The sequence below is a fragment of the Ictidomys tridecemlineatus genome, chromosome 2 (assembly GCF_052094955.1).
Source record: "Ictidomys tridecemlineatus isolate mIctTri1 chromosome 2, mIctTri1.hap1, whole genome shotgun sequence".
Taxonomy (NCBI): domain Eukaryota; kingdom Metazoa; phylum Chordata; class Mammalia; order Rodentia; family Sciuridae; genus Ictidomys; species Ictidomys tridecemlineatus.
The window spans coordinates 230,448,269-230,591,470 of NC_135478.1; the positions used below are offsets into that span (position 1 = coordinate 230,448,269).

At 50.0% G+C, this 143,202-nt stretch overlaps 1 protein-coding gene across 2 annotated transcripts; it reads left to right on the forward strand.

Moving 5' to 3' along the window:
- Positions 1-24,952: 24,952 nt before the first annotated feature.
- Ube3c (ubiquitin protein ligase E3C) lies at positions 24,953-120,343 on the forward strand. Of its 2 annotated transcripts, XM_078040933.1 has the most exons (23): positions 24,953-25,267; positions 43,540-43,593; positions 46,648-46,722; positions 47,144-47,290; positions 51,342-51,457; positions 55,434-55,591; positions 58,487-58,640; positions 59,002-59,222; positions 60,159-60,310; positions 62,581-62,768; positions 67,455-67,541; positions 72,308-72,465; positions 72,608-72,840; positions 79,070-79,174; positions 79,849-79,936; positions 81,389-81,486; positions 82,734-82,866; positions 86,088-86,335; positions 100,626-100,838; positions 107,690-107,878; positions 107,974-108,040; positions 113,738-113,868; positions 118,998-120,343. In XM_078040933.1, the coding sequence occupies exons 1-23, from the start codon at positions 25,202-25,204 to the stop codon at positions 119,166-119,168; spliced, it is 3,252 nt and encodes a 1,083-aa protein (XP_077897059.1). In that variant the 5' UTR covers positions 24,953-25,201; the 3' UTR covers positions 119,169-120,343. The 2 variants fall into 2 exon arrangements, with proteins under 2 accessions (XP_077897059.1, XP_077897060.1); XM_078040934.1 differs by lacking the exon at positions 100,626-100,838.
- The last annotated feature ends 22,859 nt before the right edge of the window (positions 120,344-143,202 follow it).

The following is a 143,202-nucleotide window of genomic DNA, read 5'->3' on the forward strand; positions in this document are numbered from 1 at the left end:
CCACTCTGCCTAGAGAATAAACCCACAAGCACTCGCGAGCCACCAAGAGAGGGGCCTGGTCTTCCCAGGGCCCAGCATGACCGCGACCCTTTAGTGCAGGGCGGAGGACCAGGTGCTCCTCCCCGCAGGGGTTGCTTGTGGGTAAACTCAGGTGCATATTCTTTCCGTTTGAGTATTTTGTGAATGGCTGAATCCTTTTTAATTCCCTTTCATTTCGAGCTTGGAAGAGACCTGCATCACCTTTCAATTTGGAGAGCTCATATTATTCACTATGGAAATCGAAAAGCTTTGCCAGATTGGAACTGAAATGTCAATTAATTGTCAATTCTTCACGCTGAGTAATTGATTAATTGGCACAGCGTTGATCTCTAAATCAGTGGTAATAAATTACCTGGTCCTTAATCTTGACCTTCAGAGTCTAAAACTCTTCCAATTGCCTCTGTCCCTGTGGGGATGACAGATGAGGCCGAGCTCCTCCCACGGTGTCTGCTGCTCCGAAACATCCTGTGTCCTGGAGCCTGCAGAGCCTGCGCCAGCTCCCTGGCCCTGCCCGCCGTCAGGCAGGGGAGCGGGCGCTGCCCTGGAGCCAGACACTTCACCCAGTGTCCTGACGACCGTGGCGTCACGCAGAGCTAAGTTGAGAGGTGCCCGATTCGTGACGACATTTTGGCTGAGGCACGGAGCCCTCACTCCTCCTCCGTCCTGCGCGGCGCCGACTCCCGTGTCTTCCCCTGGCCTCCCCTCCTGGGCTCCCACCCTCCGTGGTAAGTGCTCACTCCAACCGAGGCCTGGTCTTCACCTCTGTTCGCCTCTGGGGCTGGACTGGTGAGGACGGCCTGCTGCGCGGGCAGTTCTGCTCTCAGCCTGGGCCCTCCTGTGCCCCCGCTCCACTCTTCCCTGGAGGGGCAGCCGCGGTGCCCGGTGCCACCTTTCGGGAGTGTGAACCACCCGTCCTCCTGAAGCAGCGCTGGGCCTGGCCTCCCGAGCGAACTCTGCTCCACAGGAGCCCACGCTGGGGCTGTCGAGGGGCCGAACTTGGGCTCCTGCCGCAGGGCTGGCACCCACCAGGCCCCTGGGGAGGAGGGCACTGTCTGCAGCCAGGTGACTCGGCCCTCGGAGTGCACCTGTTCAGTCCTCTTCAGTCAGTTGCTCTGTGATGGTGAGAACCGAGATGAGCCCAGACACCAACGCGCCTCCTCAGCCCTGGCTAGCTCGCCAAGGCCCCGCCAAGGCCCCCGCCGCGGCTTCAGCCCTCCCCAGGGAGAACGCTGCTCCCTACTCCACAGGAAGGCTGCTTTGGCCCGTCAAAGCCACGCCTGGTTCGCGAGGGCAGAAATGGCTGCTCCGGCACCAAGGGGACGCTCTGTGTGTGTGTTTGGGTCACTGGGGAGCCACAGCAGGTCGTCACAGCCGTGGGGAGGTCTGCCCGGGAGGGTCACCTTCCCCTGCAGCAGAGCAAAGGGCTGTTCTGAGACGGGGGTGGGGGGTGGGGGGCGTGGGTGTGTGGAGAAGAGGACGTCTAGAGAACTGGCGTCATGTGCAGACTACAGCGGGTGGAACGGGGCGCGACGAGGCTTCTGGGAGTTCATGCCTTTCCTGGGGTCCAGAGAGGTCAGTGCAGGGAATGGACCTGGCCAGGCCCTCACAATGGGGTTTTCCTGTGGGCTGCTTCCCTGTGCTTGCCGCAGCTGACCTGGAGCAGCCTCCCTGCGTGGACCGGAGGGGTCCAGGCAGGCCACGTGAAGAGGGACGGGGCTGGCGCCGTGGAGAGCAGGGTACAGGCTGCCGATCCTCACACAGCCAGGCACCAACTCTCCGTGTGAATCTCCCCCGCAGTGGCCTTAGCAGCACCACGTTTGGGAGAGCAGGTCCCGACTGCACGGGACCGCGTCTGCCACTTCAGCTTGAAGTACCTCATCCAGGGCACGTGGGGGACATGAACACGGGTGGTGTAGGGTATGTTTTGGAAGTGCCCGTTTTTTGTGATACTGGGGGTTAAACCCCAGCTCTGCGTGTGCTGGGTAAGGGCTCCACCATGTACATGCACACATGTACATACATATCTACACACATGTGCACACACATACACTCATACATGCACATGTGCACATGTGCAAACCCACATGCACACATGTAAACATACCTACCTGCATGCTACATACATGCAAACATACGCATATGAACACATATGCAAACACATACACTCATACATGCATGTGTGAACACATTACATGCAGGTTCATGCATACATGCATACAAAAATACACATGTGCACACACATGCAAACATGCATGTACACCATATACCTGCAAACATGCATACACGCATGTATGCATGTATGCACATGCAAGCATACAAAAACCAACACACATGTGTCTATACATGTGTGAACACACATGTACTCCTACATGCACGTTCATGCATGCATTCATATATGCAGGCATACATGCACCTATGTGTACATGCATGTACACGTGCAGAGATGCACACATACATATATACACATACAGGCACACATGCAAACAGCCCTAGAAATATATACACATACTCACATTCCCTTACCATACACATAAGTACACAGATACTCAAATCTGCACCACACGTACCTGTATACACCACATGCACACACACCTACATATACACACCCACACCACACTTACACCTGCACACCCAACCACACCTACCTGTATACACTACATGCACACACACCTACATATACACACCCACACCCACGCTTACACCTGCACACACACCCACACCTATCTGTATACACCTACATATGTACACACACCTACATATACACACCCACACTCATGCTTACACCTGTACACCCACCCACACCTATCTGTATACACTACATGCACACACACCTACATATACACACCCACACCCACGTTTACACCTGCACACCCACCCACACCTATCTGTATACACCCACATATGCACACACACCTACATATACACACCCACAATCATGCTTACGCCTGCACACCCACTCACACCTACCTGTATACACCCATACATGCACACACACCTACATATACACACCCACACTCATGCTTACACCTGCACACCCACCCACACCTACCTGTATACACCCACATATGCACACACCTATATATACACACCCACACCCACACTTACTCCTGTACACCCACCCACACCTACCTGTATACACCCACATATGCACACACACCTACATATACACGCCCACACCCACGTTTACACCTGCACACCCACCCACACCTATCTGTATACACCACATACACACACCCCCATATACACAGTCACATTCACTTCCACCCCCCACCTGCACACACCCACAGGCATCCTCACATCTACGCACACACACTCACCCACACAGAGACGGGAAGCACATGTGGAGGGATCCAGGCCAGGACGCAGAACGTGTTGGTTCTCTCTGCTCAGTTCTGGAAATCTGAGCACTTTTACAAGAAGAGCTGGGAGCGTACGACACTGCATCAGTTTTAGGAAGCCCAGTTTGTGGCCTGGGTTTGGAGTTTGCACTCAGGCTCTCTCTGGAGTCACTGGTTTGCCACACCCTCTTCCTTTTATGGTGCTGGGGACTGAACCCAGAAACGTCAACATGCAAGCTCCACCACTGAGCCACCTCCCGGCATTGTTATTCTAAATTCGAGACAGGGCCTTGCTAAGTTGCCCAGGCTGGCCTGGGTCACAGGTGTGTGCCACCGTGCCTATCTGGTCACTAGAACTTTTAAAAATGCTTAGGAGTAACCCAGGAGTGGGGGTGCATTCCTGTAATCCAGAGACCCAGGAGGCTGAGGCAGGAGGATCGCCAGTCAGAGGCCACCTTCGACAACTTATCGAGGTCCTGTCTCAAATTAAAGGAGCTGGGGGTGCAGCTCAGTGGTAGAGTGCCACAGTCTGTCTGGGCACAATTCAGGAGCCACTTGTCAAAAGAAACTAACTTTATTTTTAGAACGACACACGCCAAACAAAACAGCTCCTCAGGGAAAACCCTCAGAGCCCAACTGCCACCACCGGCTTCCACAAGCCTCTCACCCCCACACCAGCCTCTCCACCTCCCACAATCCTCCTGCTCTTGAGGCCGATTGGCTGGGTCGTGTGGGCGGAGCCAAAGAAGTCCCCCAATGAGCAGCTCCGTGGTCTGAAAGGGCGGGGAAACAGCCCAATGAGCAGCTCAGTGGAGGAGACAATCAGCTAGATGTTGCTGGGGCCGCTGTGAGCCAATCATCAGCCGGCAGCTGGAAGTTTGCTGGGGCCCCTTTGGCTGTGGCTCTCAACAGTAGAGTGCCTCTGGGTTCAACCCCAAATGCCAAAAAGAGGGTGAGTGAAGGGATGAGGCTTGCCAGAGAGCTGTGATGAGGGGGTCCTCCCGGAGTCCCCCCTTGGCCAGCTTTGTGGTAGGTCGGGGGTCCCATCCCTGGTGGCTTGCAATCCCTTTGGAAGAGCAGGCAGCTCCCAGGACATGGAGACCCGCAAGCCGCCCTGCACAGAGGCACAGGGCGTCAGCCAGATTCAGCCTCACCTGGCCTCCTGTCTGACCGACATCCCCGGGTGACTGTAATTTATTATCGATGGATTGATGCCCCTCCCCCCAATTTCTGTGTGGTGAGCAAAGACTGGGACACTAGCAGGGTCCCCCTGTGGTCTGCTGCCTCTCGGGCAGGCAGAACAGAGGGACAGTGGCCGCGTGGCCGGCAGGTCCGGGTGAACCTGCTGTTTCTCAGACTCCCAGAGGGACCCAGGGATCTGCCATGGGATGGCTCTCCCTGGGGACTGAGGGCTGTGGCTCAGCCAGCACACTCCACCCTGCCCTCCCGCGTCCCTTGGCCTGAGTCTGGGGACAAAAGGAAAAGCAGAGCTCACCCGTCTTTCTCTCCCTTGATTCTCAGGTGTCAATAAAAACCTGAATAGATAGAAAAGTAGAAGCCCCAACACTGGAGGGACTTCCACAGAGGGTCCTCTACCCAAATGTCACTTGTTCAAGGCTACCTACCTTACCTACCTACCCACCTATCTACCCACCTACCCACCTACCTCACCTACCTACCTACCTACCCACCTACCCACCTACCTCACCTACCTACCTACCTCATCTACCTACCCACCTACCTACCTACCTTACCTACCTACCCACCTACCTACCTCACCTACCCACCTACCTACCTACCTCACCTACCTACCCACCCACCTACCTACCCACCCACCTACCCACCTACCTACCTACCTCACCTACCTCACCTACCTACCTACCTCATCTACCTACCCACCTACCTACCTACCTTACCTACCCACCTACCTACCTCACCTACCCACCTACCTACCTACCTCACCTACCTACCCACCCACCTACCTCACCTACCCACCCACCTACCCACCTACCCACCTACCCACCTACCTCACCTACCTACCTCACTCACCTACCCACCTACCTACCTACCTCAACTACCTACCTACCTCACCTACCTACCCACCCACCTACCTACCTCACCTATCTACCTCACTCACCTACCCACCTACCTACCTACCTCAACTACCTACCCACCTACCTACCTACCTCAACTACCTACCCACCTACCTACCTCACTCATCTAACCACCTACCTACCTCACCTACGTACCTACCTCATCTACCTACCCACCTACCCACCACCCACCTACCTACCTACCTACCTACCCACCTACCCACCTACCTCACCTACCTCACCTACCTCACCTACCTACCTACCTACCTACCTCACCTACCTACCTCACCTACCTCACCTACCTCACCTACCTACCCACCTACCCACCTACCTCACCTACCTCACCTACCTACCTACCTCACCTACCCACCTACCTCACCTACCTCACCTACCTACCTACCTACCCACCTACCTACCTACCCACCTACCCACCTACCCACCTACCCACCTACCTCACCTACCTCACCTACCTCACCTACCTCACCTACCTACCCACCTACCCACCTACCCACCTACCTCACCTACCCACCTACCTCACCTACCCACCTACCTCACCTACCCACCTACCTACCTACCTACCCACCTACCCACCTACCCACCTACCCACCTACCTCATCTACCTACCTACCTCACCTACCCACCTACCTCACCTACCTACCTACCTCACCTACCTCACCTACCTACCTACCTACCCACCTACCCACCTACCCACCTACCCACCTACCCACCTACCCACCTACCTCACCTACCCACCTACCTCACCTACCTACCTACCTCACCTACCCACCTACCTCACCTACCTCACCTACCTACCTACCTACCCACCTACCCACCTACCTCACCTACCCACCTACCTCACCTACCTACCTACCTCACCTACCCACCTACCTCACCTACCTACCTACCTCACCTACCCACCTACCTCACCTACCTCACCTACCTACCTACCTCACCTACCCACCTACCTACCTACCCACCTACCACCTACCTCACCTACCTACCCACCTACCTACCTACCTACCCACCTACCCACCACCTCACCTACCCACCTACCTACCTACCTACCTACCTACCCACCTACCTACCTACCCACCTACCCACCTACCCACCTACCCACCTACCTCATCTACCTACCTACCTCACCTACCCACCTACCTCACCTACCTACCTACCTCACCTACCCACCTACCTCACCTACCTCACCTACCTACCTACCTACCCACCTACCTACCTACCCACCTACCCACCTACCCACCTACCTACCCACCTACCTACCTACCCACCTATCTACCTCACTCACCTACCCACCTACCTACCTACCTCAACTACCTACCCACCCACCTACCTACCTCACCTATCTACCTCACTCACCTACCCACCTACCTACCTACCTCAACTACCTACCCACCTACCTACCTACCTCAACTACCTACCCACCTACGTACCTACCTCAACTACCTACCCACCTACCTACCTCACTCATCTAACCACCTACCTACCTCACCTACGTACCTACCTCATCTACCTACCCACCTACCCACCTACCTCACCTACCTCACCTACCTCACCTACCTACCTACCTCATCTACCTACCCACCTACCCACCCACCCACCTACCTACCTACCTACCTCACCTACCTACCTACCTCATCTACCTACCCACCTACCTACCTACCTTACCTACCTACCCACCTACCTACCTCACCTACCCACCTACCTACCTACCTCACCTACCTATTTACCTCACCTACCTACCCACCTACCTACCCACCTACCTACCTCACTCACCTAACCACCTACCTACCTCACCTACCTACCTACCTACCTACCCACCTACCTACTCACCTACCTACCTACCCACCTACCTACCCACCCAGCTATCCACCTACCTATCCACCTATCCACCTCCCCTCCTACCCACTTACCTACTTACATCTACATCCCCCTTCCCTCCCTGTCTGTCTACCTAACCTGCCTACCTACCTATACCTACTTATCTACCCCCCTATCTGTCTATTGAGGGGTGATAATGTCAAAAGATCGTCCTCTCTGAATTTGAGTTTTGAGTGGGGGTCTTACTCCATGTATGTATGCTATGTCAAAGTACGGTCTACTGTCACACAGAACTAAAAGGAGCAAGTGAAATCAAAAAGGAAAGACGTAGGCTTCCTTCGCAGCTGCCTCCTTCCCCGAGCCGAATTCCGACTAGAGTGGAAGTCCTGCGAGGCATCCTCCCAGCGCTCCCCGTGTTCACAGTCCTTTTCAGACCAAGGCCTGCCGGGCACAGGGGCAATGCCGATCACTCCGTGCTGGGGGTGTTCTAAGGGCAGTGATGAGCTGGGTGGAGAATGGCCCACTCAGCTGGTGACAGGGCCCTGGGAGCTGACCAGTTTTAGAGGAGGCCAGATGTCAGGACCCAGCTCGCACCCTGCCCCAGGAGGGAGGCTCCCGGCCTGGTGCCCCTGGGGGCGCGTTCCTGCACTCAGGGCCCTGAGGCCACTCACACCCTTGCCTGCCCCGCTGAACCTTGGAGCAGAGGACAGGCGGCTGGTCCAGGCGCCCAGCACACAGTGGCCCCACACTCTGGTGAGGAGGACTGTCTCACCACCAGCAGGAGGGGACATGGGACCGAGGCCGCGTTCCTTCTCAGAGGAGCAGGCTTTCAGCCTGGCCCTGGCTGCGGGGGGCGCGGGGGTGCATGCCCTCGGAGCCTGGGAGGCTGCTCCCGGGCTGGGATGCAGAGAAGACCTGGACGGTGGGTCTGGGAGGGAAGTCGTACAGATCAGTACTCGGGGAGCAGGTCGGGACAGGCACAGGGACAGGTGGGGAGGCCGTGGCCTTGCAGATAGGACAGGAAGCATTTAAAGCTAAATCCCACTTTTTACACCTAAAAATATAAAGCTGTCAATTTTCATTAAGGATGAAGCAAATGAAATCTAGATGGTGCCAAATAATTAATGACTTTTAATAACCCTAATAAATTTGGATTTCATCAAAACCATGTTGCCTCTCACCGCCGACGGCCAGGAGGAGTGGGGACCTGGGGGCAGCGCCTGGGAGACGGGGTGCAGCTGACATCCTTCCAGGCCCATCCATCATCATTAAAGAGAGATAAGGACGGCGGGATGGACTGCCTGGCACTTGGACACGAGGCCTTTGCATTGAAAATTGAAGCCGTTAATTGTAACTGCTGTACTTTTGTGATCCCGCAGGTAGTGCACAGACTAACTCATGGCTCTGGCAACCACGCAGGTCTTTGTTCATTAAACCTTGACTGATTTCACACAGAGGAGGCTGCGTGGGTATGCCCCAAGCCCCACTGAATCAGGGTCATGTGGTCATCTTGTTCCAGACGGGGACCAAGAGAGACTGCATCCGGAGTTCTGGACCAGACCGGTGGGCGGATGGGAGGCAGGTCCTCGGGCCACACACACCACCGTGTCCAGCCTCGGGAAGCCTCTGGCCCCCCCTCATCTGCCTGCCGGTGATCCTTTACTTTAAAGCATGTTTTTCAACGTCCCTTACACTGTGTGGCTGTTCCAGGTGGCAGTCCCTGGGGTGCCTCAGTTCTGACCCGGGCCTGCAGGCCAGTGGGAGAGGTGAGGAGTGGTCTCCGTCTGTCTGGAGGTAAAGATGGGGTCTGGAGAGAGATCTGCAGGCCGCTGCTGCGGGTCAGAGAAGGCAGGGCCTGGTGGCGCAGCGGCCCCAGCACTCCTGGCCCTGGCCCTGGCCCTGGGGGAGGGGGGGCAGGGTCCTGAGAACCACAAGGCCAGGGCCTGACCAGGGGTGGCCAGGGCCGGGGATTCATGCTGAGAACGTGCCAGTCTCTCTCCGAAGCAGAGCCACTATCAGACTTGCATGCTGGGACACGGGGGTACTTGGGACAGCAGGAACAGCGGGCAGCAGCCACCCAGGACGCAGTCTGAGGCCACAGGATGCTGCAGGTCAAGGGCAGAGGGAGAGGTTAGCACGGAGGAGAAGGGGAGCTGCCCTCTCTGCACAGGAGCCCAAGCCAAGGTGAGCCCACAGGGTGACAGGACGGGAAGAGGCCTTCAGAGGCCGGGGGCTTTCCATGCTCTGGGGATCTTGGGGCCCACAGCTGTGGGCAGCAGCGTCTGGAGCCAGGAAAGAAGCTCACCTGGTGGGCGGGCGGGAGCTATGCCATCTAGGGACGGAGGGGTGGGTGACATTCCCCAGGAAGGAGAAGGGTGGGGAACGCTGTGACGCAGCTGTGCCTAAGCGCCTCTCACCCAGCCAGGGAGGTAACTCAAATCAGTGCGAGGACGGCCTCCCACAACCTCCTTTTGCTCTCCCTTGACACACACCAGACACCCGGCATGGACACTGGCCTTGTGCAGAAGGGCCAGCTCTTCTTGCTGGCATCTCCCTGCCACCACACGTTCACCGAGCACCCATTAGATGCCAGATGAGACGCAGCTGCCCGCAAGGGAGGCTGATCTCACAGCCTCCGCCTGGCTGACCTCCGCCTGGCTGGCCTCCGCCTCAGCCCTCCTGGGGCGCGTCACAGTCTTGCCTGCCATGCTCCACTCACAGGCACATGTCTGCCCCCAGCCCTCCTGGCCAGTCTCGGGCTCCCTCTGTCCCTCTTTGGGCTTCTCTCCCCAGGATCCTCAGGGCATCTGTCCACCCTCTAACTTGGGTTGTGGCTTGGGGCGTGTCAGCGCTTTCCCCACCCTTCTCCAGGTCCAGGGCTTGTCCATGCAGAGGCCTGTCTGGCCACTGCCCCGAAGACCCAGTCGTCGCCCCCGACCTGGGGATGCTGCCCCCCTTAACCTTCATTGGATGGGATTTTCCCCAGAATATTCTGTTCCCCAATAAAAGTCCACTCCCTGGCGTGTTCTCTCTCTCTCTCTCTCTCTCTCTCTCTCTCTCTCTCTCTCTCTCTCTCTCTCTTGCCTCTTCAGTAAACCTCACTACCACGTTGGGTCTCTTGAGGCTGGAGCTGGGAGGAGCCGTCCTGGAGCTGGTTTTACAGGTGAGGAGAGTCTGGTCTCACCACTCGAACCTTCTTTCATGAAGCCAGGCGGGTCCCGGGCTAAGGGATGCGGAGGTCTGTACCGTGTGCTCCCTGACCGTGTCTTGGGTTTGCCACCTGAGGGGGTGTTATCAGGATTGTTTAAACTTGAGGAGGTTACTGGCTGTGGTTCTGTAACTCCCTTTTTTAAAAAAAATACATTTAATTTGTTGCTGAACCTTTATTTTATTCATTTATTTGTATGTGGTGCTGAGACTCGAACCCAGGGCCTCACCCGTGCCAGGCAACCGCTCTGCCACTGCGCCCCCGCCCAGCCCCGTAACTCCCCGTGGATGACAGTGTTTGGGGTCCTTTCTCCCAAGCACACGTGGGTTTTCTTTCCTTCCACCCAGCACCCTGTGGCGTGTGCACATGCGTGTAGGAATCATGCCTACCTGTGCATGTGTGTACACGCGTGTCCCTCACACCGTGTGAGTGTCCACACGACTTTAAGCCAGCCCTCTGACCATGGTCTGGGCCACAGAGGCTGCGGGGAATGTCTGTCCCCTGTCACTGTGCGGGTGTCCAGCCGGCCTCCTGCCCCCTTCACGTGGACCAGGCCCCGCACTCCTCCCTCCTGTGCCCAGTGCTCCCTCTCAGCGGTGCCCACACCCCCCATGCCCTCTGACGTGACCCCAGACCAGCAGGGGTCAGCCTGACTGCTTCATGCACCTTCCACAACATGGTGTACTCCTGGACAGCACACAGTAGGTGCTCAGAACTGCCTTGCTCAGTGATCTGAGCTGAATGGTTCCGTTCTTGGTCCCAAAGACCCTGGGGATATTTTTGGTGGACACTTGTATGGAACCTGCAGAGTGCGGTGGGTGGAACTGGTACTGCCTCCTGACTGGGCTCAGAGTCTGCACTGACGCATCCCTGGTGGGTCCCTGGCTGCAGCTCTGCTCCGGCGACGCTTGGTTCTGCCTCCCCCACCCCTCCTCCTTTTTCACTACGACAGTCTCCCAGTACTTTCAGTCAAGTCGACACTTGGGGTCGCAGCCTAGTGGCCCCAAGAATGTCCACACTGTGATGTGCCCCCTGACCCCTGCATGTTGGTGATAAGGACCTCGGTGGGGACTCTCCTGGATTCCCCAGGAGGCCGGGCTTGAGGAGGCAGAGCAGAGGAGGGAGAGAGGGGCTTGCAGGGAGAAGACGGGGAGCCAGGGCTGCGGGCCTGCAGAGCCGGACACCCAGGGGACAGGCTGTCCCTGCCGCCTCCCGAGGGCGCTGGCCTGCGACACCCTGGCCTGAGCTCTGGCAGGCTTCGGGCCCCGCGGAGCAGGTTCGACAGATGGAGAAGGTTTCCAGAATCCCTGGTCGTGGGGACCCGGTGACTCGCTGCTTTGGGAGCCGAGAGCCCATGGAGGGCAGGGACGCCTGGGCCCCTGCTGCTTCCTGCTGGGTCACCTCTCCCCAGCAGGGTGGCCAGGGCACCCTGGGGGCCTCATCAGCTCCTGCAGCTCATTCCATCATCGCCTGAGACTCCCCAGAAGAGCGAGTGGGGACTGAGGCCCCACACATCAGAACCCACCGCTTAAAGTGACCGGACCTTGTGGCACTAGAGACGGGACACCCTCTGCCTTGGGACCCTAACAGTGTACACTGTGTCTTCCACTTACCTCAGGACAACTCGATATCCTCCCATCGCCCCATGTGGTTCTCACCCGTGAGCCACAGTGGCCACGTCTACCTCATCCTGAGAACGTCCCCCAGGTGGGTCCAAGGCTCGGACTTCCTCCGAAGGCTCCGGCTTCTCGGGCCTGCGTGGGCCCCGCCGGTGCACAGGTGTCCTGCTGCAGGACCCCCACAGGCTGAGGTGACAAGCCTCCGACGTGGGCTGCCTCGGGACAAAGCCTGTGGACATGTCCTGTGGCAGGACTGGACAACGTGCCCGCCGCGCCGAGGTGAGGACGGAGAGGACACTGGGCCGCGCCAAGGTGGGGACGGAGAGGACACTGACGCAGCGATGGCCAGACCACAGGGAAGCAGAGGCTCGGGGCAGAGGCGTGCCCGCTGTGAGCGCCGGCACTTTCTGGCCCTTGTCCTGCTTTGGTGATTTCTTCTCTGGACGCACAGAATCCTGGCTGACGGTGGCCTCAGCCGGGCCCGGGGACGGCAGTGGCCCCTTCTGGATTTCATTTCCTCTCACAGGCAGAGTTGTTTTATGGGTTTTGTGAAGGTGTGATTTATGCTTTGAGACTCCTGGAAAAGCTCGTGCCTTTTAAAAATAATTTCTGAAAATGAATTTCTTTTTAGGGTCAGTGACATTATCAAAAGCCCAGGAGGACTCGCGCCTTGCCAAGGACAGCTCGGGGATTCCTTCTTCCATCAGAATCCGCTGATCCTTCCACAATACTTAAAAAATGAGTAGCTACATGAAAACTGGGCACCTGTGCCCAGTAAGTAGCCCAGTCCTGAGCTGCAGTAGGCCAGCAGTAGGTGTTGGTTGACCGAGTTTCAGGGGTCTACAAATGTTTCTCCAGTCGGAAGGAGGGGCCTGGGCTGCTTGCCGTCCAGTCCTCGTGCCTCCCCTGAGGCGTCTGCTCGGCACCAAGGCTTCTGTTCCAGCCTCCCTCTCAGGACCTCGGAGCACCTCACGGAAGCCATGGGTTAGAGTTTCCCCTTGTTCCACTTTGAATGACCCTTTCTTCCTAGCAGCAGTCTAAAAGGATCTAGGGCCAGTTGGTCAGGCTCAGAATGCCTCAGGCTCACCACCGCCCAGCCAGGCTGGGAGGGTAGAAGGAAACAGAAAGGGAACAGCCCGTAAACAGGCACTGTTATTACAAGTCAATAAAATAAATAAGCAGGCCCAGTGTTGTGCCCACTCCTGAAATCCCAGTGACTCAGGAGGCGGAGGCAGGAGGATTGCAACCTCAAGGCCACCTGGACAATTTAGAAATGCTCTATCTCAAAACAGAAAAAAAAAAAAAGAACGGAGAATGTAGCTCCAGAGAAGTACAGTACTCAATAGAGGGCTCGGTAGAAGAGTGCTCAGTAGTAGGGGGCTCAGTACTGGAGGGCTCAGTAGTAGAGGGCTCAGTGGTAGAGTACTCAATAGAGAGCTCAGTAGTAGAGGGCTCAGTATAGAGGGCTCAGTAGAAGAGGGCTCAGTGGTACAGTGCTCAGGAGTAGAGTGCTCAGTAGTACAGTACTCAATAGAGAGCTCAGTAGTAGAGTGCTCAGTAGTACAGTACTCAATAGAGAGCTCAGTAGTAGAGGGCTCAGTAGTAGAGGGCTCAGTAGTAGAGGGCCCAGTAGAAGAGTGCTCAGTAGTAGAGGGCTCAGTAGTAGAGGGCTCAGTAGTAGAGGGCTCAGTGGTAGAGTGCTCAGTGGTAGAGGGCTCAGTAGTAGAGGGCACAGTAGTAGAGTGCTCAGTAGTGGAGTGCTCAGTGGTAGAGGGCTCAGTAGTAGAGGGCTCAGTAGTAGAGTGCTCAGTAGTAGAGTGCTCAGTAGTAGAGGGCTCAGTAGTAGAGTGCTCAGTGGTAGAGGGCTCAGTGGTAGAGGGCTCAGTAGTGGAGTGCTCAGTGGTAGAGGGCTCAGTGGTAGAGGGCTCAGTGGTAGAGGGCTCAGTGGTAGAGGGCTCAGTGGTAGAGGGCTCAGTGGTAGAGGGCTCAGTGGTAGAGGGCTCAGTAGTAGAGGGCTCAGTGGTAGAGTGCTCAGTGGTAGAGGGCTCAGTAGTAGAGGGCTCAGTAGTGGAGTGCTCAGTGGTAGAGGGCTCAGTGGTAGCGGGCTCAGTAGTAGAGGGCTCAGTAGTAGAGGGCTCAGTGGTAGAGGGCTCAGTAGTAGAGGGCTCAGTGGTAGAGGGCTCAGTGGTAGAGGGCACAGTAGTAGAGGGCTCAGTGGTAGAGGGCTCAGTGGTAGAGGGCTCAGTAGTAGAGTGCTCAGTAGTAGAGGGCTCAGTGGTAGAGGGCTCAGTGGTAGAGGGCACAGTAGTAGAGGGCTCAGTAGTAGAGGGCTCAGTGGTAGAGGGCTCAGTAGTAGAGGGCACAGTAGTAGAGGGCTCAGTGGTAGAGGGCTCAGTGGTAGAGGGCACAGTAGTAGAGGGCTCAGTAGTAGAGGGCTCAGTGGTAGAGTGCTCAGTGGTAGAGGGCACAGTGGTAGAGGGCTCAGTGGTAGAGGGCTCAGTGGTAGAGGGCTCAGTAGTAGAGTGCTCAGTGGTAGAGGGCTCAGTGGTAGAGGGCTCAGTGGTAGAGGGCTCAGTAGTAGAGTGCTCAGTAGTAGAGGGCTCAGTGGTAGAGGGCTCAGTAGTAGAGGCTCAGTGGTAGAGGGCACAGTAGTAGAGGGCTCAGTAGTAGAGGGCTCAGTGGTAGAGGGCTCAGTGGTAGAGGGCTCAGTATAGAGGGCTCAGTGGTAGAGATCTCAGTAGTAGAGGGCTCAGTGGTAGAGGGCTCAGTAGTAGAGTGCTCAGTGGTAGAGTGCTCAGTAGTGGAGTGCTCAGTGGTAGAGGGCTCAGTAGTAGAGTGCTCAGTAGTAGAGGTTTCAGTGGTAGAGGGCTCAGTAGTAGAGGTTTCAGTGGTAGAGTGCTCAGTAGTGGAGTGCTCAGTGGTAGAGGGCTCAGTAGTAGAGTGCTCAGTGGTTAAGGGCTCAGTATAGAGGGCTCAGTAGTAGAGGGCTCAGTAGTAGAGGGCTCAGTAGTAGAGGTTTCAGTGGTAGAGTGCTCAGTGGTAGAGGGCTCAGTGGTAGAGGGCTCAGTAGTAGAGTGCTCAGTAGTAGAGGGCTCAGTGGTAGAGGGCTCAGTAGTAGAGGCTCAGTGGTAGAGTGCTCAGTAGTGGAGTGCTCAGTGGTAGAGAGGAAGGAGGCTGGGTGGTCAGTGTTCACTGGTAGGAGCTAGGCAGCCTGGGAGAGACGCCCTCCAGGATCAGCACGGCCAGTAGGGCAGCCCCAAGACTGGGCAATGCAGGTCTGTACACCGTGCTTGGCCCCTTCCTTCCCAGAAGCCTCAGTGAAGAAGCTTCTGGGCCCCCAGACCCCCTGGAGCTTTCTGTGTGCCCACCCTGCCCCAGAAGCCACGAGTAGGGAACTCTTTCCAGTAGCAGCTACAGCCTGCCCATTGGGCTCACCACATCTGAGTCACAGAAACCTGTATGGAAAGAACCGCCAGGTTCTCTCCATCCACACGTATGCATTATGCCTGTTTCCACCCGCAAGGGCATGGGTGCCTCGACCGTGGACTTCAGTTAACAGCAGAGTGTGCGTCCTGCCATGGCCTGGTCACACACGAGCCCTCAGCAGGACCTCAGCTGGGCCTGAACTTCTGCAGCCTGTGGTTATATCAGGCTCTCTGCCTCTGCCCTGGCTCTCAGGTGAACTCCGTGTATGGAAGAGATTTACTACCCTAACTATTCTGTATCTCAATTTAATGAAATTGTTAAGGATGCTTTGATGGTCTTGCGCCAGTGTAATTTTAAATAAAATGTCCTCATTCTTTGGCAGCATCTGTGGCCTCGATGTTTAACTCTCAGAAAGCACTTAAGTGGAGTGCTCTCTGCAATGCTGTCTTTACGACATCAGCGTGTTTTACAGCATTTCCCCCTCAGAGTAAACAAGAAAAAGTTTTATGGGTGTCTTTGAGGCAAAGCCTCATGGAGGTGCTAGAAGTTAAACCCTGGCTGCCTGTAGGTTGGGCGGCAATGTGTCTTGGGGATATACCAGACTCTGGAGACTGAATTTGAGTCCTGGCTCTTCTGCTACACAGCTGGGAACCCCCTGGCCTGCTTCTGTCTCTGAGCCTCAGTCCCCACATTGTAAGAGGTGGATGATCCTGTGTAGCTGCTGGGCCGCTGCAGGGGGAAAGGAGTCCGCACAGCAGGCCATATGGCCCTGACAGGGCAGCCTGGGTGCCCCTTCCCTGTGCACCAGCCCTCAAGCACTCTCAGGGGCTTTGAGCAGAGGTGCCCACGTATCTTTCCAAAACACAGCAGCCCTGAAGCCTGGTGCATGGGCCAAGCTTCCTGGGGAGGCCTGCTCCTTGACCATCCTGCGGCTCAGAACCGGCCAAGGCAGTGTGGAGCACCCGCAGCCCGGCTACTTGGTACGGTTGCCAAACACACTCTTAATTGCCTAACCTTTTAAAATGATTAAAAATTAGATGACGGTGGGGCACAGAAACAGCATGGGTGTGCGTTAACAGCAGAGTGTCAGAACTTGGTCATTCTGTTGACCCTCCCTTGGCAATGCTCCCTCTGAGTGCACGCTCCCTGCCATGAGATGGCTACACCCACCAGCCTGTCCAGGGTCTGTACCCCAAACTGCAGACCTTCAGAGCGTGTCTGGGCCAGGCCTACGCCCTCAGCAGGTGTGCAATTTAGTCTACTTGGTGGAGAAGTTGCTGAAGTCAGGTGACTTACACAAGGTCACGCAGTCAGGAGAGGCAGAGAGGGGCTGGGACCCAAGTCCCCTGCCTCTGAACAATGTTTTATTACCAGAAAACACCTCAAGCCTTATTTTCCTTTGAAAGTTGGACATTTGTAAATATTGCTAAATGTGCAATTGACAGAACAAATAAGGTTTTACTGAAGAATAACCAGGCCACCTCTTCAACAAAATGGTGAAGTTGTGGCAGACAGGTCGTTGTGTATCAGACACAACTCAGCGTTTAGCCAAAACTCCAAGGTCCTCACTCTCCTCACCTTTTTATTTTTTTGGCACCGGGAATTGAACCCAGGAGGATTTAACCACTGAGCCACATCCCCAGCTTTTAAAAATGATTTGTTTTGAAACAGGGTCTGGCTAAGTTCCTGAGGTTGGTCTTGAGCTTAGAGTCCTCTGCCTCGGCCTCCTGAGTCGCTGGGATTACAAGCATGCGCCACCACTCCCGGCCCCAAGGTCCTCTGAAGAGTTGTTTGGGAAAAAAGAGAACACAGATGGGACAGTGAGAGCGCGGCCTCTGCTCGCTGTCCTCCCTGGCCAGCCTGCTGACCACTGCAGCCTGTCTCAGGTAGCAGCTTCCTCCTAACAGCTGGGCCTCCAACGCCTTTTCCTACTGCATCCCTGGGCCCTCAGGCCGCTGTTAGCTGGAATTCCTCTCTGTGTGTCCAATCCCACTTCCTGCTCCCCACACTTAAGTTTTAAATTCATCCTGGAAATGGGAGCCCAACAGAGATCCACAGGGAACATGCCTAGAGAAGGTGGTGCAGGCCCGAGCAGTGGTGTATACTCACAGCCCAGCACTGAGAGGCTGAGGCAGGATTGCAAGTTCAAGATCAGCCTCCGCAACTTAGTGAGGCCCTGCCTCAAAGTAAGAAAAGGAGGAGTGGGAGGTTCCATCCCTAGAGAGAAAGCAAGGGAGAGAGAGAGAGAGAGAGGGAGAAGGTAACACAGGCTGGCCTGGGCTGATGTCAGGAGGCTGATGTTAGGCTGTGGAGTTCCCAGGGGTCAGGCCCCACCAGGGGCATCTCAGGCCATCTCAAGGGGTGGCAGTGGCTCACAGCACAAGCAGATGCTTCCCACCCTGGGCAGCACAGGAAGATGGTCATCTTGGGCTGTACAATCTTGACCTCAGTGGGTGACTGCAGCTCCTGGGGGAGTGGTCCCCACACAAGTGCCATCCGCCTGGGCAGTGCCCTGGCTTCCAGCAGCTGAGAGCCTCATGCAGATGTGGGCTGTGGCCTGCTGAGCAGATGAGCGGCACTTACAACACCTGAGAGGAGCTTCCGGCAGAGGGGGAGGTTTGGGGACCCCCACTGCAGCGTGGCCTTGACCTCTCGTGGAGATGTGCAACTCCGGTCAGACATGCAGGTGGGGAAGGCAGTGCCTGGAGGAGCGCAGGCCCAGGGCCCAGGGCCCTGCAGCAGCCCCCACCCCACTCCCATGCAGGAGTCCGGGGACATGAACCTGCAGTGAGGGGAACATCCCCATCTGTCCATGGGCGAATGGGCTTCCACAGACAAAGGCCAAGCCAGGCTGACCCAGCATAGACTGGAAGCTGTCCAGGCCACTGCGAAGCTCATGTCACAGGCAGTTCTCCCAGTGGCCCAGGTGCCAGAGGCTGAGCAGGAAAGGCAGACGAGCTGCAGACCTGGGGCAGCACCTCCAGGAAGGACTCGACTGCTACTTCCTGGGAGAGAGCAGAGCAGGCCTGGGCCCTCTCCCCCCAAGCCCCACCCGGGTGGAGGGCGTGAGCACCCCACCCCTGGTGGGGAGGAGCTAGAGCAGCAAGGCTCTGGCCGGCCTGTGCAGGTGGCTTGCATTTTGGCAACCGAAGTCTCTCTCCTCTGACACCATTGAGTCCCTACAGAGGTTGCTGGTGGCTGTCCCAGTTTTCACTCCTCTCAGGGTGTTTCTGGACCCCTCCTGACTTCCAGGACCCACAGCTGCTGAGGGGGTGATGTTGTCGGCACAGGTGTGAGTTTCCCAGATTTCTAGTTTCCTCCCATTGTGGGTGTATGTCTCCCCCACCCCAGTCTTGCCTTGTGACCCAGCATGGGGTCTGTCCTGGGGAATTTCCACGTGCACTTAAGAAGAAGGTGCCCTCTCAGCCTGACTTTCCCATAGCCGTGCAAGTACTTCCCTGGTCACCAAGGCGGTGCATGCATATTGGGGTGACCTTTACCTTTTCTATAAGTTGCACCAAAACATCCACTTATGTTCTTTAATTTGTACCATTCCTTCAAATAAAGAAATTTGGTACCCCCCCCCAAAAAAAGAAGGTGCCCTGCTGGTGTTGGGTGCAGGTTCTGTTGGTGTTGGCCTCACACCTGTTGGACTCCTGCCTCAGCCTCCTGAGTTGCTGAGATCACAGGTGTGCACCACCACGCCCCACATCTCTCCATTCTCCAAGTGGGCATTTATGTCTCCAACGACTGCTGCTGGACTCTCCATCGCTCTCCTTTTCTGTTTGCCTTTCACCTTCTAATTCTCTTGGGCTTTAATCTTGTTCAAATGACCTCATTTTTTTTTGAATTTTTAATATTTATTTTTTAGTTGGCGGACACAACATCTTTGTTGGTATGTGGTGCTGAGGATCGAACCCGGGCCGCACGAATGCCAGGCGAGCGTGCTACTGCTTGAGCCACATCCCCAGCCCATGACCTCATTTTTTTGTGTGTGGGTTTTAACTTTCCCTGGTAATGGACGTAGATGCTATTCAAATTCAGAGCATCTTACTGTTGGCCTTTTACTAAAGAAACCCCTTTTTCTAAAATAATTTTATTATCATTACAATTGTCATACACAAATTATACTAAACTAGGTCTGTATTTTAGGAAGTGACATCAGAGGGACTGTCCTGGGAAGGCCAGCCCCTTAGAGGATGTGTCTGTCACTGCCTGCTGCCTGGAGGCTCCTGTGCCCTGTGGCAACTCCATCCCCACTGTTGCAACAACAGTTTTCTGATTATTTCCTTATAGTTGTATTCAGTTCTGTCTTTTTGGAACTTATCACTGAAGAATTGTAGTGTGATGGCTAATTTCATTGTGTCCCTTCTGACAAGGTCTAGTAGACATGGTAGCCAGACAGTGTTGAGAGCCACAGCTGAAGGGGCCCCAGCAAACTTCCAGTAGCCAGCAAACTTCCAGCTGCCAGCTGATTGGCTCACAGCGGCCCAGCAACATCTAGCTGCCAACTGATTGGCTCCTCTGCGGTGATGCTCATTGGGCTGTTTCCCTGCCCTTTCAGACCATGGAGCTGCTCATTGGGGAACTTTTTTTGGCTCTGCCCACGCAACCCAGCCAATCGGCCTCAAGAGCAGGAGGAGGGGGAAGGTTGAGAGGCTTGTGGAAGCCCGTGGTGGCAGTTGGGCTCTGAAGGTTTTCCTGAAGAGCTGTGTGGTTTGGCGTGTGTGGTTCTAAAAATGAAAAAGTTCGTTTCTTTTGACAAGTGGCTCCTGAATTGTGCCCAGTCAGACTGCGGCAAGACAGCACCTGGGATGGCCAGGGACTCCCTGGAGGGAGTGAGTTCACAGCCGTGGGTGCACATCGTCTTTGGCCTTAACTTGGTGAATGTTCCCGGGGACCCATTTCCAAACCCACGCTGCTCACTGGTGGGTCCAGGATGGTGCCCAAAGGAGAAGCAGGTATGCAGTCTGCGGGGAGCACTAACCCTCACTGCCACAGGTGAAGCCTGCACACCCTCCAGCTCTGCCACGCCACTTATTGAGTGGGAATGTATAATTTTTTAAAAATTGCAATGATCTATATTTAAAGGTGCATGAGCTGGTAGGTAGGCTGATGCATGTTTATCTCTTCACTTTTGTGGTGGCAACACTTATGACCCACGCAATCTGCAATTCTGAAAGAAACAACACACTGTGTGAACAGGAGACGTCCTGCTGCGTGTCATGCGTGCATCACGGAAGCTCTGTTCCCAGGGACCAGCAGTGCTCCGTCCCCGCCCCGTCCCCGCCCCTGGGAACCTGTCCTGTGCTGATGTGAGCACAACAGCTCAGATTCACAAGCAGGTAAGACCCAGCAGCCTGTCCCTTCCTGGCACACTCCACCAGCTGGGTGTCTTCCTGCTCCTCCAGTGCTGAGTGAAAGGACTCCCCCTTCCTGAGGCTGCCTGCATCCTCCTGTGCATGCACACGGCAGCTTCCTCTCCCGTCCACCTGCTGACGGACAGTTCCTTTCCATGTCGTGCCTGATGCTGCACAGAACACTGGAGGGCCGACACCTCTGAGGTGCTGATTGTTCCTTTGGGCATATGCCCTGGGGTGGGTTGCTGGATCACATGGGAGCTGTTTTTGATTTTTTGAGGGGCCTGCATCTGTTTTCTCCAGTGGCAGTGCAAGGCCCCTTCCTCCACACCCCACCAGCGCTCGCCTCTTGTCCTTCTGATGACAGCCCTCCTTGCAGGTGTGAGGTCACCTCATGTGGCTTTGATTGCCTTTCCCTGTTGATCTGGGATGGTGAGCACCTTGCCACATGCTGGACAGGCCATGCCACTTTAGAGGGCTCACCCTGCAGAAATAACTCACACCTACCTGCAAGAGTGTTCTTGCAGCAGAAATCATAACGGGAGAAAAGCCCCTTGATATACATGTCAAACAGCAGGGGGATGTTGGGAGAAATCAAGGCACTAACATGTATCACATACTCTGATAGGGCTCTGAGCTGCCACTGACCCATGCAGCCCATTTCTCCTAAAAGGACACTTATGGTTATACGTGGTACATAAGACGAAAGTGTTTGGGGAAAGGGAAGGAATGTGTTCTCATTTAAAAGTAGGAAACTCTAAGCAAAATAACGGCCCCATAAAGAATTCCACATCCAAATTAAGGGTTTTTTGTTAAGCAAACCAGAGTTTGCTTAACCTCTGAGCCACATCTGCAGCCCTTTTTATTTTGAGACAGGGTCTCACTAAATTGCTTAGGGCCTTGCTAACTTGCTGAGGCTGGCTTTGAATTTGCGATCCTTCTGCCTCAGCCTTCTGAGTCACTGGGATTACTGGTGTGCATCACATGCCTGGCTTTAATTAAGGGTTTTGACAGGGAGATTATCCTGGATTGCCAGGCTGGCCCAGAGGGACAGGGTGCTACAGGAGGGAGGGAGGCGGCCAGGGCTGAGGAGACAGAGCAGAGGTGGGAGAGACCGTGAGCCACAGGTTGCGGGCCCTGTGGGAGCCGGAAACCACAGGGGACAGGCTCTCCCCTACAGCCTCCTGAGGGAGGTGGCCCTGAGACACCCTGGCTTGAGCTCAGGGAGACTCCTGACCTCCAGACTGTGAGATAACAAAAGTGTGTTGTTCAAGCACACAAGGCCTGGTGAGTTGTCATAGCAGGGGACAGCTAGGTGACAGAGGTAGAGATAACAAGTGCCTGATAGAAACATCCATCATCTCAAGTAGGATAAGGAGGAGGCAAGGCAGACAGGACACATCACTCCTTGCTTATGTTGGTGTTTTTATAATTAACATTTATTACTCCCCTAAGTTATTACTCCCAGTTATTCTGGAGGCTCAGGCAGGAGGATTGTAGGTTCAAGACCCAGCAAGACCCTGTCTCAAAATAAAAAGGGCTCGGAATGCAGCACAGTGACATAGTGCCCCTGGGTTCAGTACCACTACAGAAAAAAATAAAAAATAAAACATAGCTGGCACGGTGGCACACACCTGTAATCCCAGCAGCTCCAGAGGCTGAGGCAGGAGGATGGTGCATTCAAAGCCAGCCTCAGCAACTTAGTGAGGCTTTAAGCAACCTAGTGAGACCCTGTCTCAAAATGAAAAATAAAAAGGTTGTGGCTGTGGCTAAGGGCCTGGATCCAATCCCTGATATGTGTGTGTGTGTGTGTATAAATCAAAACACAAGTATATCCTTAAAATAAAAATATAACCAGTTTTTACCAACAGTCTAAATGGCAGGAGAACTAAGGATGGAAGGGAATGAACAAGAGCCTCCTGGCACACGCAGCTCTTTCCTTTTCTCTCCTGCAATTTGGTGAAGAACATCTATAACAGTCTCTGGTTTTCAGAAAGGATCCTCAGATAAATTGAGAAGGTCTCACAAACTTCCATAGGCAATAGCTTAAAATACACTGCTCATTTTATATTAGATTCACTTGGAGCACAGCAAGAGAAGAAAGGAAGCAGAAATAAGAGGAGTAAATACTTCCCACTGGAGTGACAAGATGTGTTAAGCATCGGGAAACCTGAGCTGCAAGAAGTATAAAAGTGTGTGCGCACGCGCATGCAATCTCCTCCATATATGCATAGGTAGATATATTTGAATTAGTTTTCCAGAGGATAGAGCCAACAGCGCGGGTGCACACGGTTCATCACCAGGAATCGATCGGTTCGTGCCATTCTGGGGACTGTGAGGTCTCCCTGCCTGTCATCTGCCATCGAGAGACCCAGCAGAACCAGAGTGAAGCCAGAGGCTGCTGTTGAAGCCCTGAAGTCTGGAACAAGAACCAGGAGCCCCAGTGTGCAAGGACAGGGTATCCCAGCCGTGGAGCAGAGAGCTGCCTTCCCTGCATCTCTTTGTTTGGTTCAGGCCCTCGATGGGTCAGATGGAACCCTCACATAGTGAGGGTGGGTCTTCTTCATTCAGTCAGATTCAATCTCTTCCAGAAGCATTGTCATAGACACACCCAGAATCATATTTTTGGGCATCCCGCAGCCCCTCAAATTGACAAATAGTTTAATATCCTGACACTCGCACGTCCGCACACACATACGTTTGCCGTTCATTTGACTTTTATTATTATTATGTTAGGTTGTATTTAAAATTTCTTAGTTTGAGATACAGATTCCCAGGAAGCCACAAAACACTACAGAGACGTCTTTTGTGCCATTCTTCCAGTTTCCTCCCATGGTATACCTCAAGTAAACAGGGCCCAACATTCAAACCAGGGCATTAACATTGGCATGGTTTGCACTTATAGTTCTGGGTCTTTTTTTGGTAGGGGCAGGTAACTGGGGATTGAACTCAGGGGCACTTGACCACTGAGCCACATCCCCAGGCCTATTTTGTATTTTACTTAGAGACAGTGCCTCACTTTTGCTGAGGCTGGCTTTGAACTTGTGACCCTCCTGTCTCAGCCTCCCTAGCTGCTGGGATTACAGGCGTGTGCCACTTCTTCTGGCTTGGTCCTTTTTCAAAGCAGTTTTATTGAGGTACAATTGATATACAAGGAACTGTAAAGGTACACATCTAGTGGTCCCCCCTCCCATCTGAGGGGGACATGTCCCAAGACACTCAAAGGACAACTGAGAGCTGTGGCAGAGCACTTGCCCAGCACGTGTGACGCACCACATAAAAATAAATCAAATAAAGATACTGTGTCCATCTACAACTAAAAACAAATTTAAAAAAAAGGACACGACACAGTGGGTAGTGCTGGCCCCCGTGAGCTCCTTCCCACACAGCTTCCCGCTGAAGGAGCACTCCCCCTCGCCCTGGCCCTCTGGGGCTACTGTAAGGCGAGGGGGCCCCGGGGGACGAGGGAGGACAGCACACACCGCGGGGGACACTGCACAGGGCAGGCCTCCCGGCCCCGCAGGGCTCAGCGAGCTGGGCAGGGTTTAATCATCGACTTCTGGAATTCTCATCTTTGGCTGTGGTCGCTAGGGTAACCGAAGTCACCGCCGCAGAAGGTGACTCTGGTGCTGGCTGCAACGGGCCGCCGCCGCTCGGGCCGGACGGGTGCTCGGCCGCCCACTCGCCCCCGCGTCTGCCCGCTGTGTGCCCGGCCACCACCCTTGGGGTCCTGACGGCCGGGCGGCGGCTTTGGAACTGACCCCAGCGTCACATCGGTAGCACCCGGACGCCGCAGCCCAGCCATGGCGGTGGAGCAACGCCGCTGGGCTCCGGGTTCTTCCGCCATCGCCGCTCCCCACCGTCCCGGGCCGCCCGCGCGCGCTCAGGACCGACGCGCCTCGCGGGGCCGCGCACGCAAGCGGGGGCTGCCGGGAGGAGCGCCGTGCCGTCGATGGCCGAGGCGCGCTCGCGGAGGCCGCCGGGAGGAGCGCCGCGCCGTCGATGGCGGGGCCGCGCGCGTTAGCGGGGCCGCGCACGGCAGCGCGGCGGCCGCCATCTTCCGTCCCGGCGGCAGCGGCGGTGCAGGCGCGGGGTCAGCGGCGCGGCGGCGCCCCTCGCTCGGCCCGGCGGCGGGCGTGGACCAGGCAGGAGCCCGGGGGCCGCCCGCCCCTTCGCCGCCCGCGCGCCTGCCGGCTGGGTGCGGAGCGCAGACACCGCCCGGAGCGCCGGACCCCCCGAGGCCGCCCGCGCCCCCCGGGCCGCGCAGATGGGATAGGCGGCGAAGATGTTCAGCTTCGAAGGGGACTTCAAAACGAGGCCCAAGGTGTCGCTCGGCGGCGCGAGCAGGAAGGTGAGGGCAGCGCCGGGCTGGGCCGGGCCTGCCCGGGCGCGAGGGCGGCGCCGCTTTGGTGCCCGCTCCCCCGCCCCGCCGCATCCCCCTGAGCCCTGGTCGTCCACCCTGAGCCCCCATGGTCCACCCTGAGCCCCTGTCGTCCCCCTGAGTCTCCGTGGTCCACCTGAGACCCCGTGGTCCACCCTGAGACCCTGTGGTCCCCTCAGACTCCACTGATCCTCCGCACCGCCGCGTCCACCCTGAGCCCCCGTCGTCCACCCTGAGCCCCTGTGGTCCACCCTGATCACCCCCCGCCGCCTCCCCGCACCGCCGCGTCCACCCTGAGTCCTGATGGTCCACCTGAGCCCCAGCGTCCACCCTGACTCCCTGTTGACCCTCTGTGTCCCCCCCCCACGCCTTCACCCTGGCCCGCCTACCAGCCCCCGGCACTCCCCACCACCCTGCGGCGCAGGTGACCACTCTGGCCCGCCGCGTCCTCCGGCCGGCGGTGTCCACCCAGCCCGTAATGTCCGCGTGCATGATGGCCAGCGATCCTGGGAGTCCCGAGCCGCTGGCGTCGGTGGCCCTGCCTCGCTGCTCCGCCCCTGCGTCGGACCCAGCCGTGTGGGCCCTGTGCTTGCCGTGCTGGCCGAGTTAAATGGGCCGCAGTGTACAGAGTGGTCTTTCCCCCTTCGGGGATAGCTTGTCGCCCTTCCAGCGGGGTTGGCTTTTAACCCCGGGCCGGTTTTCAAGTCCTAGTAAGAACTGCCCCAAAAGTTGTAAGCCAGGGTGGTTTCTGAGGGCAGTGGAAGTGGACCTGGGCCCAGGTGGGCGACAAGTGTGCTGGCACCTTAACATTTGAGGTGTCTGGTGGTGATTGGTGGAAGTAGCTGCAGAGCTAGGTGCTGGAAATAGATACTTCTCAGGCATAATTGAGTTGGAAGGGGCTTGTGAACTATTGACAGTTTTATACCAGAACAGAGTTCTACAGGCGGGGACTTGAGAGAACTCCAGGAGTTGACAGAGTTGGCGGTGGAAAGTTGGCATACTTGTTTTTGGAGCTAGTAGCACCTCCCATGTTGCCCCTGTATGCATGGACCTTGTGGCTTCTGTGGTCATGAGTGCCTGGCTTGTCCTGACACAGGCTTGGAGTTTTTTCACCCGGTAACACACCTTTACTTATCTGTTGATCAGAATCTCCAGGCAAGGTCGTACATTTTGCTCCTCACCCTCCTACCAGGAATTGAACTTGGGGACACTGAGCCACATTCTCAGCCCTGTTTTTATTTTATTTAGAGACAGGGCCTCACTGAAAGCCTTGCTTTTGCTGAGGCTGACTTTGAACTTGGTTGGGATCCTCCTGCCTCAGCCTCCGCAGTCAGGCGTGCACCACCGCACCTGCACATTTTTAACTGTGCAAACAGTTCCCTCCTTTTAAAAACTTGACCCTGTCAGATCCACATACCTTAATCATCTTACAGTGGTCCTCCTGCCTGTGAAATTGGAACGGGTGAGGGGCAGATAGCAGAGTCTTCCTGGCCATGGGTCTAGCTTTGGCCCATTCCCACTGAGAGAGTCCCAGAGTTGCCCTCTCTTCAGGCATGCGTCCCCAAGGTCATTCTCCCGAGAGGGCAAAAGGGAAGTGGGTGCCCCAGGCCAGTACAGGAATCTGGGTGGAACTAGGGCTAAATTTAGCTTAAAAGTTTTTTACACCCATATGTAGATGGCTCAGTGCTCACATCAGATGAAGAACATTCTTAGGAGTCTCTTTCAGTGTTCTTCCTCCTAGGGTGACTCCTCCTCTGACCTTATTTTCCATAAATGAGCTTTCCTGTTGTTCCTAGGTGAGGTTGCATACATCCTGTCCTTTCTTTCTGCCGGGCTTCTTTGCCTCAGCATCATCTCTGAGATACTTCCCGATGTGCCACCCGGGTCCACTGTGTGATCATGCCACAGACTGTCCTCTGCTTTTCAAGGGCATTTGTTGTGTGTGTCTTGGTGGACATCACTTATCTTGTAGGTCGTGTGTCATCCGTGAGCCACCCTCAGCAGCGTGCCTGCCAGTGCTGCGGCCAGCGGCATCAGAGAGGGTCAGAGGCTCCAAGTCTTTGCCAACACTTGGTTTTGTGAGTCCTTTTCATTTTGGCAAGTCTGGGAGGGCTGTGGATTTCTTGTGGCCTTACTTTTGTTCCCTGGTGGCCAGTGGATTGAGCACTGTAATGCCAGATTTGTGGGACCCCAGTAGACCTCCAGGAGCCAAATCCAATGCAATCACACAAGAGTCTTATTTTTTTTCCCACACAAGAGTCTTTATTGCAAGCTCGAGCCTGACTCACAACCATTTCCAAAGCAGCGGTCCCAGGGAGTGAGTCCCAACCCTTAGTTCAGGTTTTGGGGGATTTATATGTTTTGGGGGATACACTATGCGTCACAACACCACACAGCAATCATTTCACACTACGGGAAAATCAAACAACTCTTAACATTGATTAGCACATTCACTGGCGGGAACAAGTCGGGTAAGGGTGATTGGTTAGTTCAAGTGGTGCCTACATTTGAACTGATTGGTTTAGGCCACGAGGAGTTGCAAGAGTGTGCGCTAAACTGCTGGGAGGCCTAATCATGTTATCAGTTACCAAAACTACTGGGAGGGTCACCTGGCATTTCAGATATTTTCCCTATCTCTCACTGATTAGTGATTGCTAGGGGGTTGCTTTGGGTCCTCACCTAGCCTGACTGAGTCAGGGACACATGACCAGTAGATCTCTCCTGTTAAACAACTCAGCAGGGTGGGTATGTGCCTGGGAGCGCTCTGTGGGTTTCCAGGACAAGGGTCACGCCCCTTCCCTCTGGACAGGCCTTGAGGTAGAAACTGGTTTCTCAAAACCTATAAATCCTCACTGAACTAAGGGTTGGGACTCACTCCCTGGGACCTACATGTGCAACGTGTTCTTCACTCTCTTTGGGTCTACAAAAGTCCTTTCCCTTATTGAATAAACAAAAATCATAGTGAGCTTTTCTTCATGTCTTAAGTGATTATTTGGAGTCTTCCCTTTCTTCAGCTTAGTGGGAAACCGGATGTCACCTTTTGAATAAATATATCTTCTCAAATTAAATGAATATTTGTAGTGTTTACTAATCTATAAAGGCTCTGTAGAGGAAGTCTTGACAAGCTTATAATCTTACTGGGAAGGTAAAATTTAAAACTTGACAAGTGAGGCTGGGGTTGTGGCGTGTGTGAGGCCTTGGGTTCCGTCCTCAGCACCACATAAGACAAATAAATAAAATAAAGGTATGTGTCCATCTACAACTAAAAAATATTTAAAAAAAAAATAAAACGTGATGAGTTAAATAGCAGTTGACTGGTTACTGAGCTATGGATCTCCCCTGGGCTGACCCGGGAGTGCGAGCTGCTTGGCCCGGTCCTGCCCTCGGAGCACTAGGTGTAGACGGCTTTTACTTCCTAATACTTCTGAAATTAGGTACATGTTGATGACATGACATATTTTAATTGGCACATTTTTTTTCTTAGTACATAGAATACCATTTGGGGGTCATTTGATTTTAACTCCACTGAACCCACTTAGTAAATCAAAATTTAAGGGAAAAAAGTCAATAAGGGGGATGATGGTGCTCACAGAAAGTAAAGGTCAGAAACTTAACCAGAATCTGGGTTGTCAGTACCATGGTAGTTAGCATCTTTCTTGAGCTTATTCTTGCCTCTGCAGGCAGCGCTGTTTCTCCCTCACGTGATCTTGGCTGTGTGGTTACCTGATCACACGCATTGATCTCAGTTCCAGAGTGTGGAGAGGAAGCTTGCTTGGCTTGGGTTTGGTTCCATTTGGTAGCTGAGTCGGAGCAGGGCTGGAGTCTCCTGGCACAGAGCGCCTAGGTGTGTGTCAGGGCTAGGAGGGGACGCCCGAGGAGAGGTGGGTTCTTGTGGGGTGCAGCAGTGCGTTATACATGGGGGAGGGAGGCACTTGGGCAGAAATCTGGGTGGCTGTCAGCAGACCTTGGCTTAGAATGTTGTGTCCTAGGAGAACATGCATTTTAGGACAGGAGGGAAGAGTGGCCAGCAGTGCTGACTGCTGCAGGGGTGGCTGAGGCATGCACTAACCACCCCTGGGATTTGGAACTAGGGAGACCTTGGTTATGAGTAGCAGGAGTTAGAGGTCAGAGTGTAGGAAGGACCCTGCAGACCATCTGGAAGTCAAGGGAGTAGACCTATTAGAAAGGGCCCAGAAGATGGAAGCCAGGGAGAGGGGGTTCAGGGTCTAAGGAGTATTTTGGGGAATGAAGAAGGATTACTCAAGTAGAGAGGAGAAAGGAAGGGAAAGGGTGTGGCTTTCAGAGACCTGAGGAGGCAAGAGCCCCAGCAGAGTCAGGTGTAAGCAGAAGGAAAGAAGTCAGTGGGTGGGTGTGGTCACAAAGGGTTCAGTTCTGTTGAGTTGCCGAAGGTAGTTGATTAATAGTGGCAGTAGATTGAGATCACTTCAGTGTTCAGGCCCATGGTGTGCTCTCTTTCTTCCTTGTTTTTATTCTTTTGCCTTTTTTGGTTGGTTTGTTCTGAGAATTGAACCCAGTGGCATTTTACCACTGAGCTATATCCCCAGCCTTTTTTTTTATTATTATTAAATGGAGTCACACTAAATTGCTGAGATTGACCTTGAACTTGCTACCCTCTTGCCTCATCCTCCCAAGTCCTGGAATTATAGGTATGACCACCCTGTCCAACTGTCCATGGCTAAAAAAAAAAAAAAAAAAAAACCTAGTAGATTGTTTTCCAGAGCAGTTTAGGTTTGCAGACTTCCATGTGTCCCTTGTCTTGCGCCTTACCCTTCCTGAGTTATTATGTTGCCTTAGTGTGGATCTTATGACAGCTGATTAACCTATGTCAGTGCATTATTGTTAACTGAAGTCCATAGTATAAATAAGATTCACTGCATGTGTTGGGCGTTCTTTGGGACTGACAGATGTGCACTAACATCTGTCAATTCTTATAGCACACACAGGATAAAGTCCTCGCCCTCAAGATCTTCTTTATCTGTTCTGCTTGTTTATCCCTCTCTCCCCTCAACCTCTGGCAACCACAGATTTTTTTTTTCCTGTCTCTGTGGCTTTGTACGCAGAGTTTGTGCATGCCAGGCAATTTCTCTACCAGCCCCTGCCCTTTTTAAATTCATTTCAGGATAGGGCCTTGCTAAGTTGCCCAGGCTGACCTTGAACTTGCAACCTCCTGCCTCAGCCTCCTGAATAGCTAAGGTCGTAGGCTGCATGGCTACGCAGGCTTGACAGTCTTTACTTTGTTATTGGTGTTGTGCATTCGGTGGGTTTAGCCTTTGCAGTTCAAATTCTCTCACTTTGCAGTATGCTTATCTGCTTGTGTCTTTTTGAATCCCCAACCCCAAATGGTGTTTCATTGTGTGGATGCATTACAGTTTATTCACTCACCTGTGTAAGGGACATATTGTATTGAAGAACACCATGATTGCTTCCAAGTATTGGCAGTTATGAATAAAGCCTCTGTAAACATTAGTGTGTAGATCTTTGTATGGACATCAGTTCCAAGTCATTTGGGTAAATATCAAGAAGTACCACTTTGGGATTCTGTGTTAAAACTAGATGTTTCACTTTGTGGAAAGCTATCAAACTGCCTTCAGCAGTGACTACAGCCTTTTGCATACCCACCAGCAATGACTGGGCATTCCTGTTGCCCCACATCCTTGTCAGCCTTTGGTGTTGTCAGTATTCTGGTTTTAGCCACTGGTATTGAGGGTCTTTTCATACGCCCACTTGCCAATCTACGTATCTTTTTTGATGAAGTATCTGTAGATCTTTTGCCAAGTTTAAGTTGGGTTGTTTGCTTTTTTATTGTCGTGGTTTTCATTTTTGGGTTTGTTTGTTGTTGTTTGTATGTGGGATTGAACCTGTGCACCTAGCCAGGTTAACTGAACTATACCCCAGCCCTTTTTATTTTGAGAACAGGGTCTTGCTGAGTTGCTGAGGCTGGCCTCTGACTTGCTTGACCTCCCAAGTTGATGTGATTACAGGTGTGCACCACTGCACCCATCTCTTATTACTGTGTTTTGAAATTTTCATGTACATTTTGTATGTATTTTATATACAAGTCCTTTTTCAGCTCTTTCCTTTGCAGGTATTCTTTCCCAGCCTGTAGCTTGTTTGTTCATTCTCTTAAGAGGGTCTTTCACAGAAGGTTTTTGTTGTTGTTGTTTGTTTGTATTTTACTTTTATTTATTTAGTACTGGAAATTGAACCCAGGAGTATTCTGCCTCTGAGCTACACATCTCCAGCCTTTTTCTTTTTTATTTTTGAGACTGGGTCTTGCTAAGTGGCCCAGTCTGGCCTTGAACCTGAGATCCTCCAGCTTCAGTCTCCAGAGTAGTTAGGATTACAGATGTGAGCTACTGCTCCTGGCTAGAAGTTTTTAATTTTTATGAAGTTAAGTTTACCAATATTTTTTTCATGGATCATGCTTCTAGTGTTGTAAAAGTTTTTGCAAAACCCAACATCACTTAGATTTTCTCCTGTTATTTTCAAGTACTTTTATATTTTACAATCATTTTTTAAATTAGATTTTTTTATTGGCATGTGTGTGTTGAAAAGCGTGCTCCTTTTCAACACTGGGCTCCAGCGTGGACTGGTCACATCAGGGCCATGAGCCTTTCTGTCCCTGGTCCCCGTCACTTCTTGCTTCGGAGCCTTCAGGCTTCTCTCCTCTCTTCCTCATGAAGTGCACAGTAGGTTCTGGTGAACTGTAGGCACCCCTACTGTGCTGGGAGCCCCAGAACTCACCCATGGTACCTGTGATCTGCCGCCCTGCGTTCCCTCTCCTCCCTTCCCAGCCTCTCGTCCTCACTGCTGGACACCCAGGCTGGCTTCTTCCAGCATCCACCTGGGGGAGGACAGGCTCCCACACCTGTCTGTCTGGCTTACTTCCCTCGACTCGCTGTCCTCCAGCCCTACTTCTTAGAGCTGAATGATCCGCCCCAGTGTACCTGTGCTCCATTTCCTTTGTCCCTCCTCTGCCGGTGGCCACCCAAGTCCAGTCTAGGCCTTGGCTGCGGTGGAGGGTGCTGCATTAAGTGTGAGCATGCAGGCGTCTCCTAGATATGCTGATTTCATTTTTTTTAATATTTATTTTTCAATTGTCGGTGGACACAACATCTTTATTTTATTTTTTTATGTGGTGCTGAGGATCGAACCCAGCGTGTTACCGCTTGAGCCACATCCCCAGTCCCTGCTGATTTCATTTCTTTGGGATATACACTCAGGGGAGTACCTGGTAGCTGGATCAGAAGATGAATGTGTTTTTAGTTTTTTGAGGACCATCTGTACTGTTCTCCATAATGCCTGTAACTGATTTACATTCCCACCAATATTTGTTTTTTTTCCTCTTTCATAATAACTAACCTGACTGGGGTGAAATCATATTTCTTTCTGGGTTTGATTTGCATTTCCCTGATGGCTAATGATATTGAGCATTTTTTTAAAAAAATATTTATTTTTAAGTTTTTTTAGGTAGACACAATATCTTTATTTTACATTTATGTGGTGCTGAGGATGGAACCCAGTGCCTTGTGCATGCTAGGTAGGTGAGCGCTCTACCACTGAGCCACCACCCCAGCCCTTGAGCATTTTTTTTCACATATTTGTTGGCTTTTTGTATCTTTTCTTGAGAAGGGTCTATTCAGATTATTGCCTATTTTATTTTATTTTTTTCCTGAGTGGCTTACATGTTCTGGATATTAACCCATCAGGTGAATAGCCGGCAGGTGGTTTTCCCATTCTGTGGTTGTCTCTTCACTCTGTGGATTGTCTCCTTTGCTGTGCAAAAGTTTTTTTGTTGAACAGAATCCTATTTATGTATTTTTACTGTGTTACCTGAGCTTCTGGGATTCTATAAAAATATCACTGCCTATGCCAATATCCTGAGTGTTCTCTCTCATCTCCTTCTGAAAAGGTCTTAAATTTGGGTCATTGATCCACTTTTTTTGAGGGGGGTCGGGTACCAGGGATTGAGCCCAAGGATGCTTAATCACTGAGCTATATCCCCACCAGCCCTTTTTGTTTTTTTGAGTCAGCATCTTGCTAAGTAGCTGAGACGGGCCTTGAACTCGAGACCTGCCTCAGCCTCTTCTCTAGGATTACAGGCGTGCACCACCACCTCCAGCCCCTGATCCACTCTGCGCTGATTTTCATACAGGGTGAGAGAGCGTGGACACGGTTGTTCTTCGGCATGTGGGTGTCCCCTTTTCCCAGCACATCTGTTGAAGACGCTGTCCTTCCTCCAGTGTGTTTCTGACACCTGTGTTGGGAATCACTTGGCTGTAGATGGCCGGTTATTCTGGGGTCTCCAGTCTGTCCCACTGTGCCATGTGCCTGCTTTTCTGCCAGTGCCATGCTGTTTTGGTCAGTGTGGCACTCGACCACGTCTTGAAATCAGGTCTTGTGGAGCCTCAGCTTTGTTCTTTTTGCTCAAGATAGCTTTGGCCACTGGGTCTTCTGTGCATCCACGTGAGTCTTAGGGTTGTTTTTCTCCATCTGTGAGGGGTGTCCTTGGTGTTGATGGGGATTTCTGTAAATTGCTTTGGGGTCCTAAGGACAAGCCAACAGTAGTTCTTCAGTCCGTGAACCTGAGAGGTCTTCCTCTTCTATGTGTGTCTGCAGTTCCTTGTGTCAGTGTTTTGTGATTTTCACTGTAGAGGCTTGTACCAGCTTGGTGTGTTCTGTGAGTGTGTGTGTTTCTAGTCTGTTTCTGGCTTTTCTTTTCTGTTCTGTTGTTCTGTCTCCTCTTCATCAAGACCCCACCATCCTGATCACTGTAGTTCTACAGTGTCAGTCCCTTTGCTGACTTTAGTCTTTGTCCCTACACATGCCACTTTGTCAGTATTCACAGAATTGCTTTGTGATTCTGACTTGGATAATTTTGAATCTATAGATCAAATTGAGAAGAATTGACATCTTGACAATATTGAGTCTGGGAACATGGGGGGCTCTCCATTTGTTCAAGTCTTCCTTTTTTTCCTTTTCTTTCCTTTTTTATTTTTAATGGCACTGGGGATTGAACCCAGGGGTAATCTAGAGTCACATTTCAATTCATTTTATTGTATTTTGAGATGGTCTCAGAGTAGCTGCACCTTCCTCAGGAAACACCTGAGTTCTTGATGCCCTGCTGTGGTTCCTGGTCTCTGTGTTGGTCATGGGCTGTATGCCCCCGGTTCTCTCTGCCAAGTATAGAACGTTTTAAAAATGTTTTCTAACAATAAAATTTTATTTTAAAAGCTGTTGTGCATGCTTATTGTGTGAGCTTTGTATAAGCTATACATGCTTATCCTTTATTTGGGGATTTTTAGGTTGTTTCTGTTTTATTGTGATCAACATGATAGCCAGCAATTTTTAATTGTTTTTTAGGATAAATGGCAGAAAGAAGTTGAACTGCTTGCGTGTTATTAAGGCTCTTGAAACACTTTGTTCTCTGGAGAAATTATGTGGATTTCTGTTCCCTGGTCTATGCTGTTAAGAGCTGTCCCTGCATTTTTCTTTCACTGCAGAGTGAAGATACAATGAGCCCCAGCATGATTTCTTTCAGTCCTTATTTGTTGCAGCTAGATACCCTGCTGTGCTCAGTACTCAGAACTTAACCCCTGTTGCAGGACGCCTTCCATGGGACCTCTCAGTTAACCTTCCATGTTCTGTGAAGTACCATGATAGAAGAAACTGAGTCCATAGAGTTGAGTGGAACCCACTGGGCTGGACGTGTGAGCTCTGGTCTGCTCATCCTGGAGTGAATTGGAGGCTCTGTCCAGCCTGCACCCCGGTGTCTGCCTCCTGTTTGAAGTGTGCATTCCTGTACCTGCAGGAGCAGAGACAGGGGCTTTCATGTTCTATGAAAACATGCACAACAGCTTTTAAAATAAAACTTTATTGTTAGAAAACATTTTAAAAACGTTCTGTTTTTAATTCAGTTTCTTTATGATGTAGCTTTAGGTTGCCTGATTATGTTAAAAGAGTTAGTAAACTAGTGTGTTGGCAGGTAGCATGGTTTCTGGGACATCTCTCTCCTGTGGGACAAACTTTCAGCAAAAGTCAGAACTGTCAGGTATGAGAGGAACCTGAAGAAATGTGGAACTGTGACGTAGCTGTGTAGCTGTTCATCCTTTCTGGGCTCTCTTGGTCACATCTTGCAATCTGAAAGTTGTAATTCTTGATAAGAGAAAGTTGGGTAGATTATCACTAATCTTCCTTGCTTTAAAAATGTTTCCAATCTCTAGTTAGTGGCCTTTAAAATTTAAAAAATTTTTAATTGAGGGGTAATTTAAAGAAGACCTTCTAAAGAGCACAGGGTGACATCTTTTACTGAGACCTTTCACTTCCCACTGTAGCTGTTTCCTTGGTGTCCTTTCAGAATTGGTCTAAACATGATTAAACATCTCCCTTACTTTCAGAATGAGTAAGAGAATGAATTATTCTTCACCTCCCACTCACTATATCTTAGTGATCCCGCAGGAACTTTTTTATGCCTTTTATTTTATATTTATACACACACACATTTAGTTGTAGATGTATATAATACCTTTATTTTATTTATTTTTATGTGGTGCTGAGGATCAAACCCAATGCCTCACAAGCGTGAGGCAAGCTCTCTGCCACTGAGCCACAGTCCCAGCCCCATGTCTGTTACTTTTAATGGATGCATAATGTTCCATTGCTTGGATTATGGCACCCTTAAGATAACCACTTCCCTATTGATGGATAGAAAAAGACTGTGGATTTGGTATTAAAATAGTGCCATTGTTGGGTGCAAGGACACATGCCCGTGATCCTAGTGGCTTTGGAGATTGAGGCAGGAGGGTAGCAAATTTGAGTCCAGCCTCAGTAACTTAGCAAGGCCCTAAGCAATTTAGTGAGACCCTGTCTTAAAAAAAAATGAGTTTAAAAAAGAGCTGGGGTGCTGGGGTTGTAGCTCAGTGGTAGAGTGCTTGCCTAGTATGTGTGGGACCCTGGGTTCAATCCCCAGGACTACATAAAAAACTAAATAAACAAAACAAAGGTATTGTGTCCATCTACAACTAAAAATATTAAGAAAATGAAAGTCCCATTGACAACTTAAAAGAGAGAGAGAGAGAAAGTGAAAAAGAGCTGGGGATGTGGCTCAGAGATTAAGTGCCTCTGGTTCAATTCCCATTGCCCCCCCACCTGGAATAGTGCTGTTTACCATTAAATTCTGATGTAAGAAAAGAACATCTTTTGGAATTTATGAAAATGTGATTTAAACTGCATTTTGCTTCTTTATTTTTTATTTTTTAAAAATACCTTTATTTTATTTGTTTACTTTTTATATGGTGCTGAGGATTGATCCCAGGGCCTTGCACATGCCAGGCAAGCGCTCTACTGCTGAGCCACAACCCTAGTCCCGTTTTGCTTAGTTTTAAATGTGCTCTCCTGACTATAATGTGATAGAACATTTGGGTTATACTGAAATACAGATACAGATTTACCTATTTAGAACCCCACCTATCACTTAGAAATGAAACACTGCTAATATATGGTTGAGTTATTTTCTGGTCTTTTTGAAAACTGTTTTTGAATTGGGAATCATTGTGCATTCTGTTTTAAAAGCTTATTGGTGGCTGATACTGTTTTACTTGCATATGTGAAATTGATTGCTCTTAAGTTTTCATATAAACTGTTATGCAGGTCTTCCCAGAAAGAGAAAACCACACATAAAGTTGGCTGTGCATTATTCACAGATACTTCTGTTCACTTTTAATATTTTCTTTTTCTCCTCAGGAACTATTTGAGCTGACCAGTCTGTGAATCAAGTAAAATGTTAGTGGTGTGTTAGTGTGCGAGAGCCAGGAGGCATGGATCAGGGCTGGCATGAAGCTAGATGTTTTGTTTGCATACCTAAGGGAAGTAGGTGTTTTGCTGTTTTACTCAGCTTTTTTACCTCTGTGACTGACAGATTTGACCAGAACAACAATAGAGGAGGAGAAGTCTATTTGAGGGCTCACAGTTCCAGAGGTGGCAATCCATTGACAGCTGCTTTATTCCTTAAATTTCCAGATAAGCCAGAACAACGTGGCAGAAGAGTGTGGCAGAGGGAAGCAGCTCACACGATGATCAGAGTCTCCACTCTCCAGATACAGATACATACCCCAAAGTTATGCCCCCAGTGCCCCACTTCCTCCAGCCACACCCCACCTGCCTTCAGTTACCACTCAGTTAATCCCATTAGGATTAAAACCCAATCACTCTCCCTCAGATCCTTCTCACTACTGTCTCACCCAAACCATAACAGCTGCTAATGAAAGATAACCCCAAAACATGAAACCGGCTGCCTCACATTTTTTAATCAAGATGTTAGTAACAAAAAAAGAAATTATAAATGGCTAGCAGTAAATTTGAGCATTTGGCTTTATGAAAATTATCATGTGATTTAAAAAAATTTAGTGGTAGATGGACACAATACCTTTATTTTACTTATTTATCTATTTTTATGTGGTGCTGAGGATTGAACCCAGTGCCTCACACATGCTTGGCAAGCCCTCTACCACTGAGCCACAACTGCAGCCCTTATACTTCAGTTTTTGACCATAAAATTTTTTATGTTCTGATGTTTTAATTAAATCTAAACTATTAATGTCATGCTATTATATAAAGAAAGCAGTTTTCCCCATTTAAAAACTTCTAAATGGTATCTGTGAAATTTGACCATCTTTAATTTTCTGAGAAGAAAAATAATGTGCCTCATGCTCACAGAGCAAATAGTGAAGTTTGTGGTTTATGTTTTAGGGGTGGGCGAGGGTTGCAGCTGTGGTGTGAGATAGCTTTGAAACAAACAGGCGTGCTCTGAGAACAGCCAACAGGGTGCCTGGGTTAAAGTGTCCGTGAAGCTGTGCATCACTGCTGCGAGGCCCTGGCCCTCCAGCCCTGAGTGTGAGGGAGCAAGCTGAACTGGGCCGAGCTGAGGAGCAGGGGAGCCTGGTCCTTTCTCCCAGTCTTGGTGGGTTGTTGGTCTTCTCCTCCCAGACACATACTTAGGAACTTCTTGGTTATATCTAGCTGTTCTTGAAACTTTAATTTCTTATTGTTTCCTTAGTTTTGCATTCTGAAAACATGGGAAAATAAGAGGTACATGTCCAAGGGTGATAATTCAAAATAAACATTCAAGCAAGCTGCTGAAAGTCTTCATTCCTTCCCTCCTGTCCCTGTCTCCCCAGGGTTGGCTCTTCCCTCAGACTCAGGCTTTGGGCTTCACATGGGCCGGAGCTGCCCCCTGAGCATGTCGGCAGATGCCTCCCCCTGGGGAACAGAGGCTGGGGTCCTGGCTCCATGCCCTCCCGTCCATCCCCTTGGTGGTGTGTCAGGAGGTGGTTCTGGCCAGCACAGGAGACCTGCTGCCCTGCAAGCCTGCTCCTGCGGTTTGGCTCTCATATATTTTAATCCTATTTAGGTGGTTTTCAGTTTTTTGGGTTTTTTGGGGTTTTTTTTTTAAAATTTTTTGGTATTGTTTGTTCTTCTCTAGTTCAAGTAGCATTGCAGTGAAGACCCTTGTATGTGTGCCTTTAAAGTTGAGGTTTTTGTATTTTAAAGATTTTCATTTCTCTTCACACTGTTTGAATCTTTGGTTAATTTTTGTTTTATTGTTGGTCTTTTCATATTGAATGCTTTTACAAATAGTTATTTTTGTGATGTTATAGACTTTGTCACTGTCTTTAACCTTGGTTATATTTTTTGGGTAGAAAATTTGAATATCTATGTAGTCAAATTTATCACTAAAATAAACTAAGGTCTTTGCATCCTTCTTTTTCTTCCTTTTTTATTTTTTATTTATTTTTGTTGTTTTGTTGTTCTAGATGGACACCATACCTTTATTTTATTTATTTATTTTCATATTCCTCACACATGCTAGGCAAGTGCTCTACCACTGAGCTATAACTGCAGTCAGTCCCCTTTGTATCCTTCTTAGAGAAGGATAGTTTGTATTGCTAATATGGAGTCCATAGGATGAATTGCCTTATTTTGTATCATAGGTTAGTTTGTTCATTTGTTCTTAGTAGCATGGTAAAATTTCACTCTCAGAAGCTGCCGGTTATTTACTAGTAAAAGTCACATGTAGTCACTTAATTGCAACTTAGAATAATGCCTATGCTTTTCCTCCCCCGCCCCCGCCCCCCCCCCCCCACACACACACACTCTGCTAGGCCTGACATAAATAAGAGGTTAAAAGGTGGGGGAAGTCATTTTCAGTCCAAAGGTGAAGATTGTCCCATAAATGAAAGTACTAGTAATTATGATTAAAATCATTGTCAGGTGTCTTCATGTAGTAGTGACTCTCTGGAGTCATCTTTTAGTCTTCTAAACTTCCTCTCTGCAAAGAAAGCAAATCAAACTTGAGGAAGAGTTCTCAAATGTGGTTTCTCTTGGACTAGCTGAGAGAATGAACCTGCCCCATTATGGGCTGAAATCTTCATTTTGCACACTTAAGAACTCTTTTGAACTTTGAAAGCAAACAAACAGGAAGGACTTGAAAACAACTTTTTCAGAAGATGCACAGTGATGGGGAGTTCCAGCAGGTGCCAGAACACTCTGTGCCTTCATATTGAGTTGCAAAGGCTAGGGCTGCTAACTGACCAACGGAAACCTGCTGCCAAATTTATGATTCAACATGACAGTTAGTGTCAAAGCAAATAAGTAATTGATAGGATTCTTTGGTGTAATGATTTAGTTCATTGTCCATTGATAAGCAGGGCAAAGCGTGTGGGTTAGCCATTACTCTCGCAAGAGACAGAATTGGTCTGCTCGCTGCAAATGACGAGCCCACTGATGTTCTGAATCAGCTCATCCTCTGCTGTTGGTTAACAAGGGGCTGAAAAAACAAAACCACGAAGAGATTTTTTTTCTCTCTCTCTAACTCAAACTAGAAGAAAGCCTTTAAAATCTCCTGATGATGTCATGACCTGATCTGTGGTGTGATAGGAAAAGCAGAGATGGAGTGTGGATTTAATAGGAGGATTTGGTCCAGTGTGTTCCAGCCTCAGAAACTTGACGGAAACCAAAATCTTCTCTCTTCCATATGAAAGGCGATCCTGTTCATCTTGCCTTGCAAAAGTGTTCAGATGATTATTTCATCAGTGTTGGAGTATGGCTCTTGACTCCGCCAGCCTTAGGAAGTCAGGGCCCCCCTCCTGCCCAGCTGAAGGCTACAGGGAAGCCTCGCCTGGAGCCTGGGAGACAGGTTCTGTGGAGTGTCAGCCCAAAAGAAGATGGGAAGTGACCCTTCCCAGGGGAAGCAGACCTTAGCACAGGGAAGGAGTTGTGAAAACCCCAAGAATAGTACAGAGTTACATTTCTGTGTTTCTTGAACCAGTGGGCAGTGGCGCAAGGCAAGACACCCTCCCCTGCTCCTATACTGTGCAGTGCACTATGCAGAAGGGCACAATTGGACCCGCCCCAGAGAGTGGTGTGGGGGGGGGGATTCAGAATCCAGTTCTGTCAAAGAAGGTGACAAATGCCATTTGCCTGACCCAATTATGGACCTGTGAGTTAGGTTCTGTGTTGGTTGATAATCAGAATGTTAAAAGTAGCTGTCCTCCTCTTAGACTAAGCAACCTAGTACCTCTTTCTCTTTATCATGATTATGAGGAGTTTTTGTTGCTCTGTGGAGCTTTATTTCATGGGGCTTTTCATAAATAAATTTATCAGATTATTATGTAATTCAGATTTAATTATTAAAATCTAACTATATGCAATGCAGTTTTGTTTTCATTGTGTTTATTTCCAAGAGGGTTTTCTAATAATGACAAGTGTTACTGTTTCCATATAGTATAGAGATATACAGGGTTTCCCCCTGAAATAAATACATTTAAGTTAAAAGGCTCTCTTGGCAAGATTACCAAAACAGTTACTGTCCTTCCTATTGTATCAAAACTGGGGGTGTATCCCAGTCACTTGGGGCTTTTCCAGTGGAAATTGACCATAGCTCCCCTGGTAGTTGACGAATATCTTGAGGGAGAAACTTTAAGACCAGCACATCCTGTTTCTCCTGAAACTTGTGCCCATGGTTTGAGCATGCATTGGTGGATCTCGTCTGTAGCATTTATTATGTGTTCCATGACTCTTTTCTTCTTACACACTTACCATCCCATGAAGAGGAGGTAAGTATGGAGTCATGGAGACACACACACACACACACACACACACACACACACTCTCTCTCTCTCTCTCTCTCTCTCTCTCTCTCTCTCTCCCCCCCCCCTGCCCCCCCCCTGGATTAAAATGTAATACTAGTATTGTATAAGGTCACTGTGATCATGAAAGAATGTTGAAAAAACTCAGACTGAGTGCAGCTTCAGGACATGAAAGACAAAGAGGAACTGTTAAAATTAAAGATAAGAAAAAACTGAAGATTAAGAAGAACTAACCAGGGGCTGAGGATGTGGCTCAAGCGGTAGCGCGCTCGCCTGGCATGCATGCTGCCCGGGTTCGATCCTCAGCACCACATACCAACAAAGATGTTGTGTCCACCGAGAACTAAAAAATAAATATTAAAAAAATCTCTCTCTCACTCTCTCTTTAAAAAAAAAAAAAAAAGAAGAAGAAGAACTAACCAAGTGCATCTGGGCGGAAGGTGGTGTCCTGCCTCCATGAGGCTTTTAACAGGGTTCTAGAACTAGTGGAAAAAGAAATGTATTTCTTATCAAGTACGTGTGCAGTTAGTAACACTATGCCAGGTTTTGCTTTGTTTTGTTTGTTTTTTGTGGTTTTTTTTGAGGGGGTGGAGATACTACTGGGAACTGAAGGGGGGCTGCACCTTTGAGCTACACCCCCAGCTCTTTTTATATTATGATCATTTTTATTGTTTTGTATATGTTGCTAAGGATCAAATCCACATGGTACACAAGAACTCTGCCACTGAGCTATAGCCCCAGCCCTTTTTTAAATTTATTTTTTAATTTTGACACAAGAGATTGCTAGGTTGCCCCAACTGGCTTTGAATTTGGGATCCTTCTGTCTTGGTCTGCCAAGTGGCTGGGATTCCAGGAGTACTCCACCATGAGCCACCCACCGTACTGGCACGTGGCACCAGCTTTAATTTCCTGTAGATGATTACATTTGGTTATATGGGAAAGTAGATAGAACATGTAAGGGATAAGGGAGCTGATACTAATTTTTTTAACTTTTCTAAAAAGTTTTAAAAGTCAATTTAAAGAGTAATGTTTAGTACACTGGTAAATATTTAAAAATAAGCTTTAAACCATTTTCTATTTATTTTGCATCTGAACCTGTAATAAGGGCTTTTTTTTTTTTTAGTTTTAATTTTCTATATTGGAGAATATCTGCTGGGAGGATCTTTGACTTTGTATCTTGATAGCAAGGAAACTGGATTCTGTGTATCGTGTGTTCACATATCAATATATTATTTTAACTTGGCTTAATTACTCTGACATTGTTCTGAAAGGTATACCTTGTAAGAGATTAAACTTTATATTTAAAAAAAAAAATTTTGGTAGTTGTACCTGGACAGCATGCTTTATTTGTTTCATTTTTGTGTGGTGCTAAGGCTTGAACTCAGTGCCTCACACATGCTAGGCGAGTGTTCTGCCCTTGAACTACAGTCCCTGCCCCACAATTTAGTTTTACTTAGGGTGAAATTTTTCTTTTTCATTTACTGACAGTAAAGAAGTTGATTTTTCATTGACATTTTCATGGAGATCCTTGTAGACCCACCTGTAATTGTTAGGAGCAGTGTGGAGATGCGCTGTTCTCATGTCCAGGCCCCAGGTGGGTCAGCTTGCAGAACTGCAGTGTGATGTCACAACCAGAACATTGGCATTGTTGCAGCACACAGACCTCTCTCGGATTTCCGTAGTTGTACTCACTTGTGCATTTGATTTTTCATACATCAGGTCTTACACTTAGGAAGCTACTGAAATGCTGGCTTTAGTTTAGTCCCTGGTCTCTAAAGTACCATTTAACATCTGTGCCTCTCACTGGTCATCTGATTCAGTCAGATAATTTGATATGATGTTAAGAATCACTTTTTTTTTTTCAGTTGTAGATGGACACAATACTTTTATTTATTTTTATGTGGTGCTGAGGATTGAACCCAGTACCTCATACATGCAAGGCAAGTGCTCTGCCACTGAGCCACAATCCCAGCCCTACCCTAGAATCACTTTTGGGTGAAAATATTCTATGATCATTGTATGAGAGTGTTTTCTCCTTTTAAATTATAACCTCCTTTTCTCTCTTTTTGGATTCAGGAAGAAAAGGCTTCTCTTTTACATCGCACTCAGGAAGAAAGAAGGAAAAGAGAGGTAATGGTAGCTTGGTGATGTTCTTCACAGATGGGTGTTTCCTGCAGCATTTGAAGTAGCCTGTGTATGTTGCATCTGTTGTAGATTGGGGAACTTAGTATAACACTTTTGGGTGTGTTGGACTTTGAAGTACAACATTTATTCTGGAACCACTGTAGGAAAAGATGGGCCAAAAAGGCCTCCAAGTCCAGGGGCTGGGGTTGTAGCTCAGTGGTGGAGCGCTTGCCTAATATGTATGAGGCACTGGATTCGATCCTCAGCACCACATAAAAATAAATAAGTAAAATAAAGGCATTGTGTCTGTCTATAACAAGGCCAAGTCCACTGGAAATGGAATGTGGGATTTTAATTGGCTTTGTTGCTTATGGGAAGGTTTCCAGAAGATCTAGGAAGAAGTTAGTGTACAGTGCTGAGTTTCTTCAAGTTAAGGGAGAAAAACTCATCCTTAAGCATGTATCTTAGCTACTTATGAAGAAGGTAAAAAGAGAAAGCAGCTGATGGTATATCTTGCATCTTAAGATAATTTCCTAAAATACTGTTGGTTAATCAGCAGCTGTGGTATCTTAGGACCTACTTCTCTAAGTAGTTTCTTGTTATTTTAGCAACTTGTTTGAGCATCTCACAGACATTTATCAAGAGCATGTTGTGTCAGGTACTACTCTTGTTATTGGGTGTATAGGTGGTAGGTGAGACAGGCTCCTGCTCCAGTGGATACTAGCAGGCACTGGCCAAGACAGCAGGTAGTACTTAGCTGCAAGGTGGTATATCACAGCTAGTAATTGGGGACCTGTGGGAGACAGGAGCTTAGGGGAAGGGCTCTCTGAGGAGTGTGGAGAGGGTAGAACCTGAGGATGAAGCAGCAGCTGCCTTTGGGAAGCTAGAGGGAGAACATTCCCACTTAAAGCAACAGCAGTGCAGAGGTTTTGACTCATATTGCTGTTGTTTTTGATCAGATATCGATTATGGTGGGGACTGTCCTGTGCATTGAAGTATATCTGGCCTTGACCCACCAGATGCCAGCAGCACTTCCTCCCCAAAATTGGAACAACCAAAATGTCTCCAAAAATATCAGGTGGGCTGGGGATGTGGCTCAGCGGTAGCGCGCTCGCCTGGCATGCGTGCGGCCCGGGTTCGATCCTCAGCACCATATACCAACAAAGATGTTGTGTCCGCTGAGAACTAAAAAATAAATATTAAAAATTCTCTCTCTCTCCTCTCTCACTCTCTCTTTAAAAAAAAAAAAAAATTAAAAAAAAAAAAACCCAAAATATCAGGTGTCTCTAGTAGTTCAGAATCCCTGCTCAACCCAGAAAGTCATCTGTTTGTTGCTGGCATTCTCCAGCTGTCTGGGGAGATGCCCCACCATTATTTCTTCTGTCAATACTTGATCCCATTCTTACTCTTCTCCTTCTTGGGCGAAGGCTGGAAACAGGATCCATCTTTGTGTATGTTTCCTATATGCTCTTCTGTATGTTTATTCTTGCACACATCTGTTCTTCATTTTGGATATTTTCTTCTGACCTAACTTCTGATTCACAAATTATCTCTTTCACAGTGTCTAATTGTTAAATTTATCATTAAATTCTTAATTTCACTTTTCAGTTCTAGATTTTTTAAATTCTTTTATATATTCTCCAACTCTCATCATTTGTTGTTCTTGAACACAGTTTAGATTTTTAACCAGTTGATTTAGAGCAGGGGCAATGCTAGGATCAAACCCATGGCCTTGTGCATGCTAGGCAAGCACTCTACCACTGAGCAACACATCCCAGCCTAGGTTTTTATCATCATCATCATCATCATCATCATCATCATCATCATCTTAATTGTAAATGGACACAGGACCTTTATTTTGTTTATTTATTTTTATGTGGTGCTGAGAATCAAACCCACTGCCTCACACATGCTAGGCAAGCATTTAATCCCTGAGCTATAGCCCCAGCCTCCCAGCCTAGGTTTTTAATGTTTAAATTCTCATAATTGAACCTTCTGTGGGTATAGAGAACATTATTTTTGCTTTTGGCAGAGAGTAAGGAGAAGGACACAGTCACCTTTAACTAATGCAGACTGGGACTGGGGGCTGCCTGTCAGGCACCTGAGACGCAGGCCTTTGGCCCCAGCAGGACTCTGGTGTTGGAGTCCCAGGAGTGGCTGAGCGCTGGGGTCTGCAGGTGTGCAGGCCATAGGGTCACGTCTGGGTTTGAGCTCTGGCTCCTCAGGCTCTGTGCTGCTCATCCTCATGGCAGTGTCAGATTCTGCAGCTGTATAGCAGGAGCAGTGTTCACCTGTAGGTCATCCTGAGAAGGGATGTGAAGGTCCTTTCGTGGTGCTGGTGCATAGTGGGCACCCTGAATGTGTACCCAAGAGAGATGAAACCTTGTGTCCACAAGAAACCTAGAATGAATGTTCATAGCAGCAGTCTTCTTAATTGCCTTAAGTGGAAATAGCCTGAATGCCCCTCCACACATAAAGGGGTACACAAAAAGTGTGATGTCCATGCAATGGAATATTACTTGTCCATAAAAAGGAGTGAAGTACTGACACATGGTTCAGTGTTCATAAACTGTACATAAAGGCAGACCCAAGCAGCAAGTGTTGTATGGCTCCATGATGCAAAGTGCATGGGACAGGAGACTCCAGCGAGGCAGGAAATGTGTTGTGTCGGTGGGTGGCAGCCAGGAATGAGGCAGGGTTGTTGCTGCACAGGGTTTCTTGGGAGGTGAGTTGTTCTAAGGTTAGTGGGATGGCCGCATGGTTCTGAATAATCTAGAAGTGTGTGCAGTGTTGGTGACTGAAGAATGGGTTAAGTTATGGGGGGCTGGGGCCAGGACTCAGTGGTAGAGTGCTTGCCTAGCACGTGTGAGTCACCAAGTTCGATTCTCAGCACTGCATAGAATAAAGTGAAGGTCTGTTGACAACTAAAAAATATTTGGGGGAAAAAAAAGGATGAATGTTACAGTGTGAATTACATGGCTTTTATTTTTTAAAACTGTTTTCTAGTTAATGTGATTCACTGATTCTGACCAATTGCTCTTTTCTTCCTCCGTTATTCAGGAAGAAAGGCGAAGATTAAAAAATGCAATAATTATTCAGTCATTTATTCGAGGCTACAGAGACAGAAAACAGCAAGTAAGTTTATTTGTAAAACACAAATATTAGAAGGATCTGCAAGAGCTTATTTTAAGTATCTTATTATAAGTATCATTTTTTTATGTATTTTTTCTACCTGAAAGTTAACGTTAATGGTAGTAGTATTTTTTCTTAATAAATAGTTTTTTTTCTTAATAAATCTTTGTATAAATATAACTAATACAAGTGAATTTTTAGGTGATTTTTAAGTAGTAAAATACAAACCACAACTAATAATCACAATAGAATAAAGGTACTTGTAGTGGGCATCCAGGGTCTTGATGCTTTGCTGCACCTTTTACGCAGCCTCCTGACAGCGACTCGGTCGTCTGTGGGTTTCCTCCCACCCGTGAGCACATCTGCCTAGGTGTGGAGAGTTCTGCTTCTGAATTCATGCTTATGTGTTGCTCCTTCCTTTCAGTATTCCCTCCAGAGAAGTGCGTTCGATCGCTGCGCACACTCGGCACAGTCTGGTGGCACTTTCTCCATCACTAATGCCCCCAATCTTACCCTCCTGGTAAGGCAGCTTCTGTTTTTTTACAAACAAAGTGAAGATGCAAAACGATTGGTGAGTGTTTGCTATATTTCGCTTGTCTTGGTGTATGTATTTTGGGGCTTTGTGTTTTTGTTTTTGTTTTTTTTTTTTCCTTAACATGTACATGGTGAGTATCTGATCAAGAATCAGGTCTTGTCAGGATCTGGTGACTTAGGCCTGGAATCCTAGCAACTTAGGAGGCTGGAGCAGGAGGGCCTCAAGTTCAAAGCCAGCTCAGCAACTTAGCAGTAAATAAATAAATTAAAAGGCCTGAAAATGTGGCTCAGTGGTAAAGTGCCCCTGAGTTCAATCCCTGTACTATAAAAAAAAAAAAAAGGTAGAACTAGCCAGATCCCCTCCAGGGTACCTGAGCCCTCATGGACTCTCCTCAGCCAATTCTAGTAGGTCACCTGTGGTGATGTATTTTACTTCTTAAAATCTAGTATACATCTTAATAGGCTTCTCATTTTTTTTTTTGTTATAGAAAATTTCAAATATTAAAAAAAGTATAGGGGCTGGGGTTGTGGCTCAGCGGTACAGTGCTCGCCTAGCATGTGCAAGGCCCTCAGTTCAATCCTCAGCACCATATATAAATAAATAAAATAAAGGTATTATGTCCAACTACAATTTAAAAAAATTTTTTTTAAAAAGTATATCATGTGGACTCCCTTCAATGTGCCCCACCTACTGCACAGTCAGCAGCAAGCTCTTCAGACACAGCCCTCCACACCTCTGCCTCAGCTCACTGTGACCATCTGTCTATCACATCGTGTTCATCTGTATTTACAATAGCAACCTCCAGAATATATGGTCTCTAATTTATTTACCCAGGCCTCCCACATCCAGGCAAGCACTGTGCCACTGAGCTACACCCTCAGCCCTGGACTCTCTTTTTTTAAAACATCTGAAACACAAATGTATTTCTCTAAAAAAATTTATGGGCTTTTGCGATGGTTAGGAGAACCGGTGTGCATTAATTGTGGAAAATACATATAAATCCATTGATGAATAATCTTTTAAAAAGGGGGGTGGCGGATTTTAATCATTCATTTTCTAGTACATATAAAGACATTTGTATATGATTGTTAAGTCAAGTGTATGTTTACGCTTAGAGATTATTATTTGTCTGTGCCATGCAGGGTGGTGCGCAACTGTAACGTGTGCACCTTGGCAATTTAGGAGGCTGAACAGGAGGATCGCAAGTTCAAAGCTAGCCTCACCAGTTTAGTGAGACCTTGCTCAGTGGCTGAGCACCCCTAGGTTCAATCCCTGGTACCAACCAACAAACAAATTATTATCTGTCTATAATAGAAATTCCAAGTTATATTAAAAGGTGGGTCCGCAGTGTACAGAAAAAACATTTTCTGCACTACAAACCGTGCATGCTAGAAAGATCCCCATGTGAAATAAACATAGACGGCTACAGAGGTCTCGGATAGAGCTTGACCTGAAGCCCACCCTGCTGCCTGAGCTGAGCAGGTGGGACAGGGCATGGAAAGAGCTCTCTGTGACAGGAGCCCATCTGCAGCAGCCCAGCCGCAGTTCATTCACCTTAGATGTTGCTAATAGCAAGCTTTTCAAAGGCTTCCTTCCTGTCTGCAGTTTGTGAGACAAGGGAGGGGACTGAGGGCAGGCAGTCTGACTCTCCAGACAGGGCTGACCTAGGAGCAGACGCCCAGGTGCTATGTGTGACTTGAGTGTCTCTCCAGAGCACTATTTCTTTGTGTGTGTAAGATCAGTCCCCATGTGGTTTCTAAATGTGAGCCTGCATAGACGTGCAGCTAGAGAAAACTTGGAAGTAAATGTGCACCTTAGCACCAGGCTTCAGGCACGTATGCACAAACCTGTAGCTCATATGCAGATCCTGTAATGCTGAGTGCAGTGTCACCAAACCTGGTTCATACAGTAAAAGTAAACTTGAGTGTTTTCTATTTAATTTGTTAACAAAAACGCAAGGGCTTCCATCAGGAAAACGTCCCCTGTCCCTTTTAGTTCCCTAATTCCCACTCCTAAGATCAAGTGTGGGGCCTCCTTTCTCCACCTCCAGAAGTTGCGTGCTGTGTTCCTGGTGTGCGTCTCCAGGACACCAGCACTGGGCCTGTCATGTGCCCTGCCTGCCCCAGTGCTTTTCCAGGCCTGACATCATCCTGGGAAAGCCTTTGCTTTGCCTCCGTTTTATACCATCTTTTCCTGGCTCCTCCACATCTTCGGGCCTCCTTTGTTCACTTCTTTAGAGCCTTACGATGGAGAGCCTTAGTTGAGCAGCTGGGGACATAGCCCATTGGTAGTGTTGCCCCGCATGCAAGGCCCTGAGTTTAACCCCCAGTGTGTGCGCACATAAAAGAGAGCCTCAGTTGACCCTTGAGATAGCATGCGGAGGAGATGATTTTTAAAACTTTGCCCATTTGCCTTTACTACATGAAAACAACAAAATGTCAAACAACTCAGTTTGCCATGGTGTGACTTTCTGGATAATAACAGTATGTCTGTCAAGATGGTGAGATTCAAACAAAACTTTTCTAGAAAGTGGTCAAGTGTAGTGTAGTATAGTACCACTATTGCTTTAGGGGTTTTTTCTTTCTTTCTTTTTTAGTTGTCAATGGACATTTTTTCATTTTTATATGTGGTGCATGAGAATTGAACCCAGTGCCTCACACATGGCTAGGCAAATGCTCTACCACTGAGCCATGACCCCAGCCCCGCTTTGGGGTTTTTGTTGTTGTTTTTGTTGTTGTTGTTGTTTTGTTTTTTTACTCCCTCAATGTCAGACATGACTAGCTGATTAACAGATGAGGTACCTGATTCCTACAGTTTCTATGATTGTCCATCTGTCATTTTTATGATGTTATACTTTCTGTATATCTTTTTTAAAATTTTTTTTAGTTGTAGATGGACAGTATCTTTATTTTTTTGTGGTTCTGATGATTGAACCCAGGGCCTCATGCATGTGAGCACTCCACTCAGCTACTACCCCAGCCTCTTGCTGTATGTCTTATTTTAACTTGTTAATAGGTATTGCAAAATTTAAGATGAACTATGTGGGGATATGTGGGAGGTATTTGGATCTTGTTGGTGCTTCAGGGTTATACATGTGTAGTCAACTCACACAGATGCAGAGCAGGTCAGTTATTTCCCTCCAACTTAGGACAGGCTCTAATTTGTTTTACATAGTGTTCTTCTGTTATTTATAGTGTCTAATTGCATTTTATTTCAAAGAAACATTAACGTGAAAGTAGAAACTATTTGTGACACATTCATAACTAGCCACATTTAGGAAGCCATCTTTTAATTCCAGCTGGTTGTAAATGGATCTTAGGAATAGAAAAAATAGAATAGCTCACTTCACAAGAGTATCATAGAGGAAGTAGAGGGGATTCCTTCCTAAGTGTTGCGCTTTCAGATCACTTATAGCAGCTTTGTGCAAACTGGGTGCAAGGGACAGAATCCAGTTCCCCTGCTGAACTCATCCACCAGTCACATTCCGTTCCTATCATATACCTGGTCTTTTGTTGGGAAGCATGGAGCTGTATGCTTGTCTTCTGCTAAGGAACAGAAGCATTCAGAAGAACCAGGGTGCTGAGGCAACTGCACATGCACACATGCAGGTGTGTGCCAAAGGAAAGAGGTAAAAAAGACAGATGTGTGGCTGGGGTCATGGCTCAGCGGTAGTGAACTTGCTTAGCACGTGTGAAGCACTCGGTTCAATTCTCAGCACCACATAAAAATAAATAAAATAAAGGTCTATCAACAACTAAAAAAATATTTGAAAAGAAAAGAAACAACTGTCTCTTGTAACTTCAGGGTCTGCTGTATTTCTCTTGTATTTCTATGATGCTTGCTGATTTTTGCAAATGAACTGATTTGACATGGACATGAGCTTTAAGTGCACATTTTTATTAATTTAGCCTTACCATGGATGTATTATTTAAAGGTGGAAAGTGCAAGTACCAAAAGTAAAGCCAGACTCAGGAACCTTACTTATCAGGTTTTGATTAGGTCTAAGTGTGTATTGCTACTATGTAAATTGGCAAACATTTAAATTTTATGGATTGAGAATTATGTTTTGTGTATTTTATTATTCTAGATATGGCTGTATCAGAACTTAATTAAACACAGCTCCCTGTTTGTCAAGCAACTGGACGGATCTGAGAGACCAACATGCTTATTTCAGATAAAGAGGCTCATGAGCCTCTGTTGCAGGTAAACTGTCCCTTTCAGCAACCTGACCAGCGCTGGGCACCGTAAATTTGATTTTCATTTTCTAAGAGAGTGGCTTTTCCATGTTTTTGTTTTATTTTGGATGGAAGGCCTTTAGAATAGTCTATGTATTGCTCTAGGTAATTCTGGCCTGTAAGACTTAGAAGTTAAAACACAGATACAACTATCTTCCAGATAGTATTTCTTGCAAAGATTCCCTGGGATTATCTTGTGAAGTGCTAAGCCTTTGAGTTGCCAGTGAATGGACTGGCCAACTCAGAGGATTCCTGGTGGGAGGTGATTCCTTTCTGTAAGGGTTTCTACCACATTCAGTTTGGAAGCCACCTCTTGAGAAATGGGCTTCATCGGGCTCTCTGTCATTTATGAATGAACTCAGTAGGTTTAGGGATTGCCAGACAAAGGCGTGGACTTGCCTTTTCTCTTTGAAGAGCTGGAAAATGAGAAAGAAGTAGAACTACTGATTTATGAGATCACTCGTCTCCTTGTCTATAAAAGTGAGTGACTTATGGGTTGAGTGTATGGCTCAGTGGTAGCACGTGCTCAATGGGCACAGGCCCTGGGCTGGACCCCAGGGTCAGTACAGTGCTGAAGGTCAGAGGACCTTGACTTGGTACTGCCCTGTGACTGTCTTGCTTGGCATTGGAGTCACTGGATCCACTGTTAGTTGTAAACTGACGATGTGAGGGGTGGGGCCTGCCTCCTGGGATTTCCGTCTCCACTGCATGGCCAGATGATGGGAGTGCTCTCTTCTTGGCCCGTTCTTGTTCTCCTCCAGCCTCAGAAGATACTTCACACACTCATGTTCCAGATGTCACCATAGGCTGTTAGTATCTCTAGATTGGCATCTTGTACAAATTCTAAAAATTCAGATTTTCTGTGTCAATTTCATGTGATACTAACATTCAGTTTGTAAGTAGCTACTCATCCACTTAAATTAGTAAATTTATTTTCAAAATAAAAATTAATTTTTCAAAGCTAATGAATATTTACCTTATTTACATTTCTTTTTACATCAGTCTCTACTGGGAACAACGTTAGGATTGGCTGTCAGTCCTGTATTAAAAAGAATTTAGTAGGACATGGTGGCACATGCATGTTAGCACTGCAGTTTGGCAGGCTGAAGAAGGAGGATTGCAAGTTCAGCAACTTAGACCCTTAGCCACTTAGTGAGATCCTGCCTCAAATAAGAAAATGGGGGCCTGGGGATGTGGCTCAGTGGTTAAGTGCCCTGGTTTATTCCCTGGTGCCCAAAAAAAGGACTGATGGAATTTCTGCAAGGTGGCAGGCAGGGTTTTTAGCACGGAAGGTGCAGCTGTGGCAAACTGGGGGTTCTTGCTCTTCTTGGTTTTATCTAATCTGTAAATAAGTAAAATAGAAGTGTTTTTATACAAAAAGATAAATGAGTTTGTGGGAGGCTAAGGAGGAGGAGAGGAGCTGTGAACTTTGGGGTGGCCTTTCTGGACGGTCTGGTAGAAAGGTGCCTTGGAGGCCACGGTGGCTGGGGCCGTGCACATCCCTGCTCTGGGGCGGGAGCCAGCACAGAGCCTGCGGGTCTCGGGTGTTCTAGAGGACATGGGCTGTATGCTGGAGCACAGAGGAGCTGGGAGCTTGAGCAAGGTGAGGTAACTCATTCTGCCTCCTTGAAGGTTTTTATTAGGGTAAAGAATGGCATACCAAGCACTCGCTGCCGCCTCCCAGCGCTGCCTTGCCGACACTCCTGCAGGCCACAGTGTTATGATTGACAGGTGAAAGTGATGCTAGAGGCCAGGAGTCTGGTCTGGCAGTTCTGGCAGCCCCACGCCTCCACCCAGGTTGGGCACCCAACCTGTTGGGTCACCATTAAATGCGCTTTCCCTCTCTTTTAAAAATAACCTAGGTGACCACACAGTACCTGCGTTGTCTCCTGAACACCCCCTCCCCAGCCTCCAGTGTGCTTCACCAGAAACTCTGCTGTTGGAGTGAGTGCAGCAGAGGGAGGGCATAGGCAGACCACCAGGAGGCGACTGCCAAGGGTGACCCAGCCCGGTGCCACCAGAACAGACTAGGGCTCAGTTAAGCAGAGCCTGGGTGGATGCAAGGCCTCCGTTTCAGCAACTAGAAGGCTGTGATGGTTTTGAAGGTGGGGAGTTATAAAACTGCACAGGACTGAGCGGACCGTTTAGAAGAGAAAAAGAGGCCTCTGAGCACGCCCCACCATAGGAAGCTTGAGAGGAGGGGGACCCAGCCAGGTAGGAGGCTGCTGGTCAGAGTTGATGGCTGAGCCTAGACTGTCAGGTGTTACCAGTTTCCCCAAGAAGAAATCAGATTCTCAAATGAATGTGTCCTTCCTCGGTGAGGGGACCAGTGACATTGCAGCTGATGGAAAGAACATTCATCTCAGGGGCATTTGTATCTCTATCTGACCGGGCATGGGCTCAATTCTGTTTCCTGTTGAGTCTGCTTCTGTCTTGGGGTTGAGGTGCACCCTGGGATGAGCTGAGCAGGACGCCCTGTGGCTTGCTTTTGGCCTGCAGTCTTCGCCTCCCCTCATAGTGCCGCTGGCCTGGAGAGCAGTGAAGGGCTGGGTGGGGCTGGTGCGGGGAGGCGGTGGAGTTAGTAAGGCTGTGCAGGGTCCAGTGTGCAGTTCATAGAGAGCAATAGCATCGGCAGCGTGTTTGTTGAGGAGGGAACCTTGACGGTACAGAGGGAAAGATGCTGGGACAGTGCCTCTGAGCGGGAGAGGACAGGGCATGGCTCCACAGTCACAGAGTGTGGCTTTGGAAAGGGGAAAAAGACAGTTTACTTTATTGTCAAGAGGCAGACAAACCCAATTTTAAAAACAGCAAGATGCAAACAGACACTTGGCTAATATGCACATGAAATGCCATGATCGGTGGTCAGGGTGGTAGGTCTCAGTGACGTACAACTGCACACGAGGACGGCCTACAGTACCAGGGGTTCAGATGCAGAGCAGTGGGGACCTGCCTTGCATCTGTAGAGGTTCAGTGGTTTCTTTCAAAGTTAAGTGTATAGCCTCTCTGAGCCCTGGATTACCAAGAGAGTGAGGCCCAGTCCCTCGAGTGTTAACAGCAGCTTCCCTAGGAGACAGGTGTCCATCCTGTGAGTGTCCTCCACCATGCTCTTCCCATCAGTAGACCAGTGCGTGGTGGGTGCAAGGACCAGCTCACTGGGAGGTGTGGCTCTTTCCATGGGGAATAGCAGGAAGTGCAGCCTCATTTGTAGCCACAGAGAAAAGCTGGGGGGAGGTTGTTCGGGAGGCACTGAAAACACCTTTTGGAGGCTGTGTGTGCAGTCTGTCCAGTGCAAGGTGCGGCCCCCTTAGGTGGATGCAGAGTAGTGGGGATAAATCATGTCTCCATAAAGTTGTGTGTTTTTTTTTTTAAGGCATTAAATCTTTTTTCAAATAAGACTCATTTTTGTGACAGCAGAACTTGTCCTTCTGCCTGTAACTCTTCTCCTCATAAGAAGGAAGGTAGTGGTATGTGGCACAGGGCCAGAAAGTGCTCTCTGGGCCACAGCGGTCCCACAGGCACCTTTGCAGGAGAAGCCGTGCTCTCAGAAAGAGGCCCTCCCCCAGTCTCAGGAGATAGCTCCTGTTGGCCCAGTCAGTGAGTTGTGATGCTTCTCCTGCTGTGTTGCATTCTGTCCACTTGCTCTCATCTGAACAAGAGTATGGCAAGTTGGAGGTCAGCCTGGGCAACTTAGCCAGACCCTTTCTCAAAAACCTCAATGTGTTGGGGTGTGGCTCAGTAGTAACGTGCTCCAGTTTCAATCCCCAGCACCAAAAACAAAGTCTGAAGGTTTGCTTACTTTTTGTCTGAGTCTTGCTGTCTTCAGAGATCTCTGGCACTCAACAGAGTGTCCCAGCTGCTCACTCACAGCCAATAGGAGGAATTGGGGAGAACTCTGGTGACATTAGCCACCCCGTAAGTATGTGAATGCTTTTTCATTTTTACAGGTTGCTGCAGAGCTGTAATGATGACAGTTTGAATGTTGCACTTCCAATGCGAATGCTTGAGGTCTTTTCCTCTGAGAATACTTACTTGCCTGTTTTACAAGATGCTAGCTATGTGGTGTCCGTAATTGAACAGATCTTGCACTACATGATCCACAATGGTAAGCAGCGGGGTCAGGCCTGTGGGTGGTGTACACGACCTGCCTGCTTCTCGGGGCACGTGCTTTTGCAGGAGGGCTGCAGCCGCCGTCAGCACCCATGCTCAGCCCCACTCTGAAAACGTGGGGCCATGCTGGTTCTCTGTGCTGACATTTTTTGGCTTAGAAATGAGGAAGGGCAGCATCTGCTTTCAGAAATTGCCCCAGGCCCCTGAACCCAGGGTCTGTGTCCTCACTGGGAGCCACTATTCCTCAGAACTGAGCAGGCGCCCTGTTGCTCCCCTCATCCTGAGCAGTGGGAGCCCAGGGCAGGTGGCTGAGGGCCTGCGGCGCTGAGGAGATGGCCTGCCCAGGCTGTCCTTGTCAGGGGATGCTGCACTCTCACACGGCTGGGAGTGGGGCAGTTCATCTGAATTTTCTCTGACTCGGTGTTAACACTGATAACTGTTCTTCAAGTGCATTCCATAAAGTAGAATGACTGTCTATGAAATTCCTCCAAGGACATTATTAACAACACGGTTTTGGAGAAAACTATGATAATAAATAATATTCTAAATACTTGTGAATTAAGAAAACCTCAACCCAGTGTCCTCACAGGTAGAAAGCCCAGCACATTAGGACTCCTGGGCTTAGAAGCCTGAGTCGGCACTAAAGTAGACTGCGTTAGTCAGCCGAGGAGCTCAGGAGGTGCTGGTGAGCCACGCCATGATGGAGGCTGACAGCTCTGCGACTCTTCTCCTGAAGTGCTGCGATCCTCTGGTGAACACGGGGAAGGCTGAATTGTATTCTGATGTCCAGCCTCACCGTTTGGCTTGGGTTCCCCCCACACACACACACATTAAAAACGTAGAGAAGCTACTGTGTTAATTAAAGATAAATTGGAATTTGTGAAATTTGATTTTTTAAAAATTGTTAGAAGTGGTGCTTGTATGAATTGATGTATTGTTATATATATCAACTAAAGGATAAGCATTCAGTGAGCATTTTAGTTTTCCTGTTTTCTGAAAGTATAGGGGAGATAACCTAGGAATATATATTATTTGAAATGTGTCTAAACATAGGAAATGCTTGAACATCTTCTACTGCGACTGCCACCTCTGGTGTTGTGTTGGGTGGCTGCTGTGTTCCTTTTAACAAGGTGCTTCCTGGCTGACCTCTCTGTGCAGCTTGAGCCTCCCACTTAGTAACCACAGCCAGTGTTCTGATGTATGTTGTGTGCTTCTGTGCACTGAGAGCTTTGCACTCTGGTCATGCCGTAGGTCATCTGATGAGAACACACCTGGCAGTGTCCTGCTGTGTTTTCTTTAAAAGAAATTCTTATGTATTTGTGTCTTTTAATTTTTATAGCAAATGAGCTTTTAGGCTTCCCTTTGATGTCACTAGTAGTCAGCGTCCGCCAGGTTAGAGTCAGGATGGTCATGCCTCAGGTCTGAGTTCAGCACCGAGTACAGTAGTCGGAGTTCAGTGCGAGGCTGTGTAAGACTCCTGCAGAAAAGTGGCCAGGCAGGCACGTGGCGTACCTTTCCTCTGTGTTGTCAGACAGGCCTGGGCAGCCAGGAGATGCTCACAGCCATGCCAGCACGTTGCCCTTGGTGTTGTACAAGAACAGGGCAGCTCTTTCTTAAAGGTGATGTGGCTAGAACCCTGGTTTTCGCGCACAACCAGAAATACGTCAGGTGTGTAGGAAGGCAAATTTGGGAGTAATCTTAACAGTTACTTGTGCTTAAGTGTAAGTGGCCTGTAAATCGGCTCACTTCCTTGGTACCTGGTTTGTAGTCTCCATAAGTATCATTTCCTCTGAAAAGATCTTACTAGACCCTCGAGATGAGGCAGATTGCTGGTCTCCCATGGGGTGAGTGAAATGGGATGGGGGCATCCTGTCCGTTACAGAGCAGAGTGCTCCTGATGGCCACAGGATAGTTGGAGGGTCCCTGAGAGTAACAACTATAGTAGGTTGAGGTATAGCAATACATCTAAACCCAGGAGCTCAGCATGATGCTAAGGACCCTAACTAACTAGGCACCAGGGCACTTAGGAGACAGTTCAGAGCATCGGCCTTATTAGGACCTAGATTCAAGAAACTAGTTAAGCAAAATGCATAACATGAGACAGTGGGAGACTAGATCACTAGCTAGGTGATTGCAGTATCAAGGAATTACCGTTAATTTACTCGACTGTCAGGCATAGTGGTACACACTTGTAATCCCAACTGCTCAGGAGGCTGAGGCAGAAGGATCACAAGTTGAAGGCCAGTCTGGGCCATATAGCCAGACCCTATCTCAAAATAAAAAATTTTAAAAGGCCTGGGAGTTTAGCTCAGTGGCAGAGCACCCCTGAGTTCAGTCCCTTTATAATGCCACACCGCACACATTCACACAGAGTCCTTAGCTTTTGAGGATATACTGAAATAACCCTGTCTTAGATTTGCCTCTGCATGAGAGGATACAGATGCAATGAGACATAAGGGTATAGATGGCTGGCATTGACGCTGTTGGTGCCGAGTGGTGGGTGCCAAGGCTTATGTGCCATTTGGATGACTTCCATATTTGTTTCAAGTTTTCCTTAGTGAAATGTTAGAGAAGAATTTACTTAAATTTGGACTTGTAGAGATTTATAAAAGGAACTTAAAAGTTGAGAAATGTTGTAGGGCAGTGTTGCATGCCTGTAATCTCTGCCACTCAGGAGCCTAAGGTAGGAGAATTGTGAGTTGAAGGCCAGCCTCAGCAACTTAGTGACACACTGTCTCAAAATAATGTGGCTCAGTGGTAGAGCACTTGGCTAGCATGTGCAAGGGCTTGGGTTCTACCCCTAGTACTATCCAAAAAATAGATTAATAAAATTTTTCCTCAATATAAAAAAAAAGTACTCAATTTTAAATGTTTTTTTCCTTTCTTTTAGGGTATTATAGGTCTCTCTATTTGTTGATCAACAGCAAGCTTCCATCAAGTATTGAATATTCTGATTTATCTCGAGTTCCTATAGCAAAAATTTTGCTGGAGAATGTCCTAAAACCGTTGCACTTTACCTACAGCTCCTGCCCAGAAGGTGCAAGGTGGGTGAGAGGGGGTGGTGGAGGGGCGTCTCTATGGGATGCTGCTGTGCATACAGACTTGAAGGTCAATCTCTACTCCATCAGTGTGGCTGAGTTCACAGGAACAGCACTAGTGTGCTCGGTCGTCCTGCAGCCTCACAGGGTTCTGGGATTCTGGTGGCCTGGTTATTGTCAGCTTCCCAGTAACTGTCAGGATGTGGCAGTCACATGACTTAGAGAGGCTGTGGATTAGGCTGACTTCAGGTTGGTCACCTGGAGGGGTCGAGGAAGTAGCTGTCTGTTAGAGGAATGTTCAGCTAATTGACTGTCCCTTGGTGAGCAACATGCTCTGGTGTCACAAAGCTCTCCTTTTCCTTTCCAGGCAGCAAGTTTTTTCAGCCTTCACAGAGGAGTTTCTGGCAGCACCTTTTACAGATCAGATTTTCCGCTTCGTCATCCCGGCCTTAGCAGATGTACAGACCGCTTTCCCTTACGAGCCCTTTCTGAATGCACTGTTGTTACTAGAGAGTAGATGTTCAAAAAGGAGCCGTGGAGCACCGTGGCTTTTCTATTTTGTTTTAACTGTTGGCGAAAATTACTTGGGTATGAAATGCAAGATACATTTTTCCTGAACTCCTACGTAGGTAGCATGAGCAGATGAGCAGGGAGAAGGCTGCGCTGTGGCAAGTGTCACGTGGTAAAGATGGCTTCCTGGGTGGGGCCTGAGCAGGGCGCTTTGCCTTGTCCCTGGGCTGCTCTCCAGGCACAAAGGGAAGGCTGCTCTTTCGGCCTGTATTCTCTGAGGCCATCTATCCAGAGCGACATGCTCGTGGGTTTTTCTAGTGTGCCCATTCTGGAATCCGAAGGCTTGCCTCTGGGAGCGGTAACTCCTGTATGCGTGCACGGTTAGAGCCGAGGGACCTAGGGAAGACGAGACTGGTTTCCCGCTCACCCTAGCTGCCTCTGGGTGGCCTGTGATCATTCAGTTCTGGCCTGTCTCCCTGGAGGTAGGGACAGACCCCACAGCTTGAGGACTCAGACCCGCCAGCCTGCCCACCTTCACACACTTTGTGCACATGGTAGTTGTCACCCATCTTCTGACCAACCAACAGAAATTGGATTCCCTCAGTCCCTCCTTAGGTTTGATGATTTGTAAGCAGCTCACAGAACTCAGGGCAGCATTTCTGATGGCTACCAGTCTGTTACAAAGGACACAGATGGACAGCCAGAAGCAGAGACTCATCAGGCCAGGGAGTGTGGAGGGCACACTGCCTCGAAGGCTCCCTGGTACCTGTGGGTGGGAGGGCAGGCTGTCGAGGCCCCCTCGCCCCCATCACCTCATCAGCGTGAGTTCAGGCTGCATCCTTGGGATTCCCCAGGGACCCTCTTTGCTTTCAGGACACCTAAAAGTTTTGGTTGTTCTGAGACAAGGACCAAATCTGCTTCATAGCAAAGCACAGTGGGAATTTTAAACACTCAGTTCGGGCTGAAGTGCCCCTCAGGTAGTAGGAGGTCACACCTGTTCCCTTGTTTCTCCAGGGGTGCTCTCTGAGGAGGGCCTGCTGGTGTATCTGCACGTGCTCCAGACTTTCCTCTCCCAGTTGCCTGCCTCCCCTGCCGGCGCCAGCTCCCACGACTCCACCAGCGACTCTGAGGACGAGAGTGAGGAGGCCGACAAGCCCGCCAGCCCTGTAAGCCCACACCAGGCCCTGAGATGCACCGGGAGCCTTTCTGGCTCCCTGACCCCGGGGCCCTTCCTCACACCCACCACCCTGCGTGGTTTTCTCTGTCTGTGTGTGTGTGTGTGTGAGGGGGCAGTGGCGGTGTGTAGCTTGGTCTTAGCTAAGTCAGGTCATTTGTGTATTAATTACTGCTCAGGAAGCCTGTGAGATTGTTGAGCCCAAGGTGAACTCTCCTTCCTGTCCTGTGAGCCCCAGGCGTGGAAGGCATGTCAGGACTCACTTTGGAATGCACTTTGGAATGCGTGCTCACATCTTTAAGCTCCCCTTCCTCCTTTTCCCTGATGTTAGGGAGTGAGCCCAGGGCTCTGCAGCTGAACTTAGTATCCCAGCCCCCTTTGTTCTGTTTTACTGCAAGTCATACAGGCATTATGATCATGGACACCCATGACATTGTGTGTGCTTAGATAGAAACCTGAGGCTGACCATTTTTTCCTCCTAATTGAAATGGCACGAGGTGAGGCTATAACAGGCTGCTGGGTTTTGTTCTCCCTCTGGAGTCTCGTACTGACAGTGCTCACTTGAGAGTGGCCTGGGTGGTCTGGGTGGAAGAAGACTTCAGTGTCTGTTGACGTGAGGGTGGGTCAGTACTGTCCTTGACCAGACAGCTTCTTCAGCCGGAGGGGAAGAGCGGCACAGGGTCACTGCCAGGGTCACTGCCAGGGTCACGGCTGGTTGAGGGCTCCTACGAAGAAGTGAAACTGAGTTTTTTGGTGGGTGCTGATAATGTCTCATCTGTCAAGACTCAGAATTGTGCACCAAAATATGGATTCCGTTGTAGAGTCAACTAAAGAATGAGGTCTGTAGATAGAATATAGGTAAATTTTTTGGTTTTAGAAGAAAGTAAAATTTTTAGGTTGCCTTCCACGGAATCTATGAAAACGGAGATTTATGTAAACTACTGCCCGTATGACAAAGAGGGCACAGGCTGTGTTAGCTAGGGAGGCGGCAGACACTTCCTTCTCTGCTGGACGTTGCCGCAGGGAAAGTCTGTGGGGACCCCTAAGCAGAGGGAACCACAGGCCCGCTGGCTGAGGGTGTGCAGCCAACACTGACAGTGAGGCTGTTGGTGAGTGTTTGTTTTCTTGTTAAGTCTGTGGAAAAACTACTATACTTTTCCTCTTTGTTAATACGTCAGGTTTCAGGGCCTGTTGATCACATGGCTTTGTGCTCTCTCTGATCCTCTTCATTTTTGCCCTGCCTGGGTCTTGTCCCTTCTGCCTGCCTTGGGATGAAGGACTAGTGGCCCACGTGGGAGCTAAGAGTCCTCCTTTTGTTTTTAGCCAGGTCTGCTGCATCCTTTTCGCCTGTGGCCTGATTTGGTTGTCTGAGGTTGTTAGGGGTCAGTTTGCCCTGAATAAACTTCCTTGTCCTTAGGATTCTGTGTAATCTGTTTACTTACATGTATAATTGAGTTTAAAATTGTACACTCCGGAACAGAGGTGCCCACGTGTATGGTCTGACATTCATGTTGCTCCTTAAAGACTCAGGTTGACAGGTGGAGTTTCGGCTTTTACTCTGAAGCAGTGTTCAGTTGGTGCTGTTAAGTTAGTATTGTAAGTGATAAGACAAGCTAGACCTGATGTTTCAAGCTGTGGGCAGGAGGAGGAACCTTTGGAGTGCCTTACCCACAGGAGCTGCATGCACAGCCCAGGGCTTCTCTCAGCAAACCACTAAAATGGTGAAGGCTAAATTTACCACGAACGCCCTTTGATTTAAAAAAAAAAAAGTTGTTTGATACTTTTACTTATTTTGCTTAAAATAATCTCTGATAATTTAAAATGGAAATGCCCTCTGAAAGTAGTATGGATTTACCATGTTTGCTGTGTTGGTACAATTCACTCTACCATGTATGAAATGAATTTTTCATAAAATGTAAATACTAAGCCAGGTATGGTGGTACATGCCTGTCGTCCCAGTGACTCAGAGACTAAGGCAGGAGCATTACCATTTTGAGGCCAGTGGTTAAACACCCTGGCTTAATACCCTGTGCCCACACTGCCCAAAAAGTCAATACTGAAGAAGGTCGTATTGGCAGGCAAAAACTGAATGTGACAGTTCTGTGTCATCCAGTGTATAAAAGTGGCGCGAGCAGTGACCTAGAGAGGCTGCCTGTAATGTCCGTGGTCTCAGGTGTTCCCCATTTTCTCCTGGAACTCGTGATGTTGGGGGCAGGCGAGTTCTAGCAGTGCCCGCCACTCAGCAAGACTTGTGTGTTTCAGGAGGACGGCAGAGTCTCTGCTCCATACATCACCGAGGAATGTCTGAAGAAGCTGGACACGAAGCAGCAGACCAGTGCCCTGCTGAACCTGGTGTGGAGGGACTCGGCCAGCGAGGAGGTCTTCACCCGGATGGCCTCCATCTGCCACACGCTGATGGTGCAGCACCGCATGATGGTGCCCAAAGTCAGGCAGGTCTCTCTGGGGTCCGTGTGCAGAGCCAAGCATGCCCTGGCCGGGGCACAGGTCCCCATCAGTTCAGCTGTGTAGAAAATGGAATTTTTTTTTTTTTTTTAAACCAACTAATACTGTTGGCATCTTTCCTGGCCCCACACATGCTGCCTCAGCAGGTCAGGTCACGTCTGATTCTGTAACACCTGCAAACGAGAGTGTAGACAAGGCTACCTGTCTTGAAAGTTGGACGCAGACCCTTGTGACAGAGCCAGTATGTGAACATTTCTTCTTGGGCTGTTTTCGTAATAGCCGGTTTATCAGTAGTTTGCCCTTGGCAGTTTACTCTATAGGTAAATGTTTGTTTTACAAGGCTCTGAGATAAACTTTTGGTTGGGACTAAAACAGATGCCCAACTTTTTTGTAAGGTGGTTCATTTGAGCTTAGATGGTCTCAACGGTGGTCCTAAGCTGTTTCTTCCCATTTGGAGTGACAGTGGCTGGTTGGGCTGTTTCTTCCCACTTGGAGTGACAGTGGCTTGTTGGGTATCTGAGAAACAGCTGGGTGTAGTGCAGAGCAGAAGCAGCCGTTGTGCTGATGTTGCACAAGCAGGCTGCAGAAAGTACCACCTGTCAGTGGGACCTGTGCAGATTCCTGTCTCCCATGGAGTTCTGTCTCTGCAAAATATCACCCTGTCACACACACACAGCGGGTCCTGTAGGCCTAGTGAGCATTCCCTGGCTCTCTGCTGCCCACTGCAGTGAGAGAGGCAGGGCCCTGTGAACTGTGACCAGGTCATCCTTAGGCTCTGTGCAGGCAGTTGCTGCAGAGCTGGGGGTGACCCTAAGCCAGGGCCTCCTTGCTCTCATGTGCCACAGAGCCTGCTGCTTTGGGTGGTGGCCACTAGTTGACTCTGTACTACCCTGGACTGAGTGCCCCAGTGAACTGCTTAGGGTGCTTGAGTAGGTGGAGCCCCTTGTGTACAAACTGGACCTCATGGGCGCAGCACCTATCTCTTCCAGGAAACCGGTGTTTCCAGAGCTCATGAAATAGCACATAGCCTTGCTTTAACTTTTGTAGATTTTAACTCCTTTCAGATTTGATTTTTTTTTTAAGTATTTAAAAGATGATTGACATATCCCAAGCTGGTAACTCATCCTCAACTCCTGTCTGGCTAAAAAAAAAAGTTCATCATCTTTTTAAAGCTGGGATTAGCAGTTTTAATTTCTGTTTTACATTGATTGTTAGTGTAAAAGATTGTAGAGTCCCATTTAGACTGGTATGCAAAGATTTCCAAGACAGATGTGTGCATGAAAAAGGAAGATTAAGAGATCAGTACTCATAATTATCTCCTTTTTGTGTAAAAAAGAGGGAAAGGATAAGAGTATGTGATTGTATTTGTTTAGAGAAACGCACAGAGTGGACACTAATGAGCATGTGTGTGGAGGTCTTCACAGCCCTACTGTCTCTGTGCTGCTTGAATCTGGGTGAAGTAGAGTAAGTTGCTAGCTGCTGTTTTCATTTGTTTTTTGAGATGCTGGGAATGGAACCTGGAGCCTGTGTTGAGCCACATCCCCAGTCCTAGCTTCTTTTTTTTTTTTTAAAGGGAGAGTGAGAGAGGAGAGAGAGAGAGAGAATTTTTTTTTTTAATATTTATTTTTTAGTTCTCGGCGGACACAACATCTTTGTTGGTATGTGGTGCTGAGGATCGAACCTGGGCCATACGCACGCCAGGCGATCGCGCTACCGCTTGAGCCACATCCCCAGCCCTAGCTTCTTTATTTGAGAGGACATTGCATGTCTTGTTATTGGACTTGTGAGTCTGAGGAAAATCTGGATTTAAAGTTATTTTTTCCTTGTACTGGGAGGGCAGTGCTTGGCGAGCATGCAGGAGGCCCTGGGTTCAGTCCCCACGCTGCAAAAAATATATTACTGCTTAAAAATGTGAATAGATCCTAGATGGTTCCTTTGTGGGATGGGTCTAGGAAGACACTGTCCAAAGTCCCCCAGGTCTAATGGCAGCAGGATTTTCATGCAGGGACCTGCGGCAGCCTGTCTGAAAGTGCCCACTGGGGGGCTATAGCCCGAGTGCCTCCTGTGTTGTTCTGTGGGCCAGTGGGCAGGTGCGCCACTCTGAGCTGAGCAGGGCCTCAGTGGCCTCATGGACGGGCTTGGTGTGGCGTTCTACATTCTTTTTTTTTTTTTCTTTTTTTTTTTTAATATATATATATATATATATATATATATATATATAATTTTAGTTGTTGGCAGACCTTTATTTTTATTTATTTTTATGTGTTACTGAGAATCAAACCTAATGCCTCATATATGCCGGGAAGTGCCCCACCACTGAGCCCCAGCCCCAGCCCCACATGCTTCCTCTCTTCATCCTTCCTCTCTCGGCCCTTCCACCCGCTTCCTCCGCAGATGCTCCTCTCCTGCCTTCTCTTTCACTCCTGGGTTTCTTTGGGGTCTCCTTCATGGGTTCTCTCTCTGTCTCAGTGTTTTGAAAGCTTTGCTTCTTTTTCCTTTACTTTTTCAGCCTTTTTCTTTCAGTTGATTTTCCAGGTGATCTCTTTCACATAACAGCTTCACCTGGGTTAGGTCGACTCTCCGGGTTCTTTTTAGCCTGCTGACACCTTGGTGCTCCAGCTTCATGGAGAGAGAGAGGGAGGGACCTGTTCCCATACATCCACACACCTCCCTGAGGCCCTCCATCTGTCCTGTGCTGGCGAATGTCCCCATCATTCATGGTGTCGTCTGTGCCCAGTCTTGGAGCCACAGTGCCTTGCACATGGGTTAAGCACATGCAGGGACCCTGGAGCAGGCCCATCCTCTCAGGAAGTCCCTGGGCCACGCTGTCCTGGGGAGTGGACTTAGACTTTCTTCCAGCAGTGTCCTGCCTACCTTCTGTCTCCACAATGTGTCTGCTTCAGGTGTTGCCACACTAGATTGTTGGAAGTAAAGCCACCTTGCTTAAACCTCACGGTGACTCCCTTTGCTTTCAGAAACACTTCCTATTCCTTGGACTGTGCATTTTTAGCAGAGCCTTTTATACCAGATATTTGGAGTCACCTCTGACTTGACCTGTGGCTCAGGCTGCTTTTCCCAGCCTTGCTTGATGTCTTGGTTTTCCATCACCCGTCCCACTTCTCCTACCCTCTCCTTTTGCACCCACGGGTGTCTGCACCATACCTCTGCCCCTCGTCCTGGTCTGTCCTGGAAGAGATGGCCTGGCATGTTCTTCTAGGCCTGACTGTTTGCTCTAGCAACAGGTCTAAAAGCTTTGAAACAGAGTATTAAAGGTATTGATTGAGGGGCCAGGACAGTTGGCACCATAATTTGCCTATAGTTCTTATATAAATACATCAAATCAAGGCATCCCAGATCAATTCTATATGTTTGATTCCCCCCCCCAACAAAAACTAGTAGAATGAGCCAGCGTAGGAGCACATGGTGCTGCTAATCACACTTTGCAGCTGTGTGCCCTGCACGGGGCTATGTGTGCCCAGCACAGTGGATGTGCAGCAACAGCAAATGGTCTTTTACTCTTGGTTTACAAGTTCATGGTTTTTTGTTTTTTGGTTTTTTTAATTTGTTTTACATAGTTGTACAAGTTCATGTTTTATGCTTTAATAATGTAGGATAAAATGATTACTAATAACTTGAATGGACAAAAATAGATTTCTTTCATTGTATATGCAGAATTAAATATTATATATTGATAATGTGATTTATAAAAAAATATATAATGATTTTAAAGATGTACTGGAGAAAGAAATAAATTTATTTCTTTGCCTATGATTTCATGGTTGCTTTTGTTAATATTTTCAGTATAATGAATGGATTTAATCAATTATTGATCATGTTAAAATTTGCATTCTTTCGTGAAGGTCAAATAAAACTAACGAGTATTTTATTTTATTTGTACTGCCACCTCCACAACCCTTTTCAGTTGTTATTTTGAGACAGGGTCTTGCTAAGTTGCTTAGGTTCTCACTAAATTGTTGAGGCTGATATCACACTTGTGATCCTCCTGTCTCAGCCTCCTGAGTAGCTGAGATTACAGGCAAGCCACACCTAGCCAACATTCCTTCCTAAAAATCATATTTTCCTACCTGTGTCTTACTGTGAATTCATCTTACACATGTTGAGATTGTTTTTGACCTTTGCATTAAAAAAAAAATGTTCATAGGAGATATTTTCTGATGATGCCGCTATAACTGGAACATGTCTCCTGCCACAGTGCAGCACTCAGCCCAGAGCCAGTTCAGAGTCCAGCTCTGCCCATTCTTCAGAGTTCTCCAGTCTCTAATTGGTGTGATAGAGGAAATGCTGTTAAAAACTTCTTAGTTTAAAAATGTCTTTTTATATAGAAATAATTTTTGAGATGTTAAACTTATTTTTTGTGTTTGTTTCAGGACAGTGACTTCAGTCGGTCATTAGGTAGAGATTCTAAGTGCATACCATTAGTGTCCCTGTGAGCAGGAGACCATGTCACAGCATGTTGGGGGAACAGCCTCAGCCTGTGTGGGTACCTCAGGCTGCCCCGCCAGTGGCTCTGCGCCAGGGTCATGTCAGACGGGAGCTCGCTGTGAGGTCGCTGTGGCTGTGTTCTTAATTGGGCCTTGTCTTCAAGTACAGCTTTCCTTTACAGGAAGTGCACTGACTGCTTCTCTTTGTCCCCCACTCCCGCTTCTTTTCAGGCTTCTCTACAGTCTGGCCTTCAATGCCAGGTTTCTGCGGCACCTTTGGGTCCTCATCTCTTCCATGACAACACGAATGATCACAGGGTATGTACTGCACCTGCTCATCTGTGGGCCTCCTGCTGTGACCCCCATGCCTGACACAGTGTGGCAGGAGGGTGTTTGGAAGTGCTCGGCTTTGTTGTTTTAGAGGAAAAATTCTGCATGGTCTTAATTTCACACACACCAAAATTAGTGCCTTGTTTTACAGTTATTTTTATGCATTATTAAGAGCTCAGTTAATAGAGTGCTTGTCTCACATGCACAAAGCCCTGGGTTCAATCCCCAACACCACCAAAAACAGAATATGTCTTTATCCTAGTCATTTTAAACTTCTTTGTTCCATGTGAATTTAGTATGCTTTTGATAATGCCTGTGTAGATTTGAAGCAAATTTAACATTATACAGTAAAGAAGTTGATTTGTAAAACTTCTTGAAATAATTTGATTTTTATATGTGAATGATTATATAACTTGAAAGCCAGAATCTTTATCTACATATTTTGAAATGTATGTATAACAAGGGAAAGTTTCATGTTTAAAGGTATTTCCTAGTGTTAGGAATACCGGGGTGCTTCAAGAAATCAAGCATGTGCTTGGAAGCCGGTGGGCAAGGACAGCATTACTTGTGCCAGAGGCAGAGCCTCCTAAGCTGGTGACAAGCACCTTGGTGGGCAGCCCACCTGCCTTTGTCACTGACGCAGTGCTTCCCCTTGCCCTGATAGGAAGAGCTAGGGTTCCAGTCTAGTCAGTTAGCAGATTTTAAAGTTGGGGTGGGTAAAGGGAAGGTCTGCAGTTAACAGTGCTACATTTGGGTCTAGTTAAGACTAAATGCTGTATCATGAAAATGGACCACCTAACTTCCTGTTCTCGGGAGTTGGGCATGGTGACCACACCTGTAATCCCAGCTACTTGGAGGCTGAGGCAGGAAGATCAGAAATCCAAGGCTAGCCTCGGCAACTTAGAAAGGCACTTTCTCAAAATTAAAACAAGCCAGGCACCATGGCACATGCCTATAATCCCAACGACTCCAGAGGCTAAGGCTGGAGGATCACGTGTTCAAAGCCAGCTTTAGTAAAGGCAAGGTGCTTATTAGCAACTTGGTGAGACCCTGCCTCTAACTAAATTACAAAACAGGGCTGGGGATGTGGCTCAGTGGTCAAGTGCCTCTAGGTTCAATCCCTGGTACAAACAAACAAACAAAAAAAGCAACCCCTGGGAGCCTACTGCAGCCCACACTGTGCTGCAGAGTTTCTCCCCAGTCAGAGTCTCGACTGCTCTGGCTGCACTGTGATTCAGGAAGGGACATACGTGACTCAGTTATTGAACACTAAAATGCAACTGCATGTCCTGCTAACTGGCCGATGAGGACGGCAGTCACTGACCAACCACCAGCTGGCATCTGGCTCCTTCTGTGCAGGGCAAGAATGGAAGGAAGAGTTGGTTTTTCATATACACGAGAGGTTGGTGGGTTGGGTGAGGGTCTGGGATTTCTGCGCTCCATTCCTCTGCAGTCCAGTTTGGTCTGTAGCATGTGGGTGGTGTGCAGCAAGACCCTGTGCTGAGATGTGTGCCTTTCAGTCAGTCCCTGTCAGCCCCTGAAAGATCGGAACTGGGATTTGGTCATCTGCACGAACTGTGCTTCCTAACAAAGGGGATCGTCACTGTGGACAGCATCACTGTCCTGCTTTGCTTTTATTTAATCTTAAGCATCTGTGAGGAAAAGAGAGGGTTTGTTTTGTTCTTGTTTTTTTCTTCTTTAGTTTTTGGTCTCTGGGATTGAACCCAGGGGTACTTTACCCCTGATCTACATCCCCACCCTTTTTACTTTTTATTTTGAGACAGGGTGTGTGATCCTCCTCCTCAGTCCTCCCAGTTGCTGAGATCACAGATGTGCACCCCAGTGCCTGGCAGTGGGGAGTTTTTAGTGGTGACCCCACGTCTGCTGAAACTCAAGAAGGTGGAGTGGTTTATCTTGAGTCAACCTTGAGCACCTACAGACAAATGAGAGCCACGGAGGATACCCTGATGTCTAGAATATTTCTGTCTGAAATAGGAGGCTTTGAATATGTGCCATTGTGCTGTGGTGCCAGGCACATTTCAGCCACTCCTGCCTGTGTCAGCCCTGAGAGCCTGGGTTTTCATGAGTGACAGGTTTACTTAGGGCCGAAGGAGACTGGGGATTGTTAGGACAGGAAATTATCATTTCCCAGTGAGTATCCCCGCTTAGCAACAGAGGCACCACCAAGGACTGCCTGATTTGTTTATGGCATTTGTCTCTTGGTGAGGAAATGGAGTCCTTGTGTATGAAAGAAAAATGAGATATTGTTAATTATATTAAATTAATAATATTTTATAAGGTGATAAAGTTATACGGGTTTTTGAAAACAATATTTCTAAAAAGGCAGTTGAGAACTTCTTTTATTCAATTTATTCACATAAAGTCCTCTTAAGAACTGTCCTGTATATTGATATCTTCCTATTATATATGTTTCATATTTGCTGTCAAGAATAAAATTTTAAATGAAATACATAAATTTTTTGAATGTGTGGCACTGGGGATTGAACCCAGAGTCGCTATGTCACTGAGGCACATCCCCAGCCCTTCTTATTTTTTATTTTGAGACAGGTCTCTAAGTTGCCAGGCTGGCCCCACACTTGTGATCCTCCTGCCTCTGCCTCCTGGGTCCTTGGGATTACAGGCATGCACCACCGCACCTGGCTGAAGTACACAATGTTTTCTACAGAGGCACTGAATTTAATTTGAAAATAGTTTTGCAATCAGACTTGCACAGCAGAGTCCTGAGGGAATGTGTTGAGAGCTCTGAGACTTGGGCCTGAGACCCTTCTGCCCTGCAGCTGGGCTAGCTAGGCACAGCCAGCGAGTCTAGCTACTTGTCCAGTGAGCAACCGTTTCAACGCATCAGACATTTTTGCGAGTGATATTTTTATTCACATACTTCACCTTAGATACTTGCTGTTGGAGTTGGACCCCGGGTGTCCTCCTTGTCAGGTTTCAGGAACTCACAGCCAGCTGGCTGCCCTTTTCTGGTGGGCATCCCTCTACCGGAGCCTAACGCCTAGGTGCTCTGCCCCATGTGCTCAGCATGTGCAGATAGGCCAGCGATCTCCAGTAGTGCTCAGGATTCTAGGCGCTCGTCCACTTGGTAGGCAGCTTATGTAGAAGGCAGGAAACTATTTAAGGTGCTGCTGGGTCCCCACAGAGAGTATGCAAACCTTCATTCTGAGGGTAGAAACAGGGGGCAGGGATTTGTCCCTGACAGTAATTCAACCAACTTTCCCAAGTTATAAATCAGTGTCTTTTCCATTTCTATAAATCATGGACTTTTAATCTGCTCATAAGTTTTCTGAGATGGACCCTGGGTCAGAGAGATCTGAGTCTGTGTTTACAGCAGGAAGCATGGTTGTTTCATCGTGCCCAGCTGCAGGTCCCCACCACACACGGGCCCTCTTTACCCAGTCAGAAGGACCCCTTTTTCTTGCTGTGCTCAGGGGGCTAAAGAGACCAAGTGGGTGCTGGTTGATCCCCAGGGGTCCACATGACCCACATGGTGTCCCTGGAGCATGGTTCTGGAGCCGTGCACACAGGACTCTGAGCGGGACTGAGTGAAGTGGGCCCAGCACTGCTTAGACTCAGGAAACTGCCCGCCTGGCTGCTGTGCCCCTAAACAGTGTGTCCTCTGAAGCAGTATCAGTTATTTTTGTGGTTTTTCATTAAGTGGCCAGGAAACTAAAAGGTACTGACCATTCTTTTTACGAATATCACCTAAACGTAGGACATTAAATTCTTTTTCTTCTGCTTGTCAGCAAATTTTTTGCCAAACGCCACTGTGTGGGTAGTGCTGCACAAGGCCTGGTGGGGAGTCCTTCTGGAGGTGTGAGGGCCGGGCTGGGGACAAAGCCAGGGTTGTACAGTTAAGTTAGCCTCTGCCTTCCCTTTGACTGTAAGGTACGATTGCCATTCTCTGTCCATTTTTGTGTGTCCCTACTGCCTTTTATTTTGGATGGATGGCTTTCCTCCCTTAACTCGCGGATTGACTGATTGTCCTGCCCAGCGTCAGTGCCTGGCCTGGTATGTCTGCTGTGTTCGGGCGTGCAGAATGGCAGCTGGCCCTGTGGACCTGGTCCTGGCGGATCTCGCCATGTCAGGGAGGTGTGAGGGTGGTGCCATGTAGGTTTGCTAAGCCAGGCGAATGGGCCTGCGAGGAGACATGGAACTGTTACTAAATGCCCACCAGTTGAAGAACTGGACTTCAGAGGGGCAGGGAGAGACTCCCGCTGAAAGATGTTGACTCACTGAACAGGTCAGAGCTCTTCAGAGTGGTAGAGACCTGCCTTCCCTAAAGGCTGCCCCACCACTGTGCCACCTTGGTGCTTGCTTGGCTCAGAGGGGGCCAGCAGGAGAGGAGTGGGGCTGGCAGTGCACAGGGGCACTGAAATGAGCCAGCCAAAAGCAGAAACTGCAGCGTGGAGCTGTTTGGAAAGCTCCCGGTGGTGGGAGCTCTGTGAGTCTCTGGACCTCTGCTGACTGCCAGGTGAAGAGGAGGCCGTGGTGTTCCTCGTAGGAGGGGAGTCCGCCTCGCCCTCCCAGCGCCCTCTCCAGGGCCTCGGCCTTGGGCTGAGTGCCCCTGACTGGCTATGTTGCCCCAGTGACTTTGCCTTGCCCTCAAGTCATTTTACTGTTAATGTCACTGTAGTTTTCATTCGTCTAATATCATTTCCTAATTAGACCCCAAACTAAACCTGATTTTAAAATAACTGGATAGCCCTTTTCCTCCCTGTCTCCACCCCAAGGTCGATGGTGCCGCTGCTCCAGGTGATATCCAGGGGCTCTCCCATGTCCTTCGAGGACTCGGGCCGCATCATCCCGCTCTTTTACCTCTTCAGCTCCCTCTTCAGCCACTCACTGATTTCCATCCACGATAATGAGTTCTTCGGCGACCCCATAGAAGGTGAGCGTTCTGAGGAGCTCCTTGGCTGCCGCCCAGAGGCCGTCAGTCTTCTCAGAGAGTGGGCAGCTTCCAAGCCTTCGCAGTGTGCATGTTATGTGGAGAGACGGGAAAGGGGGCTGGTTGGAAACGGGGGTGTTTGCAGTTGTAGGGCAGAGGCGGTCGTCCATGATGCCCTTCACGCTGGAGGAGCTGGTGGCCCTGTCCCGCTGCCTGCGCGATGCCTGCCTGGGCATCATCAAGCTGGCCTACCCGGAAACAAAGCCCGAGGTGCGGGAGGAGTACGTCACCGCCTTTCAGAGCATCGGCGTCACCACCAGCGCTGAGATGCAGCAGTGTATACAGATGGAGCAGAAGCGTTGGATTCAGTTGTTTAAGGTATTCCTGGGGCTAAGTAAGCCTAGATTTGTTTTTGGCCTGATTGATTTCAGAAGAGTAGAAATACAGGTTTGTTTCAGGCATGTTTCTTAATTTACAAAACTTTTTAAGAAAAGTTACCTTTATTTTTGCATTTGCCTCATTTTAATACCTTGTTTTTGATATTGTCACATGCATCTTGTAAATTGTCAAAGGACTTTCTTTGATTAGATAAGGTATAAATGAAAAATTTTTAAAGTTTTCTCTTTTTTTGTACCAAGGATCAAACCCAGGGACACCTAACCACTTAGCCATGTCCCCCAGCTGTTTTATGTAGAGGCAGGGTCTTGCTGAGTTGCTTAGGGCCTTGCTAAGTTGCTGAGGCTGGCCTCAACTTATGATTCTCTGCCTCATGCCTCCCAAATCTCTGGGATGATAGGTGTGTGCCACTGTGCCTGGATAAATGTTTTCCTTTTTATTTTTCACTAATAGATCTCAAACAGCTTTACAGTTTTTCATCTTTTTAAAGGCAGAGTAACAAAGGTAGGATTGGTCACTCATTTTTAATGCTAGGCGCATATGAATTATGCTAAGATGTGTCGTTCTCACACGCAGAAAGTGGGGAGTGTTCCTTTGCTGGGTGCTGGCTGGGAACCAGCACCACTGGGAGTGTCACTGCTGTGGGGGGGAGAGGGAGGTTGCTGCCTCGTCAGCAGCAAACGCCCCTCGTCAGCTGAAACTGCTCATTAACGGAGGGCGGGCAGACATGGTGCACTTCCCAAATTGAGTGCTGGATTTACAGCTCCTCTCCCACCAGCGACCCCGCACCCGGCAGCGCTCAGGCAGAGCCATCGACTGTCCCTCTAGGTCTTTTATCACTGCTTTTGTCAAGCTATCTATTTAATTGAAAGAAGTTAATTGAATGAAAATGATCAACTAAGCTTGTATTAATACTGCTAATGGAACTTTCTTCTTGGCCATGTTTGGAGGAAGATGTCAAGCTAGACTTTAGGAAAGGCCCATTAATGCTTGCACTTAACCTGATGGGCTAATTAAGGAATGCTTATTCATCCTACAAGTCCAAGAGTCTCTCTGCAGCCCATTCTGCCTGATTTTACAACACATTTCACTTAGGAGCATGAGCATTAGCAGCAGTGAAAGTAACTGATAATGTTTTGATTGCGTGAATACAGGGCTAATGCATCATTGAATTCATAATTTGAACAGATGGGTGTGATGCATGTTTGCACACTTTATTTTAATTACTTATCTCTGTCTCTAAGTAGATGTTGAAGTTCACATGTTGAGCCCCTAATATATCCTTTCTTAAAAGATTGACGGTTATGTGATTTTTCCAAGTTAAAAATAAGCTCTCACCTATTCAGGACTTATAATTGTTGTGGGAGCTTCATCTGAATAAGAGCGATAGGGTGGCGTATGTGTTTTCCTTTTAGGTTTTAATTGAACTCGGGGATCTTTGCTGGTAACGCTTTCCCTCACGTGGGAGACCAGACTCCGTGCTTGTGCCAGATGATTCCGTTGTTTTACAGCACCTCTGGAGAGTGTCATAATTTCCTATGACAGGCTTATCTTTCAGGACATAGAAATCTCTGTATTTAATAATGCTGTAGTAGTTATTTTCTACCCTGGCCCTATTTTGTTTTGTTCAAGCATTAAATTAAAATTTTGTTGCAGTGACTTACTGCCACTTCGTTAATCATTGAAGATTTTAAGAATTAGTGAAAAGATCACTGGTTTTTTTGGTTTTGTTTGGTGCTGGGACCAAATGCAGGGCTTGTGCATGGTGGGCTAGCACTCTACCACTAGCTATACCCCCAGTCCTGAAAGTTCACTGTTTTTTGCATCCAGTTGCTTTAGAATTGAAATCATTATCACCAAGACCTCTTGGGCTAAGAATAGACTCATTTTAAGGATTCCTGGGTTTTTTGATGGAAAATCCCACCCCAAATCATTTTATACTTCCTGCTGTTAAGCCAGTCCTTAAAAATGATAAAAATCAAGACATAATCCATAATCAAGCTATTAGGTTTTCTAATAAAACAACAACAAAAAATGACCTTTATTATGAAATACTCAGCAGCACTTGCCCCAGAGTGGGTCCTCATTCTAGGCAGTGTTCCAAGCTTTGCGTCTGCCCATGTGCTTCCTACAGTGATTCTGTATAGAACACTCATCCCCCTGGATAGCGGCGCACAGCTGGCAGTAGGTAGAGTCAGCTGCTCTTCCACATTTGCCCTCTGAAAACCAAAATGTAATTTTACCAGCACTTTTTAGGTATTATAGAACCCAATCCAAATTGGAGTATCCAAGGTAGAACCAAGTAACAAGGTGAGCACGCTTGGCCAGCGACTTGCAGCCTGCCCCTGACTTTGACAGAACTGCATGCAGATGAGGCCTGACCCTTCCGCACCAACCATTTTCATTTTTCAGCTGGTGATGGTCCTCCTGAACTAATTTGTGTGAGAGGCTCTGGTGACTGGTCACAGAACATAGAATTTTAAGTGGATAGAGTCATCTTTCTTTGTCACTAGAAGAATTGAGGTCAGTTTCTAAGCCCTGAATTGACACTGCTAAAACAGTTTATGCATTTATCAAATTTATAAACTCCTCTTGAAGTGTCATTTGTAGCTGTAATCACCTTAGCACTAGAGTAGACGGAGCTGTGCTGCCTGCGCTTGTGGGTGTCCCTGCGTGCAGGAGGAGCTACCCAGCACTGTGGCCCAAGGATGAGTCCTCACCCTCCCTCTCCATGCTGGTCTGCTGGTAGAGCACTGTGGTGTCCGTGACTCTCACTTCCTTGGTGTGATCCGTTTGCATTTTTCTGGGGTTTGTTTTTGTTTTTAACTTTTTTTGTGTTATGGGGGTGGTTACCAGGGATTGAACTCAGGGGCACTTCACCACTGAGCCACATCCCCAGCCCTATTTTGCATTTTATTTAGAGACAGGGTCTCACTGAGTTGTTTTGTTTAGTACCTCACTTTTGCTGAGGCTGGCTTTGAACTCGTGATCCTCCTGCCTCGGCCTCCTAAACCCCTGGGATTATAGGTGTGCATCATCACACACAGCTTTTTAAAAACTTTTTTAATACAGGAAAAAATTAAAGCAACAGCAGTATGCTAACTGCATTCCCGGCCTGCTGCTGTGAACACTCACTGTTGAAGAGAAGGCAGAGCCTTGTACCATACTTTGCTCTTGAAGAGCTGGACCACATCCTCCCCTGTCTTGGAAGGCTGGTTTGTTGATTTTTATTTTGGGGGTTGGTGGGTTACTGGAGATTGAACTCAGGGGCACTCGACCACTAAGGCATATCTCCAGCCCTATTTTCTATTTTATTTAGAGGCAGGGTTTCACTCAGTTGCTTAGTGCCTCACAGTTGCTGAGTCTGGCTTCAAATTCTCTATCCTCCTGCCTCAGCCTCCTGAGCCACTGGGACTATAGGTGTGTACCACCATGCCCAACGATTTTTATTTCTTGACCACTAATTAAGCTACATACTTTAAGAAGTAATTTTGTAGTGTTTTAAACACATACTGGAGAATATGTTATCTTTTAAGATATATCACTTTTCATGTGCAAGGCTCTGGGTTTGAGCCCCAGTACTACAAAAGCAACAAACAACAAAATTCCATGTATAATAATTTTTTTAAATATTATTTTTAGTTGTTGATAGTTATTTTATTCATTTATTTTTATGTGGTTCCGAGAATCGAACCCAGTGACTCACATGTGCAGGAAGAGCCCTCTACCACTGAGCCACAACCCCAGCCTCCACATATAGTAACATGTTTGTTTGTTTATTTATTAGTTGAAGTTGGACACAATACCTGTAATTCGTGTATTTTTATGTGGTGCTAAGCATCGAACCCAGGGCCTCGCACATACTAGGCGAGCAGTCTACCCCTGAGCCACAACCCCAGCCCCGCCATATAGTAATTTTAAACAGGCAATAAGCAAAGGCCTTTCGACGACAGTAGTCCCTGCGTCATCTGACCATCCATGCGCTGACTCAGCCCATGCGAGTGGTCACAGAGGGCCCCTGTCCCCACAGTGTCACTGTAGTGGGGAAAATAGGCATTCACCGTTACTCTGATGACGGCCGTACTGCGGGCTGGAGCTGTGGGTGAAACGCTGGGCGTGCGTGTTCTTAGTCGGGCCACCCGTGTTCCTGGGGTCCGCTTTGATGGGCTTTCTGTGGTGAAGTCAGATACGGGAAAGAGTCTCACTTGCTTTTTTTGCCTCAGTGTGCATTTTCTTGAGCTCCTGTGAATGAAGTGCTGCTGAGTATGCTGAGTTTTGAGTCTCGAAGAATCAGCCATGCTGACTGGGTTTGTCTTTATTACACGGTTTGGGTTTTGCTTAGCAGATCTTACACATCATATGGAGATGATGTAATTTCCTCTCCCGATTGCCTTTCAAAAGTTGGACTGTGGGGGCTGGGGTTATGGCTCAGTGGCTGAGCGCTCGCCTCACATGTGTGTGGCACTGGGTCGATCCTCCGCACGCATACAAAAATAAATAAGACAGATATTGTGTCCATCTACAACTAAAAAATAAAAATAAAATAAAATAAAAAAACTTTGTGTACTTACCTTTTGGTTAAAATAGTGTAAACACCAGTTGTGTCATTCAGAAGTGTCATAAGAGGAACGGCAAACAGTGTATACATTTCCAAGTGTTGAGTAACTTGTTACTTTCTGAGCATTTATGTAATCTAAAGTTTGGGGATTTTGTCTTCGTATTGTGGTGCTGGGAACTGACCCTAGGGCCTTATGCCTGCTGGGAAGAGACAGCAGTTAGTACTGACCATGCTGTGGGCCAGAAAGAACCAGCGCTGGGCCTTCAGAGCTGCAGGAGAAGGTGTCATCAAAGAGCACCGCAGGGTCCAGGAGTGGCCAACTCCAGGTCAGCCCTGATCCCGGCCTGAAGCTGGCTCTGCACTCAGATAGGAAGTGCTGCTGTAGTATCAGGGTAGAACTTAAAATGCCACCATGTAGAAGCCCCATCTCAGTTGGTAGAATATCCACCAGTTAAAAGCCGAATTCTAGATCTTGAGAGGCTTTCCCCATTGTAGTTCCACCTGCATACCCAAAGTGCTCAAATGTTCCTTTTTCTCTGCCCATTGGTGGGTTATCCAAGCAGTGTCTTACAGTGAGTGAAATGCAACCTGTCTGACCCATTTTCTTTGGGCACATAGAATTTCTGGCATGCCTGTATACCGGGATTTGTGCTTAATAAAGACAGCGCTTTAGTCTCTTATCACAGATACATGTTAACGTATGGAATTGTGGTGCTGTTTTAAAGGGGAAGCTGCATTGAAAATTGAGATTGTGGGATCTTGTTTATCCAGTGAATGTGTTCAGAAATTCTCACATCACTCTAGTTTTCTTACTTCTGAGATTATTCCAAATTCTATTTTATTTAATTGGAAGCAGTGTGTACACAAGCCTGGCCTTAACAGAAAATTCCATTATAATCTTTCTTTGACTCCATAGTAGTTGTATGATTGAATCCTGGTTATAGAGATTTAAAACTTTGGCTTTACAGTTTGGGTGTTTGCCTTTATTACATGGTACTTTACTTGTAATAAAGGTGTAGTATAGAACTTGGGTCTCTTTTAGGTAGTGCTGATAGAGCTCTTTAGTCATCTGCTGAAAAACTGACAAAAAATTTCAGATCCCAGATCAGTGCTCAGGCACCTGCTGGGTTTCCTGTAGTCATCTGGGTTCTGTTCATAGAAGCTCCCTGTGCAGCCAGAGAGGAGCTTTGGCTCAGTGAGGAGCATGCTGCTCTTGAACTAAGCTGTAGGATGTGCCAGAGTCTGCCCGCCAGACCCCAGGGAGGCAGGCCACCTCCAGAGGCTCTGTGAAGGATGCCCGAGTTGTTTTCCCTGGAGATCCTGGGGCTGCCTGCCCCCGAAGCACTCCATACAGTGTTTCTCAGAAAGATAAGAAAAATTTTACACAGTGGAGAAAATGGAGATGGCCTTCACTTTAATTCAGATAAACTGATGTGTCCAGGTTTGTGTTGTAAAGTGTGATCACTGTCTCCGTGTGGCTTTTAAGGACCATCGTGTGTGCATGCTGTGGGGGGTCCTGTGTGTGTTGGCAGGTGACTGCTTTGTTTCTGCAGCTTTCCTGGCTGGTGGCCTCAGTGGCCTTCTCCCCTGCCCTGGTGGTGGGTGGTAGCTGCTGGACTGCTTGTCTGACCCAGCCCCTGTTCTTCCCTTTAGGTTATCACCAACCTAGTGAAAATGCTGAAGTCCAGAGACACCAGGAGAAACTTTTGTCCTCCAAATCACTGGCTGTCAGAACAAGAAGATATTAAAGCAGATAAGGTGTTATTAATAATCTCTTTACAACTTACGAGAGATAGACCATATCAGTTTTCTAAAGGAGCAGAGACAGACATAAGTATTGCTAAGATCCAGGTGTAAAGCAGGTCGTGTAAGATACTAGAGCACAGCCTTAGCAGAGGGTATCAGGTGTGTCCAGGGAAATTCCTGGCTGCACTCACTGCAGACTCCTGGGGCTGGAGATGAAGTGCAGGGCGTAGAAAGAGCAGGCGACAGGCCTGCTGAAGACCTCAAGGTGTGGGCGTGGGAGAGCAGTTCAAGTGTGGTGTTCTCCTGGACGCCCACCTTCAGGTCCACCTCGGGGCTTCTTGCTGTCCCCTGAACAAGGCTGGGGCCCCTACAAAGAATTTCCCACCAAAAAGAAACCATCCTTGGCACAGCAGGGAGGACCCTCCAAGGGGGTCGTGGGGTGTAAAGAGGGGTCAAAGGTCCCTTTGGGGCTCCTGCCACCCCAGGGACTCTGGGTGTCCTTGAACACAGCTGCAGCACACTCACATTAGCATGCTGGATAAAGAAGGAGCTGCCCTGTGGGGCACGGGTGTCGACCATCGGGCGAGAGGGCAGGACAAGGCAGCCTGCTTAGGACAGAGGCCCAGCTCACTAAAATGAGTGGGAGCTGCTGGATCCTGTGTTACTGACCTGGTCACCCCCAACAGGTCACCCAGCTCTACGTGCCGGCATCCAGACATGTGTGGAGGTTCCGTCGGATGGGGAGGATCGGCCCCCTGCAGTCCACCCTGGAGGGTGAGTGCTCCCACTGGCACTGCCTGCGGTGGCGGGGCCGTCGTGTCCCGTTTCCTGCCACAGCGCTCGTGCCTTTGGGGTGCAGTTCTGAGGCTGGGGTGCACCATCGCTCCCCAGCCAGCCACCCTCAAAATCACCTCAGCTCCGGTGCCGGGCACCTTCCCCAGGGCAGCTCCAGGCTGGCAGGGTGGTTCCCGTCCTGTGCTCGCCTCTTCTGGAAGCCCCTAAGCAGAGTCCCCCTGCTGGGGCCGAGCGGCTGCCTGCTTCAGGCACAGCCTGGCTCCTGAGCTCAGCCTGCTCTGCCATGGGTGTGCCCCAGGTTCTGGTCCACTTGTCAGCATGAGGAGGTCGGTTGTTTCTCCTTCAGTCTGGTGATGGTGGACTCCGCTGCACTAAGCCATCTGTGGGCAGATTTTTATGTGAACAATCTTTTTTTCCCACTTGAATAAATATCTGAAAGTGAGAATCCTGAGTCCTATGCCAAGTGTATGTTTGACAAAGTGGCTGTACCACTTTGCACTCGGCCCAGCAGTGTCTGAGAGTTCCAGCTGTTCCATACGCCGGCCCACACTTGGAATTGTCTTTTTTTTTTTTTTTCTTCTTAAACCTTTATTTTATTTATTGTTAATGTGGTACTGAGGATCGAACCCAAAGCCTCACACATGCTAGGCAAGCGCTGTACCTCTGAGCCCCAGCCCCGGGAATCGTCAATTTTAAAAAATCATTTTTAGCTGCTTATAAAGATGTGCCATGCTATCTTATGGTTTTAATTTGTATTTCCCAGCTGATAAATGATGTTATCTTTCATGTACTTGCTTTTTTTAATTACTCAGTTTGGGGAGTTTTAATGTATTTTGGTTATAATTCCTTTATATACCTATATATGGAGTGTCAAAGAGACTCTTACTTAGAGCTTCTGATAACTGATGAGAGCGTTGAGGGTCCTCCTCTTCTCGGCAGTGAGCTCAGAGGAGCCAAGCCAGGGCTCTCCCTGGTAGAAAGTCCAGCTGAGGCCCACAGAGCGCTTAGCCCAGCAGGTCGTCTGGCCTTCACCACATCCCCCCGCCCCCAGGAGAAGAGCTTGTGCACAAGGCGCAGCGTCCTCAGATCTGCACTTGGCAGCCACACCAGCCAGTGAGATTCAGTAGCTGGTAAAGGCATCAGTTGCTGCTTGATCCAGAGTCCTCGTGTCAGATTGGGCTCCCGCTGGTGGAGCCGGGGAAGGCTCAGGTTTGACCCCACTCTGCATGGGCTCTGTGCATATGGCTGGACTGATCCCACGGGTTTTAGATTGGGCCTGGGGTGTGTTGTGGAGCTGGAGCTAGACAGGCGAATTAATAGGTTATTTTAGTCCTCTTAAGAGTGGCTTTATGAATTCCGACTTTGGTAATGGGCAGTGGACATGGGAAGGAGGAGATACACAGACCACTAATTCTTTGATGTGCCTGGCAGTGGGCCTGGAGTCCCCACCGCTGACTGTGTCAGAGGAGCGGCAGCTGGCTGTCCTGACGGAACTGCCCTTTGTGGTCCCCTTTGAGGAGCGAGTGAAGGTAAGCCCCTGGATCCTTGGGTGTTAGTTGCAGTGCTGGGGCCTGTGCTTGCTGGGCAGTGGTCTGCAGGGAGCTGTAGCCCACCTTGCTTTCTTCACTGACAGACTCTTCTCTGTGTTTTGTCCTGTTAGCATTAAGAATTAACACACCAGCAAAAACATCTTTGATTTCTTTGTTTAAATTTTTTATTTTGAGAGATGATCTCACCAAGTTGCAGAGACTGGCCTCGAACTTGCAGTCCTCCTGTCTCAGGCTTGTTAGGCTCCCTCCTTGCCAGCGTTTTTGATTTATGTTGTTCTTATTAGGTTATAAGAGCCTGCAATAATTTTTAAGACCTAAGAGATACCTCTTTATACAGAATAAAACAATTTTCCCCTGAGTTATAACTGATCAAAGGATTGTTAACTAGAGAATTCTCATGGAGTCTAAGTGCATTTACTCTTCTCTCTTCACTATTTCCTATATTTTGCATTATTTTTAAAAATGCAAAATCTTGTGAGGAGATGCTTCTGTACATTCACATGAAAGCCAACCCTGTCACCAGCACTACTTTACAGAAATGGACAAGTGAGTTTACGTCCTTTCCAGATGATTCTGCTAATGTGCAGAACTTCGTGTTTGTCTTTCCAGATTTAATTTAAATTTTGTATTCTCCCTGTGTGGTGTGTGTGTGGGGGGGTGTGGGTGTGTGTGGTGTGTGTGTAGTTGTAGTTGTTGACAGACAGCATACCTTTATTTTATTTGTTTTGTATGGTGCTGAGGATGGAACCCAGTGCCTCACACATGCTAGGCAAGTGCTCTGCCACTGAGCCCAGCTCCAGCCCTTCCCTGTGTTGTGAAACTTGGTAGAAGCCCCCAGGCTTGAAGAGGCTCTTTGTGGAGGCTGCACGCTCTCCGGGGCGACAGGAAGGTGCTCGGATGAGGCTGGTGCTTCCTCCCTTGGCCCCGCGCCACGGTCCAGCATCAGAGCACTATGTGAACAGCCTCGCTGCACAGACACACTGGCTCTTACAGAGCCGCGCCTCCTTCCCCCACCACCTGAGCCTTCATGAAAGATTTATGCATGAAAAGACAGCATGGGATATTGAAAGTTTATTGTAAAATGGGGAAAAACAGCAATACTAGAAATATAAATAGTCGTTTGTTGATAAAAATCTAGTATCTTGGCTGTTAAATTTCACTTCAGAATTTTTCTCTTTTATTGCTTGTTGTGTAATCTCTCGAAACTTTCCCTGTTTTGTTGTTAGATCTTTCAAAGGTTGATTTATGCAGATAAGCAAGAAGTTCAAGGAGATGGCCCATTTCTGGATGGAATTAATGTCACAATAAGAAGAAACTATATTTACGAGGATGCTTATGACAAACTTTCCCCAGAAAATGGTATATATGATTCTGTGTGAGTGTTTGCTGGGGGGCAGGGCTGGGAACTGTGTTAGGAAACAGTGTTAAGGATTTGTGCCCACCTCTTTTCCTGTGCTGACGTGGTGGTGCCCACAGCACTGGGAGTCAAACCAAGGCCGTGTACGTGCCAGGCAAGTGCTCTCCATAATAGGAACTCCAACAGAAGCCTTTTAAATACTGGTCTTCAGGGCTGGGACAGAGCCCGGTGGTAGAGCACTCCCCTGCATGTACAGGGCCCAAAATACAAGAAAATACTGATCTTTTAAAGGCACAATACTCTCCCACACAGTACTGTTGTCTTTCTACTTTGCTACCTTTAATTCTTAAAAACATTGGTGGCTGCAATTTACCTTCTGTGTTTTTATATAAATGCATGTTTATGTAAGTATCAATTATAAGTCACATTAAGTGCGCTGAAATAAATGCTGTCATCCTCCCTATTTCTTTATAGAACCTGTGCTTCAGTGGTACTTCTGGTAGTAGAAGGGTTGCAGTACACAGGAGTCGGGGTTGTATTTGGAGAGCGAGGCCGTGCTTGATCTTTAGTTACTGTGTGACCCTCACTGTTCAGTGCTACAGCTGTAACTTTAGAACTTCTTGTCCGTGACGCTGTGTGGCAGGGTGATGAATCACTGTGGAGAAATCAAAAACAGAGCTTGCACAGACCTGTGGTCGATGTAGGCTGTCTGATGGGAAGCAGCAGCTGCCTTGCCTTTGAGGCAAAGAGATGGAGGGTTTACCCTCCTGAGTGTCTGTTTTTGTGGCCCCGGGATCACACCCAGGCCCACGTGGTGCTCTGCCCCTGGCTGCACCCCAGTCCTGTGGTGATTCTCTGAGCTGGACTGAAGAGCTACTCTTGTTTCACTGTGGCACCACTGGAAGGAAGCTGACCCACCATCCCCTACTCCGTTCCCAGTGTTTTTCACATCATTTGCTCATAACCCGCTAGTGTGACCTGAGGCCCGGTGAGTTCACGCAGTCTGAGCCATGAACTCTGCCCACGTCAGATCTTTCTTGCCGTGGATGTTGTCTTTCAAATCCTACATGTGAGGTGGATCGAGGCGCCCTACCTGCTGGTCTAACTTGAGTCTGGGTGGACTGGAGGGGAGCACACATTTGAAAAAGCTGCCATCCCCTCGCAGAGACCCCCCAGTGCCCTCACAGGTTGGTGGCATGGTTCTGCATCATGTCATTTCATTGGCAGAGTCGGTGCTTCTGTCCCCGACTCAGGTGCTTAGACCTGCCTGAGGGAGACTCATTCTCCCCTTTGCTTGGTGCACACAGCAGGTACTCAATAGTTACTTGTTAGATTTGCCTTCAGACCCCATGAGACGTGACAAAACAGTAAGTGAGTGAGTGATTGGCATCCCATCTAGAGAAGAGTGTGGAGTTTAATGGTGGAGGCCCTTCAGAGGGACAGGACTTGCGCGGACCTGCAGAGGAGAGGAGTCCGTAGGGCAGTGTTTGTGTCCTGCTGGTTGTGGGGGCTGGTTGGACTTGGTTTGGGTTTTTTCTTTCCTTTGTTTGTTTGGGGGGGCGTGTTTGTTTTTGTTCTTTTTTTCCTCCCTTGGTGCTGGGGATTGAACCCAGGGCCCTGTGCACATGAACTGAGCACTATACCAACCGAGCTGTATCCTCAGCCCCCATTTTTATTTTGAGACAGAGTCTCACTAAATTGCTGAGTCTGGCCTTGATGTTGGGATCCCCCTGCCTCTCCCTCCAGAGTTGTTGGAAAGATAGGCATGCACCACCAAGCGTGGTTGTAATGGTTTAAATTCTTACAAATATTCTCTAATTTAGGCTTATGAATTTGAATATTTAAGGCTTGTGTTGGGCATTTTGCATCTTGAAACATTTAATTTATGAGAAATGGTTTGAATTGCTTTGTTGGCCAGTCACTTTCATAGACTCAGGTAATGTGATTATTTCATGTATCATCAGGTCATTAGAGCAGGGTTCTCTGGGGAATAGTCTTGTCTGCATGTGAGTGGACCAGTGCCCCCAGGAATGGTGACTGATCTTGTGCGGCAGCGTGGGCCTTTTGGACGTTATTTTTCCATATGAGCATGTGCAGAGAGAGCTGTTTGCCCCGAAGACTGCTGGGTGGCTCTGCTGCAGCTCCTTGGGTACGAAGCTCCCCTGGGCTCCTCAGGTTTCCTGTCTTGGTTTCTGAGAACCTCCCTGTGTGTGTGTCAGTGGGCGGATTTTGTTTCACTTAATGGGCAATTGTAATTACATGGTTTTCCTGAAGAACAGCTGGCATTAGGGTAAAATCAGTTTAATATTTTTCGTAGGTTGTATTCCACTAAAACCTCACTGTGTAATTAGGTATTTCTAATTTGCCCTGAGAAAAAATAATGTCACTGGGCACATTGGCTCATGCCTGTAGTCTAGCAACTCAGGAGGCTGAGACAGGAGGATCGTGAGTTCAAAGCCAGCCTCAGCAACATCGAGGCTCTAAGCAACTCAGTGAGACTCTGTCTCTAATAAAATACATAATCCAGTTGGGGATGTGGCTCAGTGGTTAAGCACCCCTGGGTTCCATCCCAGTGCCAAAAGAGAAAAGAAAAAGTAGTGTCAAGATAGACACCTAGAGGGCTAGATCCGAAGCTGGAAATAGTGCCTGTTGCCGTGTGCAGGTGTGAGCTTCAGGAAACCGAGGACGCTCCACTCAGCCATGCGTGAGGGCTGCCTCCTCACAACGGGCCCTTGAAGCTCTGGGGAACAGAGCGCCGCACCACTGTCAGTGCTGCTGTTTGAAAGGGGTTCACAGGCCAGCTGAGATTACAGGTAATTACATGGTTTTCCTGGCATTAGCATAAAATCAGTTTACTATTTTTCATAGGTTGTATTCCACTAAAACCTGTAATCTCAGCTGCTCAGGAGGATCTTGTGTTCAAAGCCAGCCTCAGCAACTCAGCGAGACCCTGTCTCTAAATAAAACACAAAAAAAGGGCTGGGGATGTGGCTCAGTGTTAAGCACCTCTGGGTTCAATCCCTAGTACAAAAAAAAAAAAAAGAAAAGAAAAAGAAAAAGTGGTTCCTGGATGGACCGAGGTGGGGCATTTCCACTTGGCAAATTTGCATGCCACACTTTAGAAGCCCATTATGAAGTGTTGGGCACCCTTGCTGGGACTCTGCAGTGCTGCGTGTTATACTGCCTTCCCTAACCCTCCCTCCTGCTCTCCCCCTCCGAACAGAGCCTGACTTGAAGAAGCGGATCCGCGTGCACTTGCTCAACGCCCACGGCCTGGACGAAGCTGGCATCGACGGTGGTGGCATTTTCAGGGAGTTTCTAAATGAACTACTAAAGTCAGGATTCAACCCCAACCAGGGGTTCTTTAAGACTACTAATGAAGGGCTTCTCTACCCCAACCCGGCTGCTCAGATGCTCGTGGGAGATTCTTTTGCCAGACATTACTACTTCCTAGGCAGGATGCTTGGAAAGGTAAAGTGGCCGTTCTGTTTCTGTGTGTCATGGTCACTGCTTCATCCATGATCTTTGTTCAGAATTTTTAAAGGTTGTCTTGGTGAATCCTAAATAGTATGTATTTATGTAACAACTACACTCATCTTTGTACGTTTACATGCGCAGTGATTATATCCTTCAAGTACAGGGAGCAAGATAGCATCTGGTTTGGAGATGGTTTACAATGGTTATCTGCTACACAGGTGCACGTGCTCTAAGCAATTCAAGTCTTCTCTCAGTTGCTTTATGAATAATATTGAAAGTGAATATTTTTAAAGTGCTATGAGATGGAAGCAAGCCCACAGTTATTCAGTATAGTTTAAATATGTTGTGTATATTTTATGCAAATTCTACAAAAAATTTTATGCCTGAGAATGATATTCTTTCTGGTGATGCTTTCAAAGCCAAAATGTTAACATCTGCCAGTCATGTGTACAAACTGGGCTTATTAGCCTGCACTGTGAGGGCAATTGATCATGTAACAGAGCAGGAGCTTCAGGGGTAAGTTCTCCCCAATTCCACTCAGGAACAAGATAAGGGTACATGTGGTCCTGACCTAGTGCAGCGAGAATGAGGATCGGGACACTGAGGTCTGGAAGGAACGCTCTCTTAGCAGCACCATGACTAGAGGTGTGACTCCCAGAGTCCGAGTCCCAGGCACAGCGGGCTTTTACTTTAATACACAAGGAAGTTTGGGGTCCATCAAAGCCAGGGAGTCTGCAGTTCTATTGGAGAGGCATTCTGCATTCCTTACATGGGTACAAGTTTGCAGCAGCTGAGGGACTTTCGCTGTACCATGCCTAAAGGGGGCCCATCTGTCCCTCCCGCTTTGTCTCCTGCTTCTGCTCCTGTGGTTATCTGTCACAGTGCCCACGGCTGCTGCAGGCCTCAGGGTGAAGTGTAGGAAGCAGAGCTGCTGTGTGGCAGCCTCCAGAGCTGCTAGCCTGGGGGTTGGCCTGCCAGCTCCTGAGCTGCTAAGCTTTCCCTTCTGATCCCCACACTAACTGGGGGTGTGCTTTGGAGACCAGCATGGCTACTGCCCCCCACAGATGAACCTTAGTCTAAAAAGCATTGTTTTCATTTATTAGTTACTAACATTTTTAAATGGGGAGATTTTTGGTTTGGTTTGGTTTGGTTTAGTACTAGGAATTGAATCCAGGGGTGCTTAACCACCTCACCAAATCCCCACCCCATTTTTACATTTCATTAGAGACAGGGTCTCATTGAATTGCTGAGGCTGGCTTTGAACTTGGGATCCTCCTGCCTCAGCCTCCCAAGCTGCTGGGATTACAGACGTGTGTCCCCATACCCAGCTAAAATAGGGAGTTTTGACCTACAAGTTTATATTTCTGGGTTGTTCATTTTTATTTGAGCTTTTTGTTGTTTTTTACTTTTTGCATTTTAAGTAAACTTAATGGTGGTAGTTGCTAATTCTATAAGATCGTGGCTAAGCAAGTATTCCGGTAAAATTGGGAGCTGGAACTTTGGCTTAAACTTTCCTAAATGAGGGGCGAGTTGTGAGCTGATCCCATGGGACTCAGGCCGTTGGATGACAGAGGGAAAGGGCCTCTGGCGTGTGCAGGAACTCCCTGGTGTTCAGGCACTCCTGGCCCAGCACTCACAGAACAACTTTGTTAAGTCCTACCCCACCTTCTCTGTCTGAGTCAGACAGAAGAATAAGAGCATCCCAAGAGGGTGCTGGGTAGCCACAGCACCCTCCTGAGGCCTGACTGCTGGCCCTCTTCTGTCCTCTTGTCTGTGCCCCCTAGCACCAGCTTCTGCCAGCCAGCTGGACCTTCCATATATTGATTCCTAACTTATTTTTTATTTTGAGTTCATTGCTTGAGGTATCACAGAAGGACACAGCTCATGTCTGACCACTGTAAAGTGTCACTGCATTCTGCGTACAGCATTTCTGCTAATAAAATTCTTATTAAGTAAAATTAATATTTTATGTTACCCATGGATCTGTGGTGTACTGTTAACAGGTAGGTAAAAATTTTTTACATTTGAGGAAGGTTTTTTTTTTTTTTAACTTTTAAGAGAGAGAGAGAATTTTTTTTTAATATTTATTTTTTAGTTTTCAGCAGACACAACATCTTTGTTTGTATGTGGTGCTGAGGATCGAACCCGGGCCGCACGCATGCCAGGCGAGCGCACTACCGCTTGAGCCACATCCCCAGCCCCATTTGAGGAAATTTTTAGGGCAAAGTTTATGTGGCCTGAAAGTGCTTTTTATTTCCATTGCTTTAAAAGCAGAAGAAGGTGGACAGACACAACGGCACACTGTAAACCCAGCAGCTCAGGAGGATCACAGTTTCAAAACCATCCTTAGCAACTTAGCAAGGCCCTAAGAACTTAGTGTAACCTTGTGTCAAAATGAAAAGGGTTGGGGATGTTGGCCCAGTGGTTAAGAGCCCTGGGCTCGCTCCCTGGTACCAATACAGACAGACAGACATGAGTATGAACAACAGGTGCTGATACTTAGTACTTCCCCTGCAGCAGTTTTTACAAACACACTGACTGTGCCACAGACTTTACCAGCAGGCTCAGCTTCCGGTCAGGTCTCCCTTAGAACATGCTGGGCTGATTGCCTGCATGTTGACCAAGTTTGTTCTGTCCACCCTTCCCCTGACCTTCCCTTCAGAGCCACGCCTTCTGTTTCAGGGAACCTTTGTCGGCCTGATGTGGACTAAGCTCAGCTACTTCACAAGGCCTTGTACACATGGTGAGACGTTTCCATTCCCGCCGTGATTGATGGAGGGTCACAGACTGAGGGGTGGGCACAGTGCCTTCTGTCCATTCACCCATGGGGTACATTTGGATTGTCTGGTTTTTGTCTTTTATGGTTGATGCTCTGAACATTCGTGCACAGGTTCCACAGTATTCTGCCTCGCCTATCCCTGGGGACTGTTCATGCTGAGCACCTTGTAGCGCACTGCGTGTCCCCTGCCACTCAGGCCTGTGGTGTGTTCCTGTGGCTGGGCCCCTTGGTGTGCTCCAGACACTGAGCTGCATACCCTTGCTTTCAGTTACATGTGGTGCCCTTGACGGTCTTGTCTTTTGTTTGGTGCTTTTGTCTGTCTGAGAAGCCTCTTACACGGGTGCATCTCCTATGTGTGCTCCTGACAGCTTTGTCCTTTTGGCTCTTGCCTTTGGCTTTGGAGTTAGTTTTATAGACTGTTGCTGTTGGGGCCCTGAAGTTCTTCATACCCTTGTTGAAAATAAGTTGGCCATAAACAGGACTCTGAATTCCCCTCTGCTGAGCACTTCGTCTAACTTATGCCAGTGCAAGAATGTCTTGATTGTGGTGGCTTTGTAGTGAGGTGTGCATGTGTGTGAATTAGTGGCAAATGGTAGTAAAACCCCAGGCCTCAAGAGCAAGGGGGCAGTGGAAGGTCATCAGTCGACTTGAATACGCAGTAATTCTTCTTTATTTATGTCTCTTTCAGATGGATTATACTATAGGTTGCTACCCATTTGTTCAGATTCCAGATGTCACTACTTTTATAATAACACAGATTTTAGGCATTATTCAGGTTTAGTAACTCGGCTCCAGCTGACCTCACTGTGACACTCCCAGAAACAAAATCTCTCTCTAGGCTTACCCTTATGACAGTAACAAATTTCGGCTGTTAAAGAAAAGAGGTTTATTTAGCTCACACTTCAAGAGGCTCGAATGTATGATGCTGGCATTGGCTTGACTCTGGTAGAACCTCACGGCAGATGGCCTCACAGTGGCTGGGAACACGGGTGGGAACAAGAGCTCACTTAGCACGACAGGCAACCAGAATGATCAGGGGGCAGGTGGCCACAGGGGCAGTGTTACGCCCTCCTGCCGACGTCCCCAGTGTCACCAAATGCCCATCCCAGCACAAACTGATGGGGGACACACCACACTCAAGCCACTCAGGCTCCCTCTGTAGCTGGAGCCATGCACTGGCCTTGGGGTCTCTGCTGGGTACCGCTGGGAGCCGCCCTCTCCCAATGCCACAGAGATCTGTAAATGCTGTCTGTAGTGCTTTCAGTGAAGATGAGCCCAGAAGCCTCTAAATCATCAGCAGCGAAGAGAGGAAGAGGGAGTGAGAGTGGAGTGAGCCTCAGTTTTGCAGACTGACCTACCCCCCCACCACCACCCCACCCCCGTGCCTAGTGGTTCTCCCCTGCCGCAGGGACAGAAGATAGGGTTAGGGTCACAGAGTTGTTCTTCCTAAATATATAAGTCATCCCATTTTGCTTAGTGTAGAGACTGATTGTTATGTAAGTCTGATGAGGAGAGGGACCTGGTTTTTCCCTCTCTGTTTATTGATATGCTGCTCATAATTTGAGCTGTTGCAAAGGCGGCGCTCATGGGGCAGCAGTATTGTAGATTGGGGACAGGTGACAGATTGCTCATAACACCCTCTTGTGGAATGTGTATAACATGCTTAAAGCAGGTTCCTCACTCCCAGAAATGAAGATCCCATAAGTTACATTTCAATAAAATTTTTTAAAATAATGGAATTTGGGCAAAACCAATAACAAGCCTATAGTTATTTCTCTGATCAAAGATATTGGAAGAAGGCACAAAAATATGGGAAGACCTCATGTATTCATGAATTCGGAGAATTGATAATTGTTTAAATGTCCTTCGTACGCAAAGCAAAACACCAAGGACACACAGAAGACCCAGTGGCCAAAGCTATCTTGAACAAAAAGAACAAAGCTGAGGCTCCACAAGACCTGATTTCAAGACGTGGTCGAGTGCCACACTGACCAAAACAGCATGGCACTGGCAGAAAAGCAGGCACACGGCACAGTGGGACAGACTGGAGACCCCAGAATAACCCGCCATCTACAGCCAAGTGATTTCCAACACAGGTGTCAGAAACACTGGAGGAAGGACAGCGTCTTCAACAGATGTGCTGGGAAAAGGGGACACCCACATGCCGAAGAACAACCGTGTCCACGCTCTCTCACCCTGTATGAAAATCAGCGCAGAGTGGATCAGGGGCTGTAGGTGGTCACGGTGCACGCCTGTAATCCTAGAGAAGAGGCTGAGGCAGGTCTTGAGTTCAAGGCCCGTCTCAGCTACTTAGCAAGATGCCGACTCAAAATAAAAAAACAAAAAGGGCTGGTGGGGATTGTAGCTCAGTGATTAAGCATCCTTGGGTTCAATCCCTGGTACCCGACCCCCCTCAAAAAAAGTGGATCAATGACCCAAATTTAAGACCTTTTCAGAAGGAGATGAGAGAGAACACTCAGGATATTGGCATAGGCAGTGATATTTTTATAGAATCCCAGAAGCTCAGGTAACACAGTAAAAATACATAAATAGGATTCTGGTTTTTTTTTTTTTTTTTTTAATACCTTTATTTTTTATTTATTTATTTATTTTTTTAAAGAGAGAGAGAGAGAGAATTTTTAATATTTATTTTTTAGTTCTCGGCGAACACAACATCTTTGTTTGTATGTGTTGCTGAGGATCGAACCCGGGCCGCACGCATGCCAGGCGAGCGCACTACCGCTTGAGCCACATCCCCAGCCCCAGGATTCTGTTCAACAAAAAAACTTTTGCACAACAAAGGAGACAATCCACAGAGTGAAGAGACAACCACAGAATGGGAAAACCACCTGCCGGCTATTCACCGGATGGGTTAATATCCAGAACACGTAAGCCACTCAGGAAACAACTACCATTACAAAATCAATTTGGGGGGATGGCTACGGGAGATTGAACTCAGGGGCACTCCACCACTGAGCCACATCCTCAGCTGTGTTTTGTGTTTTATTTACAAACAGGTCTCACTGAGTTGCTTAGCTCCTGGTTTTTGCTAGGGCTGGCTTTGAACTTGGGATTCTCCTGCCTCAGCCTCCCGAGCTGCTGGGATTACAGGCATGCCCTACTACTCCTACTACTCCTGGCACAAAATCAATTTTGTTTTGTTTTTTTGCCCTTCTCAATGCTTTATTCACTCACTTTATACAATTTCACTCTATAGGTTCTTAATCAAGAAAACGACAATTCTTAATTCTAGGGCAAATGATCTGAAGAGACACTTCTCAAGAAAAGACATACAAAAAGCCAACAATTATCTGAAAAAAATGCTCAATATCATTAGCCATCAGGGAAATACAGATTAAAACCACAAGGAAATGATTCACCTCAATGAAGCTATCTGTTATCAAAAAGGAAAAAGTAACCTGGTGAAAATGTGAAGATACGGCACTCGGGCTGGGGACACGGCCCAGCTGGTGAGCATCAGCCTCACGTGCACAAGGCCTGGTTCAATCCCTAGCACCTCAGAAAGTAAGGGAACGAGTGAGTCACAAATGAGAAAAGGGAGCTCCTGCACCCCGTTGGTGGGAGCGAAAGCTGGACCCTTAGGAAGAACATACGGATGGAGGCTCCTCAAGAAACTCAAAACAGAACTGGCCAGACGCCTGAAGGTCCACCGCAGCCAAGGCCTGGACTGGACCTGGGTGCCCACCGGCAGAGGAGTGGACAAAGGAAATGGAGCACAGGTACACATGGCTGTATCATTCAGCTCTAAGAAGTAGGGCTGGCTGGGCACAGTGGCGCACACCTGTAATCCCAGCGGCTTGGGAGGCTGAGGCAGGAGGACTGCGAATTCAAAGCCAGCCTCAGCCCTTAGCAATTCAGCAAACCCTGTCTCTAAATAAAATATAAAAAAGGGCTGGGGATATGGCTCAGTGGGTTCAATCCTCAATACCAAAACAAAAAAATAGCTGGGGTTATGGCTCAGAGATAGAGTGCTCACCTAGAGTGCATGAGGCACTGGGTTCGATCCTCAGCACCACATAAAAATAAAGATATTGTGTCCACCTATAACTAAAAAATAAATTATTATTATTATTTTTTTTTTTAAAAAAGGACTGAAGGACAGCCTATGAAGTAAACAAGCCAGACAGACAGGTGTGGGAGCCTGTCCTCTCCCAGGTGGATGCTGGAAGAAGCCAGCCTGGGTGTCCAGCAGTGAGGACGAGAGGCTGGGAAGGGGTGGAGGGTGATGAAGGGCAGCTGGGTGGTTCAGTGTGCACATTGCACATGGGTATTAAAATGTCTCACTGAACCCCGCTGATGTGTGTGATTGATAAAAAGTGAAAGTAATTCTTATAAACAATACTTATTTGAGGATAGCAATTAATTATAGTTCCACATATTTAAGATATTTCTTACATAGCTTTCTGAATGGAAATTCCTAAAGAGGTACTATTTTCTCACACAAGTCTCATCTGATTGCAAACGGTTAACTTTGTATCAACATGCTAAGGTTGTCCAGGTCTAAGTAGACAGTGTAGCACTAATAGTGTGGTACCTGGACACTAAATCTTCAAGAGAGGAGAACTGCATATTGATTGATATTGGTATTTATTGGGTCATAATGTATTTAAATTTTCTTTAATGCATATGTTAGTGATTGTTTACTGTGATAAAGTGCAAAGAGGTCTCCAAGAGTGATCTTGTGTGGGAAGAATTGCCTTGTGTCACTGGTCACTTTTCAGTTAAAAGTTCCATTAGCAGATGGTTCTTGCTTCTGGGGTGGGTCACAACTGCACTCCATCGCCTGTAAATCAGCCTCCCGGTGGGGAATAAATAAACAGCTCAAGGATGTGGTAATGTTGTGTGAACTTTCCTACAGATAGAAGCACCTGGGTCCATTTAAGCCAATTAAGTTCAGAATATTTATTGAAGCCAATTCTTTATCATATTTGAATTCTATTTGAAAATAGCTCTTTTTTTGCTGAAGAATATTGATTTAATTGGAACAGAATGTCTATAAATCAATAATATCTTGGTCATATATTTGAAAATTTTAATTAGATCGTATAACCTCAGCATGGTTTATAATTGTGTATTTCAGTGGAATTCGGCATGCTTTTGATGAATCGTAGATTGTTGTATTGGCGATTAACAGTTGATGTTACCCTTACTGAGAGCTGGGAAGATTTATCCCGTGTGTGATTAGAGCCCCTTAATAAAATGCCACTGTGCTTCCTGGGGCTTCACTCTGCAGGTCCAGGTGGCTTCTGGTACCCCAGGTGTCCTTGAGCCCTGCGCTGCTCTTCCCAACTGTCACCCCCTGGGCTTCTCCTCTGCGGCTGGCAGGTCCTGTGGGCTTAGCAGCTGCCAGTTAGAGTGAAGACGCCCTGCTTTGTTGTCAGCACCCTTTGCAGGCAGCCTCCTGAGCCCCAGCTGCCCACAGTGTGTTTGCTCTTGAGTTATGTTTCTGTTTCTGGAAGCATAAAAATCAAAGAGAATGATACTTCACAGAATGATCGATTCATTTAAGCCTGTTCCTCCTGAGTGTCACACCTGCTTTTATTTACATTTTTAACCATTCTGCTGTGGTGGGGAGGGAACCCTGGACCTCTCACATGCTAGGCAAGCAGTCCCCAGCTTTGTAGCAGACTAATAATCCCAGTTTTCATTGCTTCTGTTGTAAGCAGAGTACTACTCACAGTTCTAAACTCAAGATCATAGTTTCCTGTGAACATTCATTTCCTCCTTTTGCATTTAACCTTGAAATAAAAATGCCTCGGATAACATAGTAAAAAAGACAGGTGTGTACCGGAATCCACGGTTCCAATCCCCTGCAGAGTACTCTCATTGTAGTCTTAGCCATTCATGATTTCCCACAGTCCTCCTGCCCTTGCACAAGATGGGTCTTGGTCACTCGTGGTGTGCCCTGCCCTTTGTTTTTTAAGCACTGTTCATCAAGGATGCTTTTCTTTTTCTGAGCCAGTGGTTGGCTGTCCCTGTGGGAATGGGGGGCGGACACCAGTGAGGTTCGTCAAGACCTTGACTTTGGAGGAGGCTCGGGGTGGTCACAGCAGGTGAAGAACTGAATTGCAACAGCAGGTGACCAGGGTGGAACAGGGGTGGCAAGAAGCGAGCATCGAGGACTGGATCACAAGACTGTGTTGGAGAAAACAAGTCAGCATTATTAGAATAAAAATGACCACACCTCTGGGGGATGCCGCGCCGAGAGGAGAATGTCCGTAAGTCAGAGTGAGCGGAGGAACTGGCCTCTGGAACATACTGAGGCTCCAGCCCAGAAAGACAGCGAGCCAGAAAGGGGCGGAAGAGCCAGAGGGTTGGCATACCCCTTCACACCACCGTCAGGCCTCTGCCAGAACCACTGGTGGGCGCTGCTGAAGAAACCAAGGAAGCCCAGCAGGCAGCAGTGTCCCCGCAGAGGCCCCTGCTGGGGCGTGGATGAGCAGAGTGGTACTGCCCACCCCTGGAGGACCGCTCCAAGCCAGCCGAGGTTTCAGTGTGGGCGGACTCCTGTGCTTCCATCAGGGACAGGCAGCCGTGAGAAGCCAGCCTTGCACCTCCCACCCTCCCAGCATTCCCTGTGGGTTTTCTGAAGGAAGAGGAGATCTACCCCCGGCATGGCTATTATCAGAACCATGGTTGGCTCCTGGTCCTGGCAGCTGGGGTGAGACTACGGGAGTAGGCAGCCCCGACAGTCCAGACAGCAGGGCCTGCCAGGTTTAATGCCTTTCTGGAAAAACCAGAGTCTCTAAGAAGATTCAGGTGTTTGCCTCCTGGGGCCTTGGGAGCCGCCCACAGGGGCGGGGCCATCCTGGGAAAGGCGGGGTTTCCACATTTCCAAGGTAACCGAGTTGCTCCTGCCTCAGGCAGCAGAAGCCAGCTCTGGCCATTTGCTGGGCTGTGAGTGAGCAGCCATCCATCTCTGCAAACCTGAACTGTGCTCAGCATTGGGTGTGGCAGGGTTCAATGGGTGGGAGCCCATCCAGCCTCAGGCAGCATGGCGGCCTCCAGCCGGTCCTGCCCCGTGAGATGCCAGAACACCACAGGGAGCACAGGTGTGGGGGTAGCTGTGTGGACAAGTATTATAGGAGCTGACAGTGTAGACTGGTGCCTGGAAGAGGATTGTGGTCTGCCAGGGCTTGAAGTGGGTCTTGCAGTGTACACATTCCTGCATAACCAGAAAGGTCGAGTGAGGAAAGGAGGACTCGCAGGCCAGTTCACGGGTGCACAGTCCCAGTGCAAGGTGGGCCCTGGTGTGCAGTCGGCACTCCATACACGTCTATCAGTGCGTGGGTGCCATGTTCGTGCTGGGCCCTGGGTTGGAGGCACAGCTTGTCCCTGCCAGGGAGGAGCCAGTCCAGAGGCCACGTTTCCTGTTCCCAGTTGCTGGTTCCAAAGCACACACTGTTAAATGGTGTATCCTTACCTTAGGTTTCTTTTTTGTTTTTTAAACTCTGTGGTTATCATGACTTGAAATCATTAAAATTATTATCTGCTTACTCAGTTAGGATGGCCTTAAAGCAAGACATCATTTCATATAGTTTTTAGATTAAGTTATAAATGTTCACTTTAGAACTACCTGAAGATTAATAGAGATGCATTTGGAAAGCATTATTTTTTTATTGATTCTTAATGTAGTAAATTACTGGAGTTATTTGGCAGCAAACAGGAATGACCTGCGATGTGGCTCACATCTCTTCTCCTGATAGAGCCACAATTTGCATTAATTGCACAGCGACTGCACTCACTTATATTAAAAGGCTTCTACTATAATTAATCCTTTTTATTTCAAATCATTTTGGCACAATTTCTAGCTATAAACACTCATAAAGGGCAGACAGTTGAAAAATACGTTACAGGTTTTTTCCATATACCTATTGCTATTTTTTCATGACAGGTAGTTATTGATATGCTTCTAGGAATAAGTGTTGTGCGACTGGCTGAAAAATGCTAAGTGGATTATTTTGCATAAAAAATAGGCAGTTTTTAAGTTGTATAATTAACCTGTGTTTAGAAAATACCTTGATTTATGCGTACATTTGTATCTCAGTTGCATACATTATGGAAATTTAATTTATAATCCATTTAGCTGATGCAGTCATAGTTTTTAGTGCTATCATTTATTAGTGTTTGTATATTAAATGCTCTAAAGGTTTAAACCTGCCTTATGTAAAAAATTATACCTATGCATTTGCATTTTATGAGTCACAGTGGGATTTCTGTTTAAAATTCAGGTAGCTCTGATATATTTAAGGAATCTTGCTGGTTTATTGTTACTAATGCAGAGGTGGCAAACAATGACCTTCAATATTGAGCGTCAGGTGATTTACGCTAGCAGTTTACTTTTGGAGTCTGCTGTACAAATGAGGGCTTTTCTTCGACACCTTGTCCCTCCAGTGCTGTGCAGAGTGCTGATTTGGACGTGACGGTGCGCAACCATACTCCGGGTTAACAGCTCTGGCTGCTCTGAACCTGCCGTGGCTTGGGGAACAGCTTTTCATTGGCATTGTCAGTAGATAGATGACTAAGTGTGAGTTGCCGTTTTATCACTCCTTCTGTCCTTAAGGGGTCTTTTTTGGCCATCTTTTCAGAATTAATTGGGCAATCATTAGTCTTCAGATGAGAAATAGAGCACCAGCCCAGGGTGCTGTGGTTGACCCAGCCAGATGCCAGGGTCTCCTGGAGGGGCTACTGTGACCTGATGGATCCTGAGCTTCTTAGAGAGACAGCCCTGGCAGAAAGCACTCTCCAGAGTGCCTGTCAAAAGTGACCAGCAAGGGGCTGGGACATAGCTCAGTTGGTAGAGTGCTCGCCTCGCATGCCCAAGGCTCTGGGTTCAGTCCCCAGCACTACCAGGCAAAAAAAAAAAAAAGTGACCAGCATGATTCTTGACATTGAAATGTTCATTACTTTTTGAGAAAACCTTCACAGCTGTTTCTGGGTCTTTTGGTGATGGCAACAGGTGAGTCCTTAGATTACATACCTCAAGGGCATCTGAGCCAGGCCCAGTGGCACACCTCTGTAATCCCAGAGGCTCAGGAGGCTGAGGTGGGAGGCCAGCTTTAGCACCTTAGCAAAACTCTAAGCAATGTAGTGCGTCCCTGTATCAATGCAAAAGAAAAGGTGCTAAGGATGTATCTCAGTGGTTAAGCACCTGGATTCAGTCCTGGTACCAAAGGCAGGGGGGAGGGGCATGTGAGCACCCTCTATTGGAGTATATAGGCTTCAGCGTGTGTTTAGGAGCTCGTGACTTTATAGAAAGCTTGAAAAAGATGACTGAATGCTGTGCTGTGCTGGGAACCGTGACAGAGCGCCGGGGCTGCTTTCTAGAAGGTCCCCAGAGGCACCTCGCGCTCCCCACCTCCCTGGAGCTGTTTGCTGTGGACCATTTGCTTTGCCTGAGTGTGTGGGACATGGTCCAGCAGAAGAGTGACTCCTGATTGGGCCATCTGTGGGAGGCTACCCCACAGATGAAGCAGCTATCTGTCGGGGCCTTTCATGAGGCACCCAGCGACATGTGCCTCTCTAAATCCTGGGACAAAGGGCTCCTGGCTATGCCCAAGCACATCTTCCTCAGCACAACCCTCGGTATGGGGCCAATGCAGCTCTTGGCCTCTGTCTGTCCTGGCTGGTGTACCTTGGGCCCAGGCAGGGTCCCAGGACCACATGTACTCCAAACACAAGACAGGTTCTCGACCCCTCTGCTAGAGAGCACTTTTCACTTTAAAACTAGGCCCAAGTTCTCCACTTACCAAGTAGGGTAATCGCACTGCGCTTCTTGTCCTGTGAAGGTAAGGCAGGGAGCATTTCATGGGGTCACTGTGAACACAGACCTCCACAGACGAGGCGCTCACGGAGGAAACCCAGTCTTCTTTTGGCCTCTGTGGGAGCCGTCCTCCGACCTTGTCCCAGAGCCACATGTATGTGAGGTCACAGATGTCCTACACTGTGCTCAACATGGCGCCTGCACATAATGAGAACTGGGAGGTGGCAGCCAGCCGCTACATTAGAAAGGCTTATTGTGGCTTCCAGGCCCATCTGTCCAAACAAAATACTAAGACTTCTGAAAACATCACAGTGAAATTCTGGTTCTTGTTGGATTTTACAGCCTTGGGCCACGGGAACCCCTGACGTGATGCAGGGAACCTTGTATTCACTAGAGGGTCTCTGGAGCGTGATATGCTAGCACCAGGGTTTGATTGACTCCTTTAATTACCAGGAGAGACAGCGAGGTGCCCCCTGCTACACCCAGCACGGCTGAGATGAGAAGGCCAACAGTGCCATGCCCAGGAGGATGTGGACACGGACACCCACATTACTGGTGCTGACACCAGCCCTGGACACCTTAGAGACTGCTTGGGCAGTACCTAATGTGGGCAGGCACACCCCATGCCCAGCCTTGAGTGCTCTCCAAGCCTGTCCTTCAGTGTGTACTCATCAGCTTGTGTGTCCACCGCCAGGTGAAGAGGAAAAGACATCACACGGCAATAAACAAAAGAACAGGCAGCATTGGGCATCTCAGATAGAGGGTTGCATGCTGCGTGCCTGCTCCGGGAGGCCCTGACACCAGGGGACCCGCCACCACGTAGTAGCAGCAAGGGGTTGACGCAGAGGGTGTGAGGGAAGGGCGAAAGTGCCGCGTGTGGGGTCAGGGCTCCACATCCTAGTCTGCAGGGTCCTGCTCAGGCATGACCAGATGAAGACGTCATCAAGCTTTACCGGTTAGCTGTGTGTGTTTCACTGCTTACAAACTATACTATAAATATGTCCACATCCTTAGATATGAAGGTGGGCATCGATGGTATCTCTCAACTTGTGAAATCACATGACGTCCATTGTGGAACACAGCCACACGTGTGCTATGCTGCAGGGACAGTGGGGCAGAGGTGGTCTGGCCGGCGACCCTGAGGAGCTCTGCTCACCACCTAACATCCCCTGCCTGTGAATGGGACTTCATTGGAAATGGGGTCAGTGCTGGATTAGAGTGGGTCTCAAAGTCAGCGGCCAGTCTTTAGAGAAAGGGTGTAGTCTCCAGTACCTCCAAAGCAGAGACGCAGGGAGGAGGATGACCTTGAGAAGAGTCAGGAGCTGGGGACTCTGAAGGAGTCTCCCTGCCTGCAGCCTGGCCCAGGCTCTGTCCTGTAGGCTGTGAACGGATCCCTGCTGCTGCTTCTGCTGCTTTGTTCTTAGTGATTCTTGGGACATCAGTGAGGGCTCTACGTCTACCATCCCCTCTGACCCTCTGGGAGTGCAGAGGAGTGGCCCACGTCCCTTCTGTCTCAGCACTGTGTCTCAGCCCCGAGTCTGCAGTGAGCTGTGGCAGACTGGACGCTCCCAGGGAGTGCCTCGGTCGAGGCCTGGCCCATGGGCTCACGCTGCCGTGGACTCAGAGAAAGACTCGCTGTCCTAGGACCCTGTTTGGTTGACGAAGCATGACAGAAGCATCCGTGAATGCTAACCCTGTGCCCTGCTCTGTCCTGTCTGAAGGCTCTCTATGAAAACATGCTGGTGGAGCTGCCCTTTGCCGGCTTCTTCCTCTCCAAGCTGCTGGGCACCAGTGCCGACGTTGACATCCACCATCTGGCCTCCTTGGACCCGGAGGTCTACAGGAACCTGCTGTTCCTCAAGAGCTACGAGGAGGACGTGGAGGAGCTGGGGCTGAACTTCACCGTGGTGAACAACGACCTGGGAGAGGCCCAGGTGAGCAGGGCCCCTGCGTCTGTTTCCAGCCCCGGGGCAGCATTTCCTCCACTGCCCTTTTGACTCACCTGAGATTGTACGGTTTAGTTAAGAGAGTCACTGTGGCTGGGAGTCGGGAATCCCAGCGTGGGGGGGGGGGTGCGGGGGGCTGCCCGCTTGCCTTCTCAAGACCCATGTCCGCTGCTGCTCCTGTGCCACAGCGTGGGGCAGCACCGCCAGCACGGGACCTTTGGGAGTACGCCGCCCCAGGTGCAGCCAATGTGGGAGGCTTCCTGGCCTCGCTGAATGAGTGGTGGTTCTTGTTACTTTACTTTTTCTTTTTTAAAAGGAAAAGAAGGCCTATATTGGAGGTTCAAACTAAGTTTTATGTTGGGGGGGGGTTTGGTTTAGTTTTGGGGGTTTTTTTCCCTTTTTTTTTTTTCAGTGTTCTGCCACTGATCTGCACCCTCTTAACTTTCTCAGAAACAACTTTACTGAGAGAGAAGTCACAGCGTGAATTGGAGCCTCCCTGAATGTGCAGCTCAGTGGTGTTGATGTGTTTGTAGAGTCAGCCACCTTTAGAGTGTTTCCTTTTCAGTTCTTCCAGAGTTACTTCTCCACTGAGCCACATTTCCAGCCTTTTTTTTTTTTTTTTTGGCATTGGGATTGAACCCAGTGATACTTAACCACTGAGCCACATCCCCATCCATTTTTATATTTTATTTTGAGTTGCTTAGCACCTCAGCCTCCCATGCTGCTGAGATTACAAGTGTGCACCACAGTGCCTGGCTCCAGCCCTGTACTTGTTCTTGTTGGTGGACCTTATTTTTTTTTCATTTATTTATATGCAGTGCTGAGAATCGAACCCAGGGCCTCACAGATGTGAGGTAAGTGCTCTACCACTGAGCCACAGCCCCTACCCTCTAGCCCTTTTTATTTATATTTTCAGACGGGTCTCACTAAGTTGCCACAGGCCTCACTAAACTGCTGAGGCTAGCTTTCAACTTGCAGTCCGCCCTCCTCAGCCTCCCAGTTCACAGGAACTGCAGGTGGGTGGGCACCACTGCACCCAACCAAAACAATGTTTGTCCTAGGAAAGAAACTGCTCGTCAGCAGTAGCCCCTGCCACATCTCAGCACTGCAGCCCACTTAGGCTCTCCCCATGCCTCCTGGACACTTCACACCATGGACTCTCATGCGTTCTTTGCAGTTGTGGGTACCAGGACTGGGCTCCTTTTTCTGGTTCCTCGTCCTTCTTTTGGCCGAAGGCTGCAGTGGACATGTGTGCAGCATGCTGAGATGTGTAGATGAGTGGCTGCCACCTGAGCCCTGCTTTAGACATGGAGAGTGTGGGCAGCAGGTGGGGCTCAGTGGGCCTGGATGGCCTGAGGTAGCAGCACCTGAGGTGCTGCTGGCAGGGCCTGTCCGCTCCAGCCTTGGTCATCCCCCATACAATGGCCACAGTCAGACTGCTCGGGGATGGCGCGAGAGGCTCCCGCGGGAGTTGGAAGGCATACTTGTTAATGTCTCATGTGGCCCAGGCTTGTTAGGTGTGTGAGTGACCTCCTGTGCTTCCTCTTTTTTTTTTTTAAAGAGATAGATAGATAGATAGATAGATAGACAGACAGACAGACAGACAGACAGACAGATAGATAGATAGATAGATAGACAGACAGATAGATAAGAGAGAGAATTTTTTTTTTTAATATTTATTTCTTAGTTCTCGGTGGACACAACATCTTTGTTGGTATGTGGTGTTGAGGATCGAACCCGGGCTGCACGCATGCCAGGCGAGTGCGCTACCGCTTGAGCCACATCCCCAGCCCCCTCCTGTGCTTTCTCAATTCACATTTCCTTTTCAGAGTAAAAAGTCAAATCACAGGAAAGACAGGTGTGTTGGTGTTTCTCTAGAGCAGAGCTTTTCTGAATCTAACAGCTAGATTTTACCCACAAATATACTCTTGTAAACTTTGCAGTTGTTTCTCAAATGGATATTATCACCCGGTTCTAATCTAGGCCTTTGGGTCGTTCATGAGCTTTGCCCAGCTTAGAAATCCCTCCACTAGATGGGGATAAGTTCTGGTGCAAGGTGGGTGTGGGCCCAGGGCTTCCATCCCCACACCACAAAATCACACCTGGTGTGCACAGTAGGCTGACTACAGACAACAGTAAAAATCCAGGAGAAAGTCTGTTGCTTGTTTTGTGGTGCTGGGGATTGAACTCAGGGCCTTGTGCATGTAAGGCAGACACTCTACCAACTGAGCTATAGCCCCAACCCCAAGAAAGGAGTTTGAATGTTTTTACCATAACAGAAATGGTAGATGAGATGGATATGTTTAACCTGCTCAAACATTACGCGGTGCATAAATGTATCAAATACCTATAGTATCTCATAAATTCATACAATTTTGTTTTTATGTATCACTTAAAGATAAATTTAGAGCTGCTCATGGTGACACACACACCTGTAATCCCAGTGACGTGAGGGTCTGAGGCAAGAGGATCACAAGTTCAAGGCCAGCTGGACAACTTAGTGAGGCCCTGTCTCAAAAATAGAAAATACCTGGGTGCGGTGGTGGCACACGCCTGTGATCCCAGCGGCTCAGGAGGCTGAGGCTCAAAAGACTATAGACACCGAACCGCTAGACGTGACCCAGTTGTTCTACCCTTCGGTGTTGACCTGAAGAACTCAAGTCATATGACATGCGCATCCCCGTGTATATAGCAGTACAGTCCATAACAGCCACACGTGGTGCCGGCCTAGGGTCCCTCAGTGGGTGAATGGATGGAGGAAATGTGGCGCACACGCACAACCAAGTTCGACTCAGCCATAAAGAAAAATGAGATGATGTCATTTTCAGGAAAGTGGATGGGACTTGGGAACAGTATGTTAAGTAAAATAAGCCAAACTCAGAAGGTCAAGGGTCATCTGTGGAATCTAGAGAGGAAAAAGGAAAAGATGGGGGCAGATCTCATGAAAATCAAAGGAAGATCAGTCGAGGAAAGGGACCCAGTGAGAGGAGGAGAGGGAACGGAAAAGTGCTGGGCTGGGTGTGGCCAGAGTGTGGTGTCACGGTGTGCGTGTGCACATGTGTGACAAAGCCCACTCTAACGTTAACTGTGATGCTCCAGCAAAAATGGAGGAGGAGGAAACGGAACCCAAGGCAAGAGGAAGGTCAAGATGCAGGTGGCTGTCAGGTCTCACCTGCTAGGAAATCGGCTTCCTCTTGGACTCCAGGGAGAGCCCCTGTGTCATTCCAGAGCCAGTGCTGGGCGTGTCGGGCCTGCAGTATGTGACATCCTGTGGTGGGTGGTGTCAGAGCTGGTGGGAAAACCAGGAGCAAAGACACGTTTGAGCACCTCTGCAGAAGAAGAGGTTTCGACTGAGCACGCAGGGCCTGGAAGCAGGGACAGCTCTGAGCCAGCCCACAGAAAAGCTGCACCTGGGGGTCACAATCAGAAAAGTTTTAGGGGCTGGAGTTGTGGCTCAGTGGTAGAGCGCTCGCCTGGCATACATGAGGCACTGGGTTCGATCCTCAGCACCACATAAAAATAAAGAGTTTTAGCTGAATGCAGTGGTGCTCACCTGTCATCCCAGCTATTTGGGAGCTGAGGCAGGAGGATCGAAAGTTCCAAGCCAGCCTTAGCAACTTAACTAAGCAACTCAGTGAGACCCTGTCTCTAAATAAAATATAAAAAGGAGGGCTGGGGATGTGGCTCAGTGGTTGAGCACCCCAGGTTCAATCCCTGGTACCAAAATAAGTGTGAGGGCGGGGGACAAGAGATGCAGGACCATGTTGCAACTTATGTAGCTGCTTTAGTTTTGATGTCTTCTTCGTAGTGTACAGCAAAAGTCTCAATAGTGCAAAATTCCAAGGTTAGTTGGCAGGTGAGGTTTGTTTTCAGAGTTCAGGGCGATGTGCTCTGTGCCTCCTGGGTAACTTGTAAGAGCGAGTGAAAGCTCCTGAGCCCTGCAGGGCTGTGCCCCACCTGGGCCTCCATCAGGTCCCTGCAGGCAGTGCTGGAGTCTGCTACAAGCACAAGATTGCCTACTAAGTTTAGGAGTTATAGATGGCAATGTGTTAGAGTAATTGCAACTGGGCACCCTGGCACACACTTAAAATCCCAAAGCCAACCTCAGCAACACATCAAGGCCCTAAATAACTCGGTGAGACCCTGTCTTTAAATAAAATACAAAAAGGGCTGGAGGTATGGCTCAGTAGTTGAGAGCTCCTGGTTTCAATCCCTAGCACCCCTCTCAAAAAAAAAAAAAAAAAAGGAAAAGAATTGCACTAAAGATGCTCATTAGAAGAACTGAGAAAGTCAGTGGATCATCAGCCGGCAGCTGGAAGTTTGCTGGCAGCTAGAAGTTTGCTGGGGCCCCTTTGGCTGTGGCTCTCAACAACCTAGTTTGGAGAGAATCTTTTGGCTTTTTTGTAGAGGTAGATATACATAGGTAGTTCTCTCTTTAGGGTTACATTTATAACACTGTGATTTAAGATCTTTAATGCACAGATCCTTCATCCTGCTGCCAGATCATTGTTCATTCTTCCCTCTCACAGCAATGCTGCTGCTGCCAGATTTGTTTTCTTTGCTATAATCAGTATGGCTGTGTCTGTGCTGTTTAATAATGTACATGAAACTTTAGACTGCTGGTGTATATGCACATCCTCCTGGAGCAGATCACTGAGGTCATCTGCCACGTGGGAGGCCGCACGTGAGCCCCGTGGCCTTGGGTAGGCCACCTCCTCACTCAGAAAGATGGAGCTAGAGGGTCAGTGAGCAGTGCAGCTGCAGGTCCCAGCCAGCCACCACCAGCCCAGAGGTGCAGTGCCTGCTGGGGAGCCTCTTAAGTGTGTCCTCCCACCCTGAATTTCAGTAGGCGCTTGATGTGACTTTTAAAATATGCATAGTTGTGCCAGGCGGAGTGGCACAAGCCTATAATCCCATCAGCTCAGGAGGCCGAGACAGGAGCCAGCCTAAGCAACAGCGAGGTGCTAAGCAACTTAGTGAGACCCTGTCTCTAGATAAAATACAAAATAGGGCTCGGGATGTAGCTCAGAGGTCAGGTGCCCCCTGAATTCAATCCCCAGTACCCCCCTCAAAAATGTGTGTGTATACACACACACACACACACAGAGTTATTTAGATTTAGCCTGAGAGAGGATTTTGGTAATGCAAGCATTTTAAAGTTGTTAGAAATACCAGTTTTGGGAGCTGGGGATGTGGCTCAAGCGGTAGCGCGCTCGCTTGGCATGCCTGCGGCCCGGGTTCGATCCTCAGCACCACATACAAACAAAGATGTTGTGTCCGCCGAGAACTAAGAAAAAATAAAAATAAATAAATATTTAAAAAAAAGAAATACCAGTTTTGTGTGATGAGGCAAGGTCATATGTTCCTTTAGCTGAGAACTTCACTGGTCCTTTGTCTTCCAGATCACACAGGCACATCATCATTTATTACCTGCCTTTATCAGTTTAAAATTTAATGCGTGTAAATGTGAAGGCTAGTTTGGTGAGACTTGGCCAACAGGTGGACTGTTGGAGTGTAAGTGAAGGACTTAAGGTAAGGAGCAGTCTTTGCTCACCCAGAGGCCACGGTTGGAAGCTCACTGTCAGACCCATTATTCCTACAATTGCAGGTTCATCAGAAGAAAGATGGAGCCAAAGAGTTGAAATTCAACAAATTCAACTCTGAGGTTTAAAGGTATATAATCTTTACAAAAATAAGAATAAGCAGACTATGCAAATGTAGGGTGATTGAAATGGCTTTTCTGTGATGCGGTAAGAAATCAGGTGTAAGAGCCCTCGCCTAGAGGGCGGCCCCATCTTGTCACTCTGGGAATGTGAAACATGTACAAGGTCTAAAGGCTGTGAGAAGAAAGTCATTGGGGGTGTTAATGACGGGCCGTCTGAGAGAAGGCTAGCAGGCCCTGCACAGCAGCACTGACCTATAATCCCAGGGACTCGGGAGCCGGAGGCAGGAAGATTACAAGGTGGAGACCAACCTCAGCAATTTAGCAAGGCCCCAAGGACTTAGCAAGATCCTGTCTCAAAATACAAAATAAAAAGGGCTTGGCTGGGATGTGACGCAGTGGTTAAGTGTACCTGGGTTCAATACCTAGTACCCAAAAAAACAAAACAGGCTAGGGAGCCCACTGGGGGCCATTCTTGGTGTCCACCAGAGTAGCGCCCTTGTCAATATGTCATTCCATCACTGAACCAGCCCCTTCAAGGAACTTTAAAAGTCAACTCTTAGGCTGGGGGTGTGGCTCAGTTGTAGAGCATTGTCCAGCATGAGTGAGACCCTGGGTTGAGCCAAGCATTGCAAAATAAAGTAAAAGCGAGCTCTTGTGTAGATGGCACTGCTGTGTTTGGGTGGTCTGTGGGGTTCTGCCAGGCGACTACACCCTCACAACACTCCAGATGCACAAAGCAGGCTGCACGGCTTCGTCCTGGGGAAAGGTTTAAGGGCACAGTGAGGGGCAGCTGTGTCCCTTGGCTGTGCGTCCTCACCACAGTGCTATGCTCACCAGCGCTGCTGCAGGCCCTGGAGCCAGGTCCTGAGCCTGGCTCCTCACAGGGGAAGCCCAGCAGTGCTACGGACGCGAGTAGCTGTTTCCCACAGCCTTAGTTCCTTAGGGTGTCTCCTCCCGCATGGACCTTTTACTTGGGTGACCCCTGGACTCATGTCCTTGCCCACTGTGACCACTGACTTAAAATGAAGCCCTGGGGTACGCTGCTGCGGGCTGCCTTAGTCCTGCCTTAGTGCTTGCAAAAGGCAGAATGGTGGCTCTCGAAAACCAGCAGGGAGCCTCGTTTTGCCCTGTCACATGCTTGGAGGGTCCTGATGGTGCTGTATTTTACTTCCAGGTAGTTGAACTCAAGCTTGGTGGGAAGGATATCCCCGTCACCAGTGCCAACCGCATCGCGTACATCCACCTGGTGGCAGACTACAGGCTGAACAAGCAGATCCGCCCACACTGCCTGGCTTTCCGACAGGGCCTGGCTAACGTCGTCAGCCTAGAGTGGCTCCGGATGTTCGACCAGCAGGAGATTCAGGTACCCTGCGTGCCGACGCTCAGGGACGTAGTCGTCTCGGGGAATAAAAAGCCTTCCTTAAAATGTGCTACTATTCGGACTTTTTTTCCCCCCAGGTATTAATTTCTGGTGCACAAGTTCCCATAAGTCTGGAGGACCTAAAATCCTTTACGAACTATTCAGGTACGTTTAATTTGCATTGCTCAAACACTGGAGTGCTAGTCAGGTACATGCCTGTAATCCCTGCTCCTCAGGAGACGGAGGCAGGAGGATCTCAAGATCAAGAACAACCTGTGCAACTTGCAGGATCCTGCCTGTCTCAAAAGGGTTGGGGATGTGGCTAACTATTAAAGCACCCCTGGGCTCAATCCCCAGCACCAAAAAGAAAGACAAGACTACAGAGTGCTGGACACAGTGCCTGGCGAAACCTCTTCCTGTCCCCTTGTCTCTGGGCTTCTTTGCCTCTTCATATCCTCCCTCTGTAAGTTTCCACTTGGGAGCATTTGCGCTTTTTTTGCTTTTTTTTTTTTTTTTTTTTTTTTTTAGAGGGATGTTGCTGGGGATGGAAGGGGGAACCCAGGGTCCCCGTGTGGGAGGCAAGCTCCCCCTGAGCCCCACCTCGGGCGTGCTTCTGGTCTTTTGCTGTTAAAAGCAGTGCTGGGTCTGGCGCAGGGGAACACACCTGGGACCTCCCAGCTGAGCAACACCTGTCTCCAGGTGAGAGCTAGAGGCCAGGGCTGTGGCTGAGAGGTGCAGCACCAAGAAACAAATAGGCTCACCCCCATACACACAGCACACTGATAAAGAGACTTTTTTTCCCCTATGGTGCTGGGGATTGAACCCAGGTCCTTGTGCGTGCCGGGTAAGCACTCTACCACTGAGCCAGGACTCAAGTACTCACCCTCCAGGTTTTGTTAGAGCATTGTAGTCATACACAGTAACTGAGTTAGTCCCGACAAAATCGTACATGCATGGAATTTGATTTCACTTCACAATCCTCCCACAACACTATTTACTTTCTGATTAAATTAAATGTATACCTTTCTCCTTTTTAAGAAAATGAAAAGGCACAAATGAGTCAAAAATGTTCAGAATACATATATCTGACAAGGAATTTGGACCCAGAGTATATTTTTAATATTCTGCAAGTTCATTGAGCAGGCAAAATCCCACTTATACAAATGGGCACAAAGCCTTAAACCTCTACTTCCCCAAGAAGGCACATGGCCCTAGGCCCGTGGAGAGTCCTCCGACATCCTGAGTGTTACAAGTTCCTGGGTTTTGCTTTGCTTTCTTTTGTTTAAGCCCTGTGTCTACTCAGTAGTAGTTGAAAGAAAAAGAAAAGGGTCCCCCTTAATGCAAGATTTTACACAACCACTGTGGTGTCGGTGTGGTCTTCATTGTACTTCATTTCTCTAGTACTATGTGAGCTTGTGTTTATAGTAGACATTCTGGGATTTTGTGTGTTTGTGTAACATCAGTAGTAAAAACGTGTTTCTGCACTGTCCCTGTTGGTGCAGTTGATCTGGTGTATTTGACCTCAGAGCACAGTGAGCGCAGTGTGTGTTCCTGCCTGTCGTCATTTGTCTCAGTAGAAGGTGGGCGCGAGGTGGAGGATTGCCCTCCACAGGATGTGAGCATCCTGGGAAGTGAATTGCAAGTGGATCTGGCTCACGCCAGCCCCTGACCAGGCCGAGCACACCCTCTGCCCTTGCAGCCCTTCCTCACCTGGACACCAGGCTCAATGGGAGTGTGAAAGGGGTAGGTGCTGTGAGCCACCCATTCCTATTGTCATGGGCCCTGACACGCTGAGTACTTTATGTGGCTCATAGAAAACACTTGGAGTGGAAGACGCAGCAGATTCTGAAACAGTTTGTGTCATCCCACATTTTCAATGTGCTCTTCTTTTTTTAAAAAAAAACATCTTGAAATGAGTGTACATTCCTTTTCAAATAATTTTTAAGCCATAACACATACCCTGGGCGGGACTTTCAGCCCAGGCCAAGGAGATCAAAAGATCCCCTGCTCAGTGGTCTTCATTAGTCTAATATCAGAGCAGACCAAAAAATACACACAAATAAAAGTATAGATTAATATCCCTTATGAACATGTAAGTAGGAATCTTGAGCAGAACATCAGAAAACTGAGTCCAGGAGCCAGCCTCGTTGGCACACACCTGCAGTCCCAGCAACTCTGGGGGCTGGGACAGGAGGGTCATGAGTCCAAGGCCAGCCTGGTCAGCTTAGCAAGATCCTGTCTAAAAATGAAAGTGAAGAAGAGCTGGGGGTGTGGCTCAGGTGGAGCACTGGGTTCAGCCCCCAGCGCTGCAGCAAGGTTGGGGAACGGGAACTGAAGCTGTGGCGAGTTGAAGGGACTAAGCCAGGGTGTTTACCCAGACACCCGCAGGTCCATTCGTGCAGTCCGACACAGGGCAGTGGAAGGACAGAGCCCACAGGAGCCTCTCGGTAGAGGGAAAGCCAGCACCCACCGGAGGCTTCTGAACTCAAGACAAAATGCTCAGGCGGCCGGGCTGGGAGGGAGCCCCTGAGCCTGCCCCAGACCCTGCATGGCCCCTGGCAGCACCCTGAGTGCCAGGCACACCAGACAGGGTGGCCTGTCACCATTCCTGCAGCGTGGCTCTGGGTCTCTAGCTGGTGCCACGAGGCAGGCAGGCAGTAGGAAACCGAAGAGAACGTGGGAAGAAAGACGTCCGTTTGAAAACCAGAGAAAGAAGTAAAACTTGTCATGGATAAAGTGACAAAAAAAGCCCTAAAAACTCAGCAGGATTGTTCAGGTTGACACATAGACACTGGTTGTAATTCTGTATACAGTCCAAGAATGGAATCAGATAACTCCACTCATCATAGCATTAGAAAGGATGAAACCCAAATAAACTTAGCAAAGTAAATATAGACTTGTACACTGAGGACTGCAAACATTTTAAGAGAAATTAAAGGAGATTAAGTACATGGATTGGAAGACTCATTCCATCGTTAAAATGGTAATTCCCTTCAAATTGATCTATAAATCTAGTCTGGTCTCTGTCAAAATCCTAGCAGAGTTTTTTGTAGAAATAATAAAGGTGATTTTAAAATTTATTTTGAACATAAAGGATCAAGATTTGGCCTAGGGCCAGATGCAGTGGGTGGAGAGGCTGAGGCGGGAAGATCACAAGTTCAAAGCCAGCCTCAGCAACAAAAAGGCGCTAAGCAACTCAGACCCTATCTCTGAGTAAAATACAAAATGGGTTGGGGATGTGGCTCAGTGGTCAACTGTCCCTAAGTTCAATCCCTATATCCGCCCCCCCCCCCAAAAAAAAAAAAATAGGCCTGGGGTTGTAGCTCAGGAGTAGAGTGCTTGCTAGCATGTGTGAGATGCTGGATTTGATCCTCAGTGCCACATAAAAATAAGTAAATAAAATAAAGATATTGTGTCCATCTACAACTTGTGTGTGTGTGTGTGTGTGTGTGTGTGTGTGTATTTAAAAAAGGATCAAGCCAGGCACAGTGGCATATGCCTGTAACCCCAGCAGCTCAGGTGGCTGAGACGGTAGGATCCTGACTTAAAAACCAGCCTTAGCAGTGGCGAGGCACTTAGCAACTCAGTGAGACGCTGTCTCTAAATAAAATACCAAATAGGGCTGTGGATGTGACTCAGTGGTAAACTGCCCCTGAGTTCATCCCTGGGACCAAAAAAGAATTTAAAAAAGATCAAGGGGCTGGAGTTGGGCTCAGTGGTAGAGCGCTCACATAGCATGTGTGAGGCACTGGGTTTGATCCCCGGCACCTCATAAAAATAAACAAAGATGTTGTGTTCATCTACAACTAAAAAAATATATTTAAAAAATATATTTTTAAAAGTTAAAAAGGATCAAGGTTAGCCAAAGTAATTTGGTAGAAGAAGATTGAAAGACCTAGTCCTGATTCAGAACCTAGTACCAAGCCACTGCGGTCCGGCAGCATGGTCTCGACCCACGCACAGGCGCGCCTTCAACAGAACCCAGTTTGGAATCGGAAACAAGTCCTTGCAGCTGTGGTCAGCTGGCTTTTCAGAAGGACCCAGGACGATTGGGCAGGTACTGGGACGGTACCCGTCCGAGAATGACTGCACTTAGAACCTTATGCCACATACACCCAAAGGTGAACTCAGGATAGGTAAGCGCTAGGACTCCAGAATCTATGAAGAGCACACGGCAGGGCTTCATGGCTTTAGAGCAGTCGGATTGTAGTTGTTATACCAACATGGGATCCAGAAAAGGATATCGATACCTCCTCCTTCCTCTGAGTTAAAATATTTTGTGTTTCAAAAGAAACCATCAAGATATACAGACGGAGTCATGTATTCCTGTAATCCCAGTGATTGGGGAGGCTGGGGAGGAAGATCCCAAGTTCAAGACCAGCCTCAGACAGACCCTGTCTCATAAATCAACAAAAGGGGTTGTAAAGGGCTCTGGGTTCAATCCCCAGTGTAGGGTTGGGTGGGGTAGTTTAAATGGTGAATTTTATGTATTTTACCACCATAACAACAAATTCTACCCAGCTCCCTGTGTTCTGCTGAATGCTATTTGTATATGAAACACCTAGAAGTATGTTTACCATACAGTCGGTTCATGGTTTTCTTTGGATTAGAATCTTTTTGAGGACATAGAAATATTCAAAGCCGGATTTTGTTGCACAGTTGTAAAATTCTAAATATGTTAAATATCGTGTGTGTGTGTGTGTATTCTGTAGTTAACCTGTTTGCTCTAAATTTGAGCTCAGATTTTATGAGAAGGCAAATAGCACCAAGATCACATTGTCCTGACTCTCGGGACATAAGCTTAAGAAAGTGAAATCCATCCGACCTTTCTTTGCCAAGAATTTGTCTTGGGTGGTTTGAATGACCCACTCTCACTGAAACCTTCCACCTTGAATGATCTTGGCTGTTCCAGTAAATAGGGTTAAAGAATTACCATATTCATTTGGTGCCAATTGATGCACTTAAGATGTCTTATTGATATTATTTCTGTAGTGTATTAAGAATAAGGGAACAACTAGAGCAATTATCTTAGTTTTAGGAAGCACTTAAGGAGATTAAAAGTTGTAAGTAGCAGACCCGACATTTACAATAGTCTCCTACTCACATGTGAGGTTGGTTGTTAGGCATGGCCGGTACCCAGGGTCCACCGTGTTTGGGTGCACTGACCACTTGTGAAGCCCTGCACGTTCTGGTTTGCTCAGCAGGTTTTGGTTTCTGACCAGCAGAGTTCCTAGAAAGCAGAGCCTCGTGCCACCAGTGTTTGTCTTGTGACCAACCACCTGCCTGTTCCTGTTCTGTTCTTGTCTGCCTCAGCAGACCTGACACTTGGTCCCTCATGCTTTGCCCACCGTCTCTGGGGTGAGGGCCAGATGGTTTTTAGGATTAGCTTTCAAGACAGGCCTGGTGGAACCTGCAGTTCCCTCTGATTGCTGACCTCAGACCTGCAGAGCATCCCATGGACCCTGCTGGCCAGACGCAGCAGCACACCCTCTATTCCTAGCCCCTCCCGGGGATGAGGCAGGAGGATCCCAAGTCCCAGGCCAGCCTGGGCGCTTCAGTGAGACACTGTCTCCACAGAAACAGTAAAAAAGGCTGGGATGTGGCTCTGTGGCAGAGCATGTGCCCAACAAGCACGAGGCCCTGGGTTCAGCCCAGGGCCACAGAGCGCAAGAAGGCGCACCCTGCTTTTGTATGTGTTATGTATTTGTTTTCATGTGGTGTAAAGGGTTGAGCAGACTCAGTCCCTCCGACTCAGTCATGTGAGCAGAGCCTCACACAAGGTAGGCAAGTGCTCTGCCACTGAGCCCCGCCCCAGCCCTGTGTGTTTTACTTTCAATAAGATGTCTGTCCGTTTTCTCTTAGGAGGCTATTCTGCCGATCACCCTGTCATTAAAATCTTCTGGAGAGTCGTAGAAGGTTTCACTGATGAAGAGAAGCGCAAGCTCCTCAAGTTTGTGACGAGCTGTTCCCGCCCCCCTCTCCTGGGGTTCAAGGTACACCACCTGCATGCTCTTCGCCAAGTTCCCGGCCTGGAGTGTGCCCTGCACCAGCCTGCTGCCATGGCAGCCCACGTTGTGCTGGAGTGGCCCAGGGGTGACCCTGCATCCAGCTGGAGTAGCTGGACAAGCAGGAGTCCCGTGGGTCTTTGGGGTCTGGGGCAGTTCTTAGCATGACTGGAAGAAAACGTCCTGACCCTCGCAGCCGTGTGCCTCGTGTTGCCTAGCTCTACCTCTGGGTATTAATGTTGACCGCATATAACTTGGATTATTATTTTTAGCAATTGAAATTGCTTGCAGAGCTGGATATGGTGGCAGAGTGCCTCACTGAATTGATGAGACTGAGGCAGGAGGATCACAAGTTCAAGGCCAGCCTCAGCAATGCAGTAAGGCCCTAATCGACTTAGTGAGACTCTGTCTGTAAATAAAGTATTAAAAAGCGGGGATGTGTCTCAGTGGTTAAACACCCCTGGGTTCAATCCCTGGTACCAAAAAATAAATAAATACAGGAGGCTGAGGCAGAAGGGTGTAAGATTCAGGCCAGCCTGGGTAACTTAGCAAGACCCTGTCTCAGAAAAAATTAGGAAATTAGGAAGGGTTGGGGATGATGCTCAATGGTAAAGTGCCCTGGGTTCAGTCTCTGTACCACAAAAAGTGTGTGGTCCTGAGTGAGCAATCGGCACTGTACCGGGGGATGCTCCTGGCTGGCTCTTCCTCCCATGGGTGGAGAGTGGCCCTCATGGCAGGGAGCACTGCCTGCCGGCCCCCAGGGCATCAGCAGGTGAAAGAGTGCAGGCGCCATGTGCAGCACCGAGAATAGTCTTGCCACTTACGTGTGTTTTTCTGCTCTTCTGTTTTTGGTACTGAGGATTGAGCATTGTTGTATTTTGTGACAGGGTCTCACCACGTTGCCCAGACTGGCCTTGATCTTATGTTAGGACAGGGACCAAAGGAGAACTAGAAATAACATTAATAATTCAACACTCAGCATTATTCTGAGGACACGAGGCAGTATTCTCTCAAGTACTTGAAGAAACTAAAATGAAAGCATTACCTTTTTGAGACAGAAAGGATTTCAAAACAGTGCCAACCTCGAGGTCGTGACTCTCCAGGAAGAGCCTAGGTGGGGTCCTGTTCCCCTGCAAAGAGAGTGGGGCCAGGGATGCTCTCCTGTCCCTGGTGAGCAGTCAGTGCCAACCAGTGGGCATGGGGGAACCCGCGTGGGAGAGTGCAAGAGAATGCTAGCCTACCTTGGCACACAGAGACCTCCAGACCATCTCCTGCACAGGGGTCATAGACGTTGGGGAGGGCATGTTCCTTAGCTCCTTTTTGGTGCTGGGTACTGAACCCAGGATGCTTCACCACTGAGCCACATCCCCGGCCCTTTTTTTTCTTTTGTATTTAATTTTCACTAAGTTGCTTATGCTGGCTTTGAACTCCCAGTCATCCTCCCAATCCTCCTCCCTCGGCCTCCCCAGCCACTGGAATTATAGGCATGCACCACCACACCCTGTTTTTCTTTTTCTTTTCTTTTTTTCTTTTTCTTTTTTTTTTTTTTTTTTTTTTTAAATTCTGGGGATTTAAACCAGCGGCACTTGACCGCCAAATCACATCTCCATCATCCCTATCATCCCTCTTATTTTTTATTTTGAGGCTGGGTCTTGCTAAGTTGCTGAAGCTGGCCTTTAAGTTTTGATTGCCCTGCCTCAGCCTTCCAAATCGCTGGGAATACAGACACGCGCTCCTGTGCCTGGCTTTGGTTCATTAACTGTTAAAATCCCAAACAAAGGGTGATGAGAACTTGTCTCCCTGACAGGGCCCTGCGCAGGCATGACTGAGTTGCTAGGCCAGGAAGGTGCGCTGCGCTGTGCTAGGAGATGGTCTTCCTGTTCTGGACTTTGTCTTACGTGCTACACACAAAACTTAGAGTTCTCCACGCTAAGTGTTTGTGCAGCTGTCCTGTGACGTGGCTCGGCGTGCCCCTAGAAGGCTGCCAGTACCCTGCAGGCTGGAGGGGCTGTCATCCTGCAGGCTGCAGAGGCAGGCCCCACTAAAAGTGACAAAACCCTCAGAAGAATAACGTCTGCTAAAGCTAATTAAAGTTTAATGTGTTTAATAAATGTAGTTGTTACAGACCAAAAAAAAAATCATTAAAGTGCTGTACCAAAGCACTAAGTTACCATCAGACCACATAATAAATTGATGACTTTCTCACTCTGGATTAATGCAGATTCCCGTCCTACTATGTTTAATTATACACAGAAAGTGCCCTCGACTTGGATTTCAATGAAGAACTTCATTTTTTCACCTTTTAGGCTGCAAGTGGAAAATTCAGTTAGCATTAGGAAGTAAACCCTACAGGGTGGCGTTTCACTGCAGAATTCACTGAGAATTCCCACTTTCTCAGAGGCTCTGCCAGCACTCACCACCCCTGTCAGCGGAGATCCTTTTCTGCCTCAAAAACAGGATGATTTCATTTTAGTTTCTTCAAGCACTTGAGAGAGTAGTTGCCCTGAATATTCAAAATGGTGAGTGGTAAATTAAATGTAATTTCTAGTTGTCCTTTGGTTCCTGTTCTAACATTTTCATGAGCAATTTTAAAGTAGCATATAAACTACAATTAGAAAGAGAAACAGTGGTTTTTAGCAAATATTATATGCTCTGTGTAGTGTGTGTGTGCGCACACACACGATCTGTGTACTTTTAGGGGTGGAACCCAGGAGCGCGTAACCACCAAGCCACGTCCCCAGACCTTCTACTTTTCATTTTGAGACAGGGCCTTGCTAAGTTGCTGGGGCTGGCTTTGAACTTGGAACCCTCCTGCCTCAGCCTCTTGTTGTTGGGATTCCAGGCTGCCCCACCACGCCTGGCCCCACGTGCGTTTCCTGTGGAGGTATATTAACAGTGGAGAGGAGGGTAAGAAGGGTAAGCAGAGGGTAAGAAGCTCTGGCCGGCAGCAATGTGGGGCTGTGGACAGCTGCTCCCAGAAATCCCATCAGGATAGGAACTCTGCTCCAATTCTGCTTTCCCTTCTCTACTCGAGTGATCGGGAGGGGATCAGTGTCTCTCATGTCATGAGTGCCATGTGTACATCCTGTGTGTATCCCATGACCGGCTTGTGGGCAGGCTTTTCCACCCTGTGTTACCTGGGGCTGGGGTACAGCTCCCAAGAGGAGGTGTGTGTGGCACGCACATGCCCTCAGGTCATGGTTCTGGGGTTCAGTCCTGACCTCCTGTCCTGGGCTGCTAAGTGAAGTCTGCCCTCTCCCCTCCCACCAGAGCATTGGGGCGCCACTCGGGCGGGTAACTCTTGGCTTCCCAGACCTGATCTGCATGCTGCAGTGAGGGCCCGAACCAGATGGACCGCCAGCCTCCGCAGCCAGCAGGCCAGGGCAGGCCGTGCTCGGGCGTCCCCCTGTTGGGTGGGAACACCAGGCTGACCTGACACTGTCTGTGCTCAAGAGCAGGACATAGTCGCTGGTTATTAGTGTCCAAGGGACCACTTCTCCTTGGATCTCTCACAGTAGCTCTGCACTTAGCCAGGCATGATGTGTGGGTATTTAGCCCACAGTTACATATGGACAGTTGTAGACTTCAGAACATAATTATTAATCACATAATTGTTTGTAAATCTTTGAAACAGCCCCCATACCCATTAGTAAATAATGCTGTTTATATGCACCCTCAAGAAAGAATGAGAGTAGCAGGACACGGTGGCTCACACCTATAATCCTACAGGCTTGGGAGATAGAGGCAGGGAGATCGCAAGTTCAGTGCCAGCCTCAGCAGTGGCGATGTGCTAAGCAACTCAGTGAGACCCTGTCTATAGAAAATACAAAATAGGGCTGGGGGTGTGGCTCAGTGGTCGTGTGCCACTGACTGACTCCAGTCCCCAGTACCAAAAATAAAGAATGAGAAACTGGTTGGGGAGGGTCACCAGGACTTCCCACTGTGTGAGAAACCACAGGCTTGTGGGAGTGGGGGCACACTTTCTCCTAACTGTAGAGTGCCCTACCACATCTAAAAGATAGAGGTTCCTAACACCGTCAGTATCCAGAAGATGCCCCACGCTCCTCTCGGCGCTCAGTGCCAGCAGGCCGTGTCCGCACAGTGTGTCTCTTTAATCTCCTCTCATCTTCTGGGTCCCCTCTGTTTCCCTTGTCATTAGTGAGAGTACTGGTGGCTTCTTTGTGTAGCTCATAAAATAGTAGTGGTCCCTGCACATTCAAAGATTCCAAGGCGGGACCATCGGGGGCGGAGCAGGGTCTGAGACCATCCTGATTATTGCTGCCCATTGGTCAGGAGTAGAGAAAGCTTGTTCAAATTCAGACTATCTGGCTCCGACTTAGACTGGCGAGTTGGTGTGGGGCTGCTGTGTTTTACTCAGCATGTTTGAGCCCCTGAGTTTCATTTCTGCACTACCAAAAAAAAAAAAATGGATGTAGACTTGTAAGTTTTGTTTTGTTTTGGTTACCAGAGATTGAACCCAGGGATGCTTAACCACTGAGTCATAATTATTTTATTTAGAGATAGGGTCTTGCTAAGTTGCTGAGGGTGGCTTTGCACTTGTAATCCTGCTGCCTCAGCCTCCCAGGCCACTGGGATCGTAGGTGTGCACCCTGTGCCCGAGTTCCTTTGGTTTTCTATTTGGTCTCTTTTCCCAGTAATGACCTTTATTCCCTGCTTGGACCAGGGATTAGGTAGAGGGTTCTATTAAATTTCCCCAGTGTCTGCAGGTTCCTTCCCTTCCTCCTCTCACTTGGATCAGGCTTGTCCATGGCTGTCTGCATGGCCCTTCAGTGACACAGACAGCACTTGATCTTTGCATCAGCTGATGGCCACCCCACCCTGCCCTAAGTCAGCTCTTGACCTGTGCACCTTCCACACATTGAGCACATCTCTGAAGGTCCAACAGCAGAGCCTGCGGGAACCCTGCTCCCTGGAGAGGTGGCCTCCAGTAAGCCCGCGTGCGCCTGCGCCTCGAGCACAGGGCACAGCACTGGGCTGATGCCGAGCAGATCCTCCTCGGCCCTTCCTTGTGGAGTGGGTGTCCCTGTGTGCACTCTTGTGCATGCTTCTGCAGGACTGTGTGGGTAAGGTGTGTCCTGTGCCTTGCTGTCTTCCAGGAGCTGTACCCGGCCTTTTGCATTCACAACGGAGGCTCTGACCTCGAGCGGCTCCCCACAGCCAGCACCTGCATGAACCTACTGAAGCTCCCAGAGTTTTACGATGAGACACTTCTGCGAAGCAAGCTGCTCTATGCCATCGAGTGTGCTGCTGGCTTTGAGCTAAGCTGAGCTGAGCTGGACCCGACCCTCCCAGAGCAGCCAGCACCTCCCCAGGCCCAGAGAGTGCTCCGGCTGGACCCCGGCTCTCCAGGCTCCTCCCTCCTCCTGGCATTCCTCCCTCCCTCATTTTTTAGATGATTTTTATTACAACATGGTCACTTATTTAGATGGACATTGCTTAACAGTTGTTTCGTGCCAGGTGGCTGATGTAGTAACTTTGCCAAGAAGAGCACAGTTTTTAGACTAGTGGCAACTCAGTGAAATTAACCAAAGATGAAGCTTTGGCTTTGCTGACCTTGTTAGACTCCTTCTGAGCCGCGGCTGCCACCTCCTGTGGGGCACCCCACGGTCTGTGACCGACTGAGGGGCCAAGGCGCCGCCCTCTGGGGCCACTGCTTCTCCTGTGGTTGATTGTTTACAGCCTAATTGTTAAAACTAAAGGCACTTCCTGCTGCCTCCCGTGGTTAGGTCGGACAGTAGGTGGTGGTAGTGTACTTGTGCTTCTCTCGCCGTTTCTCCCAGGTGGGACCGGCATGCTTGTTCTCAGTGTAGCGTCGACCTGCATCATGATGGCTTGGGTATTGCTGTGGGGTGTGAGGTGGTCATGCATTCTCGTCTGTCTCCACGTGGTGCCTGGAGAGCTTCCGGGGGAGGCCAAGGAGGGTCCACACACCACCGCACGCGTGTGGCCTGCAGTGAGTGGTGGCTGGGGGCGTGGAGGCCCTGCAGCTTCTATTAAAGTCATTTGAACCAAAGTGGCGGGCTGCGTCTCTCCGTGACCACGCGCCCTCCTCAGTCCGGCTGCAGTGCCCATCACCCAGGGCATCTTGGGGTACCTCACTCCCGTGCTTCCGGCTGCTGCTCTGACATGGAGACGGGCGTTCCTGGCACGTGTGGGGAGGGGGAGTCTCACAAAGGCACTTTATCAGGACCTCTGTCTCCTCAGCAGCACCGGGTGCTCGCTGCTCCAGCAGCCGAGCTGGTGCTGGGGAGTGCTGCAGACCCAGTCCCTGTGCTCCCGCGTCCCCTCCGCTGGAGGCCTGTCGGCCATTGAAGTCAATAGACCAGAATCAGCAATACGCTTCTAAATGGGAAAACAGAACGACACTTTTAAGACAATGACCGTTATCAAACAAAATGTATAATTTCTTAATTTGAATAATAAATTAAGTGTTTAAATGCTATTTGTAGTCTTGATAAACAAATAAATAGCATTTGTCTTTGGGGGTTTTTTTTAGGTTGTTTATGCTGAGTGTTCATATCTTTGTGTATTTGATACTGGTATTTTAGACCTGGAATGTCTGAGACTGAAGAGGACTGGCGGGGACGCAGGCCGTGTCTTTCCTTGGCCCTCTGCACTTACTTACTCATGTTCCAGTGGCTGAGGGTTGGCACTCTATTCTCTCCAAGATCGTGTTGGAGCCCTGCCCCGGAGGGCTGCTGCAGTGAGGTGACAGCTCCCCAGGCAGGCTGCTGGCCAGGGTGCTCCTTGTGGGCCATGAGGGCCAGGAGGGTGTTGAGAGGCCAGTGCCCGCCCAGTCTCAGATGCTGTCTTGCCAGATCTTTTTTTTTTTTTAGTTGTGGATGGACCTTTATTTTATTCACTTATTTATATGTGGTGCCTCACCCATGCTAAGAAAGTGCTCTCCGCAAGCCAAACCCCAGCCCTTGCAAGGTCTCTGGTTTGCCTCAGGCTGTTGAGAAGTTTTCAGAGAGGACTCAATCATCCTTTTATTTGCTTTCTGTTCTGTTCTGTTCTGTTCTGGTTTCAGCTCAGTGCTGAGTTCGTTGCAGGCATTTCCACGAGCTGTCTGCCATCGGGCTTGTAAGGCAGCGTTGTCAGAGCAGCACAGCCCAGCTGCAGGGCCGCCCAGTCTGACCTGCAGTCTACCCTTGCTCAACTGTGCTGCTTGGCCACGCAGTGCCAGCGTGCAGGCCACAGTGAGCTCTGCACGTGAACTGTCTCGTCCTTTAAAAAGAAATAAACAGCGTGAGAGGAAGGGATGCTCTTTCAGCTTCTCCTGCCGCCAGCCTACCTCCCAGGACGGCCAGCAGACTGTTCAGTCGGGCACTTGGTGGCCCCACTAGCCTCAAGGCTTCTGGTGCTGGATGGCCATCTGCCGAGGCTGTGGACACACAGTCCAGTGGGAAGATGCACTGACCACACGATCTCCGATTCCAGAAGCCTCTGAAGGTTGGTTTTTTGTTTGTTGTTTGTTTTGTGGTCCAACCTAGGGTCTAGACATGCCAGGCAAGCTCTACCACAGAGCCACACTCCTGGCCATTTTTACTGTGTTTTGAGATAGGGGCTTCCTGTGTTGCCCAGTCTGGCCTCAAACTTGTAATCCTCCTGCCTCTGCCTCCAAGTAGCTAGGGTTGCAGACCTGCACCGCTACACCCAGTTGAAGGTTACTTCTTTTTAAAATATTTTTAGTTCTAGGTGGACATAATGACTTGATTGTACTATATGGTGCTGAGGATGGAACCTGGTGCCTCTCAAACGCCAGGCAAGGGCTCTACTGCTGAGCCACACCCCCAGGCCCTCCCCAGGCCTTTTTATTTTGAGAGAGGGTTTTAATAAGTTGCTTAGGGCCTCCCTACATTGCTGAGGCTGGCCTTGAACTTTCCAACCTCCTGTCTCACCCTTCTGAGTGGTTGGAATCACAGGTGTGCATCCCCTGCGGCCGCATCTCAGCAGTCTGATGACATTTCCAACTCTGTTCTTATGTCTGTGGTGGTGACCTGTGAGCAGCGGTCTTTGCCACAAGTGGAATTGTTTGGGGGCACCATGAACTGCACCCAGATAAGACTGTGAACTCCGTCCTGTGTTCTGACTGCTCCACTGGCCATCTCCCCGTCACTGTCCACCTTGGCCTCCCTGTGCCCTGAGACACAACTGTGTTGAAGTTAGGCCAGTAGCAGCCCAACAGTGGCCTCAGAGTGTCCCAGGGAAAGGAAGAGCTGCACGCCTCTCACTTTGAATCAGAAGCTAGAATGATGGCACTGTGGAGGCGGCCAGCAGCCAGGCCTCCAGGCCAATAGCCACGCTGTGAGTGCGGAAGAAGTCCAGGGGAAGGACATGGCACGCGCTGCCCCGTGAAGGAGCGAGTGATAAGAGAGCGCAGCAGCTGCTGGTGCCGAGTCTCACGGGCCTGGACAGGAGGGAAGCCAGCCACAGCCCATCCTCAAGCTGGAGCCTCATCAAGGGCAGGGTCCTGGGCCAGCTGAGGCTCAGTGGCAGGGCATGTGCCCAGCGTGTCCCTGGCGTTCACAGCAGAGAGAAGTCAGTGCCAGGCCACAAAGCCAGGCGGGTGTCTCTCCTGTCAGGCTCCTGCACAGTGGTGACTTCAGGTTGAAGCCAGTGCTGGTCCACCACTGTGATGATCCTGGCCTTGGGGACTTGTCCTGCCTGCTCTGCCGAGTTCTGAATGGACCACAGAGCCCGGATGGTGCACAGCTGTACCCTAGGGGCCCTGACTGCTGGGCTGCTGCTCAGAAAAGGTCTCTTCCTGAGCCTCGTTGCTGCTGGACAGCCTGCCTGGTCACCTGGAGGCTGGATGGAGATGGGCAGCGAGGTCCATGTGGGCTCCATGCCCCATCCATTTCCATAGCCTGGGATTGTGAAGTAATGTGCGGGGGGGGGGGGGGGGGGTTCCAGGGATCCTGGTGTCTGGGTTTTCGTTGTATCTGAGGGGAGGATGCATTTTGACACATTGTACGGAAATGGAGCACAGCTCCTCCTCCCTCTGGCTGCAGTGGTGCAGAGTCACATGTGCATGTAGGGTGATAACCTCCTTGTTACTGTGCATGGCTCAAGATGGACAGCTAATGTTGGACTCCTCCCCACACGCTCCTGGGTACCGAGAGGAGGCAATGCCCATCCGAAATATTAATCCCAGCAGCTCTGGAGGCAGGAGGATCAAGAATTCAAAGCCAGCCTCAGCAATATCGAGGCGCTAAGCAACTCAGTGAGACCCTGTCTCTACAGAAAAAATATAAAATAGGGCTGGGATGTGGCTCAGTGGTCGAGTGCTCCGGAGTTGGACCCTGGTATTGAAAAGAAATGACCATCCTTGCTGGATGTTGTTCCAGCAGCTCGGGCAGTGGTTCAAGGCCAGCCTGGACAACTCAAGGAGACCCTGTCTCAAAATTAAACAAAAAGGGCAAATGCCCCTGGGTTCAATCCCCAGTGCCAGAGGAAAAGAAACAAGCATCGTTAGGGTATAGAGTGGGGAGCAGGACAGGCGCGTGTCACGGGGGGAAAGAAGCCTTGTGTCGTAGCTTCCTGTGGCCACCATCACAATCAGGACAGGTGGCGCTCACAGCCGCACTCCTAGTTCTGGGAGCTCTGGGCAGGAGCCTCCTCCTCTGGTCCTGCCCCCAGCGATGTGGCCGCCTGTCTCACGAGGACAGCTGTCCAGGGGAATCAAAGCGCACTGATCCTCAGTTACAGCAGCCAGGAGCCTTCTCCACAAATAAAGCCACGTCCTGGGTTCTGGGACTTGGGACGTGGGGTCCCCTAGTGGCCACCGTCTCTCACCTGTGTGCATTCAGCTGTCCTTGGAGCCGAGGTCTTGCCCGTCAGTGAAGAGTTCTTGGCACCAGTGCACACTGAGGGCACTGGGGCTCTGCCCTGCGGTTCCCGAGTCTGCGTCCAGCGTCCCAGGTCAGCCTTCCCGGCGGTGTGTGGAGGTACATACTCTCCGTTTGTCCTTCCGTGCTGAGCCCAGGGTGGATGGCAGGGCAGCCTCGCCAGGGGCTTGGCATGTCTCCTGCAGGGTTCCTGATGCCCAGGCTCCTGGGAGGGAGGCGGCAGAGTCTCACTGGAGGGCCTGGGCCAGTGCCACTGGACATCTCTGCCTTTGTCACTCAGTCCCCAGACGCTGTGTCACACCTTCACAGTCACTCTCCCTCCTCCCTGTCCCCACCTTTGTGCTGGGCCCACAGGCAACAGCTCCTACCTTGGGGCTTGGCGCCCTCCCCGCTGGGCTGGTGGAGCTGACACTTCCGGCCCAGCACCTCCTCTCCCCCCCCCCCCCCCCCCCCCGTGCGCCGGGCACTGGACTGGGGGGACTTGACCACTGAGCTGCATCCCCAGCCTTTTTCATTGTTATTTTGAAATGGGTCTCCCTGGGTTTGTGAGGGTGCCCTTGAGCTTGACACTGCCCAGGTCTCTGACATCCCAGAGTGCCCTCTCAGACCCTCCGCGTGCCCCCACACCTCCCTTTCCTTGTTCATGCCTCTCCTGTGGCACCAAGTGCAGTCTGACGGACTTGTGTGTCTCCCTCGTCATTTTCTCCGCCTTCCTCCCAAAATAAACATCACTGTGTGGTGTTGTGGGTGCCCACTGAGTGCCAGGCACCCAGAATAAGGCCCAGGACACAGCTGGTCAAGAGAACCTCAAGTTCCCATCTATAGCGTTCAGATTCTTGTTCATGGGCCCAGGTCTTCCCACACCGGGGAGCCTGCCTTTGACTGGGAGATGGGCCCACCTGCTTGCCAGGACGGGGTGTTGGCGCCACCCAGTGGCCAGGCCAGGGTCTGCACCCTGGGAGGTCCCCTGCCTCCCATGCCTGCTGCTGGCTGCACCTGAAGTTCTGCCGCCACTTGTTGCCCACACCTGGAGGTGGCCATTAAAGTGATGGAAACATACAGCTGATGCTCATGTCTGTCACCTTGGCCCTTTGCTCCGCTCCTGGCTGACAAGATCTGCGTCCAGAAAGCCACAATTCACAATTGTCCGCAGGCCAGGAAAACATAAGTGCCTGTCCCCTGCTGGCCCATCAGTACAGAGTGTCCATCCACACCCCGGGAAAACGTGAGAACGCAGCACTGTGGCAGAGCCAGGAGGACTGCCTGGGCACCATGGCAAGATCCCCTTTCACAGAATACATCCGCCGCAGCACAGATGAGCCTTGAAGCCAGAAACGAAAGGACACACGGTACGGATGCATCTGTGGGACATCACCAGAAGGGCAAGTCCACAGAGAGGAGAGTGCTGTGTGGCCACCAGGGCCTGGGACGGGAGGGAGTGACTGCTCAGGACTGCTGCATGTCTCTGTGGGCCGACGGAAATGCTCAGATGGTGGTGGTCATTGCCATCCTGGTGAATGTACTGAAAACAGAATTGTAGACCTTAAAAGTGGATTGCAAATTGTGGATCATATCAATAAAATTGACTTAAAGCAGTTCTGTTGCCTTATATTTGTGAGATTTGCATCATCAAAGGATGAAAATGAGGTGAGCGTTGTGGCACACACCTGTAATCCCAGTGACTGGGTAGGCTGAGGTGCGAGGATCTCAAGTTTCAGGCCAACCTCGGCCACTAGCAAGGCCCTAAACGATTTTGGGGCCTGATGACAGAGAGAGAGAGAAGTGCCCCTGGGTTCAATCTCAATTACAAAAAAAAAAAAATATTAAAAATGAACTAAGCATATTGGTGTACACCCATAATCCCAATATCAGGAGGCTGAGACAGGAGGATCACAAGTTAGAGGCCAGCCTCAGCAGTTTAGCGAGTTACTTCAAAGAAAATAAAAAGGAGGCTGAGATTGTGGCTCAGTGGTAAAAGCGCTTGCCTGGCATGTGTGGGGCACTGGGTTCAATTCTCAGCTCTGCATATAAATAAGTGAATGAAATAAAGGTCCATCAACATCTAAAAGTATACACTAAAATATAATAAATTAAAAAAAAATACAAAAAGGGCTAGGATGTAGCTCCCTGGTAAATCATCCCTTGGTTCAATCCCACGGTGGGCCCACAGGGACAGCTCACTTCCTGCCTTCCCAGCCTTAAGGCCACCCTTGTCCTCAGAGCCCTCCCTCCACCTGCAGGGTAGTGGATGCTGACTCTCCATGCCGCCTCTCTGCCCACCAGGTCTCCTGCGGTCCCCGTGCAGGGGACCCGGACTGCACTGACCCTCCTGGGCATTCTCTCCACTGGAAAGTGCCCGCCGCGTCCACCAGAGGGGAGCGTGCGCAGGCTCCTTGGTGCTGCCCTCTCGGTGTCCAGCCTGCACTGGGAGTGGGCAGCAGCTCACAGCGCCCACGCCTGACCCCGAGCACAGGACGCCTCCACTCCCAGGCCTGTGTTCCAGCTGGGAAGTGGCTGAGGTAGATGGCCAGCTGCAGGGCGGGGCTGACCTGCTGACTGGCACCCCTGGACCTGTCCCCCCACACCATGTCACATGCAGTGAGCACACCTCACGTCACACATGCAGTCCTCGAGAAGCAGTGGTCACGCCATGGTCACAGCCATCCACACAAGCCATCATCGTGTGCCTGAAGTTGTCATACACACCTGTGTCACAGACACCTGCTTGTCACCACTCCTGCCATCTCACCATTCCTGCCACACAGGCAGTCGCCACCTGGTACCCTGTCAGGGCCTCAGCCTTCCCCCCACTGCAGCAAGGGTCCCTCCGGTGCCTGTAGCAGGCCTTCCTGGCCATTACTGTGGGCTGGTGGCTTCCTACAGCACCAGCCCCTCCTGCCCTGCTCTGAGGCGGAAGTCCTGTCTTGGTGACACTGGACCAAAACCAAGGTGTTGCTCCTTCAGGGCTCCAAATCCAGCCCCTGGGTCCCCTGGGCTCAGGGCTGTCTCCCAGCCTCCGCCGGGTGCCCATGCGGCTCACTGTCCATGACTGTCCCTCTGAAGCCACACATGATGGCATGCAGAGCCCACCAAGGTGACACCCTTCACAACCTGGGCACATCTCGAGCTCTAGACCTTGCATGGCGGGCATGGGTCCCAGGGTTAGGACCCCACATTCTGGGAGGGCACCGTCAGGCTGCTTCACCCCTATCTTGTCAATGGTCTTTATTTTTAAACATTCTCCTTTATACCACTGACCCTCTCTGGGCCTCAGCCTCCCTGGTTACAAATGAAAGTTGGGCACGTGGGTCAAGGCTCTCTGTGTGGTGTCCAGTGCCAGGGCTGTGGGCAGGAGGCCTGGCTCATCCTCACACTTCAGCATACAAATTCATTTTAGCGTCTCCCTTTTTTTTTTTTTTTTTTTTTTTTGGTACTAGGGATTGAACCCAGGGACACTTAACCACTGAGCCACATCCCCAGCCCTTTTTTACATTTTATTTAGAGACAGGTCTCCCTGAGTTGCTTAGTGCCTTTCTGAGTTACTGGATTATAGGCATGCGCCACCACATCTCTTACAATCTCCCTTTGTTAAAGCTACACGTGCAATGTCACTGGTAGCTCATGCCTGTAATCCTGTTACGCAGAAGGATCACAAGTTTGAAGCCAGCCTGGGCAATTTAAAATAAATTGTCTCAAAATTTAAAAGGGTCAGATTTGGCTCACGCCAGCCATCCAACAGCTTGGGAAGCTGAGGCAGGGGGCTGCCATGTTCAAGGCCAGTCTCAGCAACTTAGCAAAACACTGTCTCAAAATGAAAAATAAAAGGGCTGGTGACAACACGCTCACTTGGCATGCATGCGGCCCGGGTTCGATCCTCAGCACCACATACAAATAAAGATGTTGTGTCCGCCGAAAAAACTAAAAAGTATTTTAAAAAAATTTTTTTTAATTAAAAAAAAAGGGGGGGCTGGTGGTAGCCAGGCATGGTGGCTTGGGAGGCTGAGGCAGGAGGATGAAGAGTTCAAAGCCAGCCTCAGCAAAAAAAAAAAAAAAAAAAAAAACAGGCACAAGCAGCTCAGTGAGGCCCTGTCTCTAAATAAAATACAAAATAGGGCTATGGAGGTGGCTCAGTGGTCCAGTGCCCTGAGCTCAGTTCCTGGTACCAGGGGGAAAAGGAGGGCTGGTGGTGTGGCTTGGTGGGGAGGGCCTGGGAACAATGCGCAGCGCTCACAGGCACAGCACCCGCGCGCGCAGGGGAGCCCAGGACTCTTCGAGGCCTGTTGAAGGGCTCTTGCTGCCAGGCGCCTTTCCTTCCTGGGGCAGCACAGGGCAGAAGGGAGCGAGGACCGAGTCAGGGCAGGGCTTCACAGAGTCTGCGGATGGATTGGAGCTCAAGCCCATCTCTCTCCATGAGTGAGATTCATCACGGTCAGTTCAGGTCAGGCAGATGACCACTGTAAATAGAACTGACCGTGATGAATTGATTTCATTTCCTACTCCTGCGTTTTTCAATAAGTATTCACAGAGCCTAAGTCCTGCACCAGGCCTTGTTCTGCGCTTCCTCTATCAGCTCAGTCAGGGAGTCCAGTCCCCTTGTGTTTGCGATGGGGGAGAGAGCTGGGGGCAGAGGGGAGAGCCTGGTGGAGCCAGGTGCGAGCCGCCAGGGCTGGGAGGACCTTCAGGAGCTGGTGTGGGAAGGTGTAGGAAGGGGGCCGTGCAGGCCTCGGGCTTCACTTGGACAGTGCTGGGGAGTAGCCGGGGGTCTAGAAGGAGGGTACAGAGCTCCCAGGGACAGACTGGCATTGCCAGCAAATTGGCAGAGAGACCTGCAGAGCAGCTCCTCGGGAGGCACACCCCGACCATGGCCAGCTGCCACCAAGGGCGTGGAAGGCCCAGCAGATGCTCTGGGTTTCTCAGGAATGACTCAGGTCACCTTCCCAGGAACCAGGGCCACCCGCTCAGCAGGACCATGAGCAACCAAGGCACAGGCTAAGTAACTGACTGGCTCCTCCTCCTCCGGGAATTCAGAGCTCCCAGAGGTGCTGGGTGGAACCGGCTCAGGGTCCCATCTGGGCTGGGCTGCTGGGCCCCGTTCCTCCTGCCTTCTGGGGACCCAGGGACCAACCAGGCATGTCCACCTCAGCTGCGCTGAGTCTGTACTGGAGGAGGGACCTGAGTGCTGACACTAGCTGCCTGGGCCCAGGTGACTTCCTTCCAGTACACCTACGCCCTGAGGCACAACCCACTGTGCTGTCCTGTCTCTCCAGGGACTTGGCCACGGTGCAGACAGTTGAGGTCATCACAGCTGCTGGCATCTGCTGGGCTCAGGCCAGGATGCTGGCAGCCTCCTAGCAAGCACAGGACGATGGACATGGGTCCAAGGCCACAGCGCTGCTCAGAGAAGCCCTGCTCAGTTCAGAACTGCACAGGGCACCTGTGCCCAGCGGGGGACCAAGGGGACGCCCTTAAATGTTTCCCCAGAAACATGCTTCTTCCTCTGCTGCCTCTGCAGCTGTTGGTGCTCAAGTGTCCATGGGCAGGCAGTGCAGGGCCCAGCCAGGGTCACAAGGACACTGGATCCTGCAGGTGACTTAACACGCAGCTCCAGTATAGCTGCCTCTCCAGCTGTGGCCTGCACATCTGCAGATTCAACCCCAGCTGAACGTGTCTGGGGAAGGCTCCACCCTGCTCATGGCACCCAGACGCTCCTCTGGCTGCTCTTCCCCAGGAACCACGGTTTTCAGAGCAGCAGGTCTGATGTGTCGGTGTCCTTAGGGACAAGGCGGGTGGGTCCTCAGCAATGCTGCAGTGCTCCATGGGAGAGCCTGAGCATGATGCATGAGGGTGTGGGCGGGGTCCTGCAGCCAACCCGAAGACATCAAGGCACAAGGGCACTCAAAACGACTGGCCCATCCAGCGGTCCACACAGGGTTGTGCAGAGCAGCAGCCTCCCCACCGTCCCCCTCCACGGGCAGCCCCTCACCCTGCGCCAAGGCCCTGGATGCCAGGATGGGGGACTTCCCGTCAGGAGGTCCCCACCCACTCTTGGGTGCTCCAGGCACACACTTGCATCCCAGCAGCTCCTTAGGCTGAGGCAGGAGGATCACAAGTTCAAAGCCAGCCCCAGCAACTTCACAAGGCCCTGAGCAACGTAGTGAGGCCCTGTCTCAAAAGAAAAAAAAGAGGCTGTGGATGTGTCTGAGTGGGAAAACCCTGGGTTCACTCCCCATGCCTCCCAGGAGAACCCCACAAATGCAAAGGTACAGAGATTAAGAGTATCAAGGGTGACTGCAGAGTCGCCTGGCTACCGGGTGGAGAGGGACAGCAAGACCAAGGAGCCCACCCCACACACCCAAGGAAGGGACAGCAGAGCCCGGTTGGGGGCACTTCTCTGGGGCAGCGTCCGGCCGTCCTCATCCTCTTGGGCCACACCTTCCCGGGGGCCAGGAACCGAGGCCCTCAGATGCAGGGCTGTGGAGGACACTCCCCAGAGGCCAGGTAGGAGCCAAGCCATGGGGGCCTGCCAGCACTGCCCTCCTGTGAGCCGATGACAATGAAAACTGCCCCACAAGGCCGCGGGGCCCAGGGAGAAGGGCCTCCCGGGCCAGGATCCTCCTGCTCCAGCCTCTGTGCAGACAAAGGTGCCCCTTCCCAGCAGCTGCAGGCTGCAGAGGTCAGAGTTTAGGACCAGCGCGCCCACTTCTAGGGAGCAGGCCTTCTGAACCCAACATCAGGGGGTGGTGAGGACTCCGGTCTGCCTGGCAAGGCGCAGAGGGACGCGGCCTGCGTTCAGGGAGCCCTCAGGACTCACCCTGCCTGGAGCACATGGGAGGGGACAGGAGGGTGGAAGGGAAAGGCCAGCTGTTCCCAGAAGACTCCAACTGGGGTGGGCCAGACACCTGGGTGCACCCGTCAGAGCTTCCCCCTGGGGAGGGGTCGCAGGGTGCACAGGACCCCAGAGCTGGCTGGTGAGTTGGAGGCAGAGGTTGGCCTTCAGCCTCTGCCCCAAGGTTGCAGGAGCATGGGTCCCACACCCCTAGCATGAGGTCCAGGGAGGGACAGCCAGACAGCAGAGCGCAGAGCCAGGAGCCCGGGCCACTTTCTGCCCTGGCCCTCCCCTGGAGGTGAGTCCCATCCTGCAGGGCCGCTCTGCGGATCCGCACCTCACCACCCTCATCACCTGAGAGCCCCGCTCCACGCCTGCTGTCTGGGGCTGCCGAGGGCTGGCTCTTAGTCACCCTTGCTGCTCCTGACCCACGCCCTGTGAATCAGGGCTGTGGCCCCCAGGCAGGGCCTCCGACTCCATGCTGACCTCATGGCGTTGAGCCTAATAGCCGCTCCACCTGCAGGGCCTTGGCCGTGGGCTGTGCATGTTGCGGGCAGCAGAGCAGCCACACTCGCGGTGATGCACTAAAGGATGCCTGGAGAGACTTCCCCCTGGCACCCAAGGCCGGCTCTGGCCAGGACCACTGTGTGAGTGAACAGGGGCCCAGTGCCGCCAGGGAGAGGGGTCAGCGGCACTTGCCATGGGCCGCAGGGAGGGGCACGACCCTGGGATTCACATCCCTGGCTGGTTCTTGTTAGAAATCAGGAAGGCAGTCAGAAGCCCTGGGGTCTCTCACTGAATGGCCTAGGGCCTCACTAAAGTTGCTGAAGCTGGCCTTGAACTCATGATCCTCTTGTAACAGCCTCCCCAGCCACTGGGATTGTAGGAGTATGGCATCGCACCTGGCCCGATACTTTTTGATACACCCGTACATCCAGGTGCTTCTGATTAATTCAATTGTGCCTCTGAACAATATGAAAATGTGGTCATTTTTATTAGCACAACTAGGACATTTATGACTGTACCTTATGGTGGGGCCAAGCTGATGGTGGTTGTTTACTGGCAAATTAAGGATGTACAGTCATTGCCTCATTACCTCATGGAATAAAAAATGTTCAGGCATGGCCCGAGAACTGCTGTTCTGTACACCATGAAATCACTAGGGCAGGCACAGCCTGAGGACTGCTGTTCCACACACCATGGAGTCACCAGGGCAGGCACAGCCTGAGGACTGCTGTTCTACACCATGGAGTCACCAGGGCAGGCGCAGCCTGAGGACTGCTGTTCTACACACCATGGAGTCACCAGGGCAGGCACAGCCTGAGGACTTCTGTTCTACACACCATGGAGTCACCAGGGCAGGCACAGCCTGAGGACTGCTGTTCTACACCATGGAGTCACTAGGGCACGTGCAGCCTGAGGACTGATGTTCTATACACCATGGAGTCACTAGAGCAGACACAGCCTGAGAGCTGCTGTTCTACACACCATGGAGTCACTAGGGCAGGCGCAGCCTGAGGACTGCTGTTCTACACACCATGGAGTCACTAGGGCAGGCGCAGCCTGAGGACTGCTGTCCTACACACCATGGAGTCACTAGGGCAGGCGCAGCCTGAGGACTGCTGTCCTACACACCATGGAGTCACTAGGGCAGGTGCAGCCTGAGGACTACTGTTCTACACACCATGGAGTCACTAGGGCAGGCACAGCCTGAGGACTGCTGTTCTACACACCATGGAGTCACTAGGGCAGGTGCAGCCTGAGGACTGCTGTCCTACACACCATGGAGTCACTAGGGCAGGCACAGCCTGAGGACTGCTGTTCTACACACCATGGAGTCACTAGGGCAGGCACAGCCTGAGGACTGCTGTTCTGCACACGATGGAGTCACTAGGGCAGGTGCAGCATGAGGACTGCTGTTCCACACACCATGGAGTCACTAGGGCAGGCGCAGGCTGAGGAGTGCTGTTCTGCAGACCATGGAGTCACTAGGGCAGGCACAGCCTGAGAGCTGCTGTTCTGTACACCATGGAGTCACTAGAGCAGACACAGCCTGAGAGCTGCTGTGCTACACACCATGGAGTCACTAGGGCAGGCACAGCCTGAGAACTGCTGTCCTACACACCATGGAGTCACTAGGACAGGCACAGCCTGAGGACTGCTGTTCTGCACACCATGGAGTCACTAGGGCAGGCACAGCCTGAGGACTGCTGTTCTGCACACCATGGAGTCACTAGGACAGGCACAGCCTGAGGACTGCTGTACTGCACACATTGGAGTCACTAGGGCAGGCACAGCCTGAAGACTGCTGTTCCACACACCATGGAGTCACTAGGGCAGGTAAAGCCTGAGGACTGCTGTTCTACACACCATGGAGTCACTAGGGCAGGCACAGCCTGAGGACTGCTGTCCTACACACCATGGAGTCACTAGGGCAGGCACAGCCTGAGGACTGCTGTTCTACACACCATGGAGTCACTAGGGCAGGCACAGCCTGAGGACTGCTGTTCTGCACACCATGGAGCCACTAGGGCAGGCACAGCCTGAGGACTGCTGTTCTGTACACCATGGAGTCACTAGGGCAGGCACAGTCTGAGAGCTGCTGTTGTACACACCATGGAGTCACTAGGGCAGGCGCAGCCTGAGGACTGCTGTTCTACACACCATGGAGTCACTAGGGCAGGCACAGCCTGAGGATTGCTGTCCACACACCATGGAGTCACTAGGGCAGGTGCAGCCTGAAGACTGCTGTTCCACACACCATGGAGTCACTAGGGCAGGTAAAGCCTGAGGACTGCTGTTCCACACACCATGGAGTCACTAGGGCAGGCACAGCCTGAGGACTGCTGTCCTACACACCATGGAGTCACTAGGGCAGGCACAGCCTGAGGACTGCTATTCTACACACCATGGAGTCACTAGGGCAGGCACAGCCTGAGGACTGCTGTTCTGCACACCATGGAGCCACTAGGGCAGGCACAGCCTGAGGACTGCTGTTCTGTACACCATGGAGTCACTAGGGCAGGCACAGTCTGAGAGCTGCTGTTGTACACACCATGGAGTCACTAGGGCAGGCGCAGCCTGAGGACTGCTGTTCTACACACCATGGAATCACTAGGGCAGGCACAGCCTGAGGACTGCTGTCCTACACACCATGGAGTCACTAGGGCAGGCACAGCCTGAGGACTGCTGTTCTACACACCATGGAGTCACTAGGGCAGGCACAGCCTGAGGACTGCTGTTCTGCACACCATGGAGCCACTAGGGCAGGCACAGCCTGAGGACTGCTGTTCTGTACACCATGGAGTCACTAGGGCAGGCACAATCTGAGAGCTGCTGTTGTACACACCATGGAGTCACTAGGGCAGGCACAGCCTGAGGACTGCTGTTCTACACACCATGGAGTCACTAGGGCAGGCACAGCCTGAGAGCTGCTGTTCTGTACACCATGGAGTCACTCAGGGCAGGCACAGCCTGAGGACTGCTGTTCTACACACCATGGAGTCACTAGGGCAGGCACAGCCTGAGGACTGCTGTTCTGCACACCATGGAGTCACTAGGGCAGGCGCAGCCTGAGGACTGCTGTTCTGCACACCATGGAGTCACTAGGGCAGGCACAGCCTGAGGACTGCTGTCCTACACACCATGGAGTCACTAGGGCAGGCACAGCCTGAGGAGTGCTGTCCTGCACACCATGGAGTCACTAGAGCAGGCACAGCCTGAGAGCTGCTGTTCTACACACCATGGAGTCACTAGGGCAGGCACAGCCTGAGGACTGCTGTTCTACACACCATGGAGTCACTAGGGCAGGCATAGCCTGAGGACTGCTGTTCTGCACACCATGGAGTCACTAGGGCAGGCGCAGCCTGAGGACTGCTGTTCTGCACACCATGGAGTCACTAGGGCAGGCACAGCCTGAGGACTGCTGTCCTACACACCATGGAGTCACTAGGGCAGGCACAGCCTGAGGAGTGCTGTCCTGCACACCATGGAGTCACTAGGGCAGGCACAGCCTGAGGAGTGCTGTCCTGCACACCATGGAGTCACTAGGACAGGCACAGCCTGAGGACTGCTGTTCTGCACACCATGGAGTCACTAGGGCAGGCGCAGCCTGAGGACTGCTGTTCTGCACACCATGGAGTCACTAGGGCAGGCACAGCCTGAGGACTGCTGTCCTACACACCATGGAGTCACTAGGGCAGGCACAGCCTGAGGAGTGCTGTCCTGCACACCATGGAGTCACTAGAGCAGGCACAGCCTGAGAGCTGCTGTTCTACACACCATGGAGTCACTAGGGCAGGCACAGCCTGAGGACTGCTGTTCTACACACCATGGAGTCACTAGGGCAGGCATAGCCTGAGGACTGCTGTTCTGCACACCATGGAGTCACTAGGGCAGGCGCAGCCTGAGGACTGCTGTTCTGCACACCATGGAGTCACTAGGGCAGGCACAGCCTGAGGACTGCTGTCCTACACACCATGGAGTCACTAGGGCAGGCACAGCCTGAGGAGTGCTGTCCTGCACACCATGGAGTCACTAGAGCAGGCACAGCCTGAGAGCTGCTGTTCTACACACCATGGAGTCACTAGGGCAGGCACAGCCTGAGGACTGCTGTCCTACACACCATGGAGTCACTAGGGCAGGCACAGCCTGAGGAGTGCTGTTCTGCACACCATGGAGTCACTAGGGCAGGCACAGCCTGAGGAGTGCTGTCCTGCACACCATGGAGTCACTAGAGCAGGCACAGCCTGAGAGCTGCTGTTCTACACACCATGGAGTCACTAGGGCAGGCACAGCCTGAGGACTGCTGTCCTATACACCATGGAGTCACTAGGGCAGGCACAGCCTGAGGACTGCTGTTCCACACACCATGGAGTCACTAGGGCAGGCGCAGCCTGAGGAGTGCTGTTCTGCACACCATGGAGTCACTAGGGCAGGCACAGCCTGAGAGCTGCTGTTCTGTACACCATGGAGTCACTAGAGCAGACACAGCCTGAGAGCTGCTGTGCTACACACCATGGAGTCACTAGGGCAGGCACAGCCTGAGAACTGCTGTCCTACACACCATGGAGTCACTAGGGCAGGCACAGCCTGAGAGCTGCTGTTCTGCACACCATGGGGTCACTAGGGCAGGCACAGCCTGAGGACTGCTGTTCTGCACACCATGGAGTCACTAGGGCAGGCGCAGCCTGAGGACTGCTGTTCTACACACCATGGAGTCACTAGGGCAGGCGCAGCCTGAGAGCTGCTGTTGTACACACCATGGAGTCACTAGGGCAGGCACAGCCTGAGGACTGCTGTTCTGCACACCATGGAGTCACTAGGGCAGGCGCAGCCTGAGGACTGCTGTTCTCCACACCATGGAGTCACTAGGGCAGGCACAGCCTGAGGATTGCTGTCCACACACCATGGAGTCACTAGGGCAGGCACAGCCTGAAGACTGCTGTTCCACACACCATGGAGTCACTAGGGCAGGTAAAGCCTGAGGACTGCTGTTCTACACACCATGGAGTCACTAGGGCAGGCACAGCCTGAGGACTGCTGTCCTACACACCATGGAGTCACTAGGGCAGGCACAGCCTGAGGACTGCTGTTCTACACACCATGGAGTCACTAGGGCAGGCACAGCCTGAGGACTGCTGTTCTGCACACCATGGAGCCACTAGGGCAGGCACAGCCTGAGGACTGCTGTTCTGTACACCATGGAGTCACTAGGGCAGGCACAGTCTGAGAGCTGCTGTTGTACACACCATGGAGTCACTAGGGCAGGCGCAGCCTGAGGACTGCTGTTCTAAACACCATGGAGTCACTAGGGCAGGCACAGCCTGAGGACTGCTGTCCTACACACCATGGAGTCACTAGGGCAGGTAAAGCCTGAGGACTGCTGTTCTACACACCATGGAGTCACTAGGGCAGGCACAGCCTGAGGACTGCTGTTCTGCACACCATGGAGCCACTAGGGCAGGCACAGCCTGAGGACTGCTGTTCTGTACACCATGGAGTCACTAGCGCAGGCACAGTCTGAGAGCTGCTGTTGTACACACCATGGAGTCACTAGGGCAGGCGCAGCCTGAGGACTGCTGTTCTACACACCATGGAGTCACTAGGGCAGGCACAGCCTGAGGACTGCTGTCCTACACACCATGGAGTCACTAGGGCAGGCACAGCCTGAGGACTGCTGTTCTACACACCATGGAGTCACTAGGGCAGGCACAGCCTGAGGACTGCTGTTCTGCACACCATGGAGCCACTAGGGCAGGCACAGCCTGAGGACTGCTGTTCTGTACACCATGGAGTCACTAGGGCAGGCACAGTCTGAGAGCTGCTGTTGTACACACCATGGAGTCACTAGGGCAGGCACAGCCTGAGGACTGCTGTCTACACACCATGGAGTCACTAGAGCAGGCACAGCCTGAGGAGTGCTGTTCTGCACACCATGGAGTCACTAGGGCAGGCACAGCCTGAGGAGTGCTGTCCTGCACACCATGGAGTCACTAGAGCAGGCACAGCCTGAGAGCTGCTGTTGTACACACCATGGAGTCACTAGAGCAGGCACAGCCTGAGAGCTGCTGTTCTACACACCATGGAGTCACTAGGGCAGGCACAGCCTGAGGACTGCTGTTCCACACACCATGGAGTCACTAGGGCAGGCGCAGCCTGAGGAGTGCTGTTCTGCACACCATGGAGTCACTAGGGCAGGCACAGCCTGAGAGCTGCTGTTCTGTACACCATGGAGTCACTAGAACAGACACAGCCTGAGAGCTGCTGTCCTACACACCATGGAGTCACTAGGGCAGGCACAGCCTGAGAACTGCTGTCCTACACACCATGGATCACTAGGGCAGGCACAGCCTGAGAGCTGCTGTTCTGCACACCATGGGGTCACTAGGGCAGGCACAGCCTGAGGACTGCTGTTATGCACACCATGGAGTCACTAGGGCAGGCGCAGCCTGAGGACTGCTGTTCTACACACCATGGAGTCACTAGGGCAGGCGCAGCCTGAGAGCTGCTGTTGTACACACCATGGAGTCACTAGGGCAGGCACAGCCTGAGGACTGCTGTTCTGCACACCATGGAGTCACTAGGGCAGGCGCAGCCTGAGGACTGCTGTTCTACACACCATGGAGTCACTAGGGCAGGCACAGCCTGAGGATTGCTGTCCACACACCATGGAGTCACTAGGGCAGGCACAGCCTGAAGACTGCTGTTCCACACACCATGGAGTCACTAGGGCAGGTAAAGCCTGAGGACTGCTGTTCTACACACCATGGAGTCACTAGGGCAGGCACAGCCTGAGGACTGCTGTTCTACACACCATGGAGTCACTAGGGCAGGCACAGCCTGAGGACTGCTGTTCTACACACCATGGAGTCACTAGGGCAGGCACAGCCTGAGGACTGCTGTCCTACACACCATGGAGTCACTAGGGCAGGCACAGCCTGAGGGCTGCTGTTCTACACACCATGGAGTCACTAGGGCAGGCACAGCCTGAGGACTGCTGTCCTACACACCATGGAGTCACTAGGGCAGGCACAGTCTGAGAGCTGCTGTTGTACACACCATGGAGTCACTAGGGCAGGCGCAGCCTGAGGACTGCTGTTCTACACACCATGGAGTCACTAGGGCAGGCACAGCCTGAGGATTGCTGTCCACACACCATGGAGTCACTAGGGCAGGTGCAGCCTGAAGACTGCTGTTCCACACACCATGGAGTCACTAGGGCAGGTAAAGCCTGAGGACTGCTGTTCTACACACCATGGAGTCACTAGGGCATTCACAGCCTGAGGACTGCTGTCCTACACACCATGGAGTCACTAGGGCAGGCACAGCCTGAGGACTGCTGTGCTACACACCATGGAGTCACTAGGGCAGGCACAGCCTGAGGACTGCTGTTCTGCACACCATGGAGCCACTAGGGCAGGCACAGCCTGAGGACTGCTGTTCTGCACACCATGGAGTCACTAGGGCAGGCACAGCCTGAGGAGTGCTGTCCTGCACACCATGGAGTCACTAGGGCAGGCACAGCCTAAGGACTGCTGTTATGCACACCATGGAGCCACTAGGGCAGGCACAGCCTGAGGACTGCTGTTCTACACACCATGGAGTCACTAGGGCAGGCGCAGCCTGAGGACTGCTGTTCTGTACACCATGGAGTCACTAGGTCAGGCACAGTCTGAGAGCTGCTGTTGTACACACCATGGAGTCACTAGGGCAGGCGCAGCCTGAGGACTGCTGTTCTACACACCATGGAGTCACTAGGGCAGGCACAGCCTGAGGACTTCTGTCCTACACACCATGGAGTCACTAGGGCAGGCACAGCCTGAGGACTGCTGTTCTACACACCATGGAGTCACTAGGGCAGGCACAGCCTGAGGACTGCTGTTCTGCACACCATGGAGCCACTAGGGCAGGCACAGCCTGAGGACTGCTGTTCTGTACACCATGGAGTCACTAGGGCAGGCACAGTCTGAGAGCTGCTGTTGTACAAACCATGGAGTCACTAGGGCAGGCGCAGCCTGAGGACTGCTGTTCTACACACCATGGAGTCACTAGGGCAGGCACAGCCTGAGAGCTGCTGTTCTGTACACCATGGAGTCACTCAGGGCAGGCACAGCCTGAGGACTGCTGTTCTACACACCATGGAGTCACTCAGGGCAGGCACAGCCTGAGGACTGCTGTTCTGCACACCATGGAGTCACTAGGGCAGGCGCAGCCTGAGGACTGCTGTTCTGCACACCATGGAGTCACTAGGGCAGGCACAGCCTGAGGACTGCTGTCCTACACACCATGGAGTCACTAGGGCAGGCACAGCCTGAGGAGTGCTGTCCTGCACACCATGGAGTCACTAGAGCAGGCACAGCCTGAGAGCTGCTGTTCTACACACCATGGAGTCACTAGGGCAGGCACAGCCTGAGGACTGCTGTTCTGCACACCATGGAGCCACTAGGGCAGGCACAGCCTGAGGACTGCTGTTCTACACACCATGGAGTCACTAGGGCAGGCATAGCCTGAGGACTGCTGTTCTGCACACCATGGAGTCACTAGGGCAGGTGCAGCCTGAAGACTGCTGTTCCACACACCATGGAGTCACTAGGGCAGGTAAAGCCTGAGGACTGCTGTTCTACACACCATGGAGTCACTAGGGCAGGCACAGCCTGAGGACTGCTGTCCTACACACCATGGAGTCACTAGGGCAGGCACAGCCTGAGGACTGCTGTTCTAACACACCATGGAGTCACTAGGGCAGGCACAGCCTGAGGACTGCTGTTCTGCACACCATGGAGCCACTAGGGCAGGCACAGCCTGAGGACTGCTGTTCTGCACACCATGGAGTCACTAGGGCAGGCACAGCCTGAGGAGTGCTGTCCTGCACACCATGGAGTCACTAGGGCAGGCGCAGCCTGAGGACTGCTGTTATGCACACCATGGAGCCACTAGGGCAGGCACAGCCTGAGGACTGCTGTTCTACACACCATGGAGTCACTAGGGCAGGCGCAGCCTGAGGACTGATGTTCTGTACACCATGGAGTCACTAGGTCAGGCACAGTCTGAGAGCTGCTGTTGTACACACCATGGAGTCACTAGGGCAGGCGCAGCCTGAGGACTGCTGTTCTACACACCATGGAGTCACTAGGGCAGGCACAGCCTGAGGACTGCTGTCCTACACACCATGGAGTCACTAGGGCAGGCACAGCCTGAGGACTGCTGTTCTGCACACCATGGAGCCACGAGGGCAGGCACAGCCTGAGGACTGCTGTTCTGTACACCATGGAGTCACTAGGGCAGGCAAAGTCTGAGAGCTGCTGTTGTACAAACCATGGAGTCACTAGGGCAGGCGCAGCCTGAGGACTGCTGTTCTACACACCATGGAGTCACTAGGGCAGGCACAGCCTGAGAGCTGCTGTTCTGTACACCATGGAGTCACTCAGGGCAGGCACAGCCTGAGGACTGCTGTTCTACACACCATGGAGTCACTCAGGGCAGGCACAGCCTGAGGACTGCTGTTCTGCACACCATGGAGTCACTAGGGCAGGCGCAGCCTGAGGACTGCTGTTCTGCACACCATGGAGTCACTAAGGCAGGCACAGCCTGAGGACTGCTGTCCTACACACCATGGAGTCACTAGGGCAGGCACAGCCTGAGGAGTGCTGTCCTGCACACCATGGAGTCACTAGAGCAGGCACAGCCTGAGAGCTGCTGTTCTACACACCATGGAGTCACTAGGGCAGGCACAGCCTGAGGACTGCTGTTCTACACACCATGGAGTCACTAGGGCAGGCATAGCCTGAGGACTGCTGTTCTGCACACCATGGAGTCACTAGGGCAGGCGCAGCCTGAGGACTGCTGTCCTACACACCATGGAGTCACTAGGGCAGGCACAGCCTGAGGAGTGCTGTCCTGCACACCATGGAGTCACTAGGGCAGGCACAGCCTGAGAGCTGCTGTTGTACACACCATGGAGTCACTAGGGCAGGCACAGCCTGAGGACTGCTGTTCTGCACACCATGGAGCCACTAGGGCAGGCACAGCCTGAGGACTGCTGTTCTACACACCATGGAGTCACTAGGGCAGGCACAGCCTGAGGACTGCTGTCCTACACACCATGGAGTCACTAGGGCAGGCACAGCCTGAGGACTGCTGTTCTGCACACCATGGAGCCACGAGGGCAGGCACAGCCTGAGGACTGCTGTTCTGTACACCATGGAGTCACTAGGGCAGGCACAGTCTGAGAGCTGCTGTTGTACAAACCATGGAGTCACTAGGGCAGGCGCAGCCTGAGGACTGCTGTTCTACACACCATGGGGTCACTAGGGCAGGCACAGCCTGAGAGCTGCTGTTCTGTACACCATGGAGTCACTCAGGGCAGGCACAGCCTGAGGACTGCTGTTCTACACACCATGGAGTCACTCAGGGCAGGCACAGCCTGAGGACTGCTGTTCTGCACACCATGGAGTCACTAGGGCAGGCGCAGCCTGAGGACTGCTGTTCTGCACACCATGGAGTCACTAGGGCAGGCACAGCCTGAGGACTGCTGTCCTACACACCATGGAGTCACTAGGGCAGGCACAGCCTGAGGAGTGCTGTCCTGCACACCATGGAGTCACTAGAGCAGGCACAGCCTGAGAGCTGCTGTTCTACACACCATGGAGTCACTAGGGCAGGCACAGCCTGAGGACTGCTGTTCTACACACCATGGAGTCACTAGGGCAGGCATAGCCTGAGGACTGCTGTTCTGCACACCATGGAGTCACTAGGGCAGGCGCAGCCTGAGGACTGCTGTCCTACACACCATGGAGTCACTAGGGCAGGCACAGCCTGAGGAGTGCTGTCCTGCACACCATGGAGTCACTAGGGCAGGCACAGCCTGAGAGCTGCTGTTGTACACACCATGGAGTCACTAGGGCAGGCACAGCCTGAGGACTGCTGTTCTGCACACCATGGAGCCACTAGGGCAGGCACAGCCTGAGGACTGCTGTTCTACACACCATGGAGTCACTAGGGCAGGCATAGCCTGAGGACTGCTGTTCTGCACACCATGGAGTCACTAGGGCAGGCGCAGCCTGAGGACTGCTGTTCTGCACACCATGGAGTCACTAGGGCAGGCACAGCCTGAGGACTGCTGTTCTGTACACCATGGAGTCACTAGAGCAGACACAGCCTGAGAGCTGCTGTGCTACACACCATGGAGTCACTAGGGCAGGCACAGCCTGAGAGCTGCTGTTCTGTACACCATGGAGTCACTAGAGCAGACACAGCCTGAGGACTGCTGTTCTGCACACCATGGAGTCACTAGGGCAGGCACAGCCTGAGGATTGCTGTCCACACACCATGGAGTCACTAGGGCAGGCACAGCCTGAAGACTGCTGTTCCACACACCATGGAGTCACTAGGGCAGGTAAAGCCTGAGGACTGGTGTTCTACACACCATGGAGTCACTAGGGCAGGCACAGCCTGAGGACTGCTGTCCTACACACCATGGAGTCACTAGGGCAGGCACAGCCTGAGGACTGCTGTTCTACACACCATGGAGTCACTAGGGCAGGCACAGCCTGAGGACTGCTGTTCTGCACACCATGGAGCCACTAGGGCAGGCACAGCCTGAGGACTGCTGTTTTGTACACCATGGAGTCACTAGGGCAGGCACAGTCTGAGAGCTGCTGTTGTACACACCATGGAGTCACTAGGGCAGGCGCACCCTAGAGCTGCTGTTCTACACACCATGGAGTCACTAGGGCAGGCACAGCCTGAGGACTGCTGTCCTACACACCATGGAGTCACTAGGGCAGGCACAGCCTGAGGACTGCTGTTCTACACACCATGGAGTCACTAGGGCAGGCACAGCCTGAGGACTGCTGTTCTGCACACCATGGAGTCACTAGGGCAGGCACAGCCTGAGGACTGCTGTTCTGTACACCATGGAGTCACTAGGGCAGGCACAGTCTGAGAGCTGCTGTTGTACACACCATGGAGTCACTAGGGCAGGCGCAGCCTGAGGACTGCTGTTCTACACACCATGGAGTCACTAGGGCAGGCACAGCCTGAGAGCTGCTGTTCTGTACACCATGGAGTCACTCAGGGCAGGCACAGCCTGAGGACTGCTGTTCTACACACCATGGAGTCACT

Bases quoted from the DNA above. Each gene is read 5' to 3' on its own strand.
- Ube3c (XM_078040933.1), top strand. From the start codon at position 25,202: ATGTTCAGCTTCGAAGGGGACTTCAAAACGAGGCCCAAGGTGTCGCTC. The intron at 46,723-47,143 runs GTAAGTTTATTT...CCTTCCTTTCAG, and splicing joins ACAGAGACAGAAAACAGCAA to TATTCCCTCCAGAGAAGTGC. The intron at 59,223-60,158 runs GTATGAAATGCA...TTGTTTCTCCAG, and splicing joins TGTTGGCGAAAATTACTTGG to GGGTGCTCTCTGAGGAGGGC.